Source organism: Mobula hypostoma, chromosome 7 (assembly GCF_963921235.1).
Source record: "Mobula hypostoma chromosome 7, sMobHyp1.1, whole genome shotgun sequence".
In the NCBI taxonomy this organism is placed as follows: Eukaryota; Metazoa; Chordata; class Chondrichthyes; order Myliobatiformes; family Myliobatidae; genus Mobula; species Mobula hypostoma.
In genome coordinates this window covers 67,602,124-67,718,870 of record NC_086103.1, presented here as the reverse complement: position 1 = coordinate 67,718,870, position 116,747 = coordinate 67,602,124, and the positions used below count along the sequence as shown (strand labels likewise).

At 43.6% G+C, this 116,747-nt stretch overlaps 1 protein-coding gene across 3 annotated transcripts; it reads right to left on the bottom strand.

The window, feature by feature from the left end:
- Window positions 1–17,150: 17,150 nt before the first annotated feature.
- c1qtnf2 (C1q and TNF related 2) lies at window positions 17,151–69,939 on the bottom strand. 3 transcript variants are annotated; one of them, XM_063052748.1, is made up of 4 exons: window positions 69,689–69,939; window positions 52,249–52,440; window positions 26,144–26,392; window positions 17,151–20,294 (listed from the first exon to the last, which is right to left on the bottom strand). In XM_063052748.1, the coding sequence occupies exons 2-4, from the start codon at window positions 52,259–52,261 to the stop codon at window positions 19,663–19,665; spliced, it is 894 nt and encodes a 297-aa protein (XP_062908818.1). In that variant the 5' UTR covers window positions 52,262–52,440; window positions 69,689–69,939; the 3' UTR covers window positions 17,151–19,662. The 3 variants fall into 3 exon arrangements, with proteins under 3 accessions (XP_062908818.1, XP_062908819.1, XP_062908820.1); XM_063052749.1 differs by having other exon boundaries at window positions 52,249–52,418; XM_063052750.1 differs by lacking the exon at window positions 52,249–52,440.
- Window positions 69,940–116,747: the final 46,808 nt, after the last annotated feature.

Here is a 116,747-nt window from a genome sequence, read left to right as displayed (position 1 = left end):
ACAAAGGTTGGGGGTATTGTGGATAGTGTGGAGGGCTGTCAGAAGTTACAGTGGGACATGGATAGGATGCAAAACTGGGCTGACAAGTGGCAGATGGAGTTCAACCCAAATAAGTGTGAGGTGGTTCATTTTGGTAGGTCAAATACGATGGCAGAATATAGTATTAACGGTAAGACTGTTGGCAGTGTGGAGGATCAGAGGGATCTTGGCGTCTGAGTCCATACGACAGTCAAAGCTGCTGCACAGGTTGACTGTGGTTAAGGAGGCATAAGGTGCATTGGCCTTCATCAACCGTGGGATTGAGTTTAAGAGCCAAGGGGTAATGTTACAGCTATATAGGACCCTAGTCAGGCCCCACTTGGAGTACCGTGTTCAGTTCTGGTCACCTCACTACAGGAAGAATGTGGAAACTATAGAAAGAGTACAGAGGAGATTTACAAGGATGTTGCCTGGATTGGGGAGCATGCCTTATGAGAATAGGTTGAGTGAACTTTGAGTGGTGGAGAATGAGAGGTGACCTGACAGAGGTGTGTAAGATGATGAGAGGCATTAATCATATGGATAGTCAGAGGCTTTTTCCCAGAGCTGAAATGGCTAACATGAGAGGGCACAGTTTTAAGGTGTTTGAAAGTGAGTACAGAGGAGATGTCAGGGGTAAGTTTTTTATGCAGAGAGTGGTGAGTGTGTGGAATGGGCTGCCGGTGACGATGGTGGAGGCAGATACGATAGGGTCATTTAAGAGACTCCTGGATAGGTACATGAGCTTAGAAAAATAGAGGGATATAGATAACCTCAGGTAATTTCTAAGTAAGTACGTGTTCAGCACAGCATTGTGGGCTGAAGGGCCTGTATTGTGCTGTAGGTTTTCTATGTTTCTAACCAGGGCCTCAATATCTCTCAAAAAGCAAGGTTCTCGAAACCTGTTATCTTTACCTTTTATTCTGACAGGTGCATACAAGCTTTGTACTCTCAAAATTTCACTTTTCAAGGCCTCCCACGTACCAAGTACATCTTTGCCAGAAAACAGCCTATCCTAATCCACACTTGCCAGATTGTTTATGATAATATCAAAATTGGCCTTGCTTCCTATTTATAATCTCAACCTGAGGACCAGACTTATCCTTTTCCATAATTGCCTTGAAGCTAATGGCTTATGATCACTAGATGCAAAGTGTTTCCCTCTGTCATCTGTGCTATCTCATTCCCTAATAGGAGATTAGGTACTGCACACTCTCTCATTGGGACTTCTATGTGCTGATTAAGGAAACTTTTCTGAACACATTTGATAAACTCTATCCCATCTAGGCCTTTTACAGTATGGGAGTCCCAGTCAATATGTTGAAAGTTAAAATCACCTACCATCACAACCTCATGTTTCTTGTAACAGTCTGCGATCTCTCTCCAATTTTGTTCATCTAAATCCCATGGACTGTTGAATGGTCTATAATATAGCCCCATAAATGTGATTATACCTTTCTTATTCCTCAGTCCTACTCAAAAGCCGCATGATGAGTTCTCCAGTCTGTCCTGATTGAGCACTGCTGTGACATTTTCGCTGACTAATAATGCCATCCCGCCCCCTTTGTTCCCTCCCTCTCTACCATGTGTAAACAACAGAACCCCAGAATACTGAGCTGCCAGTCTTGCCCCTCCTAATGGCTACAATATCATAATTTCATGTGTTGATCCATGCCCTGAGTTCATCTGCCTTTCCTACAATACTCCTTGCATTGAAATATGTCTAACTCAGAACATTAGTCTCACTGTGCTCAATCTTTTGATTCCTGACTTTGTATGTAGACTTCATAACATCTTTCTCCACAACCGTTCCTGTTCTGGTGCCCTGTTTCCCGTCCTCCTACAACTCTAAGTTAAATCCTCCCCACCCCCATACAGTACCATCTAATTGGTAATATTCCCACTAGGATACTCTGTACTGGTCCCACCTTCCCTGGATGATCCAAAATTCTGAAGCCCTCCCTCCTACACCAATTCCGCAAGCCACATGGTGGATAGATTTTTGCATAGTTGAGGAAATTAAAGGTTATGGAGAAAAGGTGGAGGTGAGTCCATGGCCAGATCAGCATGATCTTACTGAATGGCGGAGCAGGCTTGATGGGCCAGATGGCCAACTCCTGCTCCTATTTCTTATGCTCTTATGTTAAACTGGTTGTAACACTTCTAACCTCACTAACGTCTGGCACGGATAGCAATCGTGAGATCACAACCCTGGAGGTGCTGTCCTTTAACTGAGCACCTAAGTCCCTGAGCTCCCTATGCAGAATCTTGTCCCTCTTCCTACCTATGTCATTGGTACCTTTATGAACCGTGACCTCTGGCTGCTCACCTTCCCACTTAAGAATGCCGAATAATCAATCGGAGGTCAATAAATAAATAAATAAATGTCCCGAACCCTGGCAGCCCGGAGGCAACGTACCTTTTGGGAATCTCGTTTCTGTCCACAGAACCTCCTTTCTGTTCCCTTAACTAAAGAATACACCATCACCACAGCTTGTCTCTTCTTCCCCCCCTGGTCGCTGTGACTTTCCTCTGGTGACTCCAGTGCTGTCCGTTTGGAGTTTGCGCATTTTCGCCCTGTCCATTGTGTGCTGTGTGTTCCTCCCCCATGTCAGAAGTAGGCAGGTAAGTCGATTAATTTGCCACTGTAACTTGCATTCAGTGTGTAGGTGACTGGGGTATGGGACAGTTTTGATGGGATTGTGGGAAAAATAAAATGGGATTGGTGTGAATGGGTGCTCGATGGTTGAAGATTTATAGAATTACTCTATATGGAACAGGAACAGGCCTGGGTTGCAGAGGTTTACACTTCACTCAGTACTGGTGTCCGGGCAGTGTCTCCTCCAGCATGGGAGCCCCACATTCCTGGAACCTCCTTTCGGATTATACCAGTCATCGACACACTCGGGGCAATTTACAGTGGCCGCTCATCCCCCTACACCACACCTCTTTGGGAGGTGGCAGGAACCTGGAGCGCGTCAACCTGCTAACTCCACACAGTCAGTGCCGGAGGGTGGGTCAGATTAGAACCCGGGCAGCTGGAACTGCGAGGCAGCGGTTCGACCGGCTCGGCCCTCCGGGTTCCTCCTGCACAACGGTGTCAGCTTCGCCATGCCAGGCTGCATGAGCGTAGTGGGCGGAAGGACCTGGTTCCATGCTGTGCGACACAGTGACACGCCACGGATTCCACGAGCACATCCCTCTATTCAAATGCATGCACAATAGCCCAGATGATTACTCATAGTGATGTTGACATCCTTGTTTACAGGGAATGGGAAGATGGAGGATGACTATCTTCTGTTTTCTTCCTGATCAGATGGGTGTAAAATTCCAAAAAAAAACTAGGCCTCATGCAGGAGAATGATGAAATTCAAAGATGGCTAAAGAACTTAAACCCAGAAATACTGGAACATTCCCCTTCGTGCTGTGCTGTGATCAAGTTTACGGAAGCTGCAGTGACAGTGAACAACTCTACCAAGCATTCTGAAACGTAAGCAGGAAACCATCTGCCTGGGACTGGTGGCCAGACCTACAGGGCAGTCATTAACAGCTACATGGTTAGCTGAAACTCTGATAAGAGCTCACTCTGCCTGGGTCAGCAACCGTCTGCTCCCCTGTCTTGCCTTTGTCCTTCAAACAAAAGGGCAAAATCTCAGTCATCATCTTGGAGGAGATTAAGGAAATTGGAGCAGGAACAGCAGTAGTTTCCAGCACTGATTTTTCTCTTTTCATTTTAATATTGGGTTGAAGTCCAACTCCTGTTGGTGGACTGAATACTTATGGAGCTACTTGTGGTGCTGGAGAGAGCAGGAACCTATTAAGTTGCTGCTACTGGTAAGGTCGATGATGTTATTGCTGTAGGGTGCCCATGTAATTCTCTAGCTCGAAGTAAGCTAAAACATTGTTTTATGCACCCCCCCCACTTCAGTTGTTCCTCCAGCACCCTTTCCTTTTATGCAGAAAATACAATATAGATCCACCAAGGTCATACTGAATGCTTTAGCAGGCTCAAGGGATTGAATGGCTCCTGTTGCTTTGTTCCCTATACTCATCCATTACTTGTGAAGCTAGGCAGGGAACAATTAGATTTTTTCATTCTAGAATGAAGCCTTCTCTCTCCTCTTTATGAACTCTCACTATTTTAGAGAGCTACTTCCTGATTTGGAGTAGAATTGGGGGTGTTTTGTGGAAACTTGAAGATCCACACTCCACATTCTTGGGACAACTTCTTGCCCTCTGCCATCAGATTTCTGATTGGTCCATGACACCACCTCACAATTCCTCCTTCGCTCTATTTAATTTTGTTTTTAGTTTATTGAGGCACTGCACGGAATACGCCCTTCGGCCTTGGTTTAACCCTTGCCCAATCACAGGACGATTTACAATGACCAATTAACCTACCAACCAGTATGTCTTTGGACTGTGGGAGGAAACTGGAGCACCCAGAGGAAACCCAGGCATTCCATGGGGAGGACGTACAGAGACTCCTTACAGATGGCGTCGGAATTAAACTCCGAACTCCGATGACCCCAGCTGTAATAGCGTCACACTAACCTCTGCGCTACGATGGTGCCCCATTGAAACTTGCAGTAAATGTTTTATGTCTTGTACTGTACTGCTGCCACAAAATGACAAATTTCACAGCATATTTTGTGGGGTGGGTGAAATGACCGGAGAGACAGAGTCACTGGTAGATACAAAGCAGCTTCTTTATTCGGCACAACAAGATACAGCAGGCGTCATAGGGACGGAGGCGCTTTCGGTGGAAGGGTCTCCTAGCCCAATGTGGGCTCGATATTTAATTGCTAAAAGCAAAGGACAATTCCTATTTACGAAGTTATAGACAATGCTTTCTTTTGAAGCTACATACAAAACACCACACCTTCTGACTTCATCCTTTCCTCCTGATGCCCGCATGTCTGGGTTGGTACTCACAGCCTTTAGGAATGCAAGTTAAATCTACAATACACTTACTTGGTATTTTACGTGCTAACACAGAGGACAATTCATATTTATAAATTATAGAAAAGGCTGTCTTCGAAACTACCTGTAAACTTCACACTTCCATCCGCAGCGTCTGGCTAGTATCCTGATATTCACAGCTTTTAGGAAGTGCATTGTTGTGAACTCAATCCACGGTACTTTGTCAAACAGAAGACTGGTGGCCAGAGTCATCTAAGTGTAAATGAATCATCTACCCAAAAACTCACTCTAACATATGTCAGCGGCAATAAACCTGATTCTGATTCCCATGTGACTTGCCCTCCAGACGTCATCATTTGTTGAATTGCCCTGTTTACACTAAATTCATTGTGGCTTAAGAAGTCCAATTTAGTCAGGAATCTTTTCTTGGTTTTATCTTTGATGCATACGTTTCATGGTCAGTTGGTCCTCTAATGACTAGTCCTAGCCAGACTTTATGATTTGAAATGACCTATCCCTAGTTGTCAACATCAGTGCTTCACTGCTGATTTCAAACAGCCTTTATACCATTACAGTCATGCACTTTTCCATTTCTTGGCCGCTTGCCTTCATCAGTTCACCACAAAATATCTTGGCTTGGTGTCCTGTCTGATTTTTCATCACCAAGACTCCTGCATCATTGCACTTTTGTTGAATTTTGCTATTTGTGTTTTCACCTGTTATCTATTCTAACTCCTTGAGCAAGGTTGGATAGAAGTGGTTGAATGACTTCAGGGGACAACCATATGCTCTGTAGAGATTCAAGGTGATCTAAAAGCTGCTCTGTCTTTGCCCAGAGTCATTCACTTTAACAATTCCATTTTTCAAATCTCCATCCATGTTAGTGTTTTCTGAAGTTGTATTTTACAGGTCGGTAGGTGTCTCCACTAGTTTTGTAGAACATAATGATTATTTGTATCAAAATTTCTGATATCTTTAAGCTGAACAAAGGCTCTAATGATAAGAGCTTGTTCCAGCAAAGTGATCACTAACCTACCTTGATCATCAATTACCCAAAGCCATTGAAATATCCATGCTTGTCAGATTAATTGACTGCTGCCTCGCTCCTGCCATTAATCACGACAGATTGCTTTACCTGTGGTCGTAAACTTGGCCGACACTAGAAATCATGAATCTTCTAACCCCCAATCCAACTTAATGTGAAAATCAGAAATACTTAATTGCCTAGAACACAGCTGTATAGGGGAGGGGGAGGCGGGGGGGATGGAGAAAAATAAAACCACAAGAACATGTTTGCTGCATGTTATCAGTTGGGGATTGGTAAACGTTACAGAAATATTCAACTGGAAATGGGAGAAAAGGGATGTATTACATAACACATGCTTCATATTAATGCTTTTCATATTGCCTTTACAATTGAACAAAAATATTTTTGACCATTTTTAACCATATAATGTAAACACAAGAGATTCACCAGATGGTGGAAATCCAGCGTAACTTGCACAAAATGCTGGAGGAACTCAGCAGGCCAGGCAGCATCTAGGGAAGGGAATAAACAGTTAATGTTTCGGGTTGAGACAATACAAATATTTTTTCAGACACTCGTCAAAAGCCATTCACCAGAATGCAAAATGGTGCAGAAACTTCCTAACCAAGAAGTTATCATGAGACCCATCTAGGACAAGCAGCTCTACTCGATCGAACTTAATTCTTCAGGTCTCACTGTATTTACCTTGCAGTGGTTGGGCCGTCTGAAGATGGGATCTCTGCTCGCAGGGTTAGCACAGCAGCTGTTGTGCATAATGTTCTGAGAACTGGGGGGGGGGGCTACCTGTGAGCAGATGAAGATGAATAAAATGCAGGGAAGAGGTGGAACCAAAACAATGGGAAGGAATTTACAGCAGGGAAATGTACCAGAATAAAAAAATAAAAGCAGGGGATACTTAGCAAGGCAGAGACAACCAGTTCCAATGAATTGTCATTGACCCCAATTATCTACTTTGTTTCTCTCTCCACAGGTAGATTGTTTATTTCAGATTTCCAGCATCTGAAGCTTTGTATTTTTCAGATGGTGGAAGAACCTTCACTGCTCCTGTAATCTGTTGTAGTTTTAGGCTGGAGCCAATCACAGCCTGTCCTGGGGTTGGAAAACAAAAGACTCAGGCTTGTTTTGTCGTCGTTGTCCATTGTGTTGTTCTGAGACCATAATGGGCATGATAAGTTGGCACAGGAATGTGCAATGACACTTCAAAGTTCAAAGTATATTTATTATCAACGTATGCATACATTACACAACTTCAGATTCGTTTCCTTGCAGGCAGCCACAAAACAAAGAAACCCATTAAGACCATCAAGCACCCAATGCGTAGAGAGGAACAAAAACAACTCGTGCAAACAATAGAAGTAAGCATGAAGCATTCAGAACAAAAGTGAGGCCATAGACACGACAACCGCAGCAGCCAGAACAGACCGGAGCTGAGTAAAGATTGCAGAGCAGCGAGCAGAACCGGTCCGACCCTTGCCTCTTGGCCCGATGTCCTGCCTTTTCGATCTGTCTTGGCCAGCATTCAAATCGTTCAAGCATTGGGTCATTCCTCACACTAGGACCGAGGACCTGTCGTGCTGATACACTGGGCCTGGACCCCTCTGCCACATTTTGGCCCGTACCCAACCTTCCCAAATCGGCCAGCATTTAGATGGATTAAACCTTGCTCTTGGATTAGGTTGACAGGCCTTGAATCTGCCTCTCCTCTGCTCTGACTTTCCTCCACTCTGTTACATGGAAACATAGACATCGAAAACCTACAGCACAATACAGGACCTTCAGCCCATAATGCTGTGCCGAACACGTACTTAATTTAGAAATTACCTAGGGTTACCCATGCCCTCTATTTTTCTAAGCTCCATGTATCTATCCAGGAGTCTCTTAAACGACCCTATGGTATCCACCTCCACCACTGTCGCCGGCAGCCCATTCCACACACTCACCACATTCTGCGTAAAAAAACTTACCCCTGACGTCTCCTCTGTACCTGCTTCCAAGCACTTAAAACTGTGCCCTCTCATGCTAGCCACTTCATCTGTTCACTTTGACTTTGTCTCGAATGTGCCTCAACTTTGCCTCCCACCTGCAAGCTTCAACCCTCAACTCAGCCTTGCCTTTGCTCACTTCTCAATTGTTTGTGGTGATTGTTCGCCATAAATTTTACAAGAAAAAGTGTTATTAACAAAGTACTTTGCTGTATTTGTTGTTATGTTTGCCACCAGTAAGTAACCGCTGGTCTTCACCAGTGCCACCTTAAAGCCGACTGTGTGGGCAGCCCAAGATCATCTTAAGCTGGATTGTGTGAGCTGCCCCAGGTCTTCTTTAGGTTGTGTTGTTTGTTAACACAAATGACACATTTCATTCTATTTTTCAGTGTGGATGTGATAAATAATTAAATCTGAATCTGCATTGTATGCCAATTGTGATACTGGCTAAACTTGGCCTGTAGTGGCACAATATAACTTACTGATAGAATTGGCTCCTCATACAATAATTTAATGACTTGCAAAGCCAGCACCCCTCTATATTGAATAAGATGGAATCAGCTACCCAAATGATGGCACTTTTGATCACCCACAGCTCGCTCTCTCTCTGTTGACTTGTTCTTGGGTTCCTGGTGAAGATGATTTCGCCAAGCTGTGTTCTTCAGTTAATAAAGTTTGTGTGCACTTAGTTTTTATGTATTAAAACTCAACGTCACAGACTAACCAAGAAATCATAGAGTTGGTTGATGCTTGGATCACATTGCTTTTTTAATTCAGTTCAGCATTCACTTTTTTGTTGTGTCCGAGTCTTTAGGCAACATCTCCGCTAAATTTGATGTTTTGTTTATGCAGATCCATTCCCTCCAGTAACCATGTCCCTGCAAAATCCTCTAATATTCCTTTCCTATTAAGTTATTTTAGTGGTCATCAAATGATTGTGTTGCATACCAGGATCTAGTAGCCATTGATACACAAACCTTCCTTGTACCATGCTTTGTTCAATAGGAACATTTCTTCTCTGTCTATATTTGTTTATTCAGAGTGAAGACTGAAGTTTCACTGTTGTCTTCACATCTTTTGACAGCAGCTTACCTTATTGCTGCTCTCAGGCCTCGAACCCACCACCACTACCATAAACTATTTCCCCTCTTCTGCTGAAATTTATGACAGAGGGCAGGAATTGTAAAGACTAACTACAGGAGCAAGTGTTTCCAACTTATTAACAGAAGCAATACAATCATTAAACATGTCAATTGCTAGAGTGATATTACACTATAAGATCATAAGACATAGGAGCAAAATTAGACTATTTGGTGATCAAAGCTCCTCTGCCATTCCATCAAGGCTGATTTATTATCCCTCTTCAACCCATCTTCCAGCCTTCTCCCCATAACCTTTCACCCCTCCTTACTAATCAAGAAACTGTCAATGTCCACTTTAAATATACCCAATAACTTGGTTTCCACAGCTGCCTGTGGCAATGAATTCCACAGTTTCACACCCTCTGGCTCAAGAAATTCCTCTTCATCTCTGTTCTAAAGGGACATCCCTCCATTCTGAGGCTGTGCCCTCTGGTCCTAAACTTCCCCCTCTGTAGGAAACATCCTCTCCACATCCACTCTATCTGGCTCAATATTCAATAGGTTTCAATTAGATTTCACTACCCCTCACCACCATTCCTCTAAAATCCAGCAAGTACAGACCCAGAACCATCAAACACTCCTCATCCTTTAACCATTTCAGGAATCATTCTTGTGAACCTCCTCTGGACCCTCTCCAATGCCCGCACATCTTTTTTTGATAAGCGACCCCAAAATTGCTTACTATGCTCCAAGGATGGTCTGACCAATGCCTTATAAAGCTTCAGCATAACATCCTTGCTTTTATATTCTAGTCTTAATGAAATGAATACTAACATTGTATTTCCTTTCCTTACTACCAACTCAACCGGCAAGTTAACCTTCAAGGAATCTTGCACAAGAACTCTCAAGTCCCTTTGCACCCCAATTTCTGAATTTTCTCCCCATTTAGAAAATAGTCTACACCTTTATTCCTTCTACCAAGGTGCATAACCACACACTTCCCTACACTATATTCCATCTGTCACTTTGCCCATTCCCCTAATCTGTCTGACTCCCTGCTTCCTCAATACTGCCTACCCCCCGCACCTATTATTTTGGATCATCAGCAAACTTGGCCACAAAGCCATCAATTCCATGATCCAAGTCATTGACATATAATGTGAAAAAAAGTGGTACCTACACCGACTCCTCTGGGACACCACTAGTCACTAGCAGTCAACCAGAAAAGGCACCCTTTATTCTCACTCTTTGCCTCCTGCCAGTGAGCCAGTTTTCTAGAACCTTAATTGTGTCACGTATCTCTGAGCAGTCCTTTAGGTAGTGGGTTTTGGAGAAGAGCAATTTCTTCCATAGCCTCATGTGGTTCATTGGGAAAAAACTACTCAGTTTGGTAGATGCGATATTATTCATTTACCCGTCCAGGCAGTGTATCTTTCAATAGGTCCTGAAGTTACCACAAAATGGCTGCAATACAGATGATGGAAAGCTACAGACTTGTTGGAAGGGAGACTGCAGAATGACTTCGAGGATGACCTTGAGTAACTTCAGTACTGAAAGCCTAGTTGTTGACTATACCATATTAGTATGAGCTGTCTAATGACAGACACACTAAAGAAGAGTTATTGACAAAGTGAAAGGGATGGACTGATAAAAGAGATATTCATTCATCCTGGCTTTTGCATCTATTGCTTAAATGTAACTTTCCCTATTCAGTTTGTAAACCTTAGGCCAGAATTTTCAAGTAAATTAATAATGAAATTAATGTGTGTACGATGCAGCAATTTCAGCCAAGAAATAGTTACAATGTTAATAATTGTGTCCGAAAGATCCTGTCTTTGGTCTGGTATTAGTTTTATGGATATGGCATTTTGTTTTCTGCCTTAATACTTGAGTGATGTGTAGTTTCTGTGCTTACATGCTATGTAAGAGAAGTTCAAAACAAAAGGTTGAACTTTTCCAACTCGGCCTAAGTTTTCTTTAAACAGCTGTCAAACTAAAGTCATTGGCATTGAAAATAGTGCAGAGCTGGTCTGAAGAGACAGATTGCTTACAGGTTTTAAGTATAGAATTTCATTCTATCCAATTTTAATTGTTCAAATTTCATAAAAATGTTATATTTTGCATGTTTTAAGTTTTTTTTCTCCCAATTTCCATCTCTCTTTTTGTCTCTCTCTGTACTTGATCTGATGGCAGAATTGCTTTAAAGGTAAATGCAGCGCAATAGACAGTTTTTGCAGTGTTACATCAGCTATTGTTTTGGTTAGGTAGCATCAGTATTATGCTTGAGGTCCAAAAATCGTCCTACATCCAGCACATTCAGCCATTTCTTGGTATAATATACAAGAGTCAGTTAGCTGATTTCTGTAATGGAAGAGGGCAGATGGATCTTTCACTCAAGAATCGTGCCTGAAGATTTCTGCAGACATTTCAGTTCCTTCCATATTGAATGATGCTGGGACCCACTATTATTAAGTTTGGGATTCTTCATGAAGTTGCCTTCTCCCTTTAGGACTGAACATAGCATACCTGCAGAATTGTGATCAGATCAGTTGATTATGTGATTGTTTGGCTCTGTCTAAGCAGGCTGCTTACCAAGTATGTAGTTCTGTGTTGAGGATACAGCAGGTTCTTATATTTTTTCTGTCCTTCATTCTTTGGGTTTTTTTCTTGTGTTTCAAGGATGTCTGTGGAGAGTAAGAATTTCAGGTTGTATATAGTATATTAACTGGAGCTATTAAACTATTGAATGTGCTGCTGCACTCTTCATTGAAATGGTTCATGATGGGATATAAAGGGCCATTTTGACACCCACACTGAAGGCTAATTTACAATAACTTTCAAGTATATTTTTTTGCATGTGTGAGAATCTAGAGCACCACATGGTCACGTGGAAACGTGTGGTTCTCAGAGGTCAGGGTTGAACTTGGTGGTTAGAGCGGTGAGACTACAGTGAATTACCACCTTTCATACAGTCTCTCTCCTCCCCTGCTGCTCAAACCTTAATCCAGGTCTCGTTACTCACAGCTTTATTGTCGAACACTATTCAAACAGGAACAACTAGAAATCTTAGTCCTTGCTATTTGCTTCTCTTTCATCCTTTAAGACGAGGAGTGCAGGCAATGGTGATGAATTGTACTCACATTGTGTTTTTAAAATAGCTTTTTTCCAGTATTTTGACCCAGCAGAAATAAGGTTAACTCTGTCATGGACGGTTCCAAGCCCAGGGGGAGGTTGGGCATGGGGCTAGCAGCACCATCCCATAAAAACCCAGAGCTACAGAAAGACGAAGAGAAGCTCCAAAGGCCTCATTCTTGAGCGAGGAAGGGTTTTCAAAGATGGGAGACACCTGGGGACAATTGAAAGACTGGCCTTGGACACAGGACCCTGGCGAGCTGCTGCTGGCGGTTTATCTCCAGTAGTGGAATGAGGAGGAAGAGGAAATATTTCCAACATTATTATATCATTGGGATGTATGTGACTAGGAAGGGAAACTGGCCTTGACCTTTAAGCTGGCACATTCTTCATTTGGAAGGTGTCATTGTAGCGTTGTAGAAGAGTCAGTGCAGGCCGCTTATAGTGGTATGCAGTGCAGCCATGTTGCCCTGGTTGTGCGGGGATTGAATATTTAGACTAAGCAGACTACTATATTTTGGACACAAGAGGTTCTGCAAATGCTGGAAATCCAGAGTAACACATGCAAAATCTCGGAGTGCGGAACTTAGTTAAGATGGTGCTAAACGACGACTCCTTTGTTGGCATCTTCGGAAACAGCTCTATTTCCATCTTTAATATCTCTATTTTTCCCTTTCAGGGTTCTTTTGAAGACCCTGGCTTGGAGTTACATGCTGACTACAGTTCTTTGCGGGAATGGGACCTGCTGTCGGGGTGTCATGGCTGGCCATTATCCAACATACCAAGGGCGCGGCCTAAGAGTTTGGCTCGCCTGTGGAGGCCTAGGATCTGGGGGTTCTAAAGACAGGCGGATTGAAGGTCGGTGTCCTGGACCGGTGTGTCGTGGGAGCTGGAAGATCTTTGGCTGTGTGTCCAGAGACCTGAGATCTTTGGGCACAGAGCTCGGAAAAAGCAACGCAACTGACTTTTAACATTGTAAACCAGCGAGTTGTTTGTTATGTCTCCCCTCTCGCCGTGAAACAGAGATGACTCTTTCTCCCTTATTAGGGAGAGAGAGAGCCTGTGGTATGTCAGATAGCGGGTGAACAAGTAGACTTTGGAGTACTGCAAGCCTATGTCTTTGCTGTTGCTTTGCTGCATGCTTGAGTGCTTGGTGGTGGGTGCCGATGCTTTTTTTTGGCTGGTTGGGGGAGGGGGATTCTTTGCTTGCTGCCGCTTACGCACGGGACGGAGGGGACTTTGGGGTTCTAACATTTAACTGTCATTCATTCTTTGGGGCACTCCTCTGTTTTCGTGGATGGTCACGAAGAAAAATCATTTTAGGATGTATATTGTATACGTTTCTCTGACATTACATGTACGTTTGAAACACTGAAGGAACTCAGCAGGTCGGGCAGCATCTAAGGAATAAACAATCAATATTTTGGGCCAAGAGGCTACATCAGGACTGGAAAGGAAGGGAGAAGGAGTCAGAATAAGAACTAGGGGAGAAGGGAAGGAGTATAGGCTGGCAGGTGATAGATGAAGCCAGGTGAAGGGGTAGGTGGGTGGAGGAGGGGGATGAAGTAAGAAGCTGGGAGGTGAAGGGATGAAGAAGGAATCTGATAGGAGAGGAGAGTGAACCAAGGCTGCTCTGTTTTGGATGGTGTTGAATATATTGAATGTTGTTGGAAATGAACTCATCACAGTTCAAATATATAATTTATAAAGATACTTGCTGAGTGAAGAAGTCATCATATCCTGTCAATGACCTGCCCTTGTAGGTAGAGTATTTATATTGCTGCACCAGCTAGCTTTCTGACCTGTGGTGATCCCAGGACACTTGATGCTAGAGGATTTGATGATCTTAATGCTGACCTCTATATAAAAAAACAAAATGTATCTGTGTCCTGCACTGAGTTAGTGGCTTAAACAGATTGACATAAATCATGTGGTAATAAAAAAAAGGAGTGTCCTTTAATCATGGGTGATTTTAATCAAATTGGAATTGGTAGCCACAAGAATGAACTGACATGCATTCAAAATATTTTCCTTTAGCAATTTGTTATGGAGGAAACTAAGGAACAATTTTTTTTGGATCGGGCAATATCTAATAAGACAAATTGAATAAATATTCTTCTACTCTAAGATCTTATCTCAGAATGTTTAGGGTGGGATATACTACAAACACCTTGTCAATACCAACAAAATGTAAGGGAGAAATTAAATGCAATATCTAGAGAATTAGTTTAGCTAAAGCAGATGGTTTACGTATTAGGGACTTTTTTTAAAAAAAGGAGTGAGACATAATGAAAGCATTGGCCTTAATTTTTCAAAAATTCTTTGATTTTGGAAAGATCCCAAAGAATTGAGAGGGAATTCCAATGTTATATCCTTAAAAAAGAGTGGGGCGAAAAAGCAGGTAACTTTAGGCGGGAAGATGTTTAATATTGGAAACATGTTAGAAACACATATTAAGAAGGTAATAGTAGAGCATTTGGAATGTTGTATTCAGATCGAGGGAAATCAGTTTAGCTTCATGAAGAGGAAATCGTGTCAGAAATAAACATGGGAAAATAGAAGCAGGAGTAGGCCACCAGCACCCTCAAGCCTACTGCACCATTTAGTGTATCTTGGCTAATCTAATCTGGTTTTAACTGTTCCTTGTTAGTTCCTACAATCTCTGTTCCTTGATCTTTGAAATACGTCTCCATCTCCATTTTAATTGTATAATCTGGCCTTCAACACTCTTGGGAACAGAGAATTCCAGAGATTCACTCGTCTCCAAGGGATACTGCTATGCTCCTTATTTTTAAATCACCAGCCCCTTATTTCATTTCTTTATTTGTGATTCTCCTAGGGGAGAAAACATCTGAACATCTACTTTATTGACCCCCCCTCTCCCTAAGGATCTTGCATATTTCAATAAGTTTACCTCCCACTCACTTCCCAAGGAGTTCATGGGGGGATCTGATTGAAACGTATAAGATCCTAAAGGGATTGGACAGGCTAGATGCAGGAAGATTGTTCCCGATGTTGGGGAGGTCTAGAACGAGGGGTCACAGTTTGAGGATAGAGGGGAAGCCTTTTAGGACCGAGGTTAGGAAAAACTTCTTCACACAGAGAGTGGTGAATCTGTGGAATTCTCTGCCACAGCAAACTGTTGAGGCCAGTTCATTAGCTATGTTTAAAAGGAAGTTAGATATGGCCCTTGTGGCTACAGGGGTCAGGGGGTATGGAGGGAAGGCTGGGTTCTGAGTTGGATGATCAGCCATGATCATAATAAATGGCGGTGCAGGCTCGAAGGGCCGAATGGCCTACTCCTGCACCTATTTTCTATGTATGTTTCTATGTATGTCCCTTAAGGAGGACAAATCTTTTAGAGTTCTTTTGAGGAAGTATCATTCAGAGTGGATAGAAGGAACCAGTTAATGTAATATATTTCTGTTTTTATAAGTTTGCAAGGTGCCTCATGGAAGTTATATCACAAGTTAAGAACACATGGTGCTCAACAAAATATATTTAGCACAGGTAGAGGATTGATTAACTAGCCGGACACATTTAGTAGAGTAACGTTATCATTTTCAAGGAGGTAACATGTAACAAATATGGTACCATAGGGATCAGTGATGGGATTGTTGCTGTTTATTGTATATATTAATGAATTAGAGGAAGGAAGTGAAGGCATTGTAGTGAATTGTGCTGATGAAACAAAAGCTGGTGGGGTTGGGCAGCAGCAGGGGCATGATGCAAGCTTAAAGAGATATTAATAGATTGAGTGAGTAAGCAAATATAGGCAAATGGACAATCATGTGTTCGTTTCAAAGGGGAAATAATTGATTTAGATTAAAAAAATACTGTGGGGGTTTGCAGAATAAGATTTGGGGTTCCAACTACATGGAAAACAAAGCTAGTGTGCAGGTGCAGGTAACACACACAAAATGCTGGTGGAACACAGCAGGCCAGACAGCATCCATAGGAAGAAGCACAGTCGATGTTTGGGCCTGTGGATGCTGTCTGGCCTGCTGCGTTCCAACAGCATTTTGTGTGTGTTGCTTGAATTTCCAGCATCTGCGGATTTCCTCGTAGGTGCAGTAAGTAATTGGGATGTGTAATAGGCATAGTCATACTTTATTGATCCCGGGGGAAATTGGTTTTCGTTATTTAGTAATAATAAATAGTAATAAAACCATAAATATTTAAATAGTAATATGTAAATTATGCCAGGACATAATGCAATGCTAACTTTTAATTTCAGTTGGTTGGAGTGTGAAAGTTAAGGAAGATCTATTACATCTGTACAAGGCACTAGTGAGACCAACGAAAGAGTACTTTGTGTAGTTTTGGTCCCTTGATGGAAACGTATATTAACATTGGAGACAATTCAGAGAAGGTTGTCTGCAATGAGGCTTCATCTTGGGGGAAAGGTTGAACAACCTGAGCCTGTACTCATTGGCGTTCTCTTAGTGGGTAAATACTGTATGGTTGTTTTCCCTCACGGGAGAGTTTTGGACCAGATGTTATGGTGTAAGAGTAAGTTTAGCTTGTTTAAGACTGGGATGAGAAAGGATTTCTTTCCTTAAAGGCTTCCAAGTCTTTACAAGTTTTTATTGCCCCAGGAAGTAATGGAGGCTGAATCCTTGAATAAAGATCCTTGTGATGGATAATCAGTGGGAAAATCAAAGGTTGATTCAGCCATGGTCAGGAGTGGTGGAGCAGCCTCAAACAACTGAATGGTATACCACTGTTCCTATTTCTTGTAGTCTTATGGAAGTGGAGCATTGTGTTATTGCTTTCCACACTCACCAAGAACTTTTGAATCACCTTTGAAATGTTGATTTAGTAAACATGATAAAAGTGATTGTAAAACTCATTTAAAATCAGTATGTTACACTTTAATTTTTTTAATCCTAAATTTCATTGCTTTTAACTTTGCACACTATGTGTTTAATTTTAATGAAATAACAATGAGTTGTTACTTCCCAAATAAATGTTCTTTATTTCAAGTTTCAACATGTTTATGTCCTTACACAGCAATGTCAACGTTTCTATCATGTTTCCTAATGGATACCATCTGTAATCAAATGTTCCTCAATTCCATGTCTCCATTGCAAACATTTCACAATTCCAGAATATACACATATCAATGCAGCACCACATCAAGTGAATAGACTCCTACTGCACGTCATAATACATTTTAATAAAACATAGTAAGGCCAGAGTAAAAGTAAAAAGTCAAGATTTCTACCTGAGTTAGAAATCTGAGTCAAAGTGGTATGAAGTCAAATTTGGGATTTTTTTTCCTATTCTACCAAAAGTGTATTTGTGTCCAACTCCTGATGCTATATGGTGCTGTTGTTTAGTACGTGAATACATTACCATGATTATATATCCAACCATGCTATATTGGTCATAACGGAATATTCGTAGTGTACTTTTCAAAGTAGGAGCACAAGCCTTGAGATTGACAGTTCAAACATAATCTTTGCAGTCCCACGTACAAGCATGGGTGCTTGGAAATGTCATCAGATCATACCCTGGCTGTCACATGAAGCCCAGAGAGATTTAAATGTCACTTCCATTGCCTGTGATTGGACTCCTAACTGAAATCACCAACTGGGTGGCAGAAAAGAGCATAAGGTCAGATGATACAGAATGTTTGGTGGAAAATGAGAATGAGCAAAGTTGCAGTGGAGGAGAAAGACAACCAGTCAAGGTACGTTTAAGACTGCTGTTGACCTTGCTTATCCCTATTTCTGCTTATCAATTAGAATCTCTATTAAACCCAACAAACACACAGGCTACATCCACACTAGACCGGATAATTTAGAAAACGCTGGTTTCGCATAAAAATGATAGGTGTCCACACCAGACATTTTTAAAAATATCTCCGTCTACATTAGAACGGATATTTGGGTGAATCTCCTCTACTGGGCATGCGCAGGACACACAGAAAACAAGCGAAGAGGAAACAGTATACTTAGTGCGCATTTGTCCAGTTACAGACTAGAAAAACTTAAAAGGAATTGCTCTTGGTTGTCACGCAGGAGGACTTAAAACTAAAAAAAACAAATACTGGAGCGTATGGAGGCAACCGACGGGGAGTTCACGGACAGTATGACCTGGCTGACGACGAACATTGAAAAACTAACTAACTCTGTTGCATTAATAAAGCACCTTGTTAAATGTATAAAACATGTCTGCATCAGTGTTATCTTGTATTTCCATACAAGGTTACATTAGGCTGTTACACATCTATTGTCAGAGAAGTACTTGCATAAAAAGGTAAACCACCTTCATACAAGCAAGGACAGAAAACAGGGCAAAGTGAGTATAGTTATTTATTCAGTAAGCAATGGGTCAAAGTATTTGGTGAGTACATTTCTAACTCTTCTGGCTTCAGTCTCGTTGCTGTCTGTTCTGATATTGTTGGGTTGTGTGGGGGAGTTGCGTTCAAGAAAACAACGAAATGCCGCGCTGCGGCCATCTGTTCCAGCACGTCATGACAGCGTTTTTAAAAATATCCGTTTACCCCCCCCCCCCACACACACACTGCTCTGCACAATCAGTGTTTTCAAATTTATACACTCTGGAGGGCGTTTCAGAAAATCTCCGTTTCGGGGGAGGAAAACGCCATTTCAGTGTGGACGGAGGGTCAAAACGAAGAGAAAAAGCTTGGATTATGGATTTATCCGGTCTAGTGTGGATGTAGCCACAGTCTTAATTGCATCATAGAAACCCCAATGGTGTGTTTTTCTAAATAATTCCGGTGTCCCTTTCAGACCTCCTAGCTACTCAGAGTTGAAATGAAGCACAACATCAGCACACAAGTGGGTACTTGTTTCCTTCCTCTTAATCCAAAGCACCCACAACCCACCTCCCATTCTCCTCAAAATCAGTGATCTTAAAAGTGGATATTGTTCTTTCTCACGGAAACTATTCAATGCAAGTCAAAATTTCACTGACAGTCAAGGCAGAGAGTGGCAAAAAAATTACAGCATGCCTTCCGTGAGCTGGGTTAGGTGCTAGATTAATTAAGAATGGTCATTATTCAAGAAATAATCACATTGAAAGCTGCCAGATAGTTGTAAAATCCTAAATAATTCATTTTTTTCTTCAGGGTGAAATTGGAAGACCCAGGTAGATCTTCAAACGGTTCCAGGCCACATTCATCGGCTGATACTGTGGCCTCCAAAACAGCCCTACAAATCATTCTGTTCTGAAAAATATCATTTAGGACCATTGTTATTTTCTAGGGATAACCGGCGTGGGTGCTAAATGTAAACTTGTCAATGTATCTGCTCAGAAAATATGTTACTTAAAAACCTTCTTGTTCCTTGTGGCATTCTTTTGTCTCTTGTGATCGAGGTATTGTTACTTTGTTAGGGTGATGGCTGTTATCACTGACAGTAAATTCCAGAAAAGGGTATTTATAAACAGGTTGAACAAACTATTGCAGCATTTTTGGACGTCCATCATGGTATAAAGAATGGGCTTCCTAGAAGATTAGTTCTTCATCAATTTCGTTGAGATAGTCCTGGTCAACGTAAATCATAAAGCCGGTAAATAAGCTATCAGCCCAGTTACGATCATAGACCAGGCCGTTCTGTTCAGAATAAAAAATCTGCAGCCAGACTTCATCTTTACGCTTCAAGTACATGATAGTCGAACCAGAAGCCACGTCATAGTTACCAGTGTTAGCATCGAAGGTCTTTATACGATATTGACCATTGTGCACCAGCCCAATAGCAAGGTGCTTATTAGCCAAGGTCACATCATAGGAGAAGTAGTAAATGCCAGGTATATCACATATATATTTTCCACTGGAAACATTATAGTGTCCTCCTTCATTTAAAAGAACCTTATCAAATTTGATGGGCATGCGTTCCTTGGGATAGCTATGGGTGATGGCTACAGAGAAGGCAGATCTTGCTGTGTTAGTGCCACATTTGCAGATTCCGGGCCAACCAGGTTCACCATTGTTTCCATTAGTGCCTTTTGGTCCACGTATTCCTTTACTACCCTGAACACCTCTAAGACCCCTTGGTCCTCGGGGGCCTGCTTTGCCAATAGCTCCCCGTATTCCCTTCATTCCAGGTTTTCCACTTTTTCCTTCTTTTCCTCTGTCACCTGAAAAGAAAACAAGGTTATTTTTCTTGGCATGATTATAGTGGTTCTGTGTTGAAACAGAAAATCAAAACATTCTATTGGCATAATTGGTCACAATTGTGCAAAATTGTGCTACAACAGTGACTTCACTTCCAAAGTATTTCTATTATTGTTAAGTGGTTCATCCTGAGGTCATGAAAGGTGAATCATTTTTACCTTCACAAAGCACAGCTACTTCAGTTTAAAGAATCCATCTATGTCAGCATGAAGTTTAAGGAACCTGCCAGAACAATTACTAAATCCAATCATAGATACTTCTGTTTGTTACTGTGTGTATAAGTATTTCAGATGCTTTCCATTTTCTTTCATGACACTATTGCGTGTTGTAATCCTTAAAATGTTGTGATTTTAATGTTAAACTGTACAACTACCTAGAGTGGACAGTAAAAGCTAGTAATATGTTAGCTTTGCAATCTTTATTTTCTGATCATTTACAATGTTTGTTAAAGAATTTAGAATTTATTCTGAAACCCAAATCCATACTGGCCATGAGATAGATATTGATTTTCCAGGGCCCAAGAGGATTATTGTTAACTTCAGCTTTCTACTGCAGCAGCATGGCCTTTCCAAACGTTGCCTCTGACAATGTTAAACTTTTAGCCTATATTTCTTGTTCAGTTTCTTGTTGTAAACAAGTTAATAATGAGGTCTTGTGGATCTATGTTTAACTAAAGAAGACAATGGGGTTATGTTAATTGGCTTGCATCAAACCAGACAACCCTGGTTAAGTTATTTGCACCATTGTGACTGAGTTTAAGGAAGCTTAAACTCAGGCCAGACAGATTTTGTCACTTAGCACATCAAACATAGTCACGGGTATAGTTGATCAATCAATAATTGGGACAATTTGTGTACTCAGAGAGTCAGCCCTCACAGCATTAATGTGGGTGACTGGAAGCACTGTCACCAGAACCTTTCAGACCATCTGTGTGAATTACTTTGTTCCTGCAAAGGTATCTGAAAAACGTCACATGCAGATAATGTCTAATGGTAGAAAAACAGTATAAATGTCAGAAAGCATTGCGGATTGTTTGAAATGACAAGGAGAATGACAGAAAGAAGAACTCAAATTCATTCCTCAGTCTTCGGTTTTTGTGACAGATGACTTGTTCATCTGCAAATTGTAGGTTTGTTCTTTTACTTTGTAAGAATTGTACCTGTGTTTGGAAATCCGTTGTAGTTTATAAGTCTTTTAGAATTTGGACATACTTTATAAATCAAAAATCCTTTGTGATTGTTAAATATTCATCCAAATGTAAACATGTAAATGTAGACTAGACAGGGAAGAAAGCTAGTCTCTGAAGAGCAAGGTGATACCGCATAATCTCTCTGTAGCGAGGGTATCCCCAGATACTTATATCAGATGGGCTTTGAGGACAGTGAATCTAACACTAGCACAACAGAAGTCAAGCTTTGGGCTAGAATGGGACAAATATCAGAACTATATGTGTACAGTTCCATACCATATCATTCTATTATTATACATGCACATTGGTTTCAAATTAGTGAATAAAATTAGAAAACAAAGTCTATTCACATGTTTTAACCTTATAAAGGACTGAGATTGGAGGAGTATTAAGGTTGGGAAAAGAAAATGCTGTTTATGATTTTATATTTAAAGTCCAGGGAGTTTTATATTTAATTATCATTTGTTATAGACTAATTATGTTATCGACTGCTGTCGACTCAACTCATGGCGACCCTATGGAAAGGGTAATTGATTGTAGTGTTTTCGTGGAAAGATATGGAAGTAGATTTACGGGCCTTTCTTCCGCACAGATGGTGCTGCTGCCCAGGCTGGGGCCTGGCTGGATTCGAACTCAAGACCATCCATTCCGAAGTCCAGTGCTGATGCCACTACCCCACTGGTGAGCCCAGTTAGATATTAGTATGATTCCCAGTGTTTCACAGAAGATTCCCAGTGTTTTTGATGCAAGTCTTCCTATGACAATAAGTAAGATGTGCTTGCCAGCTACTGGAAGTGGAATGAGTTGACTGAATTGCCCATTTTCATTCAGCATACGGTAACCCAATCTGATCAAAATGTTGTGTCCACTGAAGCATTTTCTGGCAGAAGTCCTTGTATGATTAATTGGGAGAACAACTGTCCATTTTTATTTATTCTCCAAGGACTGGGCTACTACAAAACTTCAATTCTTATTCTGACTGAGATTAAGTGGCTCAACACCTAACATTATTCACTCTGAGAGAAAGATGTACCAACTAGCTTATTGGGATCTATTAACCTTTCATATCATATATCTATTAACTGGAATTGTAAGCAATTCACTCTTTTCCAACTAGTACTCTGGGGCAAAAATCTGGATCAAAAATCTGCAGATGCTAGAAATACAAAACAAAAATGGTCAATGCTGGAAGCTGCTCAAGTAGCTTCACTGACAAGAGAACCTGTTAATATTTCAGATTGAGGATCCTTCATCAGGACTGGAAAAGTTTAAAAAAAAAGTGTTTTAAATTGAGGAGAAGTGGGCATGAGAACTTTAAAAACCAGCAGTTGGGACAGAAAATAAAAGAAGAAACAAATTGAAATAAAAGTATAGATACAATTGTGGATTAAAGAGAGGGACAGAAAGGTAGTGGTTACCTAAAATTGTTAATTTTCCTAAAATTGTTAAGTCCTGAATGTACCCAGACAGAAGATGAGGTGCTGTTTCTAGAGCTTATGTTAGCTATCAATGAAGCAATGCAGAAGGTGAAAATTGGGGAGATCGGAATTGGTATTTGACGGATAATTAAAGTGACAGGTGGCTGGAACTTCAGGAGACTGAAAGCCCAGTGTCACGCTTACAGACTGAACAGGGGTGTTCTGCAAAGCACCCCAGACTGCATTTGATTTCTGTAATGTAGAGGGGGGCACATTGGTATTGGTTTATTATTGTTATGTGTACCGAGGTACGTTGAAAAGCTTGTCTTACATATGGTTTATACAGATCAGATCATTACACAGAGGATTGAGCTAGAGAAAGATAGAACAATAACAATGCAGAATAAAATGTAAAAGCTCCTGAAAAGGTGCAGTGCAGGTAAACGATGAAGTGTAAGATCATAACAAGGTGAATTTTGAGGCCAAAAGTCCATCCTATCATACAAGAAGTCCATTAAAGAGTTTGAAAACAGAGGACTAGAAATTGGTGGTACATTTAATACACAATGTGTTACTTGTGAGCACCAAATACAGTTGACAATCTGCAGCTTCCCATGGAAGTATGTTTAGCTCCCTCTGATGATAAGGGAAGGAATAAAAGTGCAGGTATTGCATCTCACATGATTGCATGGGAAAGTGCCCTGAGAAGGGGAATGGTTGTTGGAGATGGGAAAGAGGACCAGGGTGTTCATAAAGGGAATAGTCTGCTCAGTGCTAAAAGGAGAGGGCATGGGATGATGAACACAAGAGATTCTGTAGATGCTAGAAAATTTGAGCAACACATACAAAATACTAGAGGAACTCAGCAGCATCTTTGGAAAGGAATAAACAGTCGACGTTTCAGGACCTGATGAATGGTCTCGGCCCAAAATATTGGGTGTTCATTCCCCTCCATATCTGCTGTCACATCTGCTGAGTTTCTCCGGCATTTTGTGTGAGTCGGGGAGCAGATGATACTTTCAGGGGTGGAATACTATTCGATTTGGTGAAAGCCTGGGCGAACAATCCACTGAATGTTGAAGCTGATGCAGTGGAAGATGAGGACAAAGCAGAGGACAGGTTGAGTATGTAGTGCAGGAAACGGAAGAGATGTAGTTGAGAGCCTTTCCAGCAAAGCAAACTGAGAAATACCTTTTAACAATTATAAATCACTGGGTCTGTCAGGAGAGAGATACCAAATGGATCTAAATCTGCTGTCATCAATTAAAATACATTGTAAATATTAATTGTTACTGTTCAAATCCCATATGGAATAATGAAAATGTGTTGCATTTTGTGCATATGATTACTAATGTCTGAAGGTTTTTGTGACATTACACTCATAAATAGTTCCTTTTATTTTTTTAATATATTGAACATATGAAATTCTGATTTTGATGTTTCCACAGAAAAATATGTAAAATAGATTGCTATTTTACATTCTAAATTTGTTTGGATTATGTAGTTAGGCAAAGGGGTAAAAAGAGAGCATGAGCTTGTGAGTAGAAATTAACAAATCAATTTTTTCCTCTTTATTGCTTCTGAAATGTTCAAGTGTAATAGAAATACATATCAATGTTCACAATCTGTGTCATGGTGCAGAATAAAAATAAATAAAGAATAAACAAGTTAGACATTTTAGAAGAACTATGTTGAGTGTTGTAAGACTGAAAATACAGGCTTTCGTGCTGGGCAGTGAGGTCTAGGCCCAGAACGTATCGCCGTGGTGGGGCCATGGCCCTAATGCGAGGCAGGATCCGTACTTTGGACAACTTAAGAGCCAGCCCAGATAGACGGGAAAGTCAGGGTGTCGGGAATGGAGGTGGCAGTTGGGCAGATTTCGTGCTGAGGCTGTAAGACTGCCCTGGCTTCGCGGCAGTTTGCCCCCTGCTAATATGATGAACTGAGACTGAAGCTTGGGCCTACCCAAGGCTGCTCCCAGGATTCCGATCAAAGGACTCAATTCTGTTCTGAATGCTGTTGCTCGCTTCTATTGTTTGCATGATTTGTGGGTTTTTTTTCTCTCTTTCTCTGTGCATTGGGGGTTGGTCTTTTTTTTAATTGGGTTCTTTCAGGTTTCTTGCTTTGTGGCTGCCCATAAGCAGACAAATCTCAGGGTTGTATAATTTATACATACTTTGATAATAAATCTTTGAATATTGTAAATATTGCTTGTTAATGCGCTAGATTTATAATTTAAACTATATAATTTTAACAGATTTAAAATCTTAATTTACTGAGGTTAAGAACTTTATGAAAACATTTCTATTCTAAACATTTCTATTCGAAAGCAGGATCTCCCAGTGGCCACACATTTTAATTCCACATCCCATTCCCATTCTGACATGTCTATCCACGGCCTCCTCTACTGTAAAGATGAAGCCACACTCAGGTTGGAGGAACAACACCTTATATTCCGTCTGGGTAGCCTCCAACCTGATGGCATGAACATCGACTTCTCTAACTTCCGCTAAGGCCCCACCTCCCCCTCGTACCCCATCTGTTACTCATTTTTATGCACACATTCTTTCTCTCACTCTCCTTTTTCTCCCTCTGTCCCTCTGAATACACCTCTTGCCCATCCTCTGGGTCCCCCCCGCCCTTGTCTTTCTTCCCGGACCTCCTGTACCATGATCCTCTCGTATCCCTTTTGCCTATCACCTGTCCAGCTCTTGGCGCCATCCCTCCCCCTCCTGTCTTCTCCTATAATTTTGGATCTCCCCCTCCCCCTCCAACTTTCAAATCCCTTACTCACTCTTCCTTCAGTTAGTCCTGACGAAGGGTCTCGGCCTGAAACGTCGACTGCACCTCTTCCTACAGATGCTGCCTGGCCTGCTGCGTTCACCAGCAACTTTGATGTATGTTGCTTGAATTTCCAGTATCTGCAGAATTCCTGTTGTTTGCTATTCTAAACTTGAACTAGTCCTTAACTATATATAATTTGAACTATAGTATAGGTCACTTGCTGTGAGGATATTATTTTGCAAGGTGCACACTATTACAAGTTTGATGAATTGTTGTAAAACTTGTAAATATTTATACAAGTTATCTATCTCTTTGTGACCATGCTCTCTGTATGTAATCAAGCAAAAGTATTGACAGCCAGATTTATAAATTCCAGACATGCTGATGGAAAATACTGAAAGTAGCAGCACCATTATTTTACCTTCTTCTCCTTTCTCTCCCTTTTGACCATCTTTCCCATCCATACCATCTTTTCCAGGGAATCCCATTCGTCCAATGGGGCCTGGAGGTCCAGGATAGCCTGGAGGCCCACGAACTCCTGGAGGTCCAGGTGCACTGCAGATAAGCTGGGAAGGATCAAACTTAATGGATGACTTTTGTTTTGTCGGGAGTTGATTGGCAGCATGGGATGTAAAGCAGGCAAGTAGAAGCAGCTGGAGCATCATCAGATCTGGGAAAGTTAACACAGCTTATTGTTTATTGCTTTCAGCGGCTTTTCATCGAGCTCAAAATCCAAAAGCATTTGCTAACCCCGTGACAGTTCCCAAGTTCAAGACTGAATGGAGGCTAAATATGAAGCAGGCCATTTGTGAAACTTGTGTAAAAAACACGGTCATTTGGAAAAGAAGTTGTGTTGAGACTGAACGTTACAGAGACAGCTCCATACCGACCTTTGCCAGGTCAGTTGGACCCAACCAGGTTTGGCATAAGGAGGAAAAATAAATGGGGCAGTATTGTAGAAAGCAAATAGATACAATTTGAAAGTGGCTGAGGGCACATGTGAGGTTACCTACAACTACCTCTTGTTTGAGGTGTACAGTATGTGTGTAGAACAGTCTCATAGGTAATGATTGGTGGAGGAAGTCTAATTATAAAGAGATCGTATCTGGCTCCCACAGTAGTGTGCATTGGTCATTTAATCATTTTATTCCATCTACTTCACTTCCTTGCTGTTTAGATGTCTTTCTACCTGAAAGGGGATTATTCTGTAACAGAGTTTACAAACGGTGACATTATTTAATAAGTGTACAGCCTTCTATTGTGATGCTATCAGTTCTCCTTCCTTAAAAGTACAGCATGTTACAATTTACAAGCCAGCAGAGTTATTGAAGGGGGCCTCAGCAGCTTTCATGTTAACCCTAAAGGTCCCGTCAGATGGCTCTTATAAATAAAGATACGGGATCACCATCGTATATTTAACAAGAAATTAGGCCACATCTTCAAAGCAAACCAAATGTTTCCAATGATCTGAGCTGGTTTGGATTTATTGAATCATTTCCTCTGGCTACTTCATGAGTTGCTTCCTTTGTAATAAACTTCAGTTTTTATCCCTGTGGAGTTTAGTCAAGAAGAACCACAATTTTCTTCCTTTAAGAATTGTACTGTGACTTACAGATGAGAATTTTTCTTTGAATCTTCATGCATGAACCTGAAAACTTAACAGTGGCAAGTGTACATTCTCTCTGATTTCATTGTTTAGGGGTAAGGTTGGAATCGTTTGCTGAAGAGTTTTGCTGACTTGTTTTTTTCTTGTCAATTGATATTTTTCTGCATGTAAAATTACCAGTGTTAACTTTGATGCCATCTTCAGAGTATTATTGTCATACAGCATTGAAACCAACCATTTGGCCCATCGTGACAAATCAGCCATGAAGTACTGACTGTATCTACACTAATTCCGTGGTCCCCATGGCTTTCTCTACCATGGTATTTCAAATGTTCAACTGAATACCACTCGAATGGTTTAAAGTGTACTATTATCAAGTCAAGTGAAGTTTATTATTTAACTATATACAGGTATATAACCATATAATGTACAAACGTTTGTATATAGAAACGAGAAAACATCTCTTCGAACCAGGGTACATAGCACATAACACACAATAACTTATGAAGTAACACACACAAAATGCTGGAGTATTGTGTGTGTGTGTGTGTGTTGCTTGGATTTCCAGCACCTGCAAATTTTCTTTTCCTTGTGATAACTTATGAAGGTAATGATAAAACTTACAGGTGAATCGCACATATATAACAAACTGAAGTACATTAATATTAAATATTTTAAGGTTTGGAACAGATTAACCAGTGACAATTTGAATACAATGCAGCCGGAAGTACAGAAGCCTAATGGCCTGGGGGAAGAAACTGTTCCTCATCCTGACCGTTCTTGTTTTTATGTATCGTAGTCTCCTGCCTGATGGTAGAATGTCAGAGCATGCTGGATGGATGGGTGGGATCCTTAATAACGCTAAGGGTCCTGTGTATGCAGTGCTCCTGATAAATGTCCCCGATGGATGGATTTTGACATAAATTTGGATGTGAGATTGGGAGGATGTTCATCTTTGAAGCGGGTACTTCAGAACAAATCAAAACCACTCAGCGGTCAAGGACAGGGATGACACTTTATACTTCATTGTCGCCAAATAATTGATACTAGAACGTACAATCATCACAGCGATATTTGATTCTGTGCTTCCCGCTCCCTGGATTACAAATATTAAATATTTAAAAATATTAAAAATAGTAAAAATTAGTAAATATTAAAAAATTAAGTTATAAATCATAAATAGAAAATAGAAAAATGGAAAGTAAGGTAGTGCAAAAAAACCGAGAGGCAGGTCCGGATATTTGGAGGATACGGCCCAGATCCAGGTCAGGATCCGTTCAGCAGTCTTATCACAGTTGGAAAGAAACTGTTCCCAAATCTGGCCGTACGAGTCTTCAAGCTCCTGAGCCTTCTCCCGGAGGGAAGAGGGACAAAAAGTGTGTTGGCTGGCTGGGTCGTGTCCTTGATTATCCTGGCAGCACTGCTCCGACAGCGTGCGGTGTAAAGTGAGTCCAAGGATGGAAGATTGGTTTGTGTGATGTGCTGCGCTGTGTTCACGATCTTCTGCAGCTTCTTCCAGTCTTGGACAGGACAACTTCCATACCAGGTTGTGATGCACCCTAGAAGAATGCTTTCTACGGTGCATCTGTAAAAATTAGTGAGGGTTTTAGGGGACAGGCCAAATTTCTTTAGTTTTCTCAGGAAGTAAAGGCGCTGGTGGGCCTTCTTGGCAGTGAACTCTGCTTGGTTGGACCAAGTCAGGTCATTTGTGATATTGACCCCAAGGAACTTAAAGCTTCTGACTTGTTCCACTTGCGCACCACCGATGTAAATTGGGTCGTGCGATCTGCTACTCCTTCTGAAGTCAACAACCAATTCCTTCGTCTTGCTGACGTTGAGGGATAGGTTATTGTCTTCGCACCATGCCACCAGGTTCTTAATTTCCTCTCTGTACTCAAACTCATCATTGCCCGAGATACGGCCTACAATTGTTGTGTCACCAGCAAACTTATATATTGAATTTGATGGAAACTTGGCTGCACAGTCATGGGTGTACAGTGAGTACAGCAGGTGGCTGCAGTATTACAGAATGTTACTGTATGACATTCTCCACAATAACACAGGTCTAAGTTGAAAAAGTACACTTGATCCCTTATTAAGAAACCAACAAAGACAAACAAGATAAAAAGCTAATGAAACTAAAACTAACAATATAACAAAATAAGCTGTCTAAGCATCCCCTTTGAGCGTTCGTGTTAACCTTATTTAAACATTAGCATATTTAACTATAATTAAGCAGTCAATTAAAAAAAATATCATTTCGCTGGGCCTACCTCCTGCTCTAACCAGGATAAAACTTTCTAAAGGCAAAGCATGAATATGTAACTATACTCTTCACTTCTACCATGCCGCAACGCACGTGACAAATTACCCATAATAAAAGCACAACACAAAATACAATACAGATAGACAGAAAATAAATTCATGACTCCTATATCCCAGCCCCTTAATTATTACACTATAATAATTACAACCACATACTACTAAAAGTAAGGGACATGAAATCTTAACATTATACAAATGTCCCCTTTCTTCTTCCAGACAAGTCATGCAACAGTCACCTAGGCTAGAAGTTACCAGCACTTAGCCCAGTACAGAGTGATCTTTACCACCACTCTCTGTCAAGTCAAAGTCATGAAGCTTCTGGAGCTGTAGCTCCTCAAACCTCTGCCTCCTGTAGAAGACAGATCCTGGTTATAGGCCGACCCAGACAGTTGATCTTGGTCTTGATGCACACCTGCTGCACAAATCCTCTTCTGTCTGGAAAGACTTGAATGACTCTTGCCGTGATCCATGAACTTCAAGTTGCTGTGCCACGAACTATAAGCTCGACATCTCCTGGAAGGAAATTGTGTTTTATAGCTCATCACGTCTGATGTTCTTGTAGCTGTGGTAAGTACTCCCTGACCCACCATTTCCAAAGCAAGCTTGGCATGTATTGGACTTGCTTCTATCCATGATAAGCATAAATATCTTCAGAAACAACAGATGGTTGGGTGTTAATGCTTCCAATCATTAGGACTGGATGATGCTTTAGCAATTAGACCACCATTGATAATGGCCTCTACTTCACAGAGAACTGGGTGGAAATCCTTTTCATCAAGATTCTGTATGTTTATAGTGGAATTGATGACCTTTTGCACACTTTCTCCTCTTAGCAAATTCAAGAATTCATCTGGAAATGTCTTTCTTTGGCAAAAACTAATGATCTCCATTTTAGCCTTTTCGAGCTCCCCCCGAAAGACAGTCTCAGTGAACCTGACCTTTGACCTTCTCGATCTCTCCCCCCAAAGAATATCCTTGTTGTTCTTCAGCCAAGTTAGACTGAACAAGAATAATACTCACTTGCTTCCTCTTCTGACTAAGAAACAAGAGCAGGTTCTTCAATCTAAGATTCCAGGCCATTGTCTTTCTCAATCAGATCCAAGGCAAGAAGTGATGGATTATACATATTACTGCATCCACCTTCTTGTCAAACTGAATGACATTCATTGTTACAATCCCCTTTACTTTCGGATCATCCAGCAGAAGTTCTCCAGAACAATCAGGATTCACAGGCCATTCGGTTTCAAGCTAAAGAAGATACTGAGGTCTGGTCACCCATGTCTTATTCTTCAGAAAAGCCTCCACCTTCAGCCCTCTGAGGCCACATCTGCTGGGTTGCTTGAAGTGTTTACATACCTCCACTGAGTTGCTTGTGAGACCTTAATAATCTCTGAAACTCTGTTAGGAATGAAGATTCAGAACCTGGAAGTTTCATTCTTGATATATTTCAGCACAGGAGTGCTGTCAGTCCAAACGAGTGAGCCCTGAAGCTGCATGTGGAACTCCTTCCTGCAGAAGGTGTCCATGCGGCTTTCCACTGTAGCGGTGAGGAGCTCCATAGGAGGAATAGAAACCAACTTCAACTGAGCTACCCTGGATTTTCCCATGATAAAAACACTGTGCACCTGAGAACATGTATTGTGCAAAAAAAGAGGCAGGTCACTGCTCCATAACCATCTTCGCTTTCATCTGCAACGTGGTGTAACTGTGCAGCAGTAACCACCAAAATCGAAGGGTTTCACACATCTAACAACTGTGAAGTCTTCCAGCAGGCAGGGTTCTTCCTGTCAGCTTGTCCCCTCATGAGCAACTGATATTGGTATAGCATTGTCCCAGCCAAGCACTTTCTTACATATATCTTGTAGAATCTTCTTAGCAGGTAACACCACCAGAATCAAGGTTCGTAAAGGATCATAGATGGAACTAAGCCTGGAGAGGGACCCCTTCTGGTGAGTGGTCTATCTTAGATCATGAAAGTGTCAGACTGAATGCACCATTGCACACCCAGTACTCTCTCCACCAAAGGAATATTTTGATCCAAATCCAAATCCTTCCTATCCTTCGCTTGTTGCTCTTCTGGTATCACAGATAGCACACTATATCGTTCGGTTAACCCTTTGAGAGTCAAAAGCTACCTTTAGCACAAATGGATGCATGATAGAGATGCTGCTTCTTCCTCAGAGGACACTGGCACAAGGCAGTCGTCAACGTCGAAGCAATGCAAAACCTTATCTACTGTCTCGCGGCCGAACTGTTCTTCATTGTCTTCTGTGCATTTCCTCAGGGCAAAGTTGGCACAGCTCGGAGATGAAGTTGCTCCAAAGAGGCGTAATCCACCATATTGGCTGCGGATATCATCAGGCTACCAGAGAACCCTCTGCAGATCTGCATCTTCTGCAGTTTCTTAAATCTGATGTAACATTGAATCAATATCTGCCATGATCGCCACTGATTCTTTTCTGAATCTGGTCATGACTCCAGTCAGTGAGCTAGTAAGATCTGTTCTCTGTGAAAGCAGAGCATTAAGTGATATTCCCTGACAAGTTGCTCCTTAGTCAAACACAACATAAAGTTTCCCTTTTCTGGGGTGATGAACATCATGGTGTGGATTATACCAGACTTTCCCAGATTCTGCTGGTACACTTTCAGCATAACCTTTGGAGATGACAACCTTCATGAAAGCTGTGCCTTCAGTGTGAAATGACAAAACTTTTTCCTTAGATTTGGAACAAATTGTTCAGCAATCTTGCTATTATTAGGCACGTTAACATCCTTCTTCCACAAAGGTAGACTAGTCTGGTAGTGCCCATCCACCAGATTTTGCAGAATTTGCAACCAGCTCTGTGAACTTGTGGTTTTCTCTTGACAAAGCAGGTTGCTCATCCTGACTGCATTCAGGGAAGCCTGCCAGGAACCGCCACTGCCAAAGCTCATCCAAGTTCAAAACCGAGATCCTGTTCACTGTCAGCTCTGGCTGTGCACAGTCTCTTCCATCGCCATGGTCTCCTTTCGGTGGTCCATTCCCAGTCCAACCCAACACTGGTCTAATTGCATAGGGTCCATCATTAACACTGCAAATCACTGGCAATGGCCCCAATGCTTGAGGTACATTTGTCCCTATCAGCAGCTCAATTTCTGAATTAATCTCTGGCAAGTGGAGCTGTTTCAGGTGAGATCATCCCTGTAGGTCCCTCTGATGAGGAAAGTTCCCTTTGTGGACAAGCATAATTTCCTGCATATAGATGTTAGTTAATTCACAATAGTTTTCAACCTCTAAGCCGGCTGGTGGTGTAGTGGCATCAGCACTGGGCTTCAGAGCAGGTGGTCCTGAGTTCAAACTCAGCCAGGTCCCAACCTGGGCAGCAGCAGTATCTGTGTGGAAGAAAAGCCTGGCAATCTACTTCAGTATCTTGCCATGAAAACCCTGTGGACCCTATGGTCCATGAGGTCCCGAGGAGTCGGACTCGACTGAACAATTGAACACCAACAACAAAGTCAGTCACTTTCAATCTTGAAACAACGCAGCTACTCAGGATCTTCTCTTTTACCATGGTGTGCAAGAGAATGTGTGTCCTTTTTCATAGAAACCCTACAGCACAATACAGGCTCTTCAGCCCACAATACTGTGCCAAACATGTACTTATTTAAGAAATTACTTAGGGTTACCCATAGCCCTCTATTTTTCTAAGTTTCATGTATCTATCCAGGAATCTCTTAAAAGATCCTATTGTATCCGCCTCCACCACCGTTGCCAGCAGCCCACTCCACGCACTCACTACTCTGCATAAAAAAAAACTTACTCCTAACATCTCCTCTGTACCTACTTCCAAGCATCTTAAAACTGTGCCCCCTCGTGTTAGCCATTTCAGCCCTGGGAAAAAGCCTCTGACTATCCACACGATCAATGCCTCTCATCATCCATCAGGTCACATCTCATTCTCCGTCACTCTAAGGAGAAAAGGCCAAGTTCACTCAACCTATTCTCATAAGGCATGCTCCCCAATCCAGGCAACATCCTTGTAAATCTCCTCTGCAGCCTTTCTTTCTATAGCGAGGTGACCAAAACTGAGTACAGTACTCCAAGTGGGGTCTGACCAAGATCCTATATAGCTGTAACATTACCTCTCAGCTCTTAAACTCAATCCCACGGTTGATGAAGGCCAATGCACCGTATGCCTTCTTAACCACAGAGTCAACCTGCACAGCAGCTTTGAGTGTCCTATGGACTTGGACCCCAAGATCCCTCTGATCCTCCACACTGCCAAGAGTCTTACCATTAATCCTATATTCTGCCATCATATTTGACCTACCAAAATGAACCACCTCACACTCATCTAGGTTGAACTCCATCTGCCACTTCTCAGCCCAATTTTGCATCCTATCAATGTCCCACTGTAATTTCTGACAGCCCTCCACACTATCCACAACACCCCCAACCTTTGTGTCCTCAGCAGATTTACTAACCCATCCCTCCACTTCCTCATCCAGATCATTTATAAAAATCACAAAGAATAGGGGTCCCAGAACAGATCCCTGAGGCACACCACTGGTTACCGACCTCCATGCAGAATATGACCCGACTACAACCACTCTTTGCCTTCTGTGGGCAAGCCATTTCTGGATTCACAAAGCAAGGTCGCCTTGGATCCCATGCCTCCTTACATTCTCAATAAGCCTTGCATGGGGTACCTTATCAAATGCCTTGCTGAAATCCATATACACTACATCCACTGCTCTACCTTCATCAATGTGTTCCCGTGAGGTTGAGCTTGTTCATGAGGCCCACTGTGCAGAACACTGCTGTACTTCCTTGATAAGTAACCAGGTTCTTGTTACCCTTAGACTTCATTTCTACTGGAATTATGTGAAGTTTACAATCATGATCGCCATTCCCTGTAAAGCCATTAGATACCAGGGCACTACTCACTGCTGTGCCTGATTTTTTTCCACAGCTTGTTTTGATCAGCACCCTCTTCATCAGAGTGAATATAAAGTACGTTGGGATGCTTGCCACTACAAATCTTGCACGAAAGACGCTTCCTACAATCCCTGCTGACGTGTCCCATACATAAACAACTAAAGCAGAAACCATTTTATTTTAGAAAGGGGATTTTCTCACCATGAGCCTTTTCCTCCAGCTGAGGGCACAAATCCAACATGTGTTCACCCTTGCAGAACAAGCCCTTTTGGCTGATGAGACCACTTACATTAGTTCCAGGTTCAGTTTTAGCTTTACTTCTCTCAGTAGTAACAATAGTGGCAAAGCTGCTTCCTTTAGCCTGAGAACGATATTGTGACTTAGATTTGTTCACACCTTTGCTTTGTGTCAGTGAGGTAGCTTCCTGTGTATTCCCAAACACCAGGTGTGTAACAATCTTTACTTACCTTTCAATAAAATTAACAGTGTCGGCGAAAGTAATTTTACAGTTGTGCCTTCCTTGCAGTACAGACCGCCATTTTCCAATTATTCCAAAGCACACAAGGCAATTTCTTTATAACAATCGACACGTTGGCTCTTGCATGTACTGCACTTCTTCCATGGCATTACAACAACCTCCAGGAAACAGGCCGTAGTCCTGCAAAGTGTTCATGTCTTCAGATCTGATCGGTGCCTAAACAAGGTCCTTTTGGATGTAGCCTAATGCTACACCATAATTGTCTATTTTGCCTCAACACTGTTCTTAAAAGCCCTCATTAATGCATAATACTGCAGTGGGTCACCATCGAAGATTGGAATCTCTCTTTTAGGCAGAGATGAAATACATTGTTGTATGTAAGGTTTTGCCTCTTCATTACACCCACAGTACTATTCAGACCTCTATCATCTAAATAAGAGTGTTTCTATACTGTAAGCTAATGTCTTCGTCAGCACTGTGAGTTGTTGGATGTGATAAGTTCAGATACCTCCCTTAGTGCAGGTTGAGAGTGAACACCCTGAACTGCCTCTTAGAGTCCTAACTCATGTTTCAGACATTTGAGGAACAAATGAATCAACATTGAGTGTGTAGGGTTTTCTCTCTGCCCTGTCAATATAGGGACTCACACCATAGGATTGTCTTGCTGGAGCACGTTCAGTGTCCATCTCACATCTAGCCCTCAGCACATTAACTTTCACCATCTGTGTGGCAATTTCTTCCTGCAACTTCAACTACTCTTTGGTCACTGTAGCTGCTCCTTCCCTTTCTATAGCTGTTTTCCCTTTTCCGTATCTGTTCTTCCAGCTGTTGTTCTTGTTCTTCCAGCACTTGTTTGTCCTTCAATAATTGTTGCTTTGTGATCAATTAGCGTCCATTTTAATATGCGCAGAAGAGATATTAGATACAGAAGATGCTCTGCTTGCAGCAGAACTTGGAGCATGGACATTGGACATTCTGACGCTCAGGTTTGCATCACCCTGTGGGTTCTTCGCTATATGCATAGTCAAAACATGTCTTGGAATTTGAGAAACATTTTCACTTGTTTCAACAACATGACCTTCAACATTATATGTTTGGTTCAGCCATTGTTCAACATCCCCAAAGATTGCACTACTAAGGGATTCAATATCTACAAAACTTTCCATTTGCTTACCCTGCTTTGGCTCTGGAATTAAAAACAACAACATGTAATGCTGCTTAGCAACAGCTTCACGGAGACTATTCAAGTCCTTAAGATAAGATTGCACTTGGAAGGCACTTTCCACATCTCCCATCAGATCTGTAATTGATGGTATTAAACCTTTAACTTTGTTCACATTTTTCTTATATTCCCTTTGAAGACTTTCGATTCAACTCGCTAAAGTTTAATTTCTCTTTTATTCCCAACTTCAAGGTTACTGACATCAGTTCCAAACTTAAATTCACTAATGTTACTTTTCCTAGCTGTGCCACTCACAATTAACCCTTCCTTTGCTGGCAACACTGGCAATAATTCCCGTTCAATAAACATAGTTTATTGTTCGTGCATCCTCAGTGCTTATACCAGACCAAACAAACAGCATTCAATACAAATTCAGTGCTCCCAGTGTGGCCTCCTGTATATCGGTGAGACCAAATGTAGACTGGGAGACAGCTTCGCCGAGCATCCACGCTCTATCTGCCAAAACAAGCGAGATCTCCCAGTGGCCACCCATCTTAATTCCACTTTCCATTCACATTCCGATATGTCCATCCATATCCTCCTCCACTGTTGAGATAAGGCTACACGTAGGTTGGATGAACAACACCTTATATTCCATTTGGGTAGCCTCTAACCTGATGGCATGAACATCGATTTCTAAGACTTCCAGTAATGCTCCCCAACCCCATCCCCCCTTCACCATTACCCTATCCTCTTTTCCCTCCCTCTCCTCCCTCTGGTGTTCCTCCCCCCTTTTTCTTTCTTCCATGGCCTTCTGTCTCTTGCACCTATCAACTTCTAAGCTCTTCACTTGATCCTCCCCTGTCCAGGTTTCTCCAATCACCTGGTCTTTCTCTCTCCCCTCTCCCCACCTTTCAAATCTACTCCAGCATTTTTTTCTCCGGTCCTGCCAAAGGGTTTTGGCCTGAAGCGTCAACTGTACTTTTTTCCATAGATGCTGCCTGGCCTGCTGAGTTCCTCCAGCATTTTGTGTGTGTGTGTTGCTTACATTCAATTCAAATGTCAGTAACCAGAATACTTTAGTATTTCAATGGAACAAAGCCACGAACATTCAGGCAAACACCACATCATGAAGCAAATAATTCCCAATAGACAGGCAGCTCTGACCATTCCAAACTCTGTTCAAACCACAAACACAGCGTGAATCCACAAAAGGTCGTTACTTGCTGCAAGTTCAGTGTTGTGATTCCAATTTTGCCAACAGGCGCGAGGCAATCATTATCTGTAGGCTGAGGTTTGTTTGTATAGTTTTTTTTGGTTGACAAAAAAAATGTAGCAGTTCCTTTAAGACAAACCAAAGCCATTCAGAGGCTAAGCAGGTGGGGGGGGGATGGGGGGGGGGGAGATTGGAACTTTATGACGTGCTCCACAATAATGAAATTCAAAGTCAAAAAAAGCATGTTCGATGCTTTAGTAAGAAACCAGCAGAGACAAACAACCTTGTAACAATAAAAAAACTAATGAAACTAAACCTAACAATATAATGAAATAAGCAGTCTATGCATATTCAAATGTATATAAACCATTAGCATTAAGCGTAGTTAAATATTAGTAGTGTATTTAAAAGTAACTAATCATTCCCCCAGCTTATCCCCTGATCTAACCAGACTAAAACTGAAGTAAAGACAAAGTACGAATACTTTTCATTCCTACCACGCCCTCACCCATGTGACAAATTAATAAACACACAACACAAAATACAACACAGATAGACAGAAAATAGATGCATGGCTCCCACAATCTTCAATTCTTCATAATATATATTCAATCCCGTTTTTTCAAAAAAGTTAATTTTCCTTTCATCTTTTGTTGGGCTTAGTTCCATAGGTCAAAAGCAAGAAAAATGTATTTGTGCAGTAAACTTTAATACTTGTGCATGTCCCGAACATTTCACAGTTACAAATTCTATTACCATTGTGATGTAAGGAAGCACGGCAGCAAACTTTAACCAACACATTCTGAGTATTACTTCAGCTGTCATAGCAGGCACCTAAAATCTTAATGTATGGAAAGTTTAGGGCCCTTATGCTGGCTCTTTGAGAAAAACAATCAAAATAACTATTCCTTTTTCCCACTCTGAAATATAGGTCCAATTCCCTTTCCAAAGTTACTACTGAAACTATAGTGCCAGATGGGGTCCAGTCGGTAGTATTTACATTTGCTTCAAGGCAGTGAATTCTGCCCCCACTCTAGAAATGTAAGCACAAAAATCTAGTCAGATACTTTAAGCATAAACTGATGCAAAGCCAACTGTCCGATATGTTAACCCAAATCTTGTTTAATGTCTGGTGGGCATAAAAGAAAGATCTTAACCTACCTGTCCTGGCAGACCTATTGTCTCAGCTTGCCCCTGAACTTGCCTGTCCTGGCAGACCTATTGTCTCAGCTTGCCCCTGAACTTGCCTGTCCTGGCAGACCTATTGTCTCAGCTTGCCCCTGAACTTGCCTGTCCTGGCAGACCTATTGTCTCAGCTTGCTCCTGCCCCACCGAAAACCTGCCTGTCCTGGCAGACCTATTGTCTCAGCTTGCTCCTACCCCACCGAACTCGTTTCTGCATACCTCGACACGGTTTTATCCCCCCTTGTTCAATCCCTTCCTACCTATGTTCGTGACACTTCTCCAGCTCTTGAACTTTTCGATGATTTTAAGTTCCCTGGCCCCCACCGCTTTATTTTCACCATGGATGTCCAGTCCCTATATAATTCCATCCCCCATCAGGAAGGTCTCAAAGCTCTCCACTTCTTTTTGGATTCCAGACCTAATCAGTTCCCCTCTACCACCACTCTGCTCCGTCTAGTGGAATTAGTCCTTACTCTTAATAATTTCTCCTTTGGCTCCTCCCACTTCCTCCAAACTAAAGGTGTAGCTATGGGCACCCGTATGGGTCCTAGCTATGCCTGCCTTTTTGTTGGCTTTGTGGAACAATCTATGTTCCGTGCCTATTCTGGTATCTGTCCCCCACTTTTCCTTCGCTACATCGATGACTGCATTGGCGCTGCTTCCTACACGCATGCTGAGCTCGTTGACTTTATTAACTTTGCCTCCAACTTTCACCCTGCCCTCAAGTTTACCTGGTCCATTTCTGACACCTCCCTCCCCTTTCTAGATCTTTCTGTCTCTGTCTCTGGAGACAGCTTATCCACTGATGTCTACTGTAAGCCTACTGACTCTCACAGCTATCTGGACTATTCCTCTTCTCACCCTGTCTCTTGCAAAAACGCCATCCCCTTCTCGCAATTCCTCCGTCTCCGCCGCATCTGCTCTCAGGATGAGGCTTTTCATTCTAGGACGAGGGAGATGTCCTCCTTTTTTAAAGAACGGGGCTTCCCTTCCTCCACTATCAACTCTGCTCTCAAACGCATCTCCCCCATTTCACGTACATCTGCTCTCACTCCATCCTCCCGCCACCCCACTAGGAATAGGATTCCCCTTGTCCTCACCTACTACCCCACCAGCCTCCAGGTCCAACATATTATTCTCCATAACTTCCGCCACCTCCAACGGGATCCCACCACTAAGCACATCTTTCCATCCCCCCCCTCACTGCTCTATGCAGGGATCGCTCCCTACGCGACTCCCTTGTCCATTCGTCCCCCCCATCCCTCCCCACTGATCTCCTTCCTGGCACTTATCCCTGTAAGCGGAACAAGTGCTACACATGCCCTTACACTTCCTCCCTCACCGCCATTCAGGGCCCCAAACAGTCCTTCCAGGTGAGGCGACACTTCACCTGTGAGTCGGCTGGGGTGATATACTGCGTCCGGTGCTCCCGATGTGGCCTTTTATATATTGGCGAGACCCGACGCAAACTGGGAGACCGCTTTGCTGAACACCTACGCTCTGTCTGCCAGAGAAAGCAGGATCTCCCAGTGGTCACACATTTTAATTCCACGTTCCATTCCCATTCTGACATGTCTATCCACGGCCTCCTCTACTGTAAAGGTGAAGCCACACTCAGGTTGGAGGAACAACACCCTATATTCCGTCTGGGTAGCCTCCAACCTGATGGCATGAACATCGACTTCTCTAACTTCCGCTAATGCCTCACCTCCCCCTCGTACCCCATCTGTTATTTATTTTTATACACACATTCTTTCTCTCACTCTCCTTTTTCTCCCTCTGTCCCTCTGAATATACCTCTTGTCCATCCTCTGGGTCCCCCCCCCCGTCTTTCTTCCCGGACCTCCTGTCCCATGATCCTCTCGTATCCCCTTCTGCCTATCACCTGTCCAGCTCTCGGCTCCATCCCTCCCCCTCCTGACTTCTCCTATCATTTTGCATCTCCCCCTCCCCCTCCAACTTTCAAATCTCTTACTCACTCTTCCTTCAGTTAGTCCTGACGAAGGGTCTCGGCCTGAAACGTCGACTGTACCTCTTCCTAGAGATGCTGCCTGGCCTGCTGCGTTCACCAGCAACTTTGATGTGTGTATCTTGCACCATTGTTTAGTCAGGAACTTGTTCCTGCTGTCTTGCGGCTAATATTTATTTCTCAGTCAACACCATTCAAGGTCTTTATGGGAGCACTTTACGTATAAGTTTTTCCAAACATTACTCCAGCGACACCTCAAAAACAGCTAGTTATTGGATGCTTCAGCTTCAGGATGCCCTGAGGGCACCATATCAATGTATGTTTTTTATTACTCCCGCACATTTGTATGAACCTGCTTTTCAGACAGCTTGTTCTAGAACATAATAACAGGTTACAAAAAACAAAAATTATGTTCGCCTCATCTTTTGCACTTTTGCCGATCACTTAAAATCTATAATCTTCTGCCTGTTGAAGCAATCTCTCAATATATTCCATGAAACTCAATTATGATTTTAAATTTCTTCCTTTAAATCTCTGCTCTGATGAAAACCACATCACCTTCTCTGTCTTTTTATAGAACCAAAACCTCTTGGTTTACAGTAGGCACCAATCTTGTGAATTTTCATTGCTTTGTCTGCAAGGTCTGGACCACTTCTCTGAAATGTGGCGTTTTAGACTCTCATAGTATGGTAACAGGCCCTTTTGGTCCACTGAATGCCTGCTGAACTTCAACATTCATCTTTATAATAATCTTATCCTAAACTATTTTATTCTCTCCACACTCTTGTCAGTCAACCCATCCCCTAAATTCTACGAGGCCTACACAATTCAGACATTTTTTTAAATTAACTTTAATTTTATTCAAAAATAAAATTATATACAATAAACCATTCAATGACTCTCAATCCTTTACATACGTTTCCATTATGGTCTCTACATATCCATACTTTTGGCCACCCACGTGGCAATCCGTTGGTTCACCTTACCACACCATTGTTGAGGGGTATACTCCCCGCCACCCGCCCCCTCCCACTCCCACGAGAGAAGAACCCTAAACTGTGGTCCTTCCCCACTGGGCCCTTGCGGTGGCTGCACTGAGTTTCAGTGCGTCCCTCAGCACGTACTCCTGCAGCCGAGAATGTGCCAGTTGGCAGCATTCTCCCGCGGACATCTCCATGTGCTGGTAGATCATCAAGTTTCGGGCCGACCAAAGAGCATCTTTCACCAAGTTGATGATCTGCCAGCAGCACTGGATGTTTGTCTCCGTGTGCGTCCCCGGGAACAGCCCGTGGATCAGAGAGTCCTCTATTGCGCAGCTGCTGGGGATAAAACGTGACACTAACCCGTCCATCCTCCTCCACACCCTCTTTGCGAACTGGCAGTGTGCAAAGAGGTGGGTCACAGACTCCTCCTCACTGCAGTTCTCCCGTGGGCAGTGGGGTGTGGAGACGATGTTCTGGGCGTACAGGAGGGATCTGACTGGGAGGGCCCTTCTCACCGCCAGCCAGGCGAGGTCCTGGTGCCTGTTGGTGAGACCTGGCGATGAGGCATTTTGCCAGATGAACTGGAAGGTCTGCCCAGGGAACCACCCCACTGTGTCCATCACGTCCTTCTCCCGCAGTGCCTGCAGGACATTACGGGGACCACTGCCTGATGGCCCTGTGGTCAAAGGCGTTCTCCTGGAAGAACTTTTCTACGAAGGACAGGTATGGCGGCAATGACCAGCTGACTGGGGCGTTGCACGGGAGTGGGGCCAGACCCATCCTTCGTAGCCAGGGTGACAGGTAGAACCTGGACACATAGTGGTACTTGGTGCCGACATACCTGGGTTTTACACACCACCTGATGCAGCCACACACGAAGCTGGCCATCAGGGTAAGGGCGACATTGGGGACGTTCTTGCCTCCGTTGTCCAGGGACTTGTGCATGACGGTCCGTCTGACCCGCTCCATCTTGGATCCCCAGATGAATCTGAAGACAGCCCGGGTGATTTCTGAGCTGTAGGAGCGGGGAACGGGCCAGACCTGCGCCAAGTACAGCAGCCCTGAGAGCACCTCACACCTGATGACCAGGTTCTTGCCCGTTATCGACAGGGAGCACCCCCCCCCCACAGTCCCAGTTTCTGTTTCACCTTGGCAGTCTGCTCCTGCCAGTTCTTGTTGCACGCCTCGGCCCCTCCGAACCAGATCCCCAACACCTTCACGTGGTCAGACCTGATGGTGAAGGAGACACTGGATCGGTCGGGCCAGTTGCCGAAGAGCATGGCTTCGCTCTTCGTGCGGTTGACCCTGGCCCCCAACGCTAGCTCGAACTGTTCACAGATGCTAATCAAGCTGTGAACTGACCTCGGATCAAAGCAGAAGATGGTGACGTCGTCCATGTACAGGGAGGTTTTCACTTGGGTCCCTCCACTGCCTGGCAGCGTCACCCCTCTTATGCCCTCATCCCTCCTGATGGCTTCGGCAAAGGGTTCTATGCAGCAGACAAACAAGACAGGGGAGAGGGGACAGCCCTGCCTGACTCCAGACCTGATGGGGAAGCTGTCTGTTTCCCACCCGTTGACCTGGACTGCACTATGGATGTCTGTGTAGAGCAGTCTGATCCAATTCCGGATTCCCTCCCCAAATCCCATTTTGGAGAGCATGTCCGCCATGTACGTGTGCGATATCCTGTCGAAGGCTTTCTCCTGGTCCAAGCTGACCAGGCAGGCGTCCACCCCCCTGTCCTGCACGTAGGCGATGGTGTCCCTCAGCAGCGCAAGGCTGTCTGAGATCTTCCTGCCCGGTACAGCACAGGTTTGGTCCGGGTGGATCACCTGTCGCAGAGCAGACTTGACCCTGTTGGCGATAGCCTTGGACAGGATCTTGTAATCCATATTCAGGAGAGAGATGGGCCTCCAATTCTTAATGTCTTCCCTTTCCCCCTTCTGCTTATAGATGAGGGTGATGATGCCCTTCCTCATGGACTCTGACATGCTGTCAGCCAGAAGCATAGCATTGCACATTTCCAGCAGGTCTGGGCCTATCCAGTTCCACAGAGCCGTGTACAACTCAGCTGGTAAACTGTTGCTTCCAGGAGTCTTACTCGACTTGAAGGAACGGATGGAGCCTGTCAGCTCATCCAGGGTCAGTGGCTGATCCAGACTCTCCCACTTGCCATCATCTAAGACCTGCATGATGGACGACAGGAAGTTGTGGGAGACTGTGGATTCTATAGCCTTTACGTCGTACAGACCGGCACACTTTATACTTCATTGTCGCCAAACAACTGATACTAGAACAGACAATCATCACAGTGATATTTGATTCTGTGCTTCCTGCTCCCTGGATTACAAATATTAAATATTAAAAATAGTAAAAATTAGTAAATATTAAAAATTTAAATTATAAATCATAAATAGAAAATAGAAAAAATGGAAAGTAAGGTAGTGCAAAAAAACCAAGAGGCAGGTCTGGATATTTGGAGGGTACGGCCCAGATCCAGGTCAGGATCCATTCAGCAGTCTTATCACAGTTGGAAAGAAACTGTTCCCAAATCTGGCCATACGCGTCTTCAAGCTCCTGAGTCTTCTCCCGGAGGGAAGAGGGACGAAAAGTGTGTTGGCTGGTTGGGTCGTGTCCTTGATTATCCTGGCAGCACTGTTCCCACAGTGTGCAGTGTAAAGTGAGTCCACGGACGGAAGATTGGTTTGTGTGATGTGCTGCGCCATGTTCACGATGTTCTGCAGCTTCTTTCGGTCTTGGACAGGACAACTTCCATACCAGGTTGTGATGCACCCTAGAAGAATGCTTTCTACGGTGCATCTATAAAAATTAGTGAGGGTTTTAGGGGGCAGGCCAAGTTTCTTTAGTTTTCTCAGGAAGTTGAGGCACTGGTAGGCCTTCTTGGCAGTGGACTCTGCTTGGTTGGACCACGTCAGGTCATCTGTGATATTGACCCCGAGGAACTTAAAGCTTTTGACCTGTCCCACTTGCGCACTACCGATGTAAATTGGGTTGTGCGGTCCGCTACTCCTTCAGAAGTCAACAACCAATTCCTTCATCTTGCTGACATTGAGAGATAGGTTATTGTCTATGCACCATGCCACCAGGTTCTTAATTTCCTCTCTGTACTCAAACTCATCATTACCCGAGATACGGCCTACAATTGTTGTGTCATCAGCAAACTTATATATTGAGTTCGATGGAAACTTGGCTACACAATTATGGGTATACAGTGAGTACAGCAGGGGGCTGAGTACACAGCCTTGTGGGGCACCAGTGCTCAGAGTGATTGTAGAGGAGAGCTTGTCCCCTATTTTTACAGCCTGGGTCCTGTCTGTGAGGAAGTTGAAGATCCAGCTGCAGATCTGGGTGGTATGGCCCAGGTTCCGGAGCTTAGGAATCAGTTTATTTGGAATGATGGTATCAAAGGCAGAGCTATAGTCAATGAAAAGGAGCCTTACGTATGCATCTTTATTCTCCAGGTGTTCGAAGGAGGAATGTAGGGCCAGGGAGATGGCATCTGCCGTTGACCTGTTGCTCCAGTATGCGAATTGCAAAGCGTCAAGGTTGACCAGTAGGCTGTGCTTGATGTGTGCCATAACCAATCGCTCGAAGCACTTCATAGCAATTGATGTCAGAGCCACAGGTCGATAGTCATTCAGGCATGCCACCTTGCTCTTCTTCGGCACTGGGATTATCGTTGCCTTCTTAAAACACGAGGGGATCTTAGACTGAAGCAAGGAGCAGTTGAAGATGTCAGCAAACACTTCAGCTAGCTCGCTTGCACAGGCCCGGAGAACCCATCCTGGGACGCCATCTGGGCCCGTCGCCTTCCTTGGATTTATCTTCAGGAAGGCCCTTCTAACGTCCTCCTTGGTGACGATGAATCTCGATGCCACCAGGTCCGTTTCATCCAGAGGGAGCGGGACGCTCCTCTTCTGTTCGAATCTTGCGTAGAATACGTTAAGTTCATCAGGAAGAGAAGCACCACAGTTATTGATATTCCCAGCCTTTTCTTTGCGCCCAGTGATCTCACTTAGACCCTGCCATAGTGTATTGGCGCCCCTTTGGTTAGCCTGGGCTTCCAGCTTGGCTCGATAATTGCCTCTTGGTGCCCTTAATGGCTTTCCGGATTTCACGCCTGGATTCCGTGTAGTGACTGGTATCCCCGGACCTAGAAGCCGCAGCTCTAGCCTTTAAAAGGGACTTGACCTCATAATTCATCCAAGGGTTCCGGTTAGGGAATATCCAGATCGTTTTGCAAGACACACAGTCCTCCGTGCATTTCCAAATAAAGTCTGTGACAGCTGAGGCATACTCATCGAGGTTAGCTGCCGAGTCCTTGAATACTAACCAGTTCACCGATTCAAAGCAGTCACGGAGGATCTCATCCTTTTCCTCTGTCCAATGTGATACTACTTTTGATACCGTGACCTCCCACTTCAGTTTCTGTTTGTAAGCCGGGAGGAGTATGGCCTGATGGTCTGATTTTCCAAAGTGAGGTTGTGGGACGGAACGGTCGGCATCCTTGACTGCTGTGTAGCAGTGGTCAAGTATAATTGGGCCTCTAGTGAGGCAGGAGACACGTTGGTATAACCTTGGCAGCACCTTTCTGAGGTTGGCCTGGTTAAAGTCCCTGGCTGTAATGAGCAAAGCCTCCAGATACCCGGTCTCAAGTTCACTGATGTTGGCATACAGTATGTTCAGAGCACACTCCACATCCACCTGGAGGGGGGAATGTAGACCGCTGTCAGTATGACCGAGGTGAATTCCCGTGGCAGAGAGTAGGGACGACACTTCACCGACAGGTGTTCCAGGTCCGGGCTGCAGGAGCTTGTCAGTGCCACTGTGTCCGAGCACCACGCAGTGTTGATCAGTAGGCAGACACCACCTCCCCTTGTCTTGCCCGAAGTCGCCGTGCGGTCCATCCGATGGATTGAAAATCCCTCCGGTCGGATGGCACAGTCGGGGGTGGCAGGGGAGGGTCAGGTCTCGGTGAAACAGAATACACAGCAGTTCTACATCTCCCTGTAGTAGGTGAGTCTCCCTTTAAGATCATCCACCTTGTTCTCTATGGCTTGCACATTAGCTAGTAGGATGGTGGGCATAGGGACCCTGAAGCCCCTCAGCTTCAATCTGACCAGCAGCGCAGCTCTTTTCCCATGCTTCCTCGATAAATAGTGCATCTTTCCAGGTTTCCATCGATGCAGTGTGTTGTTGGCAGCTCTTTGATGTTGGTGGACGCATCCCGCGGGGATCAATGGGCAGGTCACGTTGTGCGCTCCGGGTTGGGCCGAGTAACGGGGGAGGCTCCACTGCCACTTCCAGCTGCTGGGGGCCCGGGCTGTCGATTGGGTCGGGCCCCGAAGCCGACACTTAATCCCGGATGGCCGGGCTCCTGGCTGAAACAAGTCCTTAAGCCGAGTCACGGTTGCGGAGGCCTCCGCTCCAGTCAAGCCTCGGGCTCGATTTCTGAGGTCGGCGGCAGAGGCCTCACTTCCGGCAGCTGTGGATGGCCACCAACGGGGCTTTACGGTGGTTGCTCCGGGAAAGTGTCTGGGGCACCTTGAGGTCTCCGCCGTCACTTCTGTGTGGTTGGCTGCTCCAGAGAGGTGCTGGTCGGAATGGGCTGCATCTCCAAGCACTCCGGCATGGTAGCAGACCGCGGGTCTCCGGGAACATGGTGGGTCTTGCTGGTCAGGTCCAGGTGCGGTCCGGAGTTTAAGCAGTTCTGGCGCGGTGGTCTCCAGCTGGGTCAGTAGCTTCGCCAGGGTGTTGTTGATCTTGCTAGATGTAGCAGATTGTAGGTTTAGAAGGGTTTCTCGGGTATAGGATAGTGGAGAGGGCAGTTTGCTCGGTAGAACACGCGCAGAGTCGCCAGTTACCGGCGCCATCTTTCAGCATAGAAGGACTCGCAGATCCTCTACGTCAGTCTGCGAAGATGCGACTGGGCCGTCCTCTTCCTTAAGGTTGTGGATCACAGATTTCCCCCTGTGCACCTTTTGGAAGAAGAAGCGTGAGCACGTGTCGTCCTGCTCCACGGTTTGGAACTTTGATCAGAAGATGATCTTGGAGGATTCGGTAGCGAGGTGCTGGGCTTGCTGGCCCTTCATGTCTTGCAATTCATCCCTGACATCCAACCCCTTCAACTGCAGAAGGAGAAGTTGCTGCAACTCTGTCTGGAGTTTACGCAGTTCCCTCTGCTCCTGCCTTGCTTTCTGGATACCCTTGCTGATGAAGAACCTCTTGCTGTTCTCCTTGGTGGCTTCCCACCGGTGAACAGGGGAATCAAAGAAGGTTTTCAAGGTTCTCCAACCTGTGTACTCCCTGTCTAGTTCCTCGATGTTCTCTGGGGTCAGCAGCTTTACGTTCAGCTTCCAAGTCCCCCTGCCTGCCTTCCCGTCCGCTGCTTTCTGCGAGTCACAATTCAGGCAATTTTTTTATTTCAAAATATACTTTATTCAAAAATAAATATATACAATGAACCATTCAATAACTTTTCATCCTTTACATACATTTCCATTATAGTCAGTACATATCCGTATTTATAGCCACCCATGTGGCACTCCAGTAGTTCAGCTAACCATATCATTGTTGAGGGGTATACTCCCCGCCCCTCAACCCCTCCCACTGGTGAAGAAACCTATACTGTGGTCCTTCCCCACCAGGCCCCTGGGGTGGCTGCACTGAGTTTCTATGCGTCCCTCAGCACGTACTCCTGCAAGCGAGAATGTGCCAGACTGGTCAATTAACCCACTGCCCTGCACATTCTTGGCCCGTGGGAGACATCTGGAGTTCTTTGGAGAGGGTGAAAACTCCTTAGTCATCAGGATTGAAACCCAATCGTTGTAACTGTGAGGCAGCAACAGTACTAACTGCTCCATTGTGGTTGTATTTCAGATTTCCAGCATATGTATAATTTGTGTGGACTGAATCTGTCTTAAGTTAGTTCCTATTATGTAAATCGGAAATTGTCAACAAATACAATCGAAAACTTGTGGAGAGCATTCTGACAGGCTGCATCACTGTCTGGTATGGAGGGGCTACTGCACAGGACCGAAAGAAGCTGCAGAGGGTTGTAAATTTAGTCGGTTCCATCTTGGGTACTAGCCTACAAAGTACGCAGGACAGCTTAAAGGAGTGATGTCTTAAAAAGGCAGTGTCCATTATTAAGGACCTCCAGCACCTAGGGCATGCCCTTTTCTCACTGTTACCATCAGGTAGGAGTACAGAAGCCTGAAGGTACACACTCAGTGATTCAGGAACAGCTTCTTCCCCTCTGCCATCAGATTCCTAAATGGACATTGAACCCTTGGACTCTACCTCAATTTTTTAACATACATTATTTCTGTTTTTTTGCATGATTTTAATCTATTCAATATATGTATACTGCAATTGATTTATTTTATTTTTTATTTTTTTTTCTGTTATGTATTGCATTGAACTGCTGCTGCTAAGTTAACAAATTTCACGACGTATGCCAGTGATAATAAACCCAATTCTGAGTTGCATTTTTTTTATAAATTAGATTACTTAAATTGTTTGTTAGAAATTAATTTCAATGAAATAACAATGACAGGGGCCGGCTGGTGGCGCAATGACATCAGCGCCGGACCCGGGAGTGGAGGTTCCCGGGTTTAAAACCAGTCGGATCCACTCCCGAGTACGCCTTCCATCCGTGCCGGGTTGAGTGTCGAGATCGCCACTCAACCTCATAAAATAAAGGGGAAAATACTGCGAAATGGCTGTGTGGGGAGTGGCACGCCACACAGTCTCTCTCTCTTTCTCTCTCTCTCTCTGCGCCTTGTGAAAAGCCATGAAAAAGCCATCATCATGGACACACGCACACACAGACTCGCATGCACGCAGGCACACGTCAAAAACAAAATAACAATGACAAATTTAGTTACCCATCACTCTCTCTCACACACACCACAATTGACCCCATTTGTACATTTTTTTTTAAATGGAAGCAGTACTGCTGAATAAAACCTGCCCATTAAAACATAACAACCAGAAAGCCATTCATTCTCATGAGCCTGCTTGTGGCCATTCAGTAAGATCATGGCTTTATCTATGTTTGAATTCCACCTAGTTTCAGCACTGGGTATACTCAATAGCTGTAAGGGAGGTTAAAGTAAGCTGCAGCTCCAACCTTCATGTGGACAGTCAACAAGATTGGCTATGATTATTGAACCTATTATTACTATATATGGCCTGATAGTCCGATGAAGCACTCTGTCCACTCTCAGATATGAGGTGTTACTGATTTTCAAGAATTACTAGTGTGTTTTCACCACATTCCTGAAACAAACTTGCATTATGCTCAATCCATCTTCAAAAATACAAGGGTAAATGTGCTTCAAGGAAGATTCCAGGCAAAAGGAACCCCTGGCTATTGTGTTGTGCGTCTGAATTGGAACTGTAGTGCGGTGAGAATGGAAGCTGTGGGTAATAATGAGACAGGCCGACATAACTGAGCACATAGGTGTTAGTGATTTACAGAATACTAGCTTGCAATAATTACGCATTACCACTGACACAGCCCTCAAGAAATTTGGCAGTGATGGCAATATTTAAGGAAATTCCATATTAACTTATAAACACAGTCATCTGGGGAAAATCATACTTAATTCTCTTGAGTTCTGACTTTAAGCAACAGATGTTAATGATCCACAAGCACAGCCTGTAAATAATTGGGACAAGTCTCGCAGGCAAAACAAATTACAGTTAGATTGATACTTCTCATAACCTGCAAAAGGAAACCCCCAATGCTACTCAGCTCCTAAGCAGAGATTCCGGATTGAGAAACTGCAAGCAAGATGAACTGTAAGGTGGTAGGACAATTGTTCTGTTCACGGGGCCAGGTTTGGTTTGTGGGGGGGGGTTTGCAGTAGCATTGAAGCGGAGAGACACACGAGGGCCGCCTGTCACACTGGTAATGAAAGTGACACAACCCAGCCTACAGGTGGATTCTTGAGTACATGGGTCAGGGGAAACAAATCCAACATCTTGTTTTCTCTTAAGGACAGGTATGAAATTCCTGCTCCTGGATCCGTAACCTACCTTGGGATCACTCTATAGCCCTAAACATTTGTGCTTGAATTTTATTGCATCCACAAGACTAGAATGACATAGCAATTTGCAATAGTAAAGTAGCCACATGTACTTGCTTCAAGACAGCTTATCTATTAACGTGTGTATGGTATTGGGTGAATGTGGGCATGTCAGGACACTGGATCAGGGATCCAATCGCAGACCCAGTACTGTGCACACAGTGACATAAATTGAGTAACAAATCCTGAGGTGCAAACAAAGTCGGTGTCAAAGTTCAGGCAGAGATCAAAACATCCAGAGAAATCCAAAAACCAGAATCGGGAAACAGGCAGAGTCGATATTCAGACAGACACAAATACTGGAATGGCTCAGGAAAATTCACTGGCACAATCTGGCAACAAACAGGTGAAAACACAGGACTGAAATACAGTGAGCAGTAAACAGAGAGGCAGATGATAGGTGGAGCACAATGAGACACAGGAGGCAGCAATACAGGTAATAATGAGAAACAGATGGGAGACGGAGTACTCAGTAATACAGGGGCCGGAGTAGAGCCGGAGCAGGGACAGGAGCACATGGCAATACAAAACCACAGACTGACAGCTAGGGGGAAACGCAGAAAAAGACAAAGTTCAACCGGAGGTACTGACAGGGCATTAATATGGTAGCTGAGGTACTGTCCTCTCCCAACACTGGTTTTCAGCCACTGGTCACCTGCTTTCAAACACATGGATGCCATGACTTGCATTTCTTTGCCAAGTTTCTTTTGAAATATAGCCTCCTTTTGATGAATTAGTGGTAGTAAATCAGCTCATACAATGTTCTCTCTACAAGGACATAAATATTGCACTACATGGCTGTGGCAGTATTTATCATTTTTAAGATATTAGCTCTTTAATAATTTGTCAAGTGAAGTTGCAACAATGTTTTAAGAATGTTCTGGGAATGATACATGGAGAGGCCTTGAATAAACTCCAGAGATTTTGTTGGAGTTCATTGTGCCTTGTGTGCAATATTTCTGTACACTCAACAACAGCCGTCATTAGAGGTTAAGAACCAGTTAACATACTCATTTTACAATGGCAGTGAGGATGGGATATTGGAGAATTGTAGCCATCAACAGTAATGAATTATTCAAGGACTATGTGAGAACGTAGAACATTATAGCACTGGACAGGCTGTCTGGCCCACCATGTTGTGCTGATCATGTTGCCAATTTATACCAAATGTCCCTTTCCTGTGTACCACCTGTCACATGATCGGTAACAATGAATATATCGAGTCAGGATTTATAAACAAACAAACATTTATTAAACGCTGATAAACGATGAAAAAAAAGCAAAAACCCTAACTGGAAGTAAACGGCTATACAACCATTCATTAAACCGATACTCAGTACTAGTTCTTAAAGCGATAAATGCGAAACCAGTTCTTAAAACGATAAATTCAAACACAGTTCCTCGAATGATAAATTTTAAAGTCCAAGAGATTAAAATAGTCAATTAGGGGAGACTTTCATGAAATAACAAATTCCTCGAAGACACAATGTCACTGCACTCCCAGCCGGACCCTGCCTTGCCCACAGGATTCACGACGACATTAATAAAACGGTTTTAAAGGCACTGACCTTCCTCCTCCATAGAATAGATCCTGCACAGCCTTTTCTGCCACTTTTAGCAGAGGCTATCTCATGCAGATCACTCTTTCTCTCTTTCTTGAATGAATTCAGTAATGGTTGATCCTTTCCAAACCCGTCGAACGTCTCCTTCAGGGTCCCGTCTTCACTCTCCAATGTTACTGAAAAGATACGTTAACAAACCTGGCAGCAATTGGTCAAACTGCAGGCTCAGATTTCTGTACCTTACAATAGAACACAAAACTCCGTTTAAAATCAAACCTGCGTCATAATGCAAATACGCAGCGGAGTGGAGTATCTCATTGACGTTCTAACTGGAAAACTAACTGCGTCACTAGGGGTCTTCTCTTTTATACCCGTGGTGAACATGTCATCACGTGACCTCACATCAGCAGGAAGCTTACATCAGATGACCTCCAAAAGACCATTACATCATTCTCACAAGAAAGTCACAAGATCTCCATGAGGTATGTAACACACCCATAACTCTCCATTCCCTTCATATTTATGTATCTATCCAAAAGCCCCTTAAAATCCACCAGACTGCCTGATTCCACTACTGCCCTGGTAAGCTATTCCAGGCACCTCTGCATTTACGAAAAAGACAATTTTCCCCTCATGTCTCCTTTAAACTGCTCCCATTTAACCTTAAAAGTAAGTTCAAAGTTCACAATAAATTTTATTATCGAAGTACACATTTGTCACCATATATAACCCTGATATCTTCTTGTGGCCACACTCATCAAATGTATAGAATTGTAACTATAACAGGATCAATGAAAGACCGCCCATACAGAGTGCAGAAGACAAAAAGCAGTGGAAATTCAAATATTTACATTACGTAGCAATAAATAACAAGAACATGAGCTGAAGAGTCCTTGAAAATGAGTCCATTGGTTGTGGGAACATTTTAATGATGGTGAGTGCAGTTATCCCTTTTAGTTCAAGAGCCTGATAGTTGAGGGGTAATAACTGTTCATGAACCTGGTGGTGTGAGTCTTGAGGCTCCTGTATCACCTTCCTGATGTGAGAAGAGAGCATAACCTGGGTGGTGGGGGTCCCTGAAGATGGATGCTGCTTTCCTGTGACAGTGTTTCATGTAGATGTGCTCAATGATTGGGTGGGCTTTACCCATGATGTATGGCCGTATCCACTACCTTTTTATAGAATTTTCTGCTCAAGGGTAATGGTGTTTCCATCTCAGGTCCTAACGCAGCCAATCAATATACTCTCCACTATAGAAGTTTCTCAAAGTTTCAGATGTCATGCTGAATCTCCACAAACTCCTAAGGAAGTAGAGGCGCTGCCGTGCTTTCTTTGCAATTGCACTTACTGCTGGGTCCAGGACAAATCCTCTGAAATAGTAACACCCAGGAATCTAAAGTTGCTCACCCTCTCCACCTCTGATGACTGGCTCATGGACCTCTGGTATTCATCTCCTGAAGACTATAAATCAGTCGCTTGGTCTTGCTGACAATGAGTGAGAGCTTGTTGTTATGACACCACTCAGCCAAATTTTCAATCTTCTGCATGCTGATTCATCACCACCTTTATAATACCCACAACAGTGGTGTCATCAGCAAACTTGAATATATCATTGGAGCTGTGCTTAGCCACATAGTCATCAGTGGAAAGAGAGTAGAGCAATGGCTAAGCACACAGCCTGCAGTATACCTGTGCTGATGGAGATTGTGGAGGAGATGTTGTTGCCAATCCAAACTGACTGGGGTCTGCAAGTGAGGTAATCCAGGATCCAATTGCACAAGGGGGTATTGAGGCCTCAATTTTCCTTCCTTATGATGCCATCTATCTTGTGAAGTGCACTAGTCCCTCCTGCAGCAAAGCACCCCCACAACATGATGCTGCCACCCCCATGCTTCACAGTTGGGATGGTGTTCTTCGGCTTGCAAGCCTCACCCTTTTTCCTCCAAACATAATGATGGTCATTATGGCCAAACAGTTCAATTTTTGTTTCATCAGACAAGAGGACATTGCTCCAAAAAGTAAGATCTTTGTCCCCATGTGCATTTGCAAACTGTAGTCTGGCTTCTAGATCAACACACATCAAAGTTGCTGGTGAACGCAGCAGGCCAGGCAGCATCTCTAGGAAGAGGTACTGTACCTCTTCCAAGAGATGCTGCCTGGCCTGCTGCGTTCACCAGCAACTTTGATGTGTGTTGCTTGAATTTCCAGCATCTGCAGAATTCCTGTTGTCTGGCTTTTTGATGGCAGTTTTGGAGCAGTGGCTTCTTCCTTGCTGAGCAGCCTTTCAGGTTATGTTGATATAGGACTCATTTTACTGTGGATATAGATACTTGTCTACCTGTTTCCTCCAGCATCTTCACAAGGTCCTTTGCTGTTGTTCTGGGATTGATTTGCACTTTTCCACGCCAAAGTACGTTCATCTCTAGGAGACAGAATGCGTCTCCTTCCTGAGCGGTATGACGGCTGTGTGGTCCCATGGTGTTTATACTTGGCTACTGTTGTTTGTACAGATGGATGTGGTACCTTCAGGCATTTGGAAATTGCTCCCAAGGATGAACCAGACTTGATATAATTTTCCGACCACAATCCAACAGAAAATTTGTGGGCAGAACTGAAAAAGTGTGCGAGCAAGGGAGGCCTACAAACCTGACTCAGTTACACCAGTTCTGTCTGGAGGAATGGAACAAAATTCCAGCAAATTACTGTGAGAATCTTGTGGAAGGCTACCCAAAATGTTTGACCGAAGTTAAACAATTTAAAGGCAATGCTACCAAATACTAACAAAGTGTATGTAAACTTCTGACCCACTGGGAAAATGATGAAAGAAATAAAAGCTGAAATAATTCATTCTCTCTACTATTATTCTGATATTTCACATTCTTAAAATAAAGTAGTGATCCTAACTGACCTAAGACAGGGAATGTTTTCTAGGATTAAATGTCAGGAATTGAGAAAAACTGAGCTTAAATGTATTTGGCTAAGGTGTATGTAAACTTCTGACTTCAACTGTAAGTCCTACCCTGGTCTGACAGTCCAAAATGGATGACTTATCTAAATTGAAATCTATTCACCATTCCTCAGCTCATCTCCTTTTGCATATCATCGCAACCTGCTTCACAATCAACAAGACTGTCTAATTCAGTATCATCAGCAAACTTGGTAGTTGTGGCAGTATGCTCATATCTAAATCATTCACATAAATACTGAATACCAGAGGTGCCACCACTGACCCCTGGGTGATGTCACTGGTCACAGTCCTCCTGTCAGAGAATCAACCTTCAACCGTCACCCTTTGCTTCCCATCTTTGAGCCAATTCTGAATCCACCTCGCTGGCTCCCATGCAACCTAACCGTTCAGATCAGCCTGCTATGAGGGACCTTGTTAAAGGCCTTACTAAGGGCCACATGGACACTCTCACTGCCTTACTTTCATCTATCCCCTTGGGTACTTCTTCGAAAAACTCCAAAAGACTGATCAGACTTGACCACCCACACACAAAACCATGCTGACTATTCCTGATCATGTTCTGACTGTTCCTCTGATAGCATATCTTGTCCCTCAGAAATCCCTCCAGTAATTGCCCCACACCAGCCTGAGTTCCCTGGCCTGCTCTTGCTACCCTTCCTGAACAATGGAACAACATTAACTGTCCTCCGGTCTTCTGGAACTTCACCAGTGGCCAACAATAAACCAAATATATCAGGGAGGACCTCTGCTATTTCTTCCCCGGCCTCCCACAAGGTCTGGGGGACTTGGGGCACCTGGTCAGGCCCTAGGGATTTGCCCACCTTAATGTGCTTAAAGGATGCAAATACCTTATTCCCTGTAATATGCATACAATCCAAAGGCTCACTAATTATTACCCTCATTTCTTTGGCATCTATGATATTCTCCTCAGTAAACTCTGACGAGAAAAGAACATTAAAAATCTCAGACAACACCTGAGGCTCCACACATAGGTGGGTCCGACGGTCCTTAAGATAATTTAATCTCTCCCTTGTCACCCTTTTACTGTTAACATAAGTGAAGAACTTCTTTGGATTGTCTTTAATCGTACCCACCAAATTCATCTCATACTGTTCTTTTACCCTGCTGATTCCCTCTTAAGCATGGTCTTAAACTTTTTACACTCATTGAAAGATCTAACTAACTAACTAACCAACCAACCAACCTTTCTGGCCCAATGAGCTTGCATCGCCCAATGACACCCCTATGAACAATTAACCTACTAACCCCCACACCTTTGGAACGTGGGAGGAAACTGGAGCACTCGGAGGAAACCTATGCAGTCACGGGGAGAATGTACGAAGTCCTTACGGACAGCAGTGGAACTGAACCCAAGTTTCCGGCGCGGTAATACCGTTACGCTAACCACTAAACTGCCGTGCCCCCCAAAAGCAATGTGAACTTCCTTCTTTTATCTTACCAGAGCATCGAACTCTCCTGTCAGCCAAGGTTCTCTGAACTTGGTATGTCTACCCTTCACCCCCCTCAGATTCTTGACACAACCCTTTCAAAATCTTCCCACTTGGCAACTGCTCCTTTGCCTTTTAAGAGAGTCAGTTGACTCCAACGAGATCCTGCTTTATTTGTTCAAAATTGGCCCTGCTCCAGTTCAGGAATTTAACCTGTGCAACTGTTCTATCTTTTTCCATAACTATTTCAAAACTAAGAGAATTGTGGTTACTGGACCCAAACTGTCACTTTAGTACTTGGCCCACCTCATTCCCCAAGAGGAAGTTCCAGTACGTCCCCTTTCAGAAGAGGTTCCTCTGTATATTGCATGAGGAAACTGTCTTGGACACAGTACACAAATTCTGCCCCGTCAAGGCCCTTTGCACTGTTGGTTGGCTTGTCGATACCAAGAACGTTGAACTCTCCCAAAAGCACTGCCATGCTATTCTCAAAACTACGTGCAATTTCTCAACACCTCTGCTCCTCAAGTTTGCACTGATAGTTAGAGGGTCTACAATATAGCCCGAACAAGGAGACCATCCAGTTCTTCAAATCTCACAGAAAACAAACCACGGTGTTTGTGGAAAAATCAGCAGAGGATGTGTGACCTGTGCAAGAAGAACCTCAGCAGGGAAGACTCAGGGGTACATGACATCACCAAACATTTGTTAACACCAGTTTGTGTTGTCCCGATGGAGGATTGCGGCAGCAATCACATATGCTGAGAACCCCTTTTCCTAAACATCATGCTCATTAACCAGAAGTGTTAAATAGAAGATTGAAAATGAGGTGTTCGTGATTATATTTGGGGTTACAAGATTTTTACCGGTATTCGCCAGGTAGACGATTCACAGGGGGCCAGTGTGAGTTTCTTGCATATCGAAATGGTAGAGCTCATAATTGTGAATAAAGAAATGGAAAAAGAATTAAACAAGTATTTCTTCCAGAAGTACTGGTGGACCAAGGAGTAAGTGTAAATCAGCAAGTCTAAGAGTACATACACGATAAAGGAAAAGAACTTTCCTTAGCGTATAGAAACTTCCAGAAGAAACCATAACAGTTTATTCACCTCATCTTGAATCATTTATGAGAAGCAATGGAACAAAACACTGTTTTTCTTTTCCTTTACAGATAGACACAGATGGAGATTTTAAAAGTCTGTCAACATGGCAGCAGAGTGCAGGGGAAATGATGGAAGAATATGTCTGCAGGAATCCTCAGGGGAAGTCCAGGAATTCTAAATAAATCACTTCATCCTTCCACAAAAAGTGAATAGCAAAGAAAAAAAATCTCAGATTGAAGATGTTCTATAAAATAAATCAACACAATTATTCAAGAGGATTAACTAACTGTAATGTTTCCAGTGAGTGTCGTGATGAGAAAGGATGTAGGCCAATGAAATCAGAGAATCCACAAGTTCAGTAAAAGAGCAATGCAGAGAGTGGGAGAACAGCCAGTCAGATAACCATCAATTTGTTACATAGAGTCAGAGCACTGAAACAGGCTGTTCAGCCCATCTAGTCCATGCCGAACTATCACTGCACCCGAACTGTGGCCCTACATACCACTCCCATCCATGTGCTTATCCAATTTTTTTCTTAAGTGCTAAAATCGAACCCAATTCACCACTTGCACTGGCAGCTCGTTCTGAACCGTTACCACCTTGCGAGTGAAGAAGCTGTCCTCAGAATCAGAATTGACATAAGTCGCAAAATTTGTTGTTTTGTGGAAGCATTATATTGCGATACATAATAATAAACTATAAATTACAATACAAAATACATATTTAAAAATTAAATTAAATAATGAGAGCATGAAGAGAGGTAGTATACATGGGTTCATTGTCCATTCAGAAATCTGATGGCAGAGGGGAAGAAGCTGTTCCTAAAACATTGAGTGTGTGTCTTCAGGCTCCTGTACCTCCTCTTTGATGGTAGCAATGAAAAGAGGGCATGCTTTGGGTGGCGGGGTGTCCTAATGATGGATGTCACCTTTTTGGGGCATCACCTTTTGAAGGCGTCCCCAATGCTGGGGAGGCTAGTGTCCATGATGGAGTTGGTTGATCTTACAACTTTCTGCAGATTTTTCCAAGCCTGTGCTGTGGCCCCTCCATACCAGGTGATGATGCAACCAGTTAGAATGCTCTCCATGGTACACCTGTAGAAATTTGTGAGGGTCTTTGTTGATGTGCTAATTCTCTTCAAGCTCCTAATGAAACATAGCCACAGTCATGCCTGCTTTGTAATTGCATCAATAGTTTGGGCCCAGGATAGATCTTCGCAGATATTGACACCCTGGAACTTGAAACTGCTCACCCTTTCCTCTGCTGATCCCTGGATGAGGACTGGTGTGTGCACCCTTGACTTCCCTTTCCTGAAGTCCACAATCAATTCCTTGGTCTTACTGATGTTGAGTGCTATGTCGTCGTTTCAACTCCACTCAACCAGCTGATCTATCTCACTCCTGTATGTCTCCTCATCACCACCTGAAATTCTACCAACAATAGTTGTGTCATGGGCAAATTTATAGATGACGGTTGAACTGTACCTAGCCACACAGCTGTGGGAGTAGAGAGAGAGAAGCAGTGTTGATCGTCAGCAAGATGTTATTTCCGATTCACACCGACTGTGGTCTCATGATGAGCGAGTCAATGATCCAGTTGCAAAAGGCAATACAGAAGCCCGGGTTTTGGAGCTTGTTGATTAGTACTGATGGTGTTGTATGCTGAGCTGTAATCGATAAACAGCAGTCTGACAAAGGTATTGCTATTATCCAGGTGATCCAAGGCCAAATGGACAGCCAGTGTGATTGCAGTCTCTGGAGACCTGTTGCGGCAGTGGGCCCAGATCATTGCTTAGGCAGGAGTTGGTTCTGGCCATAACCAACCTCTCAAAGCACTTCATCACAGTAGCTCTGAATACCACTGGGTGATAGTCCTTGAGGCAGCTCTCCCTGCTCTTCTTGGGCACTGGTATGATTGTCACCCTTTTTCAGAGCCCTTCCAGGTACACCAACAGGGACTGGCAGGGACCAGCAGGGACCACCAACAGGGACTGATGCCTCTTGAAACATGTTCTGATGTTGGCCTCCTTCAGATGCGTCAGGGATTTGCACAGGTGTAGTTTTATTCTCCCTTTCAAAGTGCACAAAAGGTGTTGCGCTCATCTGGGAGTGAAGCATTACTGCCATTGGCTTCATGTTAGGCTTCACTTTGCAGGAAGTGATGTCCCGAAAACCCTGCCAGAGCTGACGTGCATCCGATTCCATTTCTAACTTAAATCAGAATTGTTTCCTCACTCTAAAAATAGCCTTCTGTAGATCATGCCTGGACTTCTTGTCTAGTTATGGCACCAGAATGCAACTACCCCTCGGCAGACTATGAATCTTCTGGTTCATCCATGGCTTTTGGTTTGGGCAAGTCCAGTACATTCTTGAAGCCAAACACTCATTCGCACCAGTCTTGACGAAGTCAGTGACAACTGTGGTGTATTCATTCAGATTCGAGTGACAAATTGAATATTGTCTGAAACACTGACTCCAATCAGTCCTGTAAGTGTTCCTCTGCCACCTTTGACCATATCTTCTTGGTCAACACCACTGCTACAGCCTTTAGTCAATTTACAATTACCTATTAACCTACCAACTGATAGGTCTTGGTCTATAGGAGGAAATGGGAGTACCTGGAAGATACTCACTCAGTCACAGGGTGTCAGGACGTTGGAACAGGGATCCAATCGCAGACCCAGTACTGTGCACACAGTGATATTAATTGAGTAACAAATCCCAAGGTGCAAACAAAGTCAGCATCAAAGTTCAGGCAGAGATCAAAACATCCAGAGAAATCCAAAAACCAGAATCGGGGAAACAGGCAGAGTCAATATTCAGACAGAGCACAGATACAAATGCTGGAAAGGCTCAGGAAAATTAATTGGCCCAATCTGGGAACAAACAGGTGAAAACACAGGACTGAAATACACTGAGCAGTAAACAGAGAGGCAGATGATAGGTGGAGCACAATGAGACACAGGAGGCAGCAATACAGGTAATAATGAGAAACAGATGGGAGACGGAGTACTCAGTAATACAGGGGCCGGAGTAGAGCAGGAGCGGGGACAGGAGCACATGGCAATACAAAACCACAGACTGACAGCTAGGGGGAAACACAGAAAAAGACAGAGCTCAACTGGAGGTACTGACACAGGGAGAATGTACAAACTCCTTTCAGACCGTGAGGGGTATTGAACCCAGGTCACCTGTATTGTAAAGCATTGTGCTAACCATTACACTACCATGCTGTTTTAATAACAACAATATATGAAGAAAATTCCTGAGGCAGCTTGTGAAGAGAATTTGAATAAATTGAACACACATGAGCGAGTTCTCCAGGCCTCATGTATAAATCTGTACTTTCTGCACTGGAGTTAGAGGTTTGAGCCCACAGATTTTACAAACATCAAATAGTCATCTGTGGAGGAAAGGGGTTAAGCTTGAGGACCGGGGGGTTTGCAGCATCACAGGAGAGAGCATATAAATATATATACTAACTAACTATCTAACTAATTGATCATGTTATCAATGAGGAACTGATTGTATAGGTGCTAATCGGCTGAGAGGCAATGTGATTAATGGCTTGTTTGGTACTCTCATCGATTGTACAGGTGCTAATGTTGTGTAAATTGCAGAAACAGAGTCTGGAGACTGGCTGACCTAATGTGATTACATTAGTGCGCGTGCTTACTGTACAACAACCAGAGGTGAATGACACACTCCGTCTCCGAGCAGAAAACTTCAGTAACTTGATTACTCTTATGACAGCAACAAATAGCAAATCTTTTAGATTAGATTATTAGATTATGAGGACACACAGTCCTCTTTTATTGTCATTTAGTAATGCATGCATTAAGAAATGATACAATATTCCTCCGGTGTGATATCACAGAAACACAGGACAGACCAAGACTGAAAAACTAACAAAAACCACATAATTATAACATATAGTTACAACAGTGCAACAATACCATAACTTGATGAAGAACAGGCCATGGTCACGGTAAAAAAGTTCAAAGTCTCTGGAATGTCCTACATCTCACGCAGACGGGAGAAGGAAGAAAACTCTCCCTGTCATGCCTGACCACAGTCCGACTCTGAGTCGTCCGAAAACTTCAAGTTCTGATCAGCTCTCCGACACAGAGTACCGAGCACCATCTCTATCAGAACGTTTCGACCTCAGCCTCAGTCGCCAGCAGCAGGCAAAGCCGGGGATTTTGGGGCCTACCCTCCAGAGATTCTCGATTGCACCGTAGCAGCGGCAGTGAACCGGGCATTTCAGAAATTTCTCCAGATGTTCCTCTGTGCCTTCTCACGTCTGTCTCCATCAAATCAGAATTGTGCATGGCATCCTACTTACAAATATGATATCATTTCACCGGAGAGCTGCACGCACTGCGTCGCATTGTCATCTTTTCCTCCCGCCTTAACATTTTCACTTTAGTTATAACGTCACAGGCAGAAAAGGGGAAGAAATCCCACGCAGTGAGTATATAGAGTTTGGGAAACAGATGAAGAGAAGGACTACCAAGGTAGTAATCTCCCGATTATTCCCTGCCACGGGCTGGTGCAGGTAGGAATGAGCATGGATTAATGAGTGGTTGAGGAGATGGTGCAGGGGACATGGTTTCAAGTTCTTGAATCATTGGATCCTTTTCTGGGGAAGGAGTGACCTGTACAAGAGGGATGGATGGCACCTGAACAGGAGGGGAACCAATATCCTGGCCGGGAGGTTTGCTGACGCTACTCGGCAGAGTTTAAGCTAGCTTTGCAGGGGGCTGGGAACCAGAGCCCAAGGCCAGAAGGAGAGAGATGGGTCCTGCAGGTAAATGTCAGGGAAAGTATTGAAAGGTAGAGTTGAATTAAAGGGCCTGATAGTTTGAAGTGTGTTTATATTAATGTCAGGAGTATTATGGATAACAGTGATGAGCTTAGAGCATGGATCAGTACGTGGAACTACGATGTTGTAGCCATTACTGAAACTTGTCCAGAGATGGGCAGGAATGTGTGATTAATGTACTAGGTTTTTCAAGTTTTAGAAAAGATAGTAGAGGAGGTAAAAGAGAGGGAGTTGCACTACTTGCTCTCTTTTACCTCCTCCAGGCCTGTACCAGAAAACCAGGTAAGATTTGCGGAGGGCTATTTCAAAGATGAAAAGACAATTTTGAATGAGGTTGGAGCCGACATCGGATGTATGACAACTCTGGCAGGGTTTGCAAGACATTACTTCCTACAAAGTGAAACCCAGTAGTATGAATAGCAGTGATGCTTCAGTACCAGATCTACTCAACGCCTTCTATGCGCACTTTGAAAGGGAGAACATAACTGCAGCTGTGAAGATCCCTGCTGCACCTGATGACCCTGTGACCTCTGTCTCAGAGGCCGATGTTAGACTGTCTTTAAAGAGAGTGAACCATCAAAAGGCAGAAGGTCCCAATGGAGTACCTGGTAGGACTCTGAAAACCTGTGCCAACCAACCAGCGGGAGTATTCAAGGACATTTTAAACCTCTCACTGCTATGTTCCCACTTGTTTCAAAAAGGCAACAATTATATCAGTGCCTAAGAAGAATAATGTGGGCTGCCTTAATGACTATCGCCTGGTAGCACTCACATCTACAGTAATGAAAAGCTTTGAGAGGTTGGTTATGACTAGACTGAACTCCTGCCTCAGCAAGGACCTGGACCCATTGCAATTTGCCTATCACCACAATAGGTCAATGGCAGACAGAATCTCAATGGCTCGTCACACGACCTTAGACCACCTGGACAATACAAACACCTATGCCAGGATGCTGTTCATTGACTATAGCTCGTCATTTAATACCGTCATTCCCACAATCCTGATTGAGAAGTTACAGAACCTGGGCTCTGTAATTGGATCCTAGACTTCCTAACTGGAAGACAACAATCTGTGCGGATTGATGATAACATATCCTCCTTAGTGACAATCAACACTGGTGCACCTCAGGGGTGTGTGCTTAGCCCACTGCTCTACTCTCTCTATACCCATGACTGTGTGGCTAGGCATAGCTTAAGTACATTTATAAATTTGCTGACGATACAACCATTGTGGTAGAATCTCAGGTCGAGACGAGAGGACGTACAGGAGTGAGATATGCCAACTAGTGGAGTGGTGTCACAACAACAACCTGGCACTCAACGTCAGTAAGACGAAAGAGCTGATTGTGGACTTCAGGAAGGGTAAGATGAAGGAATACGAGCCTATCCTCATAGAGGGATCAGAAGTGGAGAGAGTGAGCAGTTTCAAGTTCTTGGCTGTCAAGATCTCTGAGGACCTAACCTGGTCCCAACATATTGGTGCAGTTGTAAAGAAGACAAGACAGCGACCATACTTTATTAGGAGTTTGAAGAAATTTGGTATGTCAACAAATACACTCAAAAACTTCTATAGATGTACCTGGAGAGCATTCTGACAGGCTGTTGTATCACTGTCTAGTATGGGGGAGGTGGTGGGGGGCTACTGCACAGCATTGAAAGAAGCTGCAGAGGGTTGTAAATTTAGCCGGCTCCATCTTGGGTACTAGCCTACAAAGTACCCAGGACATCTTCAAGGAGCGGTGTCTCAGAAAGGCAGCGCCCAGTGTTAAGGACCTCCAGCACCATAAAGCATGCCTTTTTCTCACTGTTACCATCAGGTAGGAGGTACAGAAGCCTGAAGGCACACACTCAGCAATTCAGGAACAGCTTCTTCCCCTCTGCCATCTGATTCCTAAATGGACATTGAACCCATGGACACTACCTCACTTTTTAATAAATATTATTTCTGTTTTTTGCATGATTTTTAATCTATTCAATATACATATACTGTAATTGATTGATTGATTGATTTTTTTCTTCTTCTACATTATGTATTGCTGCTAAGTTAACAAATTTCACAACACATGCCGATGATAATAAACCAGATTCTGATTCTGATTCTAATCAGGGACAGCATCAGAGCTGTACTCGGGGAGACATAATGGAGGGTCAGACACTGACTCCATTCGGGTGGAACTCAGGAATAGGAAGGGTGCAATCACACTGATGGGATTGTACTACAGACCCCCCATAGCCACCAGGACATCGAGGAACCAACATGTAATCAGATTAAGGAAATGTGTAAAAATAATAGTGTTGATCTGGGGTATTTCAGCTTACCTGATATAAACTGGGACCTTCTTAGTGCAGGGTGTTTAGGTGGGGCAGAATTCGTTAAATGTATCCAGGAAGGTTTCTTTAATCAGTCCAACGAGAGGAAGGACTGTACAAGGCCTGACGTTGGGAAATGAGCCTAGCCACGTGACTGATCATTTAGTGGGTGAACAGTTGGGGAACAATAACCACAATTCTTTTAATTTCAGGATAGCTATAGATAAGAATAGATATGGTCCTAGTGGGAAAGTTTTAAATTGGAGCAGTGCAAATTATGTTCACTCACATTCTCCGCATCCAAGCAAATGTTCCCCGCCCCCCATTTATCCTTGAGTGGCCCCACCCTCTCCGCAGTTATCCTCTTGCTCTTGATGTATGTATAGAATGCAAGAACTAAAAGGCATTAATTGGGAACACCTTTTCTCTGGCAAGTCCACATCAGGCACGTGGAGGGTGTTTAAAAATCAATTGCGCAGAGTACAGGAAAGGTATGTTCTTGATAGTAGGAAGGTCGGGGATGGAAAGATAAGAGAACTTTGGATAGCTAGAGAGGTGATGAATTTAGTCAAGAAGAAAAAGGAAAAGTATGTAAAACTTTTAAGTTAAGATCAAACGAAGCACAGGAGGAGTATAGAGAAGCTAGAGAAGAACTAAAGAAGGGAATTAGGAAAGACAGGAGGGTCCATGAAAAGTCCTTGGCAAGTAGGATTAAGGTGAATCACAAGGCATTCTGTAGATACATCAAGAGCAAGAGGATATCTGGGGAGAGGGCAGGACCGCTCAAGGATAAAGAGGGGACAATTTGCTTTGATGTGGAGGATGTGAGTGAGGAGTGCTTTGCTTCAGCATTTACCGAGGAAAAGGATATGGAGGTCCAGGAGATCAGTGCTGAGTGTATAAATATATTGGAGCATTTAGAGGTCAAGGAGGAGGAAGTGTTGGGCCTCCTAATGAGTATTAAGGTGGATAAGTCCCCAGGCCCTGATGGGATTTACCCCGGGTTATTGAGACAAGATTGCTGGAACCTTGACCAGTATCTTCGTGTCGTCTCTAGCACAGGACGAGATCTGGAGGACTGGCGAGTGCCTAATGTTGTACTTATATTGAAGAAGGGAACAAGGGAAAATACTGGGAACCATACACTGGTGAGACTCACCTCAGTTGTAGGGAAACTGCTGGTGAAAATTCTTGGAGACAGGATATACGAGCATTTGGCCAGGGCATAATTGGGAGTACCAGCTTGGTGTTATGTGGGGCATGTCATGTCTTACCAACTCAAATGAGTTCTTTGACAAGGTGACTAGAGTGACTGATGAGGGTAGGGCAGTGGATGCTGTCTACATGGATTTTAGTAAGGCATTTGAGAAAGTCCCTCATAGGAGGCTAATCCAGAAGAATAAGATGCATGGGGTCTGTGATGAATTGGCTGTTTGGATTCAGAACTGGCTTGTGAATAGAAGACAGACGGCACTGGTTGGAGAGACTAGTTGAACTGGAGGTCTCTAATTAGTGGTGTTCTGCAGGGATCTGTGCTGGGACCTCTGATGTTTGTGATGTATATGATGTATACAAATGGCCTGGGAGACAATGTAGATGGGTGGGTTAATAAGTTTGCAGATGATACCAAGATTGGTGAAGTTGTGGATAGTGTAGAAGCTGGCAAAAAATACCGCACAATATAGATCAGTTGCAGATATGGGCTGGGAAATGGTTGATGGAGTTTAACCAAGATAGCTGTGAGGTGTTGCAACTTGGTAGGGCAAATGCAAGGAGATAGTACACTGTTAAGGACAAAATCCTTAACAGTGTTGCTCAGCAGAGAGATTTGGGATACAAGTTCATAGCTCCTTGAAAGTGGCTACTCAGGTCAATAAGGAGGTTAAGAAGTCTTATGGAATGTTTGATTTTATTTGTCAAAAAATTGAATTCAAAAGTCAGGAGGTTATGTTGCAACATTATAAAACTCTTATTAGGCCACTTCTGGAGTACTGCATACAGTTCTGGTCACCCCACTATAGGAAGAATGTCGAGGCTTTGGAGAGGATGCAGAAGAGGCTTACCAGGATGCTGCCTGGTTTAGAGGGCATGTGCTATCATGAGAGGCTGGATAAACTTGGCTTGTCTTCTCTGGAGGGGCAGAGGCTGAGAGGGGGGAGGTTCAAGGGGGATGTGAGGGGTCAGTTTTTTACTCAGAGAGTGGTGGATGCCTGTAATGTGCTGCCTGGTGTGGTGGTAGAGGCAAGTACATCAGAGACTTTTAAGAGACGTTTGGATAGGCACATGGATGTAAGGGAGATGGAGGGATATGGATGTAGTGTAGGTAGGAATGACTGCTGTTTGGGTGCTTTTGATTTGCTTTTTAGCTGGTTCGGCACAACATTGGGGGCCGAATGGCCTGGTCTTGTGCTCTACCCTTCTATGTTCTAAATGTACAGTAATAACAAGAGATTTACTCCCTTACAGTAGTCAAGTATCTTCTGTAACTCACCGTTAGTTCCTGCTGTATGTTCGGCATCTTTCTTGCATTCCTCATGACCAAATGACAGAATCAAATGTTAAATCCCAATCATTTTTTCAAATGTTTTACACTGAATTAGTTGTGGATTTCAAGGGTGCCTCATACTTTGATGCTCAGTTTCAAAAATTGTGTTGGGTGTTAATTCCCCTGTTTAGGACAACATCCTGGGCGACCATGTTAACATAGTCCAAGCTAAGGAGGTGAATTTCATGCAAGCTAGCATTACTAAATAAAGACCATGATGTGTTACAGTGTTGCTTCAACTTATCCAGTTCACATTATTGTCATTAAACTCAGTGTAAAAATAAAGTTCACTTATTTTGCAATAAATATTTGTGATTTTGTCTTTCTCACTAATTTGTTCTTTGGCATTGTGCGCACAATACGCCAAGAATGCATTACATTATTCAAGTACTCCGGTGCAGGCAAGTTCAAGATTCAAACCACACCACTCGGCAACAACTTGCACCCAACCAAGTAACATTCTAAAATACTATTATTTTGAGCCAGTATTAACTGTAATACTGTTGCATAGTAGCATAACAGCATAATTCATTACAGTGACGTAGTTCAATTCCCACTGTTGTGTGTAAGGAGTTTGTACATTTTCCGTGTGACTATGTGGATTCCCTCCGGGTGCTCTGGTTACCTCCCACATTCCAAAGACGTACGGGTTTGGTTTAGTAAGTTGAGGGACTGCTATGTTGATGCCGGAAGCATAGCTACAGTCGCGAGCCGCCATCGAGACTTCTTCAGACTGTGTTGGTCATTAACGCAAGTGACACATTTCACTGGAGTACATGTAATAAATAAAGCTAATCCTTAATCTTTCTTTAACTGAGTGCTACAGTTTCTGTAAGGTGGCATCTAACCAAAGTAAGAGGAAAATAAATATTTTACATCATATTTTGCTACTTCATCCACCTCATGGTATATCCAAAACTAGTAAGAGATGGCCTCAGATTTCAGGAAATATTGCTTGGTAAATTAATTTTATAATATAATAACTATTACTTATGACTGAAATGAAATACGCCATCTTCTTAAAGCAGAATATTTTATGTACAGTATGTGTCCTCTCATTTGCATTGCAATTATCCAACAAAAATGTCACAAAATAAAATCACAGATTAAATTGGAAAGCACAAGTTTGTTACTTCCATTCATGTCTCCATTAATTTTTGTGGACATCACTGACAATAGTTGTATTTATTGTCAATCTCTAATAGTCCATGCACTGAGCAGGCAGTCAAGAGTTAACTACATTGATGGGTCTGGAGTTGCGTATGGGCCAGATCAGGTAAGAACGGCTGATTTCCTTTCCTTAAGGACATTACTGAACCAGATGTTTCTACTTAAACAATCTGGAAGTTTCATGGTCACTTTTACAGAGACTATTTTTCATTAAATCTTCACATTTTTAATTACTTGAATGTCCCCAGCTGCAATTTTAGGATTTGAACTCATGTTTCAGACTAGTGGTGCAGCGTTTTTGCAGTTGATTCAGTAACTGAAACACTATGCTTTTTTTGATAAAACAATATTACAGACTGCTTCTCCCTGTCCTGACATTGCACAGCATCAGAGAATGCTATCACAACTTGGATGTAGGTTCAATTATCTGCCAATTCCCAACCTCCATTAGAGGGATTCTGTTCTTTAAGGATAATAAAGGAGCGTTCAGTATGTTTTTCAATTGTTGGACACTTTGTCCTCTGCAAATCGTATTTTAAAATACACGTTTATGCCAAACCATAGTGAAAAATACACAAGGGTGTTTGTGCTGACAGAATTATTTTACAGAAATAGTACATAAATCTGCGACAGAAATGACAAGTCAAGGATAAGGTCTCCTAAGGTGATGTTGGTTTTCCTGATCTTAATCTCAGCTTCTGATAGTTTATCAGACCTGACGCAGTGCCAGAAATCCAATGGAAGCATGCTTGGTGTTGCAGCAATTTTCTCTGTTAACTTCAATTTAAGGTCAATTCGAGTGAGACTGGAGGCTAAATTAGTAAGGTGTAGCATTGCTTGTTTGATAATTTAAGCACTTTATCCAACCCTTAAAAGTAACGTTTAAAGAGAGAAGAGATAACTACATATTGCCTAATGTACCAGTTGTTCCCCTCAGTAGTTTACATGGGTAACCTATCGTCTCGCTGTTGCTAACTGAGGAAATTAAACTTCCTTCAGTTAGCCTTTTCTAGATGTCTGATACTGATACGCTGAGAAGAAGTAAAAGGTTAAGATAAAAACATGTAAACAAACTTACCAGATTATAGCTGTGTGGTGGTGTAGTTGTAGCGATGTTTAAAAATAGTAATTTTAAACTAGCATGTACCATAAGCTGCTTCAAACATTTGGTCAGGAAAGCAATTTGTTCTTTCCTGTTGTCATATGGTCATTGTTTTCAAACAATATTTTCTTTTTAAGTTAATGCCTCAAAAACAACGCAGTACAGACACATCCTTCTTCCTAAACCCCTTCCCAACTCCGAACAGCTTTTTTGATCTATCCCCTTCTCTCTTCCTCTTTCCAGTACATTCTTCTTCCACTATGTAATGAGTTGGAAAACCTCCCATTTATGTCACATGTAGCTGGAAATGTTGACTGCGTTCAGAATACGACTGCACATGTTAGCACTGGTCAGAGAGAGTCGATTTGCAACTGCTACACCAAGCTGCATTGACAGCTATCTCCAAACTAGCTTGTAGCTTTTATTTCTGGATTTGCTTTGATATTTTTTTCTCTTTAGATTTGATCAACAATACTGAGATGAAAAGAATTAAACGTGAACTAACTCCACTTCTACTAATTCCTTCAGTTAACTCCTACAGTTAAATGAATTATGGGGGATAAAAGGTTAATAAAGCACAAGCACTTTGTTAGTCTTTTCAGCAGAAACCAGCAATTTAACTTTTTTCCGGAGATAAATCCATTTTGTGGCAAACATGGAAATAACAATGGTTTAATTCAATTGAGTTCATCTTTGCAAATGGCAGGGATAGTTTTGAACAGGAACTGAAATGAAGTACAGTTAGTGGAAAAATAAATTGGCAGTGTACACTATCCATATGGAGTTTGATGCTCTCAAAAGCGATCTGAACACAGCCACTCAGGGAAAGTTAATCTCTAAATATCAATCGTTTAAACCAAGCACGTTATTAATTCTCTGTATCATTTTTATTTGAACAGATGAGGATTGCATTTTGTATGAATATTATTGCAATTGTGATTGGGCCTGTAACTCTTCTACATTTATTTAATTTTTCTGAGATTAAAATCCTAAAATAAATTTTGGCAATGTTTTTCTAATGAAGTTTGTAAGTTTTATATATTCCTGTGCATGTGTTTTTGCGATCTGTCACTGCACCACAGAACTTCAAATGGTGGAAATCCCATAGTGGGGATTCAGCATAAATGACCTGAAATCATTTTAAAACCATTAAGTCATTCCATCAGTAATTAACGTTGAAATTTTCCTAAACATTTAAATTCTAAATGATATATGTGTTGAAATAGTTTCAGACTGCTTCATAACTAAATGAAACTTGCATGTTAAAACATAGTTTAACTAGACTTAATCTTTCAGTCAGCTGTAGTGGTAGCTGTGTTTTCTCATTGTTCCTGAAGGTGGTTTGAACAATCTGCCAGGGAAGTATCTTTCCCAAGGTAAAATCCACCTAAACCTACTAGATAACAGTTGCAACAGATATGTACAATAGATATGCTGCCGGACGATTGTGCTGGAGTCCCGAGTCTTGGGCAAGGTTTAATCAATACTGTGTGTTAGACTCTGTAGTTCACGTTATGATCTGTTTCTAGTTTCTGGTTGCTCCCATTTTGTTCCTATTTTGGGTGATTTTGATCGGGGTAGCCCATAGATAACAAACAGCACAGAGCTAGATTGAACTGAACTGAATATGCCTAGATTCTTTTGATTTTGTGTTTTATATTCTGTATTTAATGCTAATTTTTCTGCCCTTTTTTGCTGTTTGCGCAATTTGTTTGTTTTTTTTGCACACCTGGGGGGAGGGGTTGATGGTTTTCTTTGAATGGGTTCCAGGGTTTCCTTTGTTTTGTGGCTGTCTGTTGGAAGAAGAATCTCAGGGTTGAATTTTGCATTTTGTCATTGCCTTTCCATGGGTGGTGAGTGACTTGGAGGGGGATTTCCAGGAGATGGTGTTCCCAGGCATACATACTTTGATAATAAGTGCACTTCTAATCTTTGAATCTTTGAAAAGGCTATGGATGGAAAGGCGATGACAAAAATGCAAAATGCTATAAAAATGACTTAATTCTAAATTTACTTCTGTGCTGGAGTCTCCCAAATTCATATTGCAATTATGAAGACTTAAAGATCAAACACGGATTGTACTATTTTGTAAGCCCGACCATCCACACCATGCTCTCTTCTCACTACAACCATCAGGCAGGATGTACAAAACCCTTAGGTCCCACACCACCAGGTTCAGGAACATCTATACCCAAACATCAGGCTCTTGAACCGGTGTGGATAGCTTCAATAACCACTACTCTGAACGAATTCTACAACCTACAGACTCACTTTCAAGGATTCTTTGCAACTCCTGCTTGCAGCAATGGTTTGTTCATGGTTTGTCTTCCTATGCACTTGGCTTGCCTGTCAGACTTCAGATGCTTAGGTATAGTTTTTCATAAAATTCCTGTTTCCTGTAAATAACTGCAAGAAAACAAATCTCATTTTATAATTTATTCATTTATGAGATGTGGGTGTCACCAGCTAAGCCAGCATTTGTTGCCCATCCCTAACTGCCTGTGATGAGCTGCCTTCTTTAACCGCTGCAGTCCCTGAGGTGTAGGCACACCTGCAGTGCTGTTAGGGAGGAAATTCCATGATTTTGACCCAGCGACAATGAAGGAACGGTGATATCTTTCCAAGTCAGGATGGTGAGTGACTTGGAGGGGGAGTTCGAAGTGGTGGTGTTCCCAGGTATCTGCTGTTCTCGTCCTTCTAGATGGTAATGGCCTGGAAGGTGATGCCTTATACGGTAACAAATACTGTACATAATCTGACAATAATAAGTTCACTTTGAATTTTGAATTCCAAGGGTCTTCTCTGGTAGGCAGCTTGCACCCATTCTATCCGTTATATGGTACCACAAAAGCATTCAATGCGTGTACCCGTAGCTGAAACTGAATGAGATGGTAAACTGTGGACTGTTTTGCTAGTGGAAGCAGATGTACATGTTTTCACACCAGAGGTGGAAGACAGGGTGATTTTTTTTTGGCCATTTTCACTGTTTCTGGGCACTCAATTCTCTTGCTGACCATCGCAATGGGAGTTACTCCATTCTCTCCTCTTGGCTGAGGCACAATTGATCACTCGTGGCTACTGGCAAGAAGTACGTGACTTATTGAGGGGGCGACAGCCACTGTAGAAATGCAAGTTTCTATAAAGGGTCATGCTGATGAGTTCAAGTGTGGTGAGAACAGAATTTCTTTTTTCAACTTAATGGCCCTAGTGCCCACATGGATGGGAAAATGGATAATTCACTCTGTAGAGAAGTGCAGTCTGAAGATCCAGCTCTGTCTAAGTAGTAACCCTGGCAACCTAACCATTTGGTGCAACTCAGCAGAAGATCGTTTTTACCATGTCGTTGAGCAGTTGGTGACAAACCCTGAGCATCTCTTCAACCAACACTTGTTCTATTGGACAAGTCACAAACTGGCCATTTTATATCGTTTTTGTACTGGCCCATGTTGATATGGCAAAGTCCACTTGTACATGTCATGCAGCTATACATCTCCAGCAATGGAGATCAGATATGACCAAACATACACATTTACCAGCAGACAAAGCCTGTACTATATTTGGTGTGGTTATGCAGGATATTGTGGAACTCTGAGGGGGGGGCTAGTCGACAGATGCCGCAGCTATGGGAGTATGGGCAACATGGCAGACCCCACCACTGCCGCAGGAGCAAGAGGAGGGCCAGCAGACCTCAGCAGTTAATACCTCAAGGTCCACCCTGAAACTCCCCAGATACCATGGTACCAGCCGCCTGGAGCCTTAGCTGGTGCAACTCAGATTTGCTGCATGGCACAATGGGCGGAGCCCCATCGAGACAGCGGTGCACCTTGCTCTCGAGGGAGATGCCCTGCAACATGACTACTGGGCCCTTGTAGTGCCTCTGGAGCGGTGTTTTGGGCAGAGGCCACTGGAGGAAGCAATGAGGGAAGAACCGGGCAGCAGACGGCACTGTGTGGGAGAAAGCCTGGGGGTGTTCCCCCAGTTCTGTGCACTCTGCTCAGCATGGCTAGCCCCCATCCCCCCAGTTCCCTTCCCCGGCCCAGGAAGGGCTTGTCCTCCGCTGCTTTGCAAAGGCAGGCCATGTGCCCAGACTGCCCCGCACCAGCACCGTGCCACTGCCCAGCGCAGCCATCAGGCAATGCAGGGAGGGTGGTGCCAGCAGAGACTTCCAGCAGAACCCCTCCATTGTCACCCCCCCCTCCGGTGGGCCGTTTGGCTGAAGAGCAAGGCTTATATGTGGACCGCATTGTGGAGGCCATCAGATGCCGTGCGTTGGTGGACATGGGGTCGACCATAACTGTCATCCGTCCCGGTGCTCTCCCCAACACAGACCAGCCATCCCCGCCTGGGTGGACAATGACGGCGGTCCAACTGGATATGGTCACTGGTGACTGTAAGATGACCGAGGGAAGAGGAGGCTGTGCATCACAGTGGGGAGAAACACCGTGGAGCACAGGGTGTGGCTAGGTGACATCGGGACTCCTGTATCGTTGGCCTGGACCAGTTGTCTGGCTGGGGGGGCCCGTGTGGATGTGCCGGGGGCAACGCTCTACCTCAGCCCTGAAGCAGCTCCGGAAAGCAAACCTGGCCGGGCGGGGGCAGCAACAGCCGCCATCTTTGTCAGAGTGGCCCGCCACAGCACAGCGCACCCCACCGTCGCCCAACACAACACTGCGGAACTCGAGGAGAGCAGAGGTGGCGGGGTCCTCCTCACCACTGACCAGCGGCTGTGCAGAGAGCGGGCGCTGGCCCAGGAGAGGGGGTGTCTGAGCACAGGACGGCGGCTGGAGTGGGCAGAGGCCTCTGCTCTGGATCCGGGGACCAAAGCACAGTGGGGCACGCTACAGGTTGCTGTTCTCCAATGCTGACGGGCATCTCCGGCAGCTGGCGGTCCTGCACCACGGGGCTGCGGTTGGCACACGGGCTGGTGGAGACCGGCCATTTTGGGGCCACAAAGACGACGGGCAAGCTTCACGAGTGCTCCTATCGGCCTGGGTACAGACAGGACGTGGAGCTGGTCACACACTCCTGCGACACTTGCATGTCCCAGAAGGGGCTGGGCTGCCAGTCTAGTCTGCCAATGCAACAGTACCCCGTGGGAGTCCAAAGCATGAACCTACTGCCCCACCCAGAAGAAGGGACAATCCCCCAAGCTTGAAAGCCACAGGAAGGGGCCAGGAAAGGTGCTCGTCTGCACCTCCAATGAGGTATTCTGGGTGTGGTTGCCTGAGCGGCGGAAGACAGTAGGGCTGCGTTGGGACGGGCTGAGGCTGTCTCGACTCAGTAAGGCTGAAGGAAGAAAGTGACACTCCAGGTGTCCTGCCTCCTGCTTCAGCTGAAACAGCGCCTCCTATTGGGGGGGAGGCTACACACCCTCCACAGCACCCCAGGTGGCGGCATTGATCCACACTGGGATTTTCAGATGTTGTTATGGACTCTGTGGTTGTCAGGGGTGGCTGACCCTCAGGTGGGGGCAGTGTGGCATTCCGGGGGGGGGCCGGGGGGGGATGGGCATGGTCGACAGCCCAGCCCAGCATTCCTAGTGGCCAGACTATGGTGGGATGTTCAATTCATTTACTGTTACATTTTAGCTTGCATTATACAATTGTTCACTGGTGTGTTTGTGGGTCACCCTGACTGTAACCAGTGTGTGTAATAATCACCTCCACAGCCTGTACGTGATTGAGTACCTTCTCTCCCTGGGTCTTAGCGCCTGGTCTGCTTTTGTGTTTGTCACCATAGAAACAACTGTTGAGTTAAATGATCTTTTCTCGTCTATCAACATGGACCGAATGCTCGATACAATATGTTACAAATGTGGGTCATGACCTCTAATTTTACCAAAGAAAAAAATGGCTGGAGTCACTTAGCACTTCAGTGCAAGGGTTTTCATTAGGTGTGGCAATCAAACTTTAAAAAATCATGAAAATTGGTGAAAGTAGTGAAAAAATGCCAACATTTACAAAAAGTTATAGACAAGAAATACAAAAATAGTTCTGTCCAGTGTGAACTCCTGGTAGCCCCCTCCTGATTTGCCTCTCACACTGAGGGCAATAAACTCCTTTTACAGACAATAGGACGTACCATCTTTAATTACCAAGGAAATTAACAAGGCTGCACATGAATTAAAATATGAAACACCCCACCATATAACTACAATCATATTACAAAATAAACAGAAGTATCTAAATTAAATACAAAATGCAAACAACATATACACATTTACATATCCCCGTTATTAAAGAAATGGAATATTTCACCGTGTATGGTGGGAAAGACACCCTGAAGTTAACCTGAAAGTGTCAGCTCAGTTTAGGACCCAGCAGACGCCATGGAACTGCCAGGAGACAATAGCATGAAACAGCAGAATTACTGCACACTTACAGTTACGTACATGAAACACCCTGGTTTCTTCAGCTGCGTAAGTCTAGGGAAGACAAACTCCTGAGAGTGAGCAGCTGGATCCCACCCCAAACCTCGGTTTGTGTGGATGCTGTGTAATTTGCTGCCCTGTTACAAATTAAAGCCACAAATTGACAGACAGTACACTGCACGTGATTAAAGGAATTATATTTATGAATCTTAACTGAAGGTTTAGTAAAGAATAACATAAGAAAAGGGCCCATTCTAATTAAACAGTCAAATGTGCACAAGTTGGAGCTCATCTTGACCTTCTCTGTCACACACATGCTGGGCCCTTAGTCAACGGGAAAGCACACACCATCTTCCGAACGTTGCTCGAACAAACGGGTCTCCCGCCAGATCGTATGCTACGACTGGTTCTCCTCAGCGTCTTCTCTCTCCATCTCCTCTCCAACAAAAGACCCAAGCCCAAACTTAGTGTCGCTCCCCTTAATTTGACCATCCTAATTGAATAGCACACATTTCTCCTCATCTCTTATATTCAACAATAACCCAAACAAGCTGAAAACAGAACAGACTGCTCATACAGAGCTGCCAAAATGAAAAACATACAGCATAACAGTAAAAATGTGAACCAGGGCATTAGAAACATAGAAACATAGAAAACCTACAGCACAATACAGGCCCTTCGGCCGACAAAGCTGTGCCGAACATGTCCTTACCTTAGAAATTACCTAGGGTTACCCATAGCCCTCTATTTCTCTGAGCTCCATATACCTGTCCAGGAGTCTCTTAAAAGCCCCTATCATATCTGTCTCCACCACCGTCGCTAGCAGCCCATTCCACGCACTCGCCATTCTCTGCGTAAAAAACTTATCCCTGATATCTCCTCTGTACCTACTTCCAAGCACCTTAGAACTGTGCCCTCTCATGCTAGCCATTTCAGCCCTGGGAAAAAGCCTCTGACTATCCACATGGTCAATGCCTCTCATCATCTTATACATCTCTATCTGGTCACCTCTCATCCTCCGTCGCTCCAAGGCGTAAAGGCCAAGTTCACTCAACCTATTCTCATAAGGCATGCTCCCCAATCCAGACAACATCTTTGTAAATCTCCTCTGCACCCTTTCTATGGTTTCCACATCCTCCCTGTAGTGAGGTGACCAGAACTGAGCACAGTACTCCAAGTGGGGTCTGACCAGGGTCCTATGTAGCTGCAACATTACCTCTTGGCTCCTAAACTCAGTCCCATGATTGATGAAGGCCAATGAACCGTATGCCTTCTTAACCACAGACTCAACCAGCACAGCAGCTTTGAGTGTCCTATGGACTTGGACCCCAAGATCCCTCTGATCCTCCGCACTGTCAAGAGTCTTACCATTAATACTATATTCTGCCATCATAACTGACCTACTAAAATGAACCACCTCACACTTAATCTGGGTTGAACTCCATCTGACACTTCTCAGCCCAGTTTTGCATCCTATCAATGTCCTGCTGTAACCTCTGACAGGCCTCCACACTATCCCCAACACCTCCAACTTTTGTGTCATCAGCAAGTTTACTAACTCATCCCTCCACTTCTTCATTCTGGTCATTTATAAAAATCATGAAGAGTGGGGGTCCCAGAACAGATCCCTGAGGCACACCACTGGTGACTGACCTCCATGCAGAATATGACCCGTCTACAACCACTCTTTGCCTTCTGTGGGCTAGCTAGTTTTGGATCCACAAAGCAATGTGTCCTTGGATCCCATGCCTCCTTATTTTCTCAATAAGCCTTGCATGGGGTACCTTGTCAAATGCCTTGCTGAAATCCATATACACTACATCTACTGCTCTACCATCATGAATATGTTTAGTCACATCCTCAAAAAATTTAATCAGGCTCATAAGGCACGACCTGCCTTTGACAAAGCCATTTTGACTATTCCTAGTCATATTATACCACTCCAAATGTTCATAAATCCTGCCTCTCAGGATCTTCTCCATCAACTTATCAACGACTGAAGTACAAAGATCATTGCCAGAGGCTCAGGAATCTCCTCCCTTGCCTCCCACAGTAGCCTGGGGTACATCTCGTCTGGTCCTGGTGACTTATCCAACTTGATGTTTTCCAAAATCTCTTTCTTAATATCTACACGCTCAAGCTTTTTAGTCCGCTGTAAGTCATCCCTACAATTACCAAGATCCTTTTCCGTAGTGAATACTGAAGCAAAGTACTCATTAAGTATCTCTGCTATCTCCTCCGGTTCCATACACACTTTTCCACTGTCACACTTGACTGGTCCTATTCTCTAATGTCTCATCCTCTTGCTCTTCACATACTTGCAGAATGCCTTGGGGTTTTCCTTAATCCTGTCCGCCAAGGCCTTCTCATGGCCCCTTCTGGCTCTCCTAATTTCTTTCTTAAGCTCCTTCCTGCTAGCCTTATAATCTTCTAGGTCTCTATCATTACCTAGCTCTTTGAACCTTTTGTAAGCTCTTCTTTTCTTCTTGACTAGATTTATGACAGCCTTTGTACACCACGGTTCCTGTACCCTACCATTCTTTCCCTGTCTCATTGGAACGTACCTGTGCAGAACACCACACAAATATCTCCTGAACATTTGCCATCTTTCTGTCATACCTTTCCCTGAGAACAACAGGAATTCTGCAGATGCTGGAAATTCAAGCAACACACATCAAAGTTGCTGGTGAACGCAGCAGGCCAGGCAGCATCTATAGGAAGAGGCGCAGTCAACGTTTCAGGCCGAGACCCTTCGTCAGGACACCCTTTCCCTGAGAACATCTGTTCCCAATTTATGCTTCCAAGTTCGCCTGATAGCTTCATATTTCCCCTTACTCTAATTAAACGCTTTCCTAACTTGTCTGCTCCTGTCCCCCTCCAATGCTATGGTAAAGGAGATAGATACATACAGATAAAGAACGAAATTAAACTAAGCTGTGGTGTCTGACTCGGAATGCGGAAGGGAAAGCGTAGGTTAATGTGAGAACATACCAGGGAATACATTTAAATGCATACTCTCACCACAAAGACAGCAGAATGACAAGATGGTACGTCTTAGTGCCTATAGGAGTTTATTGCCCTCAGTGTGAGGGAGAGATAGGGGCTGCTAGGAGTTCACACTGGACAAGAACAAGTATGCAGCTGTTATTGTGTTTTTTTTTGTAAAAATCTTTTTGTAAATACTAGCATTTTTGCACTATTTTCACTGATTTTTGTAAGTCTGTAGGTTTGATTTTTGACACACCTAATAAACACCCTTGCACTAACATGCTAAGTGACTCCAACCAATTTTTCCTTTGGTAAAATTCAAGATCATAATCCACATGTTTAACATTCATTTTATAATACAAGGCATACTGCACAAGGCATTTGTGAAATATTTTGCCTTCTAACAAGCTACAAGTCAAACAGAAGGATTGCGATCCAAATATCTGTCAGATCATTGAAGCAACACTTCTGAGGTGCACAATCTGCAGGGTGGGATCGATTTATAATAATAAACTAAAGTTGTCATTCCATGGAGATAAAATAAAATGGGGAACCTTTACCTGCAGGTAGTTCAGAATTATTTTGCAGAAGAAAGAAAACGAATGCTATTCTGATGATCTGTCATCAATTGTAAACCAACTCCTTTTCGAGGTACATCTTACTCAGTTTTTTTGTGCGCAACACATTCTGGGTCATTCGAGGAGCTCTATGTGACCCAGATGAACAGACGCACCAGGGTGTTGCGGTGAAAGGCAGCTGCCTGACAGAGGAATTTGAATCTCTATTCTTTACACACAATGGCTTCTGGGGATCAATTAGGAAATCTGCCACTGCCTTGTTAAAAACCTGATGGTCAGGTGTAAAGCAGAAGCAAGTTAGGAATTCAAGTTAAAATTAAAGCGTACCTACAGAGGAACAAGCGGAAGGATGCTTTGCAGAAAGATGATGTGAATCTGGAAGTTCTGAGTCTTAATTTGAGCTTTATTCCAACAGTGGTTGAGGTCAATGTCATTTCCACCTTTCCAGTTCGTCCCTTTTCTCCTCGCACACCCACTTCCTAAGCTTATAATACTTTGTTTAATTTTATCCAACTCTACATAGTCTAACAATATTGTACCCCTCCCATAAACTTTTTTTTAATAATATGATCATGAACCTCTTCAGGTTTTGAACAGTCTGAAACAAAAATAAGCCCCACTGCTTCAGTCTCATTATCTACGCACTTCCCACATTATCAGGATCTTGAGAATGCTGCTGTTGATGCAAAAGGGAAAGAGAAATCAAAATCAATTCCAAAACAATTTTGACTCTTTCCCGTCTCCCCTTACCCAGTGCCTTCCCGACTACTGCCAAGACACCTCATATGCCCTCCACCATTTTGATGATTGCCAGTTCCCCGGCCCCACTGCTTCATGGAGGTCTAGACATCATACACCTCCAATCCCCATCTGGAATGTCCTACAGCTTCCACTTCTTTCAGCTCCACCTCCACTCTCATCAACCTTGAAGAATTCGTTCTCATCCCCAACAACTTTTCTTTTGATTTCTCTCACTTCCCTCAGATCAAAGGTGCAGCTATGGGACCTCAACTGGCCCCAGCTACACCTGTCTTTTCATTGGCTATATAGAACAGCTCTTGTTCCACATATTCTCTGGTACCAGTCCCAGCTCTTCCTCTGCCTCATTGAGAACTTCATTTGTGCTGCTTCCTCCACTTGTGTGTATCTTTGCCAATTTGATTGCTTTCGTTACTATCTTCCACCCTGCCCTCAAATTCACTTGGACCATTTTCTGACACTTCCATCTTAGGAGACAAACTATTTCCTGACATTTACTTTAAGCGTATAAACTCCCACAGCTACTTCAAGTATCGCTTCTCTCGACCTGTCTCTTGTATGAATCCACCTCCTTTTCTCAGTTTCTTTGTCACCATTACATCAACTCTCAAGATGAAGCCTTCCATTCCAGGGTATCTGGAACATCCTCCTTTATCAGGAAATATGCTTTCCTCTCTCTTTCTCTACGGTAATGGAGCCCTTGTTTGCATTTTCTCTGCTTCCTGGAATTCAGCTGTCACGCCCTGTCCCTCCAAAGCATATGGTGATAGAGTTTCCCTGGTCCTCACCTTTCATCTGACTAGCCTTCATATTATTGTTCATCCTTTTCCCTAGCTTCAATGGCTTCCCATCACCAGCCACTCTTCCCTTCTCCTCCACTTTCTGCTTTCCTCAGGAATCACTCTCTCTATGCTTTCTGCTTGGAACGAGAAAGTGGACGTCAAGAGAACACACCCCGATCTTCACTGAGGGCTTGGGAGTGGAAAGGTTAAGCAGTTTCAAGTTCCTGCGTATTCACATCACTGCGGACCTGTCCTGGGCCTACCATACTGACGTAATCATGATGATGGCATGCCAGTAGCTCTATTTCATTAGGAGTTTGAGAAGGTTTAGCTTGTCACCAAAGGCTGGCAAATTTCTGCAGATGTACCATGGAGAGCATTCTGACTGGTTGCATCACCACCTGGTATGGAGGCGCCAGGGTACAGGATTGTAAGAGGCTTCAGAGAGTTTAGACATAACCGGCTGTATCCCAGGCACAAGCCTTTCCACCATTGATGGTATCTTCAAAAGGCAGTGCCTCAGAAAGGCAGCATCCATCATTCAGGACAGTTATTTATTTATTTATTGAGCTACAACGTGGAGTAGCCTTTCCGGCCCTTCGAACCGTGTCACCTAGCAACCCCCAATTTAATCTGAGCCTAATCACAGGACCAATTAACCTACTAACCGATACATCTTTGGACTGTGGGAGGAAACCGGAGCACCTGGAGGAAACCCACACAGTCACGGGGAGAACGTACAAACTCCCCACAGGCATTGGTGGGAATTGAACCTGAGCCGCCTGTACTGTAAACCGTTGTGCTAACCACTACACTACCATGCTGCATCAGGCACTCATGTCCTGTTGAAGGATCTTAGCTCAAAAAGTCAACTCCTTATTCCTCTCCATAGACGCTGCCTGACCTGCTGAGTTCCTCCAGAATTTTGTGTAGTTTACATAATTTGTTATGCTCAAACTGTACCACTGCAGCAAAACAACAAACTTTATGCTGTATGTCAGTGACAATAAACCTGAATCTACTATGACTCCCAGTTCCTCCCATCCCTCCCCGCCCACCCTTCTCTGACCCATGGCATATTACTACCCTGATACGCTTTTCCTTCCTCACCGCCATCCAGGAAACCAAGCAGCCCTGTCTAGGTGAGGCAAATGCACTTCACCAGCTCAGCCTTCAACCTCATCTACTGCATTCAGTTCTCCCAATGTGGCCTGTTCTACATCAGAGAGACTAAGCGCAGGCTGGGCGGCTCTCGCCACAGTCACCATCCTGAGCTCCCAGATGCAAGCATTTCAAATCCCCTTCCCCTTTCCTATGCCAACCTGTCTGCCCTCGGACTCCTCCACAGGCAGCAAGGACTTGATGGGTCAAATGGCTTCCTTCTGTGTTACATGAAAAGAATAAATTAATAAGACAAAGAAAACAGCTGAAACTCTTCTGGTATTCTGTGACTGGTTTTGACGAATGGCTTCCCTGCTTGTAAAGCAGCTTGTTCAGATTCCACCTCATCGAATGGAACAACTGAACAAGATGGAAATAGAAACAAAGCAGTTGCCCTCAGGAAGATAGAAGCACACAGGAGGCGATGTGATACACATGCTGCATACAAGTTGTCTCCTAATCTGCTCTGATTCCGTTCCAAAAAAGTTACGTAACCAGCATTAGAAATATTAACCAGCAACACACTTTCAGTGAACAAAATTGAACAGAAGAACATAACCATAAGAGTTAGGTATTTAGCTCCCTGCATCTGCAGCACCATTTCATTTGACTTTTTTCCTTCAGTGATATTTTCTGTACCGCCCATTTCTCGTCATTCTTAATATTCAAAATTCTATCAAATTCATAGAAACATAGAAAACCTACAGCACAATACAGGCCCTTCGGCCCACAAAGCTGTGCTGAACACGTCCTTACCTGAGAAATTACCTAGGGTTACCCATAGCCCTCTATTTTTCTAAGCTCCATGTACCTGTCCAGGAGTCTCTTAAAAAACCCTATCGTATCCACCTCCATCACCATCGCCGGCAGCGCGTTCCACGCATTCACCACTCTCTGCGTAAAAAAAGACCCTTTGTTCACAAAGAGAGCCTCTATTCCGATGGGTAGTGAATTATAAAAAAAATCAACGTCCACTGAGTACTGAGGATTACGACCAGAATGATGGTCAGTGCTGTGTTCGTTGAATGGCCTTTTTCTGAACCTCCAATCAGCCTCAGGTGTAAAGGCAAATCAACTGGGATTAGTTGAAGACCTCAGCCTTCCTGTGAGTCACCAGGCTCAGTGGTGGGGTGCACACTCGGGACAGGTAGGACACAGTTTGTGATGACTCAGACTGCTCCACCACCATTGCCCAAGTGGGGACATTAGTCAGCTCAATGCAGCTGACAGCCATGCTGAGAAGAATGGGCATACCCTTGTCAAAGAAGAAGAAAATTGCATGAGAAACTGTGCTGTATTAAATATAGAGTGACATAAATTCAACGTGAATTTCACCAGTTCTTCAAATCATAAGTGCAGATCATTTACTTGACATGTCCAGCTCAACCTTCCAGTGATATTTACAAGAAGCACCTCATCTAGGTTTTTATAATAATCATCATTCAAGAGCACGAATTAAAAGATGATTCTGCTTCCTGATGCTTCTTCTAAATCCCTTTGTGAGTTACCATCTCTTTAGTTACCTCCTGCTTTGCATATTAGACAATAAAACCATAAGACACAGGAGCAGAATTAGGTCATTCAGCCCATCGAGTCTGCTCTGACCCTCCATCATGGCTGATCCCGGATCCCACACAACCCCATTCACCTACCTTCTCGCCATATCTTTTGATGCCCTGGCTGATCAGGAAATGATCAATATTTCTGTATTGTAAGGTAGCTATGCTCAGGATTATGCTTCCATACCCCCCTTTCAACTTGGTATCTCTCCTTTACACGTGTGGCAAGCATTCAGCTTCGGGAATTCTCAATTGCAGCTTTAAACAAGATTAGCAGACTTCTCTGATGAGATGTGGGTGCTAATGCATTGCATTAAAATTCACTTGGCAGACCCAGCTCTTAAAGGTAGGCACGACAATGCTTACAGTTATATAACCATTGTTAATGGTGGGGTGCCTATGTATCAGTGTATCTTAATACACTGAGTGTACCATGTAGCAAGAGTTTTGATACATTATCCTTGCTGTTAGTTGACAGTTCACTGTGTTCTATACCCCATAATTTTATTGTTAGCCGTGCCTCTGTTTAAAAAGCGGCAACTACAAAGATGCTCCAATTACTCCTATAAGGGCAATGCTCCTCTTTAATGCACATTTGGCTGATGAATTCTTTGGCGGCTCTAGTGGGACGTTCATTATTGACCGACCTCACTCAGCTCAGAAATGGAAATGGAAGGTTAACTTGAGTCATCCAAACTAAACTCCAGCGAAACATCTTCCACCTACACATTTATCGTTTGCTTAATATTCATGTTAAATTTGATTTTGGCGAGCAAATTTTCAATGAGTGCTGTTGTCAGACTGCAAGTTAGACCCTTTGTGATGCACCAAATTTTACAAATTTAACTTTCTGCAGATGCACCATGCAGAGAATTCTAACTGGCTGCCTCGCTGTCGTATGGGGGGTGGGGGGGATCATAGGGGTGGTGCTACTGCACAGGATCGAAAAGTTGTAAACTCAGTCAGCTCCATCATGGGCACTAGTCCCTGTAGTATCCAGGATACCCTCAAGGAGCGATGCCTCAAAAATGCTACCTTGATTACTTGTGTCTAGAATGATTTGTCTGGATGGTAAGCAATCAAAAGCTTTTCACGACATCTGAGTACACGTGACAATTACACCGGACAGCAACATTTTTTGAAGGTGTTTATGATAGGCCACTTGAACACAAATCTTATTTCAGACAACTTGTATCATGTAGGAATTTAGAGAAACATGAAATTAACTTTTATTGAATGTAACTAGTTTAATTGCATGACAGTGCTGATGCTTTGTAGTAGTTCAACTGAGCTAAGAATGTTGTGTTGATGATTTTCATTTGTACTCCGTGTCTGAGGCTTCTCGCTTTAAGTGTTCAACAGTAATCAGCCAGCATTGATGGATTCCAGTTGCCCTGATACCATTTCTCCCTGACCGCAATGTCTTGGTGAAACTTTTCACCATGCTCTTCACTGACAGCACCAACATTTGCAGGAAAGAAGTCTAACTGGGAACACAGAAAATAAATATTCAGTGACGTGTTGTACTTTCTGGTTTAGTATGCCTGAAGCATGTTGTCAACCAGCTGCATGTACTTTGCTGCTCCGCATTGCCAAGAAAATTTTCAACAACGTCTTTTCACACAGTTTTTACGGTTCCACTAGAAGTTCTTCAAATTGCCTGTTATTGATGACCTGTTTGATTTGCGGACCAACAAAAATGCCTTCCGTAATGTTGCAATCAGCTATTCTGACTTAAATTTTGAATTGAAATAACAAATGTAGGCAGTTTCAAAAAAATGGTGCGTGATAGGGAAATTTCATGGCGATTTTCATGATCATCAGCCCAAAATCCATAAAATACGCCCAAAAGTATTCATGCAGCAAAATCTTTGTTGTCCAGTGTAACGGTTACCAATTGCTAATGAACTTCTCAAATGCTTCTTTTGAGGAATGCGTTGTTGGCATGGTTCAGCCCTGTTGAAGGAGCGGTGGTTTGGGGAGGTGAACAATTTTGGATGTGCGGGGTCACCTTTAAAAGGGAAAAACTCCCAGAGATTCAATTCCAGAACACTAACATATGAATTCTGCTAAGTAGTGCATAGATTCAGGTGCCAAGTGATGGCATGATTGAGTGAATGATTCTACGGTCTCTCATGTTAACATACCTTGCATCCTCACACCAGAATGGTCATTAGTAAGAAGTGGTGTGGAGCTAGTGATGCTGTGATTTCCACCACTGTCAGCTGGCACTTCCAGACTGGGAAGGAGAGGACAGATATTTTCATGCCAGTCTTCAATCTGATTATTTTTTGTAAGGATGGTGTTTCTAAACAATTTGGAAAATATGGATGGGCATCTAAGACAATTGATGAAGCCAAGGTGGAAGACATCTATATTAATTTTAATAAGGCATTTGATAAGATCCTCCTTGGCAGGTTGGTTCAAAAGGTTAAGGCATATGGGATCAAAGGTGAGCTGGCTAATTGGATCCAAAACTGGCTTGGTAATAGGATGCAACAATGTCGGAGGAACTGAGCAGTTCAGGCAGCATCTATGGAAAGGAATACAAAGTAATCTGCAGATGCTGGGGTCAAAGCAACACTCACAACACGCTGGAGGAACTCAGCGGGTCGGGCAGCATCTATTGAGAGGAATAAACAGTTGCTGTTTCAGGCTGAGACCCTTCTTCAAGACAGTTGGTGATAGGATGCTATCCAGTGAGGCTTTTTCTGTTTTCGAAAGTCACTTCCGTTGTGATCGGTTAGTCTCAAAACTGCAGCTGCTTTTCCCATTAGTTAGCTGTCCATGTCCAGCTTCAAATATCCCAGGTATAAAATAGCACATGGGAGAGGCTTGCTCTCTCTTCCTTTGTTTAAGGCAATCAGTGCACATGACCATTGGGTAGGTATGCTCTGAGTACGCTTTTAACTAAGTATGTTTATTGAGTATTCAGTTTTGTAGTTTCTGTAACCTGAATATGAACGTTTGGTTGAATTTTTACTGTTTGTAAATAAATGATTAATATACTTATTTGCAGTCAGTGTTTTCTGTCTCACTCGCCAGACCCCTGACCCTGATTCAATGTTACATTTTGGCGCTGCAAGCAGGGTATGGCGTTTGAGCAGAAATGTTTTTCTTTAAGATGTTATTAAAAAGAGAGGATCCTCCGTTTGAGAGATACAGAGTCCCAGGGTGGACAGATAATAGTGCAGGCTTTGGAAGTCTCGCTAACCTACCGATGGGTTATGGGATACCGGTAGATCAGTCAGACCAGTTAGATTTCACTGGGGATGAAAAGGGACACCATGTTGTTAGTATACTTAAATCATTGGGTTTTCCCAGGAGAAAGGATAGCCGACGGGATGCTTTCTGGCTGTTTGCAATGATAGTAAGACATCAGTATAAAACGATAGCGAGTCTTAAGAATGAATTGGAAAAATCTCAGTCAGCGCTGTATTATTCTGAGAGAATCACTGTTGATGGCTCAGATAGGGCAACAAGGTTAGAGGATAAGGATATGGAGATGGCTTGTTAGCTGCTGAAGGTACAGCAATTAGACGCTGCATGCCGAGCTGGTTGGCAGCCTGACCTGTTAAGGTTCGAGCCATGATGAGGTGGCTCCATGATCCTATTGTGAGGATCATGGGAGATGGGGATCGCTGGCTGGAGAATGAAAATGAGGGGGAGAGGGTAGTGTGGACATCTCAGTTAATCCTCAAAAAGATCACCCTCTACCCTGCCTATCTGAAACAGTACGGGCCAGGCCAGTGATCACGCGTTCCCACACCCACCATGGGGTCAGCTACCCGCAGCTTCTTCTTCTCAGCGGGGGAGGGGGAGCAGAATCAGGACCGTGTGGGGGATGGTGCACTGGGCCTCTCTGAGGCTAGAGGGGAGCAGGGAGTTGTCCTCTCAGGAACTTGGTACAGGCAAAAGCCTGCAGAGTCCTTGGCCGCATGGTTGTTGAGGATATGGGATGAGGGGGGTACTGGAGTGACTTATCTAACAGAGAGGTGAGTGTTTTAGGGAGCCTATCATCCCGACATGTGATCAGTAATACTCTGAGAACGCTGCTTGCTTCCCCTGAGCATAATACATTACTATAGAATCGAGTAATAGCAGCGGTTAAATTTTGACAATTAAATTAAACTGGAATTAAAAAATCCAAGTGGAATGGAGCACAGCAGAGAAGGGTACTAAAGTTCTACTAAAGTTCTCTTATCACAGAAGTATACCGCAATAGTGGTAATGCACCAGAGGGCATTGAATTAACTTCTGGAATGATAGAACATGTGGTTTTGGCGGCTTCTCAAATAAAAGGAATAACACTGTCTTTAATAGCACCAGCTGTCAGTCATCCTGTAAGTACAGTGATTCAATTATTACAAGGTTTAGAGTATGTTCAAAAGGATGCCCATAGCCAAGTACAAAAATTAGATTATCGGATGAGGAGTGGGGGATCCCGTACATCCTGTAAAGAAATGTTGTTAGCATTGCTCAAAGCTGGGATCCCAGAGGAGCAGGTAAATGGGGTCCCACTCCACCCTCTATGCAATGTGGAGGAAGCAGTGTATGAAACAAATATTAAAAAGAGACTGCTGAGAATACAGGTCATTGTTCAAGTCCTCTCTTGATAAGGACCCTTTTTTTTCTCAGCCAGGTTCCTCGCATTCCATTCAGGATTCCCTACAAAGGGCCATGGCTAATATTTGGCTGCCGTGGAAATCGGGGTATGACTAGTGCCTTCACATCTCATCCTCATAGGGAGCGGGTCATTTGACCTGCATCCCTCCTCCCTGTAAATAGAGCACGAATGATTTGAATGCGGAGAAATATGTGAGGCTGCATGTGTTAGTTTTGTGGGTGAGTGTGTGTGTGTGTTTCTTGTGTTTTTTACAGTAGTCTTTTACTTTGTTTCCCTTTTATTAAAAAAATCTGTATCATGTTTATTGTGTCTTAATCTGTTACTTTGTGCTTTGTTACGTTTCCCCATGCAATTGGTTTTAGGGATGACTCACATTTCGTACAGGCCATGTGAAGTTAGAGTTGGTGGGGTAGAAATTTGGGCTCCCGGTGCGGCCTCCTCTACATCGGTGAAACCCGACGCAGATTGGGGAACTGTTTCGTCGAGCACCTCCGCTCCGTCTGCCAAAACAGACAGGATCTCCCAGTAGCCACCCACTTCAACTCTGCTTCCAACTCCCATTCAGATATGTCCATACATGGCCTCCTCTACTGCCGTGATGAGGCTAAACTCAGGTTGGAGGAGCAAAACCTCATATACCGTCTAGGTAGTCTCCAGCCCCTTGGTAAGAACATAGAATTCTCCAACTTCCAGTAATTCCCTCCCCCTCCCTTCCCCTATCCCAGTTTCACTCTGCCCCCTCTCCCAGCTGCCTATCACCTCCCTCATGGTTTTGCCTCCTTCTACTGCCCATTGAGTTTTCCCCTATTCTTTCTTCGCCTTTCCTGCCTATCACCTCCCTGCTTCCCCTCCCCCACCCCTTTATCTTTCCCCTTACTGGTTTTTCACCTACCAGCCTTCTCCTTCCCACCCTCTCCCCACCTACTTTATAGGACCTCTGTCCCTTCCCCCTACAGTCCTGACGAAGGGTTCTGGCCCGAAACTTCGACCGATCTTTTCCACAGAGGCTGTCCGACCTGCTGAGTTCCTCCAGCGTGTTGTGAGTGTTGCTTTGATCCCCGCATCTGCAGATTATTTTGTGATTAGAAATTTGGGCAACTTTATTCTGGATATGAGAATGATATTTCAGAGGAGCATAATCATTTGGGGAACACTTCCGGTAGTTCTGTTATGTGTTTTCTAAATAGCCAGTGAGTAATCAGGACCAAGTGCATTTGTATCCCCCTGCATTTAGAATGGCAAAGTGGTGGATGCTGATTGTGGTGGGAGATCCTGTGATACATTCCTGGGGATGTCGTTTGAATTTGCTTTCTGGACCAATGGGCCAGATTGGTGAATTTATATGAGATCTCCTTACTACACTGCAGAAAGGGTGCCACTGATATTGATCCCTTTAACAAGGAAGGAAACCATTGGGGAAAGTTATCTAACTTCACTGGTTTTGACACTCTGTTTTGGGGGAGCTGGGAGGGAACATTCTTTTCCAGCCAACCTCAACCCAGAGTATGGTAATAGTTTCAAGGGACTTGAGCTTTAATAGGCCTAGTGGAGTAAGTTTTAAGGGCTGGTATTTCCCTGTGTACCACTTGCTTAATTGGAAGGTCCTGACTCTTAGAGTGAGTTCCCCACCTGGCAGAGTGTTGGTGCAGGTGGTATGTTGAGTACAGGTACAAGATGCAAGGTGGATGGCAAGTGTGAGCAGGAACAGTATCCTGGGATGACTGTGTCCATACCAAATGGGTACTTGGTGGACGCTGAATGGCACTTACTGCATATGCAGTTCCTAAGTCTACCTGCAGTTTCCACAGGGCGGTGCAGCTGATATGTGGTGCCACCCCAGCCCTAGATGAGCACCTTGCCCATGCTGGTCGGTTATGACAAAGGAAGGAAGGTTTTAAATGTGGCCAGGCTGTCGCGGGAACTGATTTTGATGGCCTTGGATTACCTGCTCACAAAGGAAGCTGGCACTTGTACCGTTAATGGTGAAGAATAAGGCACCTGCATTCCTGATGAGTTGGTGAATGTAGTTCACCGGGTTGATCACATCTCAGAGTCAGTGTATCAGGTTAAGTGGGGAGGACCAACTCATCAGCTATCACTCTCCGGGGTGGGGCCAGTGGCCTTTTGGGGTGCAGGGAGGCTGGTGGCCTACTGTAGTATACCGGGAGGTGACAACTGGGTTTACAGTACTAGGTATTGTACTCCTGTGTTTTATATGTAACTTAGTAGGGAGTTCACCAGAATCATACATCTGAGGGGTGGATCATCACAATCACCACTTCTGAGGGAAGGAATGTCCTCTGAGGGCATGGCTTTTTCTGATTTCAAAAGTTGCTTTGCCGTGCAGTTTAGAAACTGCGGCTGCTTTTCCCATTGCTTAGCCTCCTAGTGTCCAGTTTCAAATATCCCAGGTATAAAGTCGCACATGGGAGAGGCTTGCTCTCTCCCCCTTTGTTTGAGGAAATCAGTGCGATGACCATTGGGAAGGTATGCTCGGGCATACTTTTAGCTAAGTATGTTTGTTGAATATTCTTTGTAGTTTCTGTAACTCGGGGAACATGAATGTTTGGTCAAATTTTTACTGTTTGTAAATAAATTATTAATATACTTATTTGAGTTGGTGTTTTCTGTCTCATTCACAAACCTGATTCTGAAGGTGGTTGTGGTGGTACGATGATTTTCTGATTGTTTTTTGAGAATCTTGTTGTTTGTGATGTATATTAATGATTTTGATATCAATGGTAGAAGGTACGATTAGTAAGTTTGTGGACGGTGAGGAAGTTTGTCTAAGGATATAGCAGGATGTGGAATTAATGGAAAGTTGAAATATTGAACTCAATCCCGACAAGTGCAAGCACGTGCATTTTGGGAAGTTAAGTAGGGGTAGCATATGTACAGTAAATCGCAGGGCTCCAAGGAACTTTTGATCAACAGGGGTGCCTTGAGGCTCAAGTTCATAATTCCCTGAAATTCAACACCGGTGAAGAAGGCGTATGTTTTCATTGGCTGAAGCACAAAACATAAGAGTTGGGATGTTATCTTGCAACTTTACAAACCACTGGTTAGGCCACACTTGGAGCATTGTGCGTATTTGTGGTTGTCACACTGCGAGCACTGGAGAAAGTCCAGAGGAGATTCACCAGAATATTACCTGGTTCGGAGGACTTTAGTTATTGGGAGAGATTGCATAGACTGGGCTTGTTTTATGTAAAACTGAAAGAAAACCCAAGAGAGGAATATAAAATTATAACAGGGGCTGGTAGGGCAAATAAAATCCTTTTGCTGTGGAATGAATATCAAAATCAATACTATAAAGGTTTACTGTGTAAAGGAACTTACCCTATCCATCTCCTTTCAACTGACCTCCTCTCACCTTAAATCCATTAGACATTTCAACCCTGAGCAAAAGACGCTGGCTGCTACTTTATCAATATTATAAATATCTATCAAATCTCCCCTCAGCCTTCACCACTTCAGAGAAAGCAACCCAGGTTTGTCCAACCTCACCTTATAGCTCACGCCCCCTAATCCGGACACATCCCTGGTGAATTTCTTCTGCATCCTCTCCATAGACTTGACACCCTACCCATAGTGGGATGACCAAAACTGAATGCAATACTCCCGATGTAGTCAAACTAGAATTTTATAAAGCTGCAATATAACTTCCCGAGGAGGAATGAACTCGGCAGGGATGCGATAGTCTGAATGTCATACTTCTGTGCTATAAAACTATACTCAACACACTATACAGTATCTAGAGTATTTATATAGAATATGATTCTGCTCTTGGCAACAAATTGACATTCCTCTCTTCTTCCATAGATTGGGAATCCCTATACTCTTCTCAATCCCCTGTAATCTGATTTTATTGACACAGAACACATGGTGGCTTTTCCCAGTAGAAACAGACAAACTATTTCCATCAGAAGGTGCTTTAAAAGTTGGAGACGTTTAAAAGTAGTGTACATCAGAGTTGACGGACATCCAGTACTGCTGGTGTGAGGATAAGTACTAGGAGTAGCCTGACGATGACGCAGATTCGAATAAGAATTCAAAACATTTTACCAGAAGTAGGTAATACAAAAAAAATGTGGAATTCATCACTTTAAGTATGTTGACTTGAGAAATTCCTGGCCAAACTATGGTTTGGTTATAGATGATAGTTTGCAAGCATTAGAATGTGGCAGACTTATTTAAGTTAATTAGATGCATCCTGGCCTTTTATAAGCAGCAAAACATGGGTGTCATGGTGACATAGTGGTTATTTATTTATTTTATTTTAAAATTTTATTTGGAGATACAGCATGGAATAAGCCTATCCAGCTCTTTGAGTCGTGCTGCCAGCAGCACTGCATTTAACCGAGACTAATCTTGGGACAATTTACAACGATCAATCAACCTACTAACTGATAGGTCTTTGGACTGTGGGAGGAAACCAGAAAACCCAGAGAAAACCCACGCATTCCACAGGGAGGACATCGTAAAGAGCCAATTAATTCAGGCAATGCAATGGTGGAAAACGTGATCTTCTTCCATGTTTTATTGTGGCAGTGAACTCCTGTTATTACCTTGAAAGGTACCATTTACCATGAACATAACTGTTATGTTTTGTAACTTCAAAACGTTAAACTAATTAAGAGGAGGACACAGGAGTGGGAATGTGGGTCTAACTTGGTGTTCACTTGAAGCAAGGCACACGTGTATCATGTGGTAGCATGATGACATATGCATTTCACATATTTATACCTAACCCGTGATGAATTATTTTAACTGAACAGGAATACTTAATCAACAACACATTTACAAAATTACTACAATGTTACTGAATTATTAAATGCACCTCAACCACCAATGGTATTTCCCTGCAGTATAATTATTCAATAGAATTGTGTTTGATAGTAATCTCACAGTTACAGAATATCTCATTTTCACTCTTATGATACAATTCACCGATGATGTTATTATAATTTGTTTGTCTTTATAAGGTTTTGTACTTGTTTTGCATGCAATAACTGAAGGTGATATAACAATATTGTAAATTAGTACAGGAGGCAGGTGATTCCTGGGCTGGACATCCTGCTCGTTTAAGGAAGGTGAAGCATCTCTCACAGCCTCTCCTTTCCAGGTGTAGTGATCGTTGCAGGACCACTGTTGGGCTTGCCGTGCTGGAGGTCACTTGCACATGGCCTCCCCCACACTGCTGTGCCTTCACATGGCGCCCCTGTTCTTACTGAGTTTGCTGTGTCACAGCGCGACTGAGTGTCCAGCGACATAACTAGACGGGCAGGCTGGGTTCATCAGCCTTCGTAGGCAGCCAGCCTAGGAGACGGACAACTCTGATTCCAAACCCGGGTAGATGGACTTGTTGGCCTTACCAGGCAGTCTGTCTAGGAGCAGGAAAACTCCGATACTCAACCTACAGCCTTGTGATTGCCACAGTCATTGCAGCTCGCTGTGCCATTGTGGAACGCCCTCCCGGCCTACAGAGTGGAATCGGCCCAGGCACACCGATCATCACTATAAACGTACGCAGTGCAGAGGGGAAGAAAGGACTCACAAACGAAGAATCAGCCATCATCATCATATTGGTACAGGTAAAAATTTACACAGCAGGCACTATGCATATTGTCGTGTGTTACTGTTAGACTGCATACTCTCAGCACCCCAGGAGACACGCTGGCCCGTTGAGCCACACTGCCCCGGCAACCTCACAATGCAGATTCACCCAAACCTAACCACGGGACAACTTACAATGACTAATTAACCTACCAGGACTGTACGACGTTGTTAAAGGTAGTTGACATTACATGGGAAGGGACTAATTGAACCATGAACTGGAAAAGATTGGTAATCTGAACGGACTAGCTCTAATGCAGTGTCATTAGTACGTTTCGTGTGAAATAAACTTACAATATTCAATGGTAAGTCCTGTTCCTTATGTTGGTATATTTCAGTTATCTCAATGCATTCTCATGACAAATTATTTGCTCCGGTTCCTCATTTTATAATGTGTACACTTTGTTTTCTTGTTAACTTCTTTCACTTTGAGTGGTTGTTCCTTTTAACTTTACTTTGAAAATCCCTGTCCTCTGGTTTTAAAATTCTGCCTGAGCATCACCCAATAAAAATAAATATCCGTGTGGTGGAATCTGGCCTCCAGATGTATTGGTCCCCTTTGCCACTGGATCCAGAGCGTGTGGGAGCTCCAGTGCAACACCTCCCCCAAAAGAAGCAATGCCTAGGCGGATTCCACTGCACAACAGGGTGGCAGCTGCTTCTGCTCCTCCATCAGAGCCGGGGAAATTAGCTGCTTTGAGATCGACGTTGCTACTGAACAGGAACAAGGTTTAAGGAACAAGGATCTGAGTACATTTTCTGGAGGGGCAAACCAGAAGAGAACACCTCCCTGAAGATAGAATCATCATCAGGCGTCACTAGTCTTAGCGTCTTAGCGTCACTCTCCGCAGAAACATGTGCCTTAGGCTCAACCTGACAGAGAACCAACATGCAATGGTTTTTGCCAGCATCAGCTTCAACGCTGGAGGCTAAACCTTTGGTTTGTGTTCGCTCAAATCAGCGAAAGGGCTTAGACGATGACACTGAGAATCTCAAGTCTATGCGTCAGAGTCACAGAGAGGTTCAATGCAAGCGGCAGTTCACAAGCTATCTGACGGTCTGTCCAGTCCAGAGGAACTGCACAAGGAGAAGATCTCCAGTGACAGAATGGGGCTAAACATCGTAGAGAGACACAGCACAGAAACAGGCCTATCGGCTCACACAGCCCATCTTAATTAATGACCCATTCACACTATTCCTACATTGACTGTTTCTGGAGTTCGAAGCACACTGATCCTATGTTCTGCTAGGAGCTAAATGCCAAATTACTTCTCCATGCTTACTTTGTATATTTTAAGCATGTTATATGTTTAACAAATAAAGTGCGTAAATATGCTATTTATTCACCTATTTTCATGATTTTCTGGCATGTGGACCTATTTGTAACAATAAATTTTCATTAATCATTTTATGATTTTCTAAGAGAAAATGAAAACAATTGAAGTAATTGAACAGGGCTCAACTTGTACATATTGCTAGCTTCATTTTTTCCTCAGATTCTTTTCCCATGTTCAGGCCTGTTTTTCTCCTTACAACGCTTCCCTCTTACTGATCAGTTTGTACTTTGGAGTCTTTTTCTTCAGTACACGTGCTCTCTTTAAACCCAGGAATATATTAAGTAAATGTTCAAGCTCAGAGTTCAAAGTAAAATTTATTATCAAAGTACAGACATGTCACCACACACAACCCTGAGATTCATTATCTTGCGGGTGAACTCAGCAAATCTATAGAATAGTAACTATAACGGGATCAATGAGAGATCAACCAGAATGCAGAAGATAATGAGCTGTGCATGTGCAAGTAGAAATAAATAACGAGAACATGAGATTAAGCCTTAAAGTGAAATCATTGATTGTAGGAAACATCTCAATGATGGGGCAAGTGAGTGTACTCGTCCCCTGTAATTCGAGAGCCTGGTGGTTGAGGTGTAGTAACTGTTCGCGAAACTGGTGGTACAAGCCCTGAGGCTCTTGTACATTTTATCTGACGGCAGCAGTGCGAAGAGGACATAGCTTGGGTGGTGGGGATCTCTGATGACGGGTGATGCTTTCCTGCAGCAGCATTTCATGTAGGTGAGCTCAAAGGCTGTGCTCTCACTGATGTGAGATGTACCAGGGAATAAGCTTACTTTTACCAGACAGGTGCAATAAAAAAATTATTTTCACGTATTTTGGTGCATAGATCTGTCTCCTGAGTTTTGTTCTTCTTTCTGATTTTCTGCCTTGCCCTTTTCATTTTCTGGACAGGCTACTGTCCATATACGTGGCAAAGGATTCAGGGTTAAGGCTGATTTATATTTCTGTGTCAAATCAACGCCGTAGGTACGGCGTAGCCACGAACCCTACACAGAGCCTATGCAGATCCCTACGCCATGGGCTGACGCGCACCTCTCCCAAAATGTAACTGCGCGTCGCAGCAACGCAGACCGTAACAACTGTGATTGGTCGGCTTGGTAGCATCACATTTCCTCCTACACTGCAATAGCTTCCCATTGGGGGACTGAAGGGCAGGGAAGGAACTCTGGCTGCAATGCTTTCCATAAAGCTTTACAGACCTCCGAAATTATGGAGGACACATTTCGCTCTTACGAAAAAAGAGGCTCGCTTTAAATTTGTTTACGCCGAGAAAGACTACCATGACCATGAAGGCCTTGCACGGGCAGGTGTGTGCGCATGTGCGACATGCCCGAATTGCAGAGCGACGCAGACACACCAACACACAAGTATAAATGCTCACAACGCGCGTAGGCCACTTGCATAGGTTACGGCGTCCATTTGACGCAGAGTATAAATCAGCCTTTAATCATCGTAGTTTTCCCTTCATTAATCATGCTGTAGCAACAAGGGTGATGCAGGGGGAACTCAGCAGGTTAGGCTGCATCAGTGAAGGGGAAGATACAGCTGATGTTTCGAGTTGAGACCCTTCATTAGCCTAAGCTGCTGAATTCCTTTAGCATCTTCCTGTTTCTCCATATTGCAGCATCTACAGTCTCCTGTGTCTCCAGTTAATCGGGCTTTTTGATGGAAATCTCGGATGAAGTCTTGTTGAATGACAAGATTAGAAACACAATGATGTCATAAATTCCGCATACAAAAAAGAGCGAATAAGGAAAAGGAATGGATAGTGTTTGTCATTTTGACACTGATTGCACTTGCTGCTTCATTTGATTTTCTCACGTAAATGAACCAACTGGACCTTTAGTGTACTTTCCCCCTGGGCAATGCCAAAAATGTCAGATGGCCAGTCCCAGCTTCTTTCGTTTTAATCTGTTTCTTTGGAGTTCAGACTTGTTATATTCACTATTAATTCAGTTCTGTTAAATCAGAACCAATACCAACTTTCTTTCCGGATTAATAGTTGAAAGCCACTTTGACTGGGTATCAAACTCCTGTTTAGGACAAGCATGTTTTCCTGGTTCCTCTTTTGCAAAACAGAATCTTTGGTATCTCATTCCATTGTGAAAATAAGTTGTCTCTCTGAGTTCGTATTTTAACTTGTATACAATGATCCAAAGGCTTTTCCCAGCGACAGTCCAGGAACACAACTAATTGACGAAATATAAAGAGAGCATTGAATTAAAAATAGATCAAATAATTTGCCTTTTGGTTTTAGTATCCAGTCTGTTTCAAGAAATGCTTTCATGACTTGGGTAGGTATGTGTTGGTAAGATAGCCAGGCACACATCTCACCAGGCTTAACTCCAGTTTTAAGACGATGGCTTGTTCTGTTCTTGGATTCAAGTCACAGGGATCTGGTCAATTTTTAGCACTGGTCTTGTGAGATTTCCCTATCTTTCAGTTTATTTTAACTTGACAACAGGCAGGCAGCACCAGACAGAGCTGTGCTTATCAATCCGTTTTATGCAAGGAAATAACCAGGCTCATTCCACACAGTTCCTTAATTGATATTTTTGTTAGTAATTGATGCTGGGCAGACTTATCAGAAGTGCATGATATATTGCTACTGTGACGGTAGATGTTACCCCAGTGAAAGCAATTTTACTGCTGCACAGCGTTGCTTGAGTTGTATTGGTAATATAGAAGATTAAAGCTGCAGCCTGGACGAGCCATGAAACAAAACAATAACAGCGCACAGTTAGTTTAAAAACGGGCTAAGACCTATCGTACCATATGGATAAAAACAATGGGGACCATCAATATCACTTCCCCTCCAATTGAATGAAATTTATGAAGATGAAGTATTGAACAGCATAAGCAACACAACAATCTAGTATAAGTGTCATTTTTAGAATATATTAGTCTCTCATTTTGGCTGGAATTTTAAATTGGTACCATGTTTGACTTGCCTGTAATTAATCACCATTGAAAGTACTGATATCCTTATATACAGAACTACGATGAGGAAATGCCTGAGTGATGAGTTGTAAGTGCTATAGAATCACTGCGTGTGTTGTGCAGCTTGGATTTTACAGGACCAGAGCAATTGCAAGATATTTCTTTTTGAAAGGCATGCTTCCACTTCTGGATTTTGCCAAGATTAGCAGAAAATCCAAATAATTTATCTTTCAGAAAACTGTAGCGCAGGCAAATGAATAGGCTAAGTCATAAAAGTCAGAGACCAAGAAAAATGTTTCTCAGTGATGTTCTTTGACTGTCATGCGCTACTTTTTAATTTTACTTTTCTCACTATTTAGTGGGACATCGAGGGACTCTGCAGGGCAGCTTCAAACACCTCTCAAAGTCTGCAGCAAACAGATCGGAATTAATGATAGTCTATGAAACAATCAACAAGGATTGTATTGTGAAAACTTCAAAATTGTAACATTACATTTCTGTAATACGAAATCATCTCCACTTTTCCCACAAGAGAGTACCTCGTTCCGTTGTTGCATTATTGGGACGGACAAGTGGAGTCCAGTTGTCCACAGCAGACTGGATTGCTTGGTAAGTGTTTTCCATTGTGACCTAGAGGAATCCACTTAGGCTCAAGTATTCATTCAAAACAATATGTCTTGCATTAAATGATTTAATAAACAATCCAAGGCAGTTTGGGTGCCTTATAATATTAGGCAGATAAGTTGATCATTGTATGAGGCCTAGTTCCTACCTTTCTAATAACCAGTGACTTCTATTATAAATGCAGACATTCATGTTTGACATTCATTTTCTGTTGCTATTTGAGGAGAGGGGCATTATGACTGTGAGGGCAGTTTGCTGTTCTCGGTGTCGGATGTGGGAGGCCCTGGAGTCTCCAAGCCTCCCGGACGTCTACATCTGCGCCAAGTGCATCGAGATGCAGCTCCTAAGGGACCGCGTTACGGAACTGGAGCTGCAGCTCGATGACCTTCGTCTGGTCAGGGAGAGCGAGGAGGTGATAGAGAGGAGTGGAAGGCAGGTGGTCACGCCGGGGCCACGGGAGGCAGACAAGTGGGTCACGGTTAGGAGGGGGAAAGGGAAAAGTCAGGTAATAGGGAGTACCCCGGTGGCTGTGCCCCTTAACAACAGGTACTCCTGTTTGAGTACTGTTGGGGGGGACAGCTTACCCAGGGGAAGCGACAGTGGCCGTGCCTCCGGCACAGAGTCTGGCCCTGTAGCTCAGAAGGGTAGGGCAAGGAAGAGGAGGGCAGTTGTGATAAGGGACTCGATAGTAAGGGGGTCAGATAGGCGATTCTGTGGACGCAGTCCAGAGACCCGAATGGTAGTTTGCCTCCCTGGTGCCAGGGTCCGGGATATTTCTGATCGTGTCCAAGATATCCTGAAGTGGGAGGGTGAGGAGCCAGAGGTCGTGGTACATATAGGTACCAATGACATAGGTAGGAAAAGGGATGAGGTCCTGAAAGGAGAACATAGGGAGCTAGGAAGGGAGTTGAGAAAAAGGACCGCAAAGGTAGTAATCTCTGGATTACTGCTGTGCCACGCGACAGTGAGAGTAGGAATGCGATGAGGTGGAGGATAAATGCGTGGCTGAGGGATTGGAGCAGGGGGCAGGGATTCAAGTTTTTGGATCATTGAGACCTCTTTTGGCGCAGGCGTGACCTGTACAAAAAGGACGGGTTACACTTGAATCCTAGGGGGACCAATATCCTGGCGGGGAGATTAGCGGGGGCTACTGAGGTGACTTTAAACTAGAATGGTTGGGGGATGGGAATCAAATTAAAGAGGCTAGGCGTGAGGAGGTTAGTTCACAACAGAGGGATGGGAACCAGTGCAGAGAGACAGAGGGGTGTAAAGTGAGCGTAGAAGCAAAAAGTACAAAGGAGAAAAGTAAAAGTGGCAGGCCGACAAATCCAGGGCAAGCATTAAAAAGGGCTACTTTTCAACATAATTGTACAAGGGCTAAGAGAGTTGTAAAAGAGCGCCTGAAGGCTTTATGTGTCAATGCAAGGAGCATTCGTAATAAGGTGGATGAATTGAAAGTGCAGATTGTTATTAATGATTATGATATAGTTGGGATCACAGAGACATGGCTCCAGGGTGACCAGGGATGGGAGCTCAACATTCAGGGATATTCAATATTCAGGAGGGATAGACATGAAGGAAGGGGAGGTGGGGTGGCGTTGCTGGTTAAAGAAGAGATTAACGCAATAGAAAGGAAGGACATAAGCCAGGAAGATGTGGAATCGATATGGGTAGAGCTGCGTAACACTAAGGGGCAGAAGACGCTGGTGGGAGTTGTGTACAGGCCACCTAACAGTAGTAGTGAGGTCGGAGATGGTATTAAACAGGAAATTAGAAATGTGTGCAATAAAGGAATAGCAGTTATAATGGGTGACTTCAATCTACATGTAGACTGGGTGAACCAAATTGGTAAAGGTGCTGAGGAAGAGGATTTCTTGGAATGTATGCGGGATGGTTTTTTGAACCAACATGTCGAGGAACCAACTAGAGAGCAGGCTATTCTGGACTGGGTTTTGAGCAATGAGGAAGGGTTAATTAGCGATCTTGTCGTGAGAGGCCCCTTGGGTAAGAGTGACCATAATATGGTGGAATTCTTCATTAATATGGAGAGTGACATAGTTAATTCAGAAACAAAGGTTCTGAACTTAAAGAGGGGTAACTTTGAAGGTATGAGACGTGAATTAGCTAAGATAGACTGGCAAATGACACTTAAAGGATTGACGGTGGATATGCAATGGCAAGCATTTATAGGTTGCATGGATGAACTACAACAATTGTTCATCCCAGTTTGGCAAAAGAATAAATCAAGGAAGGTAGTGCACCCGTGGCTGACAAGAGAAATTAGGGATAGTATCAATTCCAAAGAAGTAGTATACAAATTAGCCAGAGAAAGTGGCTCACCTGAGGACTGGGAGAAATTCAGAGTTCAGCAGAGGAGGACAAAGGGCTTAATTAGGAAGGAGAAAAAAGATTATGAGAGAAAACTGGCAGGGAACATAAAAACGGACTGTAAAAGCTTTTATAGATATGTAAAAAGGAAAAGACTGGTAAAGACAAATGTAGGTCCCCTGCAGACAGAAACAGGTGAATTGATTATGGGGAGCAAGGACATGGCAGACCAATTGAATAATTACTTTGGTTCTGTCTTCACTAAGGAGGACATAAATAATCTTCCAGAAATAGTAAGGGACAGAGGGTCCAGTGAGATGGAGGAACTGAGTGAAATACATGTTAGTAGGGAAGTGGTGTTAGGTAAATTGAAGGGATTGAAGGCAGATAAATCCCCAGGGCCAGATGGTCTGCATCCTAGAGTGCTTAAGGAAGTAGCCCAAGAAATAGTGGATGCATTAGTGATAATTTTTCAAAACTCGTTAGATTCTGGACTAGTTCCTGAGGATTGGAGGGTGGCTAATGTAACCCCAATTTTTAAAAAAGGAGGGAGAGAGAAACCGGGGAATTATAGACCGGTTAGCCTAACGTCGGTGGTGGGGAAACTGCTGGAGTCAGTTATCAAGGATGTGATAACAGCACATTTGGAAAGCGGAGAAATGATCGGACAAAGTCAGCATGGATTTGTGAAAGGAAAATCATGTCTGACGAATCTCATAGAATTTTTTGAGGATGTAACTAGTAGAGTGGATAGGGGAGAACCAGTGGATGTGGTATATTTGGATTTTCAAAAGGCTTTTGACAAGGTCCCACACAGGAGATTAGTGTGCAAACTTAAAGCACACGGTATTGGGGGTAAGGTATTGGTGTGGGTGGAGAATTGGTTAGCAGACAGGAAGCAAAGAGTGGGAATAAACGGGACCTTTTCAGAATGGCAGGCGGTGACTAGTTGGGTACCACAAGGCTCAGTGCTGGGACCCCAGTTGTTTACAATATATATTAATGACTTGGATGAGGGAATTAAATGCAGCATCTCTAAGTTTGCGGATGACACGAAGCTGGGCGGCAGTGTTAGCAGTGAGGAGGATGCTAAGAGGATGCAGGGTGACTTGGATAGGTTGGGTGAGTGGGCAAACTCATGGCAGATGCAATTTAATGTGGATAAATGTGAAGTTATCCACTTTGGTGGCAAAAATAGGAAAACAGATTATTATCTGAATGGTGGCTGATTAGGAAAAGGGGAGGTGCAATGAGACCTGGGTGTCATTATACACCAATCATTGAAAGTGGGCATGCAGGTACAGCAGGTGGTGAAAAAGGCGAATGGTATGCTGGCATTAATAGTGAGAGGATTCGAGTACAGGAGCAGGGAGGTACTACTGCAGTTGTACAAGGCCTTGGTGAGACCACACCTGGAGTATTGTGTGCAGTTTTGGTCCCCTAATCTGAGGAAAGACATCTTTGCCATAGAGGGAGTACAAAGAAGGTTCGCCAGATTGATTCCTGGGATGGCAGGACTTTCATATGAAGAAAGACTGGATGAACTGGGCTTGTACTCGTTGGAATTTAAAAGATTGAGGGGGGATCTGATTGAAACGTATAAGATCCTAAAGGGATTGGACAGGCTAGATGCAGGATGATTGTTCCCGATGTTGGGGAAGTCCAGAACGAGGGGTCACAGTTTGAGGATAGAGGGGAAGCCTTTTAGGACCGAGATTAGGAAAAACTTCTTCACACAGAGAGTGGTGAATCTGTGGAATTCTCTGCCACAGGAAACAGTTGAGGCCAGTTTATTGGCTATATTTAAGAGGGAGTTAGATATGGCCCTTGTGGCTATGGGGGTCAGGGGGTATGGAAGGAAGGCTGGGGCGGGGTTCTGAGTTGGATGATCAGCCATGATCATAATAAATGGCGGTGCAGGCTCGAAGGGCCGAATGGCCTACTCCTGCACCTATTTTCTATGTTTCTATGTTTCTAACCCACCTCTCCCGGAGGTTCCAGGAGTCTCCCGCATATCGATAGTGCTCCCTGACGCCCGGAAATTACATACAATATCCTGGAAATGGATTTTTTTGAGAGGGAGAGGGAGAGTGGCATCCTGATTGGTCTCTCTTCGTGCTAAGAGTGGTCCCCAACCACCGGGCCACAAGGAAACGATATGATTTGGCAATATGAAACGATATGAGTCAGCTGCACCTTTCCTCATTCCCTGTCACGCACTGTTGAATTTTAATGCACCGAGGTCATCAGTGACCCAAGGCGTGCAAAGGAATGGGTCCGTGACGCATTTGTGACTGTCCCCAGTGAATCATCCATGTCAGCGTGGGAAAAAGATCAGCTCCTCGAGCTTGCAAATGACAGTGGGCTGAAAATTATGTTTGACATAACATCTTTGCCAGCGTTCTGGATCTAAGATAAGGCTGAATATCCTGAGATAGCCACAGAAGCACTGAAAAAGTTGCTTCCATTTCCAACATATCTCTGTGAAGTGGGGTTTTCTGCAATGAATGCAACGAAAACTAAATTGTGGAATAGACTGGACATAAGGAACCCCCTTCGAGTATCGCTGTCTCCCATCACCCCTCCATCGGACTGTCTTGTAGCAGGAAAACAAGCCCAGGGTTCCCACTGATTCAGCGATATTGGTGTGTTGCAATGATTTTATATGTTCATACGGGGAAAGTATGAGCTTTGCGTTTAATATCCAAACGTTACTTAAAATGTTATGATGTGATTGACTTATCACTTATATTCCGGTTGTGATTAACACCCCCGCCCCCGGTCGGCCCGGTCTGCAAGAATATTGTAAATATTAAACCGGTCTGCGGTGAAAAAACGATTGCGGACCCCTGCTAAGTAGACCTATCAGTTTTCTCTGTGGGCAGGCTTTACAGTTGACCTCACAAATAATGACAGTGTTGCTCGCTGACTTTTCTATTGCCCATGGTGGGTTAAAATGTAAAAGACATGTTGAGGTGAGTTTAACAGGTGTCATTCGTTCATTAGTGTAGCTAACGTTATTTAAACTAGCTGGCTGGCTGCTAAGGAGCTACTCTATTGATGTTCTGCTTGATGAGGCCAAACTCCCTGTAGACTTGCTTAAAGTTGTAATAGAGTAAACATGATAATATAATATAATATAAGTACATATTTTAATGTCACATTTTCTGCATATACTCAAGTTGGTTTACAGATTAGACAAAATCACTAAACAAAGTATTACATACACCCTTGGAGGTCGACGGGGATGTGGGGGGGGGATATGGTGTTGTGGGGGGCGGAGGTTCTACCTCCCTGAAGTGAGCTTTTGCAGTGTGGGATGTCTGTAAATGTCATAATTCATTGATTAAAATTTTACAAATCACATTTAAAGCAACTGTTTCTGGTTAGCTGTTTGAGCTCATTCCTGTAGCATGATGACTCAGGAGCTGAATCTGCGGTGTGACTGGAGATAATTTGCTCCAATTACTGAGTAAGACTTCAGCTGAGTTTTTGTCTGTACGTCTGATCTATCTAAGGAAAGATATGCTTGCAACGGAAGGAACGTTTACCACATTGAATCTTGAAATTGTGTGTTTATTATATCAGAAAGGACGAGGCAGTCTGAGTTCATAGTTACAGGCCCAGAAGAATTAGAAGTAATGTAACTGAAAAAGACAAAACTTGTGACAGGCGAGATGCAGGAGTGGACTGGGGTGTTTGAAACAGGGATCACAGTCTTACATTAAAGAATTGACCATTCAGGGTAAAGATAGAAGTTGTTCACCCAGTGGGTGGGCATGGAATCTTTGGAAGTCATTTTTCCAGAGGGTTTAGTCACTGAATAAATTCCTTAGAATTTGAACAGATCTTCAACCAAACAGAGAATCAGGGGAGGGGTGGATAGTGCAGGGATGTGACTGTAAGGTAAAGACCACCATGGGCAGAATACCAATGGGTCACTCTTACCTCCACTTCTTACGCCTAATACTGAGAGAGTAAAAATGCCTGGTCTTGTGTGGCCTGCAACCAGCACATAGAAGTTTGCAAAGCAAATTGTTTTCGTAGGTGGCAACTAGTGGAATCCCACAAACTACAAAAACCAGTCAAATGTTTTTGTGTCATCTCTCTAAATTGCCGATATAGTCTTAATTTGATTGTCTATCTTTATTGTGGCTGACTAATTCTTGATATGGGGATGGTGCATGAACATGCAGATCGTAAGAAAAGTTTTCACACAAGCAGTGAGGGTGTTGCAGGCAGGTTCAATGACGCAAAGTTATATTACCTAAGTGACAGAAGATTGTTGAGCTCTGGGATGCAGCAGACTGAGTGGCTCTGTGCGTGACTTGCAACAGATTGGAATGCAGCCTCAGCAAGTAATTAGAGCCATCGACTAATTAGGAAATCTAGCAGAACATTATTGTTGGGTGAATTTAATGAAGGGAAAATTGTTGCTCCATTTAAACACAAAATACTCTGCAGATGCTGGGGTCAAAACAACACGCACAACACGCTGGAGGAACTCAGCAGGTCGGGCAGCATCCATGGAAACAAACAGTCAGCGTTTCGTGCCGAGACCCTTCATCAGGACTGAAGAGGGAAGGGGCAGGAGCCCTATAAAGAAGGTGGGGGGAGGGTAGGAGGGAGAAGGCTGGTAGGTGAAAAACCAGTAAGGGGAAAGATCAAGGGGTGGGGGAGGGGAAGCGGGGAGGTGATAGGCAGGAAAGGTGAAGAAGGAATAGGGGAAAGCACAATGGGTAGTAGAAGGAGGCGGAACCATGAGGGAGGTGATAGGCAGCTGGAGGAGGGGGTAGAGTGAAATAGGGATAGAGGAAGGGAGGGGGAGGGAATTACCAGAAGTTGGAGAATTCTATGTTCATACCAAGGGGCTGGAGACTACCTAGACGGTATATGAGGTGTCGTTCCTCCAGCCTGAGTTTAGCCTCATCATGGCAGTAGAGGAGGCCATGTATGGACATATCTGAATGGGAATGGGAAGCAGAGTTGAAGTGGGTGGCTACTGGGAGATCCTGTCTGTTTTGGCGGATGGAGCGGAGGTGCTCGATGAAGCGGTCCCCCAATCTGAGTCGGGTTTCACTGATGTAGAGGAGGCCACACCGGGAGCACTAGATGCAGTAGATGACCCCAACAGACTCACAAGTGAAGTGTTGCCTCACCTGGAAGGACTGTTTGGGGCCCTGAATGGTGGTGAGAGAGGAGGTGTAGGGACAGGTGTAGCACTTACGCTTACAGGGATAAGTGCCGGGTGGGAGATCCGTGGGGATGGACGTGTGGACCAGGGAGTCGCGGAGGGACTGATCCCTGCGGAAAGCTGAGAGGGGTGGAGAGGGAAAGATATGCTTAGTGGTGGGGTCCTGTTGAAGGTGACGGAAGTTGCGGAGGATAATGTGCTGGATCCGGAGGCTGGTGGGATGGTAGGTGAGGACAAGGGAAACTCTGTCCCTGTTGTGGTGGCGGGAGGATGGGGTGAGGGCCGAAGTGCGGGAAATGGAGGAGATGTGGGTGAGGGCATCATTGATGACAGCAGAAGGGAAACCACGATCCTTAAAGAAAGAGGACATTTGAGATGTCCCGGAGCAGAAAGCCTCATCCTGGGAGCAGATGCGGCGGAGACGGAGGAACTGGGAATAGGGAATAGCATTTTTGCATACGGCGGGGTGGAAAGAGGTGTAGTTGAGGTCTCACCACCATTCAGGGCCCCAAACAGTCCTTCCAGGTGAGACAACACCTCACTTGTGAGTCTGTTGGGGTCATCTATTGCATCCGGTGCTCCCGCTGCGGCCTCTTTTACATCGGTGAAACCCGACGCAGATTGGGGGACCGCTTCATCGAGCTCCTCCGCTCTGTCCACTGCAACTGACAGGATCCCCTGGTTGCCACCCACTTCAACTCCGCTTCACATTCCCATTCGGATATGTCTATACATGGCCTCCTCTACTGCCAGGATGAGGCTAAAGTCAGGTTGGAGGAGCAACACCTCATATACGGTCTGGGTAGTCTCCAGCCCCTTGGTATGAACATTCTGGTAATTCCCTCCCCCTCCCTTCCCCTATCCCTATTTCACTCTGCCCCCTCCCCCAGCTGCCCATCACCTCCCTCATGGTTCCGCCTCCTTCTACTACCCATTGTGTTTTCCCCTATTCCTTCTTCACCTTTCCTGCCTATCACCTCCCTGCTTCCCCTCCCCCACCCCTTTATCTTTCCCCTTACTGATTTTTCACCTGGAACCTACCAGCCTTCTCCTTCCCACCTCCCCCCCACCTTCTTTATGGGGCCTCTGCCCCTTCCCCCTACAGTCCTGATGAAGGGTTCCGGCCCGAAACGTTGACTGTTTGTTTCCACGGATGCTGCCTGACCTGCTGAGTTCCTCCAGCGTGTTGTGCGTGTTGCTGCATTTAAAGCAGTTCAGAGAAGGTTTACTAAACCAATACCTACAAAGGGCAAATTGTCTTACGACCAAAGAGTGGACAAGCTAGACTTGCATTTGCTGGAGTTTAGAGGCATAAGGCTGGATTTGATTGAAAAGTTTAACCCTGAAGGACCTTGACAGGATGAGCGTGAAGAGCATGTTTCCTTTTGAGGGAGACTCTTGAAATGGAGACCACAGTTTAAAAATCAGGGGCCTGCATTTATATTAGAGGCAACATGGTGCCTCCTTCTCTCAAAGAGCCGTGTGACCATGGAGTTCTTGATGGGAAGTGCAGAATGGACATTGCAATCAGATCAGCCATGGTCATATTAAGAGGCACAGCAAGCCGAAGGGGATGAGGGACCTGCACCTCCTCTTAGTTGAAATGTAATAGTAGTGTTCAAAAGAGAACTGTGAGAGTGTTTGAAAGAAAATAGATTGAAGGGCCACAACAGACGGCGTTGTCATTGGACCTGTGGATTCCATACTCAGTGAGAGACATGATGGGACTGAATGACTTCGGTCTACTGATTCCATGTAAAAGATCGTGGCTAGTTCCGGTGAGTTAATCTGAGGAAATCTGCCTCCGGCAGGTGTGTCAAGTACCAAGGAAGCAGATTTAAAGTTTTGTGCCAAAGGGAGCATTAGGAATAATGCTCATTTATTGGGGATCCCATTCTGAGTAGTTACAAGTCTATAAAAGTGGTAGCACAGGCAGTTAAGGTGTTGAAGCAGGTATGTGGATGCTGGGTTTCATCAGCCAGGACACACAGAAGTGGATAAAGGGGAACTGTGGAAGCTTCATTTTCCACCCCTGAGGTGGCTGCCATCTGGAACACACAACCTGGGACGGTGGTGGAGGCAGGTAGTCTAATAAACATTTAACAAGCAGCACTTCTGGATGAGTACTTGAATTGCCAAGGCGTGGGAGGTTATGGACTAAGTGCTGGTAAATGGCATTAGTGCAGAATCTATACTGACAGATATTTTAGTTTTTTTAATTGGGATAGAGTGCAGAATAGGCCATTCTGGCTGCCTAACAACCCCTGATTTAACTCCCGCCTAATCACAGGACAACTTACAATGACCGATTAGCCTAGCAACTGGTACATCTTTGGACTGAGGGAGGAAATCGGAGCACCCCGAGAAAACCCACACGGTCACGGGGAGTAAACCAATTTTATAATCTAGTTGGATGTTTAAACATCAGCGAGGGCACAGTAGGCCTGTTTCAGTGCTGTAGGACTCCAGGAGTGGTTCGGATCCAGACCAAAGTACAGGAAAAGGATCATGCCTGGCTGTCCACAATGTGCCGAATCTGATCCAGAATTCACTGTCTCCAAGCGTGATGGAAGCAATGCCTTCAATGGATATGCATCTGGAGAGAATGGTTTTCAGAGCTGTGGAGAAAGACGAGGGAAATGGTACTAACGGGATCACTCTGTCTGACTGGGTAGTGAGCACACAGTCAATCCAAGCAGCTTCAATGGTCACTCCTAGAAATATCCAGCTTTGCTGTTAAGAAAAGGACACAAGTTAATTTGCTCTTGCTTCACAATGTAGGATTTAATTATGCTCCTGCTGCTTTTCCCCGCTAAACAATGCACGGCATGGTCTCCTGAAACGGAATTTATTCTGATTTGTTACAGATGGAAAATCTCTGCTCTGCACCACATGTTTTTCTTTAAATTTCCTTAAGATTACAATTGATTTTAAAGAAGCTATTTGTCAATTTCATGTTTTTGTAAAAAAAAAATTATTGAAATTGATCCACGTTTATGTTCATAGTTTTGGAATATAAATGTACCGTAGAGTGTTCCATTTGTAAATGTGTCTGAAGCAGTTCCCTGTTCACAGGGTGGCAAAGCAGCTTGAAACACTACATCAGATTCCATTTGATTCCAATTCCAGCAAATTTTATTATTTTCACAATGGAATGACATGCCAAAGATCCTGATAATCATTTTTCAACAATTTGGAAATCCCAAAAAATTGGCATCTGGAATACCATGTGCTGATTTCAACAGTACTTTCACACACCAAGTCTCCAGTTCCTGTGTCCCTTTCACTCACCCGTTCCCAGATCCCTGCACTCCATTTCATTTGCTGGGATCCCATTTCCCACTCTTCCTGGTATTCCACCGGGACCTCATTCCACGTTCCCTTTCACTCACCTTGGGCCCCAGCTCCCGTGCTCTCTTTAAACTCACCTGGTTCTGTTTTCCATTCTCCTTTGAGATTTACTGCTTACTGTGTAACATCGAAAACAATTTAAAATGTGTTGGAACATTAATAGAGTAATATCAAAATTCCAGAATACCTGCTGGTCTGGCGCCAGAGTCTCATGTCGTCAGGTTAGTGGTGTTTTACTGTAATGGTGATCTTTAGTGTTTATTCAGCAGGGCAGCTTCTGTTTAAACACGCAGAAAATGCTGAAGGAAGTCAGCAGGTCAGGCAGCATCGATGGAGAGGAATAAACAGACGACGTTTCGGGCCGAGACCCTTCATCAGGACGGCAATGGAAGGGGGAAGAAGTATCCTACCATTTAAAGTAAACGTTTAAAAATTAGGAGAAATTAGTTCGTTGAGGGCAGAGAGAGATCACGAGTCTGTCGTGTACCAGATCCTACTCTACGCTTTGACACCCTCTCCACACACCCAGTTAATGTTTGGAATTAATACTGTAATATTATTAATAGATTTTCCTAAATAAAACATCCAGTTTAGAGAATCAATCCAAATGTTGTTATCCAATGTGACCTACACGTTTTACCAGAATTCTGAATGCCCACAAAATGTTCCATATAGATTTAAGGGCATTTGGTGATGAATATCAGGATTGCCAATGATGCTCATATAAAGTTGTACAGCATAGAAAAGGCCTTTTGGCCCTTCATTCTCATGCTAACTTTTTGTTCATCTGCTCCAATTCTATTTGGAGCATATCAATTCAATTCGATTCAAGTTCAGTTGTCATTCAACCATACGTTAATACAGCCAAATGAGACAACGTTACTCCAGGGCCAAGGTGCAAAACACAATACCAACAGTCACACAGGGCACAAGGCACATATAGCACGTACAAATGGGAAGCACATGTAAGAAATCAGTAAAATGCAGCCACGCCAAAAGTATATAGTCCAGATCCTGCGGTTGACCACAATACAGGTTGTTCTCCATTGAGTGAACGCTGGGGGCAGCACTGACAACAGCCCAGATGCCATGCGACACTATCCCCCAGTGGAGCACACTGGTTTTGACGCCTCTCTCCAGCCGGCTGGAAACAGGCAGCACCACGGCTTGTGGCCGAGTCCATGAATTCTGCAGAAATCTGCAGTCGACCACAGTACAGCTTGTCTTCTACCGAGCGAATACAGGGGAGCAGCACTGACTCCAGCCTGGACGCAGCACCTCTCTGCCCCTGGTGGAATGCACCAGCTTCAACTTCCTTCTCTACCTGGGCTATTTAAGGGTTAAACATTAAACATTAAACATTGTAACTGTATCTGATCTTCCTACCCCCTTAGCACTGCATTCTAGAGATCAACTACTCTGCAAAAACATGGTGTACCCTTCCGATCCCCTTTAACACCCTTTCCTCAATTTAGACTTATGGTTTTGCTATCCTGACTGTATAAAAAAGATTTTGACCATCTACCTTATCAATGCCTCTTAAAATGTTAGATACTTTTTTTCCAGTCACCTCGCACCCCCCCGCCTCTCTTGCTCAAGGGAAAACAAGCCCACCCTCTCCAATATCTCTCCCCAAGACTAACAGCATCCAATCCAGATAATATCCTGGTGAATCTTCTCTGCACTCTTGCCAGCATAGTCACCTCCTTTCTGCAGAATGGTGACCAGAACTGCACACAATATTCCAAGTGCATTCTAACCAGCATTTTGAAAAGTTGTACCACAACATCCCAACTCTGAAAGCGAGTGTGTCAAATGCCCCTTCCCTATCAACTTGTGTTGCCATTTTCAGGGATCTATGGACCTTCATCCCTACATCTCACTCTTTAAAATCGCTTAGTGCCTTACCATTTACTGTACGTGTACTGCCCTATTTGCCCTTGCAAAATACCTTACCTCACACTTCTCAGAATTAAATTCCATCTGCCAATGTTCCAACCAACTTTCCATCTGATCTTCATCCCACTGTAGGCTTAGGTAACCTTCCTTGTTGCCCACAACACCACCAGCTTTCATGTCATTTGCGAACTGTTGCAAACTGGTGTGGTGTGAACGGGCACCAGAGAGAAGTACTGACAGATATGGAGTGGTGTCTTTATTCAACAAGATGAAACACAGCAAGTTTCATATTGAGACTCCTTTCAGAGGAAAAAGTCCGGTCTTACACTGCATTTTATATGCTAAAGGTCAAAGGACAATTCCATATTTACAATGCTTCCTTTGAATTACACAACACCCTCACACCTCCCTCTTTTCAGACACCCAAATACACACAACTTTCACACCTCCCCTTCACATCCACACTACAGACACCCAAATACACACAACCTTTGCACCTCCCCTTCACATCCACCTTCACATCCACACTACAGCCACCCAAATAACAAATTTAAATCATCATTGTCTTGTCTTCCAGTTCACTGAGCATTACCACTAGTCACAGACTTTCAACTAGAAAAACATCCTGACACCACCATCCTGTAGGACAATTTTAAGAAGAGCGGGGAAGTGTTTGTGCTTGTATAACTGCAGTTCTGTTGGAGAGGGGCCAATTCTAAGAGTAATCTCATTTGGGCTGTTGCACTTATTTGACAATGAACCAGTCGATAGTTTGTCACTTGTCAGTACTGCTGAGCAAAACTTGGAAAAAAAACAATAATTTTCCAGTTCCACACAGAGCACACATTTGGTTGGAAATAATCCTTTCCTGGATAAAATGTTAAAGGAAAAAAGTGCTGAATAACACCTGTTAAAATATTAATTGGCATTCATCAGAGTCCAGGGCCTTTTTTAATACACTTGTGGGTGATTGTGGAAAGTAATAAACTCTTACTATATTACAATCTTGTGCAACATGTCATTTTCTGGAAAGCTTTCAGTTCTCTTTCACCACCATTTCAGAAGTCAACTTTTGTTTAATACAACCCAAAATACTTAGAAAATACATTTCTTTTACATGTACTTCCAGCACATGAGGCCTCTGTCAGTCAGGATCAACCATGGATGTTGCATCCTAACTGTCTAGATAGGCAAGCCTGGACAGTACAATATGGAGAGCAAGTTGTTGCCCATGTAGCAAACTCCCCCTCTCCACGCATCTGATGAACCCTCAGGAACAGTAGAGACCGATACAGTTTGGTACCAAGAGCATCGCAGGAGTTGCCAGTCAGTGTTGAATTCAACATGGGACTGCTTTAGGGACGCCAGCTCCAGATCTTTCCCTCTGGGTTTACTTCCATAAATGGGTACGGCCACAAGGCAACCGAGGTTTGAGATCAGATTTTTCTTCCTCCTAGCTGAGCTGCCAGCCATGGCTGACGAGTCCCAACTGTCTGAAGCAATTGGTTTTAAGGCCCCAGTAACCCACCTTTGCCCCTTCTCCTGTCAACATAAACAGATCCACCAGGCTTAGTAGCTAATCCACATGAAGGCCAGGAGCTGAACTTGGCTGTCAGAGGCTATTTGAGGCACACACCATTGGGAACATTTTAATAGGTAACGGGAACTGGTCCCCATTATCACCCCTGGCCATAACGACTTTAAGGAACTTCAAACATGAGGCCCAACAAAATTGTTAATGTGATTCTAATCTCTTTTCTCCACAGAAATATACAGATTAGTCTCCAATAGTCTTAAGAAAAGCAATCCAAGTGTGATTGTGAAAGAATGCTTTCTCTTCACTACCAGAATGTTTCCCAAAGTTATTTTATGTTAAACTCTGCATGGTCAAAGTTTATTATCAATCCCCTTTTATGTTTGAGGTGTCCAAAAACACTAGCACCTTCTAGTGAAGGTATATTAGATAGGAGTTCCCAGGTTTTGAACACAGCTGTGGTATATTTACACCAAGACAGTGAGTGACCTGACAAGGTAACTTGCAGATAGTACCATTTCCCGGGTCACAGTCTTGGGCAATGTTGCATTCGGTACAAATGGTATAGGCTGCAGTCGTACATATGGGTCTGTTATAAATCCTTTGTGATGTTTTGCTCTGTACAGACCCTGAGCACTATTGGAACTGTACTTACAGCCTTTCTATTACACTCCTGCCACACTTGTTGGAAAAGGCTTGCCAGTTCTTGTAGTCATCATGTTTATGTAGTTGGCTGAGCTAGATTTGTGGTCAGTGATGATTTCCAAAAAAATTGCTGAGACACTCAGTGATGGTACTGCCATTTAATTAGTTAGGGCAAATAGCTAGATTCTCATATGTTTTAAGTGATCATTGGTCATTGCATGTTCATAGATCTTTTGGGCACATGGTCTCACAGCCCAACCCAACCCCCTCCCACACACACACACACACACACACACACACACACACACACACACACAAAAACACTTTTTCCAAGGCAGAAATGAATCACTAGGATTTCACCTTAACATTTGTGTATTTTACATATGAATGAATTTAATTTGCTTGGAAAACATGATGCAACTTACAGAACCAAGAAAATAAAGGATTTTTAAAACATAGGATACAAGTCAATTTGTCTGACCCTGACAAAATTCATGAGAGTCAGACAATAAATTGCATTTTCATCCAACTATTTATTACTGGACAGGTGATTGATCAGAAGTTTGAAAGTATAAACACTAATCAAATCACAATTACAGATAAGTTGAAACAGGAGTATAATTATGGAGAAGGTTATGCTATTTTAGTTATTTAAAATAAATTTAACCAAAAATGATGGAAGCCGCAAATGGTTAGACCTAGGGAGCTGCTCAAAGGAACTTTTGCAGTGATACCAGAGGCTGACTTGATTTACCTCCACACCAACGTCCTTTGTACAACATGCAAATTCAGCCTGAACTTACCATGAGCTCCAAATTTATTTGGAAATGGTACACCTTTGGCCAAATGCTGCTGTGATGTCAATGCAGTACCTCACCTATACCGGGTTTCTCCAGGCATTAGAAGACACCACTAATGATATGTCTGCAAAACTCTCCAAAGTCACTGCAAGGTCAAATGATCCAACGTCAATGTCCCCTCCCACTAATTAACCTACTTACCATCAGTTGTTTTAAATTCACTGGCTGCATTGTTTGCATGCCTACCACCAAATTTCTGAAAGACTCTATCTCAATGTCTGTCATGGACCCCCACCATCCTGGTCCCACTCTCTTCTCAGTGTTGCCGTTGGGAAGGAGGTACAGGAGCGTTAGGTTCAGGAACAGTAATTACCCTTCCAACGTCAGGCTCCTGAACCAGAGTGGATAACATAGTCATAGTCATACTTTATTGATCCCAGGGGAAACTGGTTTTCGTTACAGTTGCACCATAAATAATAAATAGTAATAGAACCATAAATAGTTAAATAGTAATATGTAAATTGTGCCAGAAAATTATGAAATAAGTCCAGGACCAGCCTATCGGCACAGGGTGTCTGACCCTCCAAGGGAGGAGTTGTAAAGTTTGATGGCCACAGGCAGGAATGGCTTCCTATGACGCTCTGTGTTGCATCTCGGTGGAATGAGTCTCTGGCTGGATGTACTCCTGTGCCCACCCAGTACATTATGTAGTGGATGGGAGACATTGTCCAAGATGGCATGCAACTTGGACAGCATCCTCTTTTCAGACACCACCGTCAGAGAGTCCAGTTCCATCCTCACAACATCACTGGCCTTACGAATGAGTTTGTTGATTCTGTTGGTGTCTGCTACCCTCAGCCTGCTGCCCCAGCACACAACAGCAAACATGATCACACTGGCCACCACAAACTTGTAGAACTTCACTCATCTCAACACTGAACTGATTCCACAACTTGTAGGCTCACATTCAAGGACTCTATAATCATGTTATCAGTATTATTTATTACTATTATTCTTTTGTATTTGCAGAGTTTGTTTTCTTTTACACATTAGTGTTTGCCAGTCCTTATTTTTTGTGTGGCTTGTCATTGATTCTATTGTATTTCTTTGTTCTAACTTGAATACCTGAAAGGAAATGAATCTCGGGGTAGCCTATGGTGACATTAAGTCAAGTTCAAGATCATTGTTATTCAATGATACACAATGGATACAGATGAATGAAACAATATTCCTCAAGGACCAAGGTCAAAATACAGCACATAGATCACACATACAGAACATAAAATGTTAACACAATAATATTAACAGATTAAAAAGTATTCTGTAGAAGTACAAATTGACATAAAGTACATATAGAATAAAGTACATATAGAGTATCACTGCTACTGATGCAGTCATAAATATTGTCTGGTGGATGGTAACACGGTATTCAGAAGTCTCATGGCCTAGAGGAAGACGCTGTAACCCAGCCTAACAGTGCTTGTTCTTATACTGTGGTATCTTGTACTATAAGCTAGGAGTTGAAGAGATTGATGGACGTATGGGAAGGGCACTTGACAATGCTGAGGGCTCTACAAATGCGGTGTTTATGGTGTATGTCCTGGTTAGGGTAGACCCCAATGATTCTTTCAGCAGTCCTCACAATCTGTTGCAGTGTCTTGCAATTTGCATACCAGACGGTGATACAACTGGTCAGGACACTCTCAAAGATGCACCAGTAGAATATGGTTAGAATGAGGGTGGGGAGTCTTGGTCACCTCAATCTCCTCAGGAGGTGGAGGCGCTGCTGTACTCTCTTGACTAAAGCGATGGTGTTGGAGAACCAGGTGCAATCATGCATGGTGTGCACTCCAAGAAACTTGGTGCCTCCAGTTCCCTCCATGGAGCAGCGATTGATGTGTTATAGGGAGTGGTCAGCCTGCACT

Excerpts from the sequence above, each read along its gene's own strand:
- c1qtnf2 (XM_063052748.1), bottom strand. Across the intron at positions 20,295-26,143 it reads GGGAGAGAAAGGAGAAGAAG|GTGACAGAGGAAAAGAAGGA; the intron begins GTAAAATAATGG and ends TTTTCTTTTCAG.